Source organism: Pelecanus crispus, chromosome 6, assembly GCF_030463565.1.
Source record: "Pelecanus crispus isolate bPelCri1 chromosome 6, bPelCri1.pri, whole genome shotgun sequence".
In the NCBI taxonomy this organism is placed as follows: domain Eukaryota; kingdom Metazoa; phylum Chordata; class Aves; order Pelecaniformes; family Pelecanidae; genus Pelecanus; species Pelecanus crispus.
Genome location: NC_134648.1, coordinates 59,830,188 through 59,972,944, shown reverse-complemented (window position 1 = coordinate 59,972,944; position 142,757 = coordinate 59,830,188). Strand labels below are relative to the sequence as shown.

General features: G+C 47.2%; 1 protein-coding gene across 1 annotated transcript; it reads left to right on the top strand.

Moving 5' to 3' along the window:
- Positions 1 to 29,233: 29,233 nt before the first annotated feature.
- Positions 29,234 to 141,802, top strand: CCDC85C (coiled-coil domain containing 85C). Its single transcript, XM_075712937.1, has 6 exons — positions 29,234 to 29,942; positions 99,716 to 99,792; positions 115,934 to 116,038; positions 132,537 to 132,632; positions 139,983 to 140,081; positions 141,713 to 141,802. The coding sequence occupies exons 1-6, from the start codon at positions 29,234 to 29,236 to the stop codon at positions 141,800 to 141,802; spliced, it is 1,176 nt and encodes a 391-aa protein (XP_075569052.1).
- Positions 141,803 to 142,757: the final 955 nt, after the last annotated feature.

The window sequence follows — 142,757 nt, the reverse complement described above, 5'->3', positions numbered from 1 at the left end:
GCCGTGCACGGCCGCTCCGCGCACCCCCGCCCGGCAGCTCCGCGCAGCCCGCACGGCCGCTCCGCGCACCCCCGCACGGCCGCTCCGCGCAGCCCCCACGGCCGCTCCGCGCAGCCCCTGCACGGCCGCTCCGCGCACCCCCGCACGGCCGCTCCGCGCAGCCCCCACGGCCGCTCCGCGCACCCCCGCCCGGCAGCTCCGCGCAGCCCGCACGGCCGCTCCGCGCACCCCCGCACGGCCGCTCCGCGCAGCCCCCACGGCCGCTCCGCGCAGCCCCTGCACGGCCGCTCCGCGCAGCCCCCGCACGGCCGCTCCGCGCACCCCCGCCCGGCAGCTCCGCGCAGCCCCCACGGCCGCTCCGCGCACCCCCGCCCGGCAGCTCCGCGCAGCCCCCACGGCCGCTCCGCGCACCCCCGCCCGGCAGCTCCACGCAGCCCGCACGGCCGCTCCGCGCACCCCCTGCACGGCCGCTCCGCGGGCGCGGAGGGCGGCAGCGGCGGCACCGAGCAGGGCGGCGAGGGGGAGGGGGTGGGGGGGTGCTGCCGCCCGGCCCGGCTGCGCGGAGGCTCGGCCGGCCCCGCCGCCCCGTTCCCCCCGCGGCAGAGGGGCGCGGAGAGCGGCGGCCCCGCCGCGCCCGGCCCGAGCTCTGCCCACCGCCGCCGCCGAGCTCAGCGCTGCCGGGGACGGGCGGCCCCGGAGCTCCGGGCGCCGGCTCGGCAGCGCTGGGCTCCTGGGGACGCGGCTTCGTTCGCAGCACGCTTACGTTTCGCTGATGGCTTTGGGAAGGCGTTTTTGGTTTGATTCCGCCCAGAGCGCAGCCCGGCAGGTACTTGGCTGTGTGATCAGCACAGGGGGTCCTACACTGGAGTACAGCTCACTGGAAACACGTTCCGTGGACCGGCTGCTGAGTGCTGACTGCTGGGCTCGCTTCTGTCACTGAATCTTTTCTCTGACCAAAATATGAGAGAGGCTAGCACACTGAGTTTATACGGCTGACGGTCATACTTAACACCGAGAAAACTTAGCTTCGGTACAACTAGTGCTTCTACGTCCTTTGGCATCCTTTGGCAATCTCATCCCGGGATGAGATTCTGATTAGGTTCAGCTTTGAGGCTGGAGAGGCGAGGCCTGGTGTAGCCTTTACACCGTGTGGCCCTAGGTAGCCCAGGCGACGTATTCCCCTTTATGAAGATACTCCCCCCGTTCAGAATGGTGCTCCCTCCGTGCTGTCCAGGTACTCCCTGCCCAAACAAAATACAATTGCCAATGATACTTTCCTTACCTTAAAGTGCTTCATGGCGTACCCAGGGAAAATATTTATTCCCAATGCTGTTTTTTTGCATATCACAGATCATATCGTGTGGGATGTTATCAGCTAGTAAGATCAAGTCCCACGTAGATGGCATTTTTTTGCTGTTAAACGCAGCTAACCACAGTGTATTATGTATTTCAATATTAACACGCAGGCTGCCCATAAAAGTCGAAGAATGTGGAGTTCATGCTGATATGCTATTTTTGACTCCTGCCTTGAGACCAAAGAACTGCCGTACAGTGCATATGGACTGTAAAATCACTGCACGGCTTGGAACATCCTGTCAGGAGACCATATGTGTTACAGCATTTAATACGAGTTTGTTTTTCTCTCCATATGCTTATGTAACTGCCGCTAAGGTCACTAAAAACTTTGCATATGTGCAGGCAACCAGAATACCTGATGATCTCCCTTGACAATTCTCTGCTCTTTTATTTTTGGTCGTTTACAACCACTTTTTGGTGGGTGACCTTGGTAAGCGCATTGGAAAGCACATGATCTAGCCGCTGCCCTTGAAAACTTTGCACGCCGTGCAAAAAATAGGTTTGCAGTTATGCAATCCCATATTTGTGTAAAAACAACTGATATAAAGGCATCTTCCTATTCATCCCAGTTAATCTTTTATTCCTGTGGTTAACACGGGCTGTTGTCTCAGTATTTGTAATGATTTTTAGTCGTCGTTAATTAACATTGCAACAATGCTTAATATACAAAGAATGGATCGCAGTAACCAAACATATTCAGTGATAATGAGATTTGTCCTATAGCCTCTTGATTTGCTATTACAGCTCTTGATTAGTTTGGCATCCATGCAACATTTCAGAAATGAAAGGAAAATTAAATGCTGTGCATATTTAGCAGTGAGTTGTGGAACAAGAACTATAGATTTGATCTGCTCATCGCGGCAGGACAGCATAAAATACCTTTGGGAAGTCCTCTGTGTGCATTTACAATACATGCCCCCATGCCAAAACTCCCAGCGTTTTGTTCATTCAGGCAGGGCAATTTTTTGGTTGCCTCTCAGGCTGGGGACGGCACAGCAATTCATGGGCTGAAATGCAGGCCGTAGCTGCCTCGGCCTCAATAAGGAGCTAGTTCTATCAAGGATGGCTTATTTTACATCTTGTCGTGAGCTGTATTTTGCGGCTTCCCAGGCCACAGGTAGGAGCTCATGGGCTGTGTTTGAGGGATCTGTGCTGTGGTGGATAGGAGCACACGGCTCTGGCTTTTCTTTCCAGCCCTGCCTGGAGACTTGCTGTGCGATCATTCCCAAGTTCTTTCTGCCTGGATTCTCCCATTTGTAAAATGAGGCTAGTCCACGCTCCCCCACCCCATGGCAATCTTTCAAGGTGTAGTTTACTGATATTTTTAATTGCTGTTTTGTTATTCTTTATGAGTTCTCTGCTGAGTCATCACTAGAGACTAAGCTCAGGAGGGGAACTGTCGCCCTCAACCTGAAACGCTAAATTTGAAGTCGCCCTTATTGCTAACTGAGGGCAGTAACGTGCGTCTGTGGAGCAATTACAGAATGGGGATGGGGTTTGATCTGAGCAGTATTCACCAAGATCATGTGGTAGATTGAGAACTTGCCACTCAGGAGGTTTTGTATTAAATTCGGATAATTTGAACACTCGTCTTGGTGCTTAATGACCTGAATTGAGCAATTGAATATTTTCTGCTGTATATCAGCTATTGAAAACACGTTTTTTTGGTTTTGTCTGTGGGGTTTTTTTGTTAAGATGTTGGATTGCTCCTATTCCCACTGAAGTCCATAGGAGTTTTACCAGTTGACTTCAATTAACACTCAAAATCAGTGTTTGTATTGATAGATGAAATTGAAGAAGCCAGGTGTGAAAATGCAGTATTTGCTTGCACACAACACAACATTAAGGCAGAAAAAGCCTACATTTATAAAATGTCAACTGGTTTGGGGTACCAAACCTGAAATCCTTAGGACAGTTAAAGCAACTGATAGTTCTAGATACTCTGCAGCTCAAAAAGACAGTTTTATATCCCTCAAGCTGAACTCCTTGAGTGTGTAACATCCAGTTTTTTTTACTCTTTCTGCATAGGTTAGAATTTGTTAGCATTCACAGGACAGGGAGAATGTGGGCGCATTGCTTAGAAATGTAATCAAATCACCTTTGATCAAATGACCAACGTCTGACCCAGTGTCTGGAACTCCATCCTCAGGTGCAGCTTGGGTCAATAGCAAGGAGTTTAATTCTCTAAGCTTTAATAGCCAAAGGACGTACTGCTTCTACCCAAGCCAACTGTGAACGCCATACCTAAAAAGGGATTAAAGACAGAGCTGTAACTCTTTGTAGGCTTTGCTTTCTCATTATGCGTTTGATCGCAAAACCCTTCTGTTCCTCATTTGTCTTCTAAGTGTTTTATTTTCCTTACTGGCAGAGATACTGAGAACAGATTATTATTATGAGAACAAAAGAAAGAAGATGGGCGTGTGTGTGTACACAGCATATACACACAAACCCACAGATGTGAGCAAGGTGACACCTGCCATTCAACGAACAGAATCCACGCTAGGCAGTGTGGAAGTGATCCGCTGGCGTGGAGACTGCTCATTCACACAACTTTTAGTATTCCACATGAACAATAGGAAAAAATGCATTAAGTCTTTGGAAAAATGCAGGAATAGTTTTACAGCACAGTCAAAACCAAACGGGCATCTTCTCATTTAAGGTGATTTGTCAAGGAACACAAGTACGCGCTGAGCGGTAGCTGAAGTCACGCTGGCTGCGATAGGCCTACCGACACATTTTGGTATTAAAGAAGCGTTTAATGCAAGAAACCCGAGGGGCCAGCCCAGTGCAGGCGATATCATGTGCTTTATTGAGAATACTATCAGAGGATTCTATAAGCGGAAATCCCGCTGCCTCTAGACATGCTGGGATGACTCAGATGTGGAATGAAATGTACTGCTGCAGCACTGAAGCCCTAATTTCTCCTGGTAATGGAACCACGCGAGTCCCTCATATCCTTGAATCCTGTTGTGATGAAGCACCTCCTCCTGCTTCAGCAGTACCCTCTGGGGCACATTCCCGGGCTCTGTGTCATATGCCAGAGCAAACGTTTGTACAAAACACTAGGGCAGCCCCGCAGACAGTGTAAATCAGCAGAGCTCAACCGCAGCCTTGCATATGATATCCAGGATTCCCATATAGGTGGCATGCTGCTAAATGCTTTTCCTGTTCTTCTTATGCTCGTTTTGTACACGGGCAGGATGTAAACATCACAGTTTTACAGCGATCGGATAAGTCCCTCGCCTCTTTTGCTTCACAACTTGCTACCATAGAAATTCTATCGCAAGGGCCCTAAAGAGACCATATGGGCAGTAAACATTCCTTATGTGTCGCACGTACAGAAAGAACATATTTTCTTATCGGTTCACACAACAGCAGATCATGCAGAAATGATTTTTTAAAAAATTACTACTATTTTCCCTGCAGTAACAGCAATGCAACAGTAAGGAACAACCCTTGAATGGTTTTTGTCTATTTTACAGCACAAGGATCTTTCCCCCTTTTTGGTCACAAGAAAAATAATAAAGGCATTAAAATGTGTGTTTCTTTTCAGAAAGTGTTGTATTGATTTTATGTAACATCTGAATGCTTTGTGTTGTAGATTACATACAGCCGTATAATTTGTCTGTGAGAAGAAATAGACCAAAAGACTTGCTCAGTGAATTGTACAAATGAGCTTTCCTTCATCAGTGATCCAAGGTATAATAAAATACCCTGCTTTTTTAGTTGCCTCTGAGAGGTGAAAAAGCCCACTTACTTACAGAAGCAAGTATATTCCACTGAAAGAAAAGGTGATTAATCATAGATTGAGCCCATACTGAAAAAGAAAAAAACAGTTTGGATCCATGCCTTTGTCCCAGGATCATGCAGTCCCATCTCTAGTTTGGAGAGAATGAGGGTTTTTTTGATTAACAACCACAGAAATGTTACTTTTATGGAACAAAGCTAGCAGCAGCCAATGCTGCCATTACTCCACCCCTGTTGAAGGACAAAGAGTTAATAAACAGGTTGTTCGGATATTTTCTAATAGCTGAAAATAGAAAGCATGGCCAATAAAAGCAAGCTGTAACTTGAAAAATTCTTCCCCAAAGTAATCAGGTCTTGCAGCAAACGAGAATAGATGCTGGTCTAGAAACAGAGAGATCGCAAATTTAGTATTTCTGAAACCTTTCTGACTGAGCAACAAGGTACATAACGTTGCGAGCTCTCGCTTTTCATAAAACACGTATCTGGGGACCAAACAATCTTTCAGGAAGGAGAAAAGAGAAAGGAAAAAAGCAGAAGTTACACAAGTCCATGTAGACAACCTAGTGGGCTCTCTTCTGGAGGGACAGAGACCATGGAAATGCAGACTATGCATAGCGTAGGGCCCCCGGAGAATCCTGACCCAAATTGGCAGCTCTTGGGCAGTTATATCCCTTGCATAATTGCCCCAGTACTAGCAGGCAGCTAGTAACCACGCTGCCACTGGTTTCGAGTCAAATCCAGTGCCTTCATGAAATATGCAAGGAACGACATTTTCTGCTGAGGGAATATGCAAATTTTCAGTGTATTTAGAGAAGTATGGCATTTAAAGAAGGCCAAAGGTGTCACGCTCCTCCATCCACTGATTTTGTGCCTTTTCTTTCATGTTCTCTGGGCAAAGTCAAGAAGAAATGCAAGTGATCGCTTCCCTCCCCAAAGCTGAGGAGGGCTTTGGCCCCAGAACTGCTGTCTGCCACTGTGGGGTATCATCAAGCATCTTTCCCGGTAATAGCAAGTGCCACAGTGGTCTGGGGACATTGCAAAACCGGACTGGCTTCAGAGGAGCTCCTAGCCTCAGGGAAAACCTGCTCTAGGTGCAATAAATGGAAACTCGAGGGGAGTTCTGAACAGGTTCAGATTGCTTTCCTTTCTGTGGGCTGTTCTGCCCCACAGAAAGGGCTGTGATGGAGCCACAGTACTGTAGACCATTAAATTCTTTCATAGCCTAACTCTGGTGGAAGCTCACAATGAAAAGCTTTCTACAACGAGTCCCAGGTGGGTTAGGTGCTTGCCATGAGGGCTCAGTGTCTGATGTGCTTCGGCATCTTTGGCATTCCCACTGTCTGTACGTGCCTCTAGACCTTTGCAAATCCAGCTCTAAACTCTTACTGACTTAAATCACAGGATTAAACCCTAAGTTTTTTACAAATGGCATTTTCAGTCACTTCGAGTAATTTTGCCATAATCAAAAAGTCTCATCTTCTGTATATAAGTTACGATTTATGACTCAACCTGACATAGCTCAAAATGCTAAAACAGATGTGGCACTTACAAAGTGATGCAGCAACGTAACAGTGACAGCCAAAAAGGCACGACTGCATCGACGGTCCAAGGCTCAGGTACAAACTCCAGGTGTTGCACAGAATTTTTATTTTTGCAGAGTTTTCTAAGATCTGTTGGAAATAACTATAACTTGAGATCTATATTTTTTTGATGTTTAATTCATGAGCAATAGTATCTGTTGCTGTAGGAGTACATGTGTTTAAAGTAATTTCTACCCTTTGCTCTTCCCTGGCCTCCCCTTTGGCTGCAGCATTTTCAGTGGGGGCCTGATGGGTGTCAGGGGTCTGCAGCTTTGCCCCTTGCAGGCAGCAAGGAGCGAAGCTCAGGAGCAAAAGGGTTTTCCCCGGCAGTGACCTGCCACAAGCCCTGAGCAGGTCATGTCTGGGAAGTGATGATCTGATCACCTCCCACAGCCCCAACGGCCAAGAAGGGGGGAGGTCAGGTAAAGAGGTCTTGAACTAACTACAGCTAATTTATGTCAAAATTAACAGCCTGAATTACACACAGAGGTAACTGGGAGGTCACTGGAGATCACACAGCACTGGTATTTCTGGATGCCCTTGGGGCGTGCTGCAGTAACCCAAGCTAGATTGAGCAGAGCCTGGTTCACTGTACCAACATCTGGCTTAGGAGCAGAAGGAAATCCCCTCTTAGCAAGCATCAGCAGTGAAAAAAGCATCGCTCTTCCTAGTGCTTTGGCTATTCATCAGCTGCGGAGGATCTGGTGCCGTTTCTAAACTCTGACCCTGTTTTATGGAACCCAGGCAATGCTCCATGAAATAGCCACCATTTGTCCCTTGACTGAGAATAGCTTCCCAGGGGCCCTCAGTTCTTTACTACCCCCAAATGCTCTCATGTGGCGAGCAGAGAAGGTGGCCTTGCAGGGTCACTCCAAGCCCAAGGCAGGCCTTGTGGTGCTCCAGGATGGGTTGTCTCTGGACTGCACTGGAGGAGATGGTTGGCCTGTTGGGATAATACAAATCTCATAGCCATGCTGAGCTTTCATGCATGAAGCTCCACTAGGGTACAACCACTTCTGTCAGCAGAGTCTCAGGCAGGTTGTGGAGATGCCCAACAATGCATAGCCGGCTCCCGTATGGATATTTTCTGTATCTGCCGTGGCAGAGCTAAAGGGATGGATCTGAGTGAAGTATTAGTACTTTTTTTGCTGTTCTTTATGCAACGTGTACCGTGTTTTGGTCTCTGATGGATCTAAATCCAGGTTTCACCTTGGAGTCTTTGCCTCAAATCTAGTTCGGTAACACCTAAGAGCTGTTACCATACAAATAGCTGCCATGTGAGCTGTATCCAATGGTATCTTTATTAGCCTCTCTTCTAGCTTGCTGCAGATGGGAAACTGGCTTGTCCTCACAAGCCCTGTCCTCACAAGATAGCGCCAACAGTTAGCCTTCTCCCCCTCCATGCCTCTTCATCCAAACGTTCGGCGTTGCCTGCTTTCTTCTCTGGAAGCTCGCAAAGAGGATTTCCTGAATAGCTCAACTCAAGGTCCTGTCTACGAAGCAAAATGTTATCTGCATCTATACTTCATGTTGTAGGACTCCATCTCCTGGCAACCAGGGGTAAATAAAGCCAGCCGCTATTTGGGATTCTCAGGATCCCTCTTGGGCTTTTCCTGTTACACAGAGCATGTGTGTCCCCTGGCTGTGCCAGTGACATCCCGGGGATGTAAACGGGAGCTCACCACAGGGCTTGGATGCCTCCAGTGTGAGACCCTCCCATGGTCAGGGCAGCCTGACACAGCCAAATGTCTCTCTGTTGCAACTGCTGTACACAAATTAGGGGTGCTTGCCCCATACCTGCATGGATCTCACCTTTGATGCTTTAAGGAAGGTTGAGTCCAGCCAGTGGTGAAGGGGTAGCCTGCATGTTGAAGATTTGGATTCAATTCCCTTGTAATGAGACCACTATGTATTAAAGGTGCTTGTGACATGCAAGGCAGGAGCTTGGAGTACACAGTCTAATTTCAGCATTTAGTCTCTCCTTGCCCCTGTTTCCATCAGTAAAATGGGGAGACAATCCTTCCCTACTTCACAGCACTCTAATATTGTATCAATGCAAACCATACAAACACCCAGAAGTTCTCTTGCCATCTTCTCAAATAAAGATTTTATTCATTTTGGACAAGAACATCTTGTAAGACTTTAAAATACAAGTAATAGAAACAAATATTGATAATCATGAAAACAGAGAAGCTATAGAGAAGTGGTAACTTACGCAGCAGTTCCCCACAATGATGTGAAAGGCTCCTAGAAATGGAAAAACTCCTCCTTCACAGTGATGACTCTTGCCCTTTAAAAAACAGCCAGATGAGACTCTTTCTACCCACAGGGCTCTCCTGCAGTGACAGCTACATTAACCTTTGCTGACAAGCACTTCTCTTTGCTTGTAAAATCAGCCTACTGAGTGCAAAATTCTTCCAGACTTTAAAATGGTTACTATCAAATGGAGATACGCGCCATGCAAAACAAAACAACCTTGTGCTTTACAATTACTCGTGTGTTGTTAGCACTGCTCTGAGATCACTGGATGGGCTGATACAGGATGATGTTTGGGCATCTGTCTGCTTTGGCTAATACTGCAGAATAGATGGGAATGTAGGAAGGGACACTGGGGTTTTTGCTGCATTTCTCTCCCTGGGCATTTTTCTGTGCTTATTACCACATTGTCTGTGCAATGAGCAATACAGCAGAGGAGCAGTAATATATGCTTGGATTATTTGTCTGTTGCTATTAGAGAAATGCTTCAAAATTGCAGATAAAGTCAGCACACTCCCTCCTGCGCGCAGGCTCGCGTGCACATGAACGCATGCTCCCTTCTTGTCATCCTATTTCCCACTATTAATTTCACATCCTTCTTGCTTATACGTCTGAGCCACGCTTTATATGCGAGAAAATCCTCCCGTGCAAAGGGAAGTCTTCTGGGCTTGGGCAAGAGGAGGCTCTGCCAGTCTCCTGCTGCCCTGTCACAGCACCGAGCCTTTGAAACTGGGTCACATGAGCTCTGCCACCTCCTCAGAGTCAAGCTTTTGTATCACCTAGGGCCATTTGAAAGACTCCGTAGCCCCATGGATTGAACATAAACCATGTGGTGGTTACAATTTTGATGCAATCGGTAATTCTGTAATATTTCTGACGTTTATAATTGCTGACCAGAAATCACCAGGACTAGGACCTTGGCATAAAATGCAAGTCAGGCTCCCAAGTTACTCCATCCCTGTCAAAAATCTGTCATGTCCAGGAGACTAGATCTCAACAAGGTACAGGAATCTAGTACATCACTGAAAAGATAAAAAATGTTTAAAAAATGATAGAATAGGATAGGATAGGATAGGATAGGATAGGATAGGATAGGATAGGATAGGATAGGATAGGATAGAAAAAAATAAAAAAGGCATTAAAAATGCTTGAAATTCCCTTTTTGAGTAATCAGCTAATTTTGCAGTGTAAATGCAATACATTGTTATACTGTCTTTCCTGTAAGGCTCCACTGCTAATCCACGATATTTATTGCAAAACTCCTACTGAGCTCAAAGATGCAAGCCTAGCTTTCAAACCTGCCTTTTCACTGTATTTGGTGGGACTGGAATTGCCCGAGTCAAATAAATGACTGTTATAACATTAAAGTAAAATATTAAATTGAGTGTGGGAAGGGAGCAACCTTCTGCTGCAAAAGCAATAGGAAATGACTTAGCTGCAAGCACAGATGCAAATCAACTGAAGTTACTTTTCTAATAGCTTCCAAGTTAATTGTTCTTGTTATTTGCATTATTCTAGAATGTTGGACTTATAGTCATCTTTGTAGAGACACAAAGTTAACTAGCAAATCAGGCAAAGAATGCTGAATTTCTAAGCAGCTTGTTGTGTGTACTTAGTATTAACAGGTGAAATTTTGGAGCTGACCTGGTCTTCTACCTGCTAAGATTTAATTTTATAGCACAGTTCATTAGGAAGGAGGTCCATGAACTCTTGCTGGAACTAAACCAAGTGCCTTGTGAAGTATATTTATGAAAATTTGTTTCATGGCGCTTAGAGGGAAAATGATTTTCTGTGTCCTGTATACCCACATGAAGGACTGCTAACATCTTGTTTAATGCAGGTATAATTCCATTGACACCAAACAAGAAAAGAAATCCAAAATAAATACAGCTGTGAGAATTCAGACCCATTTTCTGTTGATCACGGAGGCACAATCTTCACCCATGCAAGTCAATGGCAGCACAGCCCCCGACTTCATTTGGGCCAGGATTTCAGCCAGGATATTTTGTCCTCTGAGCCTGCAAGTGAGAAAGTTTAAAATAACAACTAAGAAAGGAAAAGACCATGGATAATGCTGCCAGGGTGCATCGCTCCAATGGAGTTTACAGCTGTACACTACAGACAGTTCATAAGCCAAAGCTCCTATCTCCAAAACACAGCACAGTCGTTTGGATGGTGAGCTCCTTGGGACTGAAAGCCATTTGTTGGGTGCTTGTTCAGCACCCAGCACGGCTGGCCCCAGTTCCCAGGGATGGATCCCAGGTGCTACTGCAGTGCCTCCAAATATTAAACATAATTGCGGCACTTGGGAAGGAGGTTATGAAAGAGAAGATTAAAGAAGGTATGTGCTAGGATTTAGGAAGAGTTTTTACAATATACATACAGTCATGAGCAGCATTTAAAGGAAATGAATGATAGGTCTGATGTATCCCTAGAAAGCATTACAGGTACGCTGGCAGTTCATGAAGGTGGGGGGCCAATGGGGTCAGGAGAAAATGCTGTAGGTGCTGCAGGTTGGTGGTGCAAGCAAGCCCAGAGCTGTCTCCCCGGCCTGACCAGCAGCTCTGCTGATTAAGCTATCAGAGATGGGATTCAGAAGTAATCTCGCTTGTCCTAGGTCAGCAGACGCTGGGAGGAGTGGGAAATAACCCTTCCTAGAGCATTCAAGGCTGAGTTTGCAGAAGGGAGCGCTGAGGAAGATAATGGCTTTTTAAAAGTAATCAGCATGAACAGAGAAAAAAAAAGCATTAATTCAACAAACAGGGTTGAGATGCAGGTCCTGCATGATTGCATGGCGCACCACTCCTCAGCTGCCGCCGTGAGCGGCCTCTCCGGCTGCCAGCATCCCTGGGGTGATGGAGGGGGCAGAGAGGCTCAGCCTGCAGCCCCAGGCGCCTCCATGCACTGGTTCTCCCGGCTGGGTGCAGCTGGCCCCTCGCACTTTGCTGGAACCGTGGTGCTGCAGGCTTCGGGCGTATCGGTACAAGCCAGCTCAGGTCTGGCTAGTATTGCTAGCTCCAGCTTGCCGTTAGCCAGGCCAGAGCCAGGCTTGCTCCAGCAAGACTCGGGGATCTGTGCTGTGCTTTGCAGCACTGCATTATCCATCTTTTTCCCTTTTCCGTGGTATCCCAGCCCCATACGGGCCTGAATGCTGCAGATCTGGCTTCAGAGGACATGGAGCAAAGAACTGATGTGCTGCCGGTGCCAGCAGACAGCCCGACCTCTCCTTCATGAATTTGCAAGCCAAAGGTGCTGGGAGGGACTGGCACCTGGGGAAAATGCCACTGACAAGATTATAGACCCCTGGCTTGGGAGACTGAGATGCTTCTTTTATTAACGGACTATTTATGCATGGGAATCTAAATTATTCCAGTTAATGGAGCTAATGAGACCTTAAACTTGTGCGAGTCTTGTTTTTTTTCCTGCTATCCCTGCTCATTAAGCTACCTAGTACTAACAACATGGCTAGCAGTGGTCAGCCACAGGCTCTAAGACTTCTTCCTAAACAGTCAGACCCCTTACTAGGAAAAGAGATCATTTAAAAGGAATATACCACTCATGTCCCTCCTGGCTACCTGTCTGCTCTCCTCAACCTTAAGAGAAATATCTGCTGTTCTGCTGCCAGAGGTTCCCAAGCCTCTTGGCCCCTCTGTGCCCATCTTGCTCAGATTCCAAAACCTTCTGGCTGGAGCCTGGTTTTGTTTTATACCTCGCTAAATTTTGAGACCTTTTTTTGTTCGGCACCAACAAATAAATCTGATAATTGGCACAGACAGCAATTACTTTGGGGATGTTTTTTATTTGATTTTGGTTGGTTTGCACCTAAATTGCTATGAATAATATAACACCGGTTCAATTTCTCAGCTTTAATAGACGCAACTGGCTTCTGCGTTTACTTCACAGTTTCAGCTACGAGTAAAACTAATCAAAGCATGTAAAGAAGCCATGGTGTCAGAACAGTTCAGAAAAGGGTCACTAATAAGCTAAAATTGCGGTCAGAATGTCTGGATTTTAAAGCCTGAAGGAGCCAAGGGAGGGGGAGGCTATTTTTTTCTACACTTAAACACTTAAATTCACACATAGGAATGTTGCCAGTTTAATTTCTGCAACTCTTGTGACTTAAGACTATCCACAGTTTCTGGAAACAAACTAACAAAGCCTCAGATGGGTATTTGGGAAGCAGGGTGATTATTATTCCAATCTGATCCAAGATCTAAAAGAATTTCTAATTTATCATATCAAGGTTTTCTGATGAGTAGTCATGAGGGAGATTTCAAAGGTCAGGAGAAATGAAATGCAGATTTAAATTCAAATTAATCACAGGCAGACTCTGGACTGGCTTACACTTACATGGGTAAACATTCACCGTGGGCTATATATTACTCCAAAATGTGGAAAAATAATCTTGAACTGAATTTCAGAGCAGTGAAAAAATTGTAAACCATAGGAAAAAAGCTGGGATTGTAGGTGAAAACCAGACAGCGGCTACTGGGGAGCAATGGGGTGGGGAAAACAGGTGGACATGAACTCTGAGAGTACCCGGCCAATCCATATCACACCCTGGAGCAATCTGAAAGCTGCTCTAATTGATGCCATCGTTAGCCTCAAGACAGTTTTCCTCAGTCTGACCCCTGACTTGCTCCGTTTGTGGGATTTGCCCCTCTTGCAGGAGTGGGAAGGGATCCCTGAGGACCTGTTGCCACAGCTTTAGGGACGGCTGTGCCATGGAACAGAGACCATAATGCTGCCCAGGTCTGAGGCTTAGGGATTTTGTATGTGAGCTGTAGAAAGTTTGGAAAGTTTTGGTCAAAAGTTTGTCAGGCATATAGAAGCTCTGGTAAGATGTGTTTGCTTTATTTAATCCATATGTTTGCCCATTAAATAATTCAGAAGATGTTATATTAAACAGACTTCAGAGAAAAGTGATGGAAGTGCATTTGCTGAAGCAAGAGCTTGTATAATGAGACATTCCATAAAAGAAGCCGGACTTTTAAAGTCAGAATGGATTAAGGGCATGAATTCATGTGTCCCATGAGAACTTATTACTTATAAACTCGAAGGACATTCAGAGACCTTCAGAAAGAAGCAGCTCTCACGCTTGAGTTTAATTTTAATATCATTGCAGTTGTAAATAAATTGTTTTTATAGTTGTTTCAGTGTAAGTGAGTAAGAATTTTATCTGATCACCCAATTAGCAGTATGGGTTTTTTGTAAAGAATAAGGAATTTATTAAGGATTATTTTATGCGCTGCTGAAGACAAAAAAAATTGTAGCTATAAAAATCGTGCCTTTCTTTTAAGACTGCAAAAACCAGAATTTAAATTATACCAAATAAATCACTTCGAAAAAAGCCAAATATATTTCTCTCTGTCTTTGCCATTGTTATAACATAATCTGCTTGGACACTCATAACAACCTCATCAGGTTCATGGCTGATTTCATGTTCTCATACAGTAATAATCGTATTATGATCACTCTAACTACAGTGTTGCCAAGGCTGCAGGAAAATGATAATTTGCCTTAAAGTAATACCTTCAGTAGTGTGTAAAAGAAAGAAATCCAAACTGGAAAATTTCCCATTAGTCCCCAGTTGCAGGTGAGGGTCTTGTTGCCCAAACCTGGCTGTGGGTGCAGCTGGGGTGGTGAGGATGAGGACGAGGGGGATGGTGACACAGGGTCTCGGTGCTGTCAGCACCGCATGCTGGCCTGTTCTTTAGGAATTTTTTTTTTCAGAGCCTATTTTACAAAGGGAGATTCAGTGTGCCTCTTCTCCTGATGCCTCGGGTAACACAGACCCTCTACCTCTCATCCTGCTCTATTTCCTTTTTCCCCCTCATTTTCACAGAGAATTCAGCTTTCCTTTGGCCATTCCCATTACAGGGAAGTTGCCCTCCTTAGCCGTGATTAAGCATAGCCAGCAACTTAAAAACGAGAATCCTGCTCTTAGCTCCCACTAATGAGAAAAAAAGAAGGGCTGTATAAATGATGTATAAATGGTCACTCTACCTTCACTCCTCTGATTTTTCTGCAGCAGAAATAACATCTCCCCGAGTTTCCTAGAAAAAGTTTATTTTAAAAGTGCTTTTGAACAGTTCAACGTTATTCCTGCATTGGACACGAGCTACCCCCTTTACAGGTGCGTGCAAAATGTGACAGAATAGAATATTTTGGTTGGAAGGGACCTACAACGATCACCTAGTCCACCTAGGCTGCCCGTGTATGATGAACAGCTTTTGCACAGCTTGGGGGCAGCAGGCTTTTAAGTACCACCCATCAACCATGCCTGCTGCCAGTGAGACACTTTCCTGCAATTCTTCAGCAAGGTTTGACCACTCGTACGTGGTAGGTGAAAGACAACAACTGATCTGAGGCCTGGATCTCATTTGATGAATTCTGCTAATGAAGTAACATGTGGACAGCAACAGCTGTCATTAGTTGTCCAGTTTTTTTCTGCAGTAACTGCTATGTGTTAGGTTCATAGCCAAAGTTATGCAGGATTGTAAGAGAGGGTCTGAGAAGGGCAAATATTAGACTCTCTTAGGCACCAGGTTGCCCTCTCATCATAATTTTAGTATGAAATAAGGATGTAATCAGTTAGCAAAGTGTTTTTCATTAAAAAGATCCAATCTCATTTATCAACTGCAAACTAATTTCACCTTCTCCCACCTATGAATTTAAGATTCATTTAAGACTGATCATGCTGTGAGCGAAAGTAAGTCCTATTCTTACTTAGCCAAAGGAATATTTGCAGTGCGCTTAAGCCTAAGTTGCATTTCTTGCTCTATCAAGCCTTTTGCGTTTCAGTTGTCAAATGCAAATATATAAAAGTTGCAGCTCTGAGATTTTTAAACCTCTAGTTTGGTTTTGGTTTTTTTTTGTTTGGTTGGTTGTTTTTTTTTAAATAAAACTATTAGCCTAATATTTAAAGCACGTTAATGATGTGATCAAAAAAAGTCTCTTTACTTTGTGTTCTCTTTGTCTGGCTGTTGTAGATACAGATCTGCCATCTCTTGCCTTATACAGAAGACTCTGAAGTGGGCAGGGACAATTTCCCAAAGATTAAAGCAGTAGACTTTTAGAGTCTTTTAGCACTATCACAGTAAAGAGCAGGAGCAATAACGAGTGTGTGAAGTTGTTGAAAAGTGTAGGCTTGGTACCTCCAAAGGCTTAACCTTTCTGTTTATCCCAGGGGTAGCAAAGGGAAGGGGCAGCTTAGCATAAAACATTTTTCATCCATCAGCACACCCCACTCCTGGCTTGGACCATACTTCCAAGCCCATCTTGGTGACTAAGTAATTCATCTCTCCCATATCTACTAAATCACTGTCAGGGATGAGGCTGGTAATTGGGTTCTCTTTGTGGTGTTGAGATACGGACACCTGTTAATGATAAAGTTGACCAAGGACACTGACCCAATTGACACCAGCTATTTAGCAGCTGTCAGGCGGTAATGACTCCCAGTCACTGCCTACCTCGCCTGGGTTTGAACCGGTAACCCAGAGACAAAGGGCTCGTATCTCATTATTGCCGGTCCCTGGAGCCACCCGGTTCCCTCGCAGCAGATGTCCATTGCATTAGTGTCAAAAAGAGGTAATCGTGTGTCTAAAAACCTGCACTGGAAGAAGTTTGTAAAGGCACATCTGTCCAGCACCTAAAAGCACCGTCCTGCACCCAGAAAGTGCTGGGGCAGGCTGCTGGGTGACAGGGGTGTACTGCCGGCTCTGTCCCCTGCACAGGCTCCTACGCTCCCACATATCTTTGCATCCCAGTGCCCACTGTGCTTCCAAATGGGAAAGAGGCTTCAAGTCTTTATTATAATCTTATTAGACCACCGTGTGTGGCTTTTTAAAATAGCTGGGGAACAGAGGCAGGGGCACCAAATTGTAGACAGGCATAAAATCCATTCAAGTTAGCCAAGCTGCTCCCACTTGTCCCAAGAGAGGCTTCAGCTCACCCAGTGAAACTAACCGACTAGGCTCACCTGTCTAACATATCTGATAAGTACAAGGACTGCAAAATAATCTGCCTCTAAGAAGATACATGAAAATATCAGCAGCCAAATGCGCTTTGGTTTTGGCTTCAATTTATCAGGACTCTGATCCAGGTAGTATTCAGCGGCAAGCACTAGCCAGGCTGTATTTACAAGCCCTGAAACAGTCTGCTCCTGGGATAGAAATGGCAATAAACCATTACTTGAAGAAACCACATGTAAAAGTATCCCTTGCAGCTTCCTCTGTCCCTTCCCCCAGCTTTTAGCCCGGCGATGCTGAGCTCTGGCTATGGAAATGAATAGCTCCTGCCCTGGTAGGGATGCTGCTTCCAGTGGGGCTGGTGCTGGATGGCGGGCAGGGTCCCCTCCCAGGCCCTACATCAGCTTTTCCAGTCTGTCAGGTCAGGTAAGTGAAGCAAAGAACCAAAGCACGACTGTGTGTGGGAAGGGGAAGGGGCAGCAGCAGTGACCTGTGGCTCCCGCAGCCCACCTTGCCTTTGCCCCAGCCCCCAGCAGTGAGGAGAGACCTTTGCTCGGGGGTTAAAGCTAAGGAAAAGCCGCTGATGTTGGTGATGAGGCGTAAGTGGGAAGAGGAGTTGGCATATCTCTGAAAGTTCTTCTTCTCTTTTTTTTTTTTTTTATATTTTTTAAAATTATTATTATTATTATTATTTGTATGACGGCTGCTTCTGTGGTCCCCAGTTGCAGACTCCAGCCCATGCAGGGCAACAGCGCTGACTGCAGAAAGGCTTCCTCCCCTGATCAGCCAGTCTCTCAAGGACACCAGACTTGCGTCTGGGACCTATTTGCTCTTGATTATCTGCGCAAGAGCAGCAACAGCAATCCTTCTGTACTATAAACTGTGCAAGATGTCGATGTGCGCAGCGATCGAGGGGGCGGGAAAGGGATGCGCAGCTCTTGTGCCGTCACAGATATTGCACAGACGTGGGTCTGGGAGCGGCTGGCAGCAGACAGGCTCGAGGGGATGAGCAAACACCAAGTGGCTGAAGGGGCTGTCCCATGCTCAGGAGGATCAGGAGAGGCTCTGATTACTGCTCTCTGCTCCTCAGGCACTGGGCTGGCTCCTGGGCGATATTTTTCTGGCTCCCTGTGATGGAGTTAGACCTAACCTAGACCCCTGCCCTAAACTGCCTGCCAGGGTAACTTCCCCCTCTTTTTTTTTCATCCCTCTCTTTTCATCCCTAAAAGAGTTTCATTACTTACACAGGGTTTACACAGAAATGTGCCTCCCAGTTCAGGTAGCATGAAAACGCCTTTTCCCACAGCCTCTCTCCTTCACTGTCCTCTGCAGGTCCCTCAGCTGCAAACAGAACAGAAGTACCATGTACAGCAGTAACTACTGTTTTTCTTGACACAGAGAAATTAATTGCTTGGGACTGTTTCTGTAATCAAATATCCAAAGCTAGACTTATTAAAATAAGCACCATTAAGATAAAGCTTTGGAAGCTTGATGGAAAGACTGGATCCAATCTTTTGCTAGTGGCAATGCATGCTACTCCCTTGTTGGCACTACACCATTTCTCACCACCCTGTCATATTTTCTACTCCTGAGCCACCGGTTGAAGGCCAGCCCAGCTCAGGAGACCAGTAATATCAGTCAGCAGAGAACACAATTCCGCAGGGCCCAGCTGGGAGCACCAGGAGGGTTGCTCAAGCCACTGCACACTTTAACGTGCAGGTCACCAGACCAGAGCAACCGCACCCGCAGGGCTGGTGCTCACAGCGATGCTGGTGGTGATCCCAGCAATAAGGCTGACCTGAAGGACATGGGGTTAAACTGCAGGGAGCACATGGGCGTAATAAATTTGCTTTGATTTGCTCTGTTCAGCTGGAACTTTAGTTTCCGGAGTTGTCAATTCTGGAAACTTTCCTGAGCGTCACGTTCACTCCTGATGAAGGCAAAGCAGGGAGTACAGCAAATAAGCTCAAATGTGCAAGCAGGACTGATCAATTAAGCCTAGTACATCCTGCATGCTATCAAAATCAATGTACATCATGGTTTAAAGTAGTATCTGCAGAGCAAAACTCAAGTTTTACCTAAAATGTGAACCCGCAAATTTGTCTGCTCTGGAAATGAAGGAGAGAGACTAAAAATAAGATCATAAAGATGGGGATCTTTGCTGCTCTGGCTGCTCGGCACTAGAATAGTTCCCGGGTCTGACAGATTATCTCCGCACCATTAAAAATGATCAGAGCCCTAAGGCGGTTAATTCTTCACTTTCAGAGTTTTACTTCTGCAGCACTGAGGATTGCCACAGACAATAATGTGGGTCGGTGAGAGGGGCAGGGTTCGGAGCAGAGGTAAACAACCGCCCGGCCGAGAATGAGCGGAAAATACAAAGGCACGGCAACCTGCTAGCTGGAGGGAAAAACCCAAGTCAGACCGGCGCTGCTGCGACCCACTGAGCAGAGGGGGAAGGCAAGGCTGGTGACAGGCGTGCAGGAAATTTAATGACATGCTGAGGAAGGCGCTGAGCCTCGCCATGGCAATCTGATCACCCTGCGGCCACCTGGGCTTCTCCCCGGCTCCGGTGGGGAGAGTGTGGCATCCTGCCTCCGCTTTGTATTCAGCTGGCATCCCCGCTGGTAACGGTGTCCCTGTCCGGCAGCGGCGGCAGACGTGGGCAGAATGCAGAGAGGCGGCAGAGTCACCTTCCGCCAGGACCTGCTGTGGCCACCCAGGCCAGGGAGGGGATTTCGGCTGAGCCGTTTGGTGTATTGACTGAGAGGACTGCCGGCTAGGAGGTCTGAAATGACACCACCTTCTTGCTCGGTTCAAGTTTGCAGATGCACATCACGTGGTCCCCAGGCCCAGCCACGCAGCTGGCAAGGTGTTGGCATTCGAAAGGCATCCCTTCCCCAGCACCCAGCGTGAAATATCAGACCCAACAAGGGTAACAGCTCCAAACTAAGGGGTGGGAAGTGTAGAGCAGAAAACAAATCTGCAAACTCCAGGGGATTTCTGATTTCCACATGTGCAAGAAGAGACGAGCTGGAAGTGCTACACTTGCATCTGAATTGCAAGCGTGATTTCCCTCATTCAGTTCGGTGTGATGATGAGGGCTTTTTGGAAAAATGTTGAGTCTGGCTTTGATCCAAAGTGTCCTCAGAACTCAGTGATCTCTGATGCACCAGCACCATCAACAGCTATCTCCAGCCTTTGCTTTGGACTTAATTGTTTTGAAAGGCAGTTGTTATCAGGAACAGAAAGTGAGCCGTAGCCTGAAGATCTGTGGCAGCAACCCGGAGCAACTTGTATGCCATCGCATAGAATGGGAACTGGGGAAGGACACTTTGTCCCTTTTTCCAATCTGGGACCGACTTAATTTTGTTTCAAACACCACACAAGGCAAAGGTAAAGGGTTATGTGTCCTATAGCAAGGAAATGCCCGTGTTTGGTGTATCAGTCCATATCTTGTAACGCTATTGTAGTTCTTCCTTGGAAAGATTGATGATGTTTTTTGTGTAAGAAAGAAATTTGTGGAGTTTTTATTTTTGCGTAGGATGTACTAAAACTTAATGTTGTCACTTATGCCACTGTTCCTTTAACTCGCGCTGCTTGAAACTATAAATTATTCAGATATCTCTATGATATATAGAAGTGGTGTCAGCGTTTTAGGGCATGACTCTCCTTTCTCATCTGCTATAAAATCCCAGTGGCTTCACTGAGCTATAAAAGGCAAAATTAGGTCCACAGCAGCATTGTTGTCTTGCAAGCAGAAAACACACTTTACCAATGAGTAAAGGGTACCAATGGGCCTAGCTTATGTTATAAAACTGGGTATTTGTATGTCCCTGGTCCATCAATACAACCGAGAGGTCATTTATTCATTTGGAAATGAGAAATAAGAGTGTAAAGAAGATGGGGGATAGTGTAACATCGTCTATTTTCTCTTTTGCAGAACGGCTCAGGTTTCATTGACCTCATGCTGCTAAAACCAATGGCCTCATCTGCTTGAATAGCGAGGTGTCTGTTCTGTAGCCACCAGTGCCAAGCTCAGTGCCTGGCCCAGGCACAGAGCTGTGCCAGGGAAGAGGAGGATGTATGTGGAGCGGAGCTGCAACAGGGAGCTCAGAAGAGCCTGGGGGGGCTGCTGCATCCCCCAGGGCACGGGCTGCTCGGGGGCAACCTGCCAAACTCGGAGGCTGATCAGGCTACAACTGCTCACCATGAAACTGAATGCTCCCTGGGAACACCGCTGGTATTTTTCCATTCTTGTGTTAGTTTTTCTCCTGTTTTTAAATCCACAATGACAAAGATAATTCTGTTGAAACTGGTCTAAATCCACTGTCACACATGGAACAGCACTCTGCCTCACCCAAAACATCTGCAAAGGATTGTTAGAGTCATAAGGAAAATACAGAGGCAGTGAGAGAAAAAAAAAAATGCATGTAATATGAATATACTCTCAGCAAAGCCAGTGTTTAAATCACCAGTGGCTTAAATGATGCAGGTCTAAATCCCAGGAGCTTCCTGGGCCTTGTGCAGTGGGTGGGTGCTGCGCACCCAAGAAAGACAGAACTAAAACCTGGGAGTGGTGTTTTTGTCTGGTGAAACAACCTCCTGCAAGTACCTCCAGGCTGCGGGGACCGAATTGTGCCCCCAGATACAGACAGCCCCCTTCTGTGAGCTCTGCGTGTAACGCGGGACTGAATTTGGCCTCCAGGATGTACCCTGACGCCGCGGTAACTGAGGGGTGCAGTTTAGTGATGCTGAGATGGATGTAAAACCTTACCTTCCATTTCTCCCACCTATTTGTTGCATCACCTGTGTTTATAAAGGAGTATTTACAAAAGGCAAAGATGTATCAAGCTATCTCTGGCCTTCTTCCCATGTTAGATAGGATGGTAAATATTTTTGGAAGGGATGTAAACCTTAATGCTTCTGGGAAGAAGCCAAGCGGTACCAGATGGCAGAAAGGAGGAAACTCACCCTATGGGCAGGTTTATCACAGTATTCTCATAAGCATCTGGTATTTGCCACTGGCAGAGACAATACAGGGGCCAGTGCTCTGATCCAGTCTGCCTGTCTCCCTATTCCTGCTACTGGCTGATTTCTTACCTACTCAGAAGAAGTTTCATAAAATTTTTATTTCTTGACACACACTTGGATTCAAGGTCTCAGTGGCACTCCTCTTTGGGTAGATGATGGTGGAGGAGGTGACACAGCTCACCAGCATGTGGCCTCAGCGCACAGGCACGTGGTGATCCAAACGTAAGAGGAGTTGGGGGATTTTTCTTAATACTTGAAAAAAATCACTCTGATATTGTATGCAGCCTTCTGACTGCACAGTGAATTTGGATCCCCACCACACACTAAACTAGCAGTGAAATTTTTGCTCTAGCTGTTAGGTATGAGTTTGGGAAGTGTCAATCACCTGCAGCTCCCAGCTAGGAGCAGCATATGCCTATTGCTTCTTAGGATTTAGCTTCCAGTCCTTTACCAACATACAGATTAGGGATACTGCTCTTTGTAGCAGTGTTTAGAGGCTACTGCTTTTGCTTTTCGGAGGACCTGTTTTTCTGGCAGAGCAAAGAGTTTGCTGGTCACAACCATAATTTTTCTCTGAATATCCTGAAGGCTTTCAAACAAGTTGGTGCATTTTAGAATTTTACTAGCAGTTTCAGGGCACAAAGACACAAGATGAAACCTTTGACTAAAACATACTACTTTCATAAGGAGAGTGAATGAACTGGATGGCCCAGTTATATTGCCAGAAGCCAGCATTAAGGAGTGCTGCATAATCTTCTAAGAGACTGCTTTTTCCTCATAGCTCAGCCAGATAGGCAAACGGAGGGATGGAGGCTTTTCGCAGGGATGTTCAGCTGATCTGGGAAAAGAGGGAAGAATGACATATGACAGTTCTTCAGGTAGCTGCTACCTGGAAAAATGTTCTGGCTGAAAATATTGCTTAATGAGGCTAAAAGCGAGGTACCTATCTTGATAGCAGAGATTAGGAGCTTTGCACATTTTTTGTTATCGCACAGCTTTGTTGCACAAAACAGAGCTCCCACTGTCGCAATCTAGATGGTGTATTTCAAAACATTAATCAAGGATTAGTCCTTGGTGCTGATTTATGAGAAAATACCAATGCCACAGAGGATTTATAACCCATGTAAATGATTCATGCAGTACATGTTTTACGAGATAGGACCTCAGCGCGTGTAAACCGCAGCATGGCCTTGATGCACACGCAGCAGTGTGTACTTCCTAGGCTGCCTTGGAAAAGCAAGGTCCTGGGAGAGTCCCACTGGGATTCCTCCTGCCCCTCGGCACACTCCCACACCTCATGAGTGGGCTTTGGGAGAGTCACCCCTCTCTGGGTGGGGGGAAGCGGTAGCACAGACCTGAGCTGTGGTCGTGTCTTCTGTAATACTAATGTAGCCCTGTAGAGGGAATGCTTTGGTAAGACTTCAATGAGGCTGTGCATCGCTGTGTTCTATCAGGGACCAAATTCATTCTTTGTGTCACCTGCTGAGTTCAGGAGTGAAAATCAAGAGCAATTTTACCCAGTAGGTTGGGTTTTTTTCAGAAATTCTTATAATGCTATAATTCGCTTTAAAATTTCATCCCTGACTGAAGAGGGTAGAAGTGTCCATTTGATTCAGTGCAAGGGATAGGCTTTGATGCTGTCATATATGGGCATCAAAAGCTTAAGATAACATGCATATTAAAAGTGCTTTTCACTGGCAGCTTGCAGAAGGCCCCATGGCCAGATGTAACAAAAGGGTGTCGTGGTTTAGCCCCAGCCAGCAACCAAGCACCACGCAGCCGCTCGCTCACTCCCCCTACCCCAATGGGATGGGGGAGAGAATCGGAGGAGTAAGAGTGAAAAAACACTCCTGGGTTGAGATAAGAACAGTTTAATAATTGAAATAAGGTAAAATAATGATAATAATAACAACAATATAATAATAATAATAATAACAATATACAAAGCAAGTGATGCACAATGGGATTGCTCACCACCCGCTGACCGATACCCAGCCAGTTCCCGAGCAGCGATCGCTGCTCCCTGGCCAACCCCCCCCCCAGTTTATATACTGAGCATGACGTCATATGGTATGGAATAGCCCTTCAGTCAGTTTGGATCAACTATTCTGGCTGTGTCCCCTCCCAGTTTCTTGTGCACCTGGCAGAGCATGGGAAGCTGAAAAGTCCTTGACTAGCATAAGCAGTACTTAGCAACAACTAAAAACATCAGCGTGTTATCAGCATTCTTCTCCTACTAAATCCAAAACACAGCACTATGCCTGCTACTAGGAAGAAAATTAACTCTATCCCAGCCAAAACCAGGACAAGGGAATCTACAGCATGTTGTTCACCAACTTCTCCTACAGTTCATCTTAAATCAGCACGGGGAAATCATACCGCCTTCTGAACAGCACCGGGAAAGGGGGTTTGTTCACTAAAACTAAAATCACAAATCCAGCAAAAATACTCTGACATTATGTATTATTTGTGTTGATTAAAAATCTGCTTGCAACACTGGGCTTGCTATTGATCATAAAACTGTGCACTGACCTAGTCCTTTCCCTCCAAGGTATCAAAGCACTTAAAAACCTACCTCATCCCAGCCCTTGGATCCACTGTGTTCATCGATCAGCTGGATCACAGACACTTTCTGATACCTCCAAGCTTTGCCCTTCTGCTCTAGCGCTGCTGCCTTGCCTCTCCAAGATGAAGCGATTTTCTTCCTCTACTGCAATGCAAGGCCCACCACGAAGGGAAGATGAGGGAGCAGAACAGGCGACGATGCGTGGTGTCCACTCAACTCGGGTCTCGCTCACTCAAACCCACTGACCCCATCCCGCTCTCTTTGTTGCTAATGGAGGAGTCTTTCACCGGGTACTCATCAAGACCAGGCACCCATCTGGCCACCTGGCAGCTTCAGTAGCACCTCCAGAACATACGGGCCACCATGCCTCAGCAGCCACCTGGGCACCAGAATGACAGCTAATCCCTTGTGGATGGTGGCAGGGTGGATCTGTGCCATGAACATTTCCGAAAGCACAGACATACCCACCGAGTACTGAAAGCAAGTCTTAATCATCACAGGGACTTCCTCTGTGGATATTAATAATCTCCTCGCTTCCTCTGAGGAGCCCCCCCATCTGCTGGGCTCAGTCTCTGCAGAAGCATCAATAAAGCTCAAACTTTGAAAGGTTTCACCTAGAAAAAACAGCTTTTCTTGGGAAAAAGATGAAGCAAACATCAAGCAGGTCCAGCAATACGCTGCCCGGGCTGGGCACTGCCATGGAGTAGCTGCACCTGCGTCTGTGGTGCGGCCGACGGAGGCTTCTGAGTTGGGCCAGCGATGAACGATTGCTCTGCAGGGTCCCCCTGCTCTGCTCCTCCTTCCCTCAGCCACCGGCCGGGGATCTGCTAGTCAGATCAGCGCTTGGGAGGGCCTGGGACAAGCATTTGCTGCTTCCTGTGGGGAAGGATGTGATTAAAGTCTTGTAAATAAAACGCTTGGCTCAGAAAATGCCCGGGTGTCTTCACGACATGATGGAGCCGCGAGCAGCGGCAGCGTGCCCCATTACAGAGGGTGCTACCTTCTGGTGGCCTGGCTCAGGGTGGTGGGACGCAGGAGAGGGGGCACAGCCCCACAAAACACGCCGGCCGTGGCCTGTCCGGGAGCTGTCAGAGGGGTCCCAGGCCCCAGGAGCAGCGACCTCTCGGCACAGACATCCGCTGCTTTCCATGTCCTGAGGGCTGACTGCTGCTGAGGTGGCAACCGCAGGAGGGGCTGACCGGCCACCAAGGTGGGCACCCAGGTCAGAGCACAGCTGCTCCCAGGTGGCCCCTGCTTCACCTTCTCAGAGCAATCCCCCCTGAAGGGAGCAAACAGGCCTCACCGCTGGCTTGCACAGCGCGATTCCCTCCTCTCCAGGGAGCCACCCTGGTGTGGGTATGTGCTAGGGGAGGGCTGTCCTCTTCAGGTCTGTGCGGCATTACCAGGGATCCATCACCTGCTTATCCCACATGAACTAGTGTCCATGCTCTGTCCTAAGCTCCTCTTACCTTTTCATTGGGTTTGCGTGGCAAGGGGGGCTACAGGGGTGGCTTCTGTGAGAAGCTGCTAGAAGCTTCCCCTGCGTCCAATAGAGCCAATGCCAGCCAGCTCCAAGACGGACCCACTGCTGGCCAAGGTGGAGCCCATCAGTGACAGCGGTAGTGCCTCTGCAGCTGGAGAGAGGAGTGAGAATATGCGAGAGGAATGACCATGCAGACACCAAGGTCAGTGGAGAAGGAGGAGGAGGAGGTGCTCCAGGCACCGGAGCAGAGATTCCCCTGCAGCCCGTGGTGCAGACCATGGTGAGGCAGGCTGTCCCCCTGCAGCCCATGGAGGTCCACGGTGGAGCAGAGATCCACCTGCAGCCTGGGGAGGACCCAACGCCGGAGCAGGTGGATGCACCCGAAGGAGGCTGTGACCCCATGGGAAACCCATGCTGGAGCAGGCTCCTGGCAGGGCCTGTGGAGAGAGGAGCCCGCGCTGGAACAGGTTTGGTGGCAGGACTTGTGACCCTGTGGGGGACCCACGCTGGAGCAGTTTGTGAAGGACTGTAGCACGTGGGAAAGACTCATGTTGGAGAATTTCACGGAGACTGTCTCCAGTGGGAGGGACCCCACGCTGGAGCAGGGGAAGAGTGTGAGCAGTCCTCTGCCTGAGGAGGAAGGAGCAGCAGAGGCAACGTGAGATGAACTGATGACAACCCCCATTCCCCGTCCCTCTGAACTGCTCGGAGGGAGCAGTGAAGTTGAGCCCAGGAAGAAAGGAGGGGTGGGTGGAAGGTGTTTTAAGATTTGTTTTTATTTCTCATTACCCTACTCTGATTTGATTGGCAATAAATTAAGCTAATTTCCCCAGGTTGAGTCTGTTTTGCCCGTGATGGTAATTGGTGAGTGATCTCCCTGTCCTTATCTCGACCTGGGAGCTGTTCATTGTATCTTCTCTCCCCTGTCCAGTTGAGGAGAGGGAGTGATAAAGTGGCTTTGGTGGGCACATGGTGTCCAGCCAGGGTCAATGCACCATAATAAATGGCTAAAAGCTACTCTGGGAGAAGAGAAGGGCCAACAGCGCCTGTGGAGGGGATGAACTCCAGCAGGAGCAGGGAATTCCTGCTGTTCTGCTTCAGTAGGGAACAGGCAGTTGTCTTAGTTTGCCAAGGGTGTATCTGGGCTCAGAAACCAAGGAGCACAGACTCGTGCAGAAAAACATGCAAGAAACTGCAGCTTTACTGACGGAGACTTAGGAAGATGACACCAAAAGGCAGAAGTTGCAATCCTCCATCCTTCTCCGTTCGGATGTTCCCTCCATGCGCAGGCCATCTGCTCCGCATCCCACGCGCCGGCACCGGATTTGGTATTTCTTTGTGGCTAGAGGGTGTCTTGACCAGCTTTCCAGTGTGGTCAGAAATCTGAGGTTGCACTGGGTTAACCCTGGTGTCAAATCATTTACCAGGGTTCCTCTGGAACACAAAGCTGGCGATTCCCTGGGGCTTTTTAAGGATACCCATGTGGGAAATAGCTGGCAGCGCTGCTCTGTCCTGGTGCATCTTTCATTCTTAGAATGCGATACTGGCCGAAAGCAGCCTCCAGAGAGGTAGCGTAGCCCAAGGAAAAGTGCATTAGGCTAAAAGGGGATATGATGCAGGGATATAGGAAATCTGCCTACATGTTGCCCAGGAAATCCACTCTACGGACTTTCTGTACCCTTTACCGGGTTCTGTCTGAAGGGCGCAGAAGCGAAGGTGGCACGTGCGCTCCCGACAGCGAGGACCACCAGGACCCGGGCGGATTTTACCGAGGAAGGAGCGGTATCTGCGTCTGCAGGGCGGTCGCCCCCGCCCGCAGCGCGGGGCCGAGGCCTGCAGGAGCCGCCTGCCCCGGGAGCGGGGAGGCGGCCGGGATGCTGGAGCCGCCCGCTGCAACCTGCGGGCTCCGGCCGGGGCGGGAGGCACCCGGGGACAAAGGCGGCCGCCCCGGGGGAGGGCGGGCGGCCGGGCAGAGCGGAGCGGGGCCGGGCCCCGGTGGCAAAGCCCGTGGCGGGCGAGGGGCGGCCGCGGAGGTGAAGCCCGCTCCGCGCCGGGCCCAGCCGCCCGCCCGCGGCTCCGCGCCCCTGCCCGCGCCTGGCCAGAGCGGGGCCGGGGCCGCTCCGGCGCCGCTTCCCCGGGCCGCCCGCCGGGCGCCTTTTCCTGCCTGTCCAACCCCACCCTTCCCGCGGCTGGTGCTCCCTCCGGTAGTTTTTCTTGAAAAAAAAAAAAAAAAATAAAAAAACAACCACAAAAAGGCGGTGGAAAACCCGGCGCGGCGGGGGGGGGGCGGTGAGGCGGGCGCGGCGGGCAGGGCAGCGCCCGGCGGGGCGGGCAGAGGGCGGGCGGCGGCGGGGGCGCGGCCCCGTCCCTTTGTACCTGCCGTTTGGAGGCGCAGCCGGCCCCGCATCGGCTGCGGCGCCCGCGGCCCCGGTAACCCGAGCCGGCGGCGGGGCGCGGCGCACCGGGCCCCGGCCAGCGCCCAGCCCGGCAGCCGGGGGGGCGGCGCTCGGCGCGGCGCGGCGCGGCTGGGGCAGGGCCGCGCCTCCCTGCCCGGCAGGAGGTGGGACCAGCCCCGGCGCTGCCGCCCGCCTCCTCCCTCCCTCCCTCCCTCCCTCCCGAGGGCTGAGCCATTCCGGGAAGGCGCCGGCTCCCCCACCGCTCCTCGGCAGCGCCGCACCGGCATCGGCCGCCGCCGCGCCGGGCTCGGCCCCACGTCGCCGCGGGGCTGCGGGCGAGCTGCGGCGGAGCGGGGCAGCGGCGGCGGCGGCGGGTGCGCGGTGCCCGGCCTCCCGCGGCGGGGAGCGGCGGGAGGACAAGTGGACGGAGCGCCCGGGAGCGGGGCGGGGGGGGCGGCCGCCGCGTAGTTGTTTTGCCCGGGGTAAGTTGGGCGATCCCCTGCGGAGGCTTCGCTTGGAGGGGGGCAGCGCTTGGCTCCCGGCCGCCTGCCGCCCCCAGCCCCCTTGGCGGGGGGCGCCTTTTTTTTCCCTTTTTTTTTTTTGTCCCTCCCCCCCCGGGTTGGATTTTTTTATTATTATTATTATTATGGGGTCTGTGGGGGAGCAGATCTTCCAGTCCGGCGTTGCTCTTCTTCCTTGTCCAACGCTCTGCGGAGAACTATAATATTTCTTCCCCGAGATGCTGCAGTGAATTTTAGTCCCAGAAAATCAGGCGAACAAAATAATTCCGAATAACCCGAGCCATTCGTTACCGTGTGAGAGCAAACGCTGCCTAGGCACAGACGATGGCAAAAAATTCCCTGGAAGGGTCTAAAGAAGACCTGAGCAAAATTTCGGAAGAGGAGATGCTGAGGTGGAGCAAGGAAGAGCTGGTGAAAAGACTGAGGAAAGTGGAGAATGAAAAGATGAACTTAATGGTGGAACACGGCAACTTGATGAAGGACGTGAACCGGCGGCTGCAGCTCCACCTGCACGAGATCCGCGGGCTGAAGGAGGTGAACCAGAAGTTGCAGGACGACAACCAGGAGCTGAGGGAGCTCTGCTGCTTCTTGGACGACGACCGGCAGAAAGGCAAGAAGCTGTCGAGGGAATGGCAGCGCTTCGGGAGGCACACGGCCAGCGTGATGTGGAAGGAGGTGGGCATGTACCAGCAGAAGCTGAAGGACCTGGAGGCGAGGCAGGAGACCCTGCTGCGGGAGAACGTGGAGCTGAAGGAGATGGTGCTCATGCTGGACGAGGAGCGGAGCGGGGCCGGTTCGCGGAGCTCCATCGACAGCCAGGCCAGCCTGACCAACCTGAACGGCGGCTCGGGCACCCGGGACGTGGGGGACGGCAGCAGCACCTCCAGCACGGGCAGCGCGGGCAGCCCCGACCACCACCACCACCACCTCCACCACCACAAGGCCGGCGACAGCAAGGCCGGGGCCATGCGGCGGTCCATGGACGACCTGTCCGCGCCCCTTCACCACCGGAGCATCCCCGCCGGCCTCAACGGTGAGCCTCCCCCCTCCGCCCCGCCGCCCCGCCGCCGGCCTCGCCCTGCGCCACCCCCCGGGCCGCTGCGGCCCCCCCGCCCCGCGGGGTGAGGGCTGCCGGGCCGGGGGTCCTTGCCGTCCCCACCCCTGCCCGCCCTCGGTCACCTCTCCGGCGGCGCGGCCCCGGGGCGGGAGGGCTCCTGCGTGCGGGGGGCGGTGGTGCTCCTTCACCGTCTCGTCGGTGTCTGGGGCTGAGGGTTGGAGCCTTTTTTGTCCGGAGGGTTGGTGTTTTGGTTTGGTTGGTTGGTTGGTTTGGGCTTTTTTGACCAAAACCAGCCTGAGGTTTCGGGCTTAAATAAACACTGATTTTTCCATCTCCTCCTCCTCTCTATCTCTTTCTCTCCCCCTTTAAATATTTTGGCTTACATTTGGCTCGTTTGTTTGCCAGTTTGGTAAGATTTGATAAAGAGCCTGGATGAGATTTTGGAAGCATCTGATGGAAGTGCGGCTCTGCCCCGCAGAGCATCACCTGTTAGCTCCATGGGCTCTCAGGGCAGGCTGGCTCTGGCACGCTCGGCAGTTTTGGAGAGGTACGACTCGGCTTCCCCAGCCCGGTGCCCTGCTCCCCGTCAGGAACAGGAGGTTTGTTTGGAGAGAAGAGATTGCTCTCGAAGGGACGCTGTGCTCACAATTTTCTTCAGCCTAGTCATTAAAGTTAGAAACAAGCTCCACTGTGAAATCGTGCCAAGCCTCCTCTGACAGTCTGTATTTAAGCAAAGTTTCTCCTGTTGTCTAATAGTGATCGGGCATTAAAACAATAATATTAGAATGTCTTTAAAATGGAGATTTTTTTTTTTTCTCTTTTGGAACCAACAAGACCAAATACTTGACTTCTAGAAGGGGTAGTTTAGCCAAGAGGGTTCAATAGGAATCAAACCAGGCACCAATCTGATTTAATTGTTGTATATAAGACTCCTTTTAATGTTCTTAATGTTCTTCCCCAATCAGAGAGGACTATTTTCTGGTTGGGGTACCCCTTCACCTCCTCCAAGCACAGAGGTGGGGCTGGAGCCCCAGAGATTGGCTCTGACTGGTGTCAGCAGTGGATGTGTTTACCAGATAACTGTGCCTTCAGCTCCTAGAGTTTCTGAGCATCGTGGTGGGACCAGGGAGTGCTGGTCCTTTTTTTTTTTTTTTTTTTGGCGATTTATGGCAAGTCCTTATGCCCCAGAGATCTGAGGGCACGCAGCACCGATCAACCCAGTTCTCAAGTTCATGAATTTGCCATGCGTCGTCCTGTTGTCGCAGCTGTGTGTCTCCACTCAGAGCTGGAGATGTTCCGGCCACCTCACCCAGTAGACAGGGATTGCTGGTTTCAAGGGTGATCCAATCACCAGATGTTGCAGGGTACAGCAAGCATCTTGGAATGTTTGTTGTTTTTGCTCTCTCTCTCTCTTCCCCCCCCAGTGCTGTGTAAATCAGAAGTATCTGGTTTGTAAATCTGCAGACAGCTTCTGCTCCTGATGTGACTTGACTTTATTTTCATAAAGCATTGATTGCTCTGCACAGAGGCCCAGAGAGCACTTAGCAGGTATTGAATGCGCCGTTACTGTTTTGGGACGGAAGAGCTTTGCAGTTTTTCTTTGTGAACCTTAGACCACATCCCTTTTAGGTATCCACAGCTGACTAGGACAAAGCCAGTTGAATTCATTCCTGTTAACCCAGGGCTCTTGTGCATATGGGATACCACCACGGCCTCAGAGCTGTCCCTTAAACCGGGTGTGAGGCACCGTAGGATTCTTCGCATGGGATTCAAGTCATCCCTGTCTGCATGAAGAGGGAAGTCTGTGCTTACAGAGCTCAGTCTTCATTGCCATCCTCAAACGCTGTGTGCAGGACCGTGCCCAGCAGCATCATTCAGAGGGGACTGGGAGCTGAGTCTCGTGTCCTACCATATGTAGGGTAAGTGTAGGGAGGGGTGGTAGAACATCTGCACCATGTATATGTTTCCACGTGTGCCTCTGCACCCTTTCTCCTGCTCCTGTATAGAAAGGAGGAGTATGGGCTCAAGCATTTCAGACATGACCTTAGGTTTTAGTGACTTTTGATTTTTGGGCTGCCTGTGGAAGGTGGTCTCTGTGGGAAGCACTGAAGCTAGCTCTTTGCTGGGAACCTGCGCAGCTTCATTTCTGAGGGTGGGACAGATATGATCAGCACTTTTAAAGCTAATAATCCTTGTAAAGATGCTAACAAGCCTCATCTCTCCACTTAGGTAGTGAAGCTGTAAAAAGACTTGAATAGTTGTCATTCTCAGATAGCATCGGTATTCAGCAAGGCCATTTCCCTGACTGTGCCTTTGGAAATGCTTCTCAATACATATGCAAATGAAAGCTTATCAGGCCCCTTTTTTGACTGACAGCAAGACATCTGAGAGGGGGGGTTTGCCTGCGGCCAAGCGGCAATTCTGTTAAGCCTGTGGCAATGTGGAAGAGCAGGGCAGGTGAACGTGAAACACAAACCCAGGAGTCAAGTGGGTAGTGGAGCTGTCACGGAGCGGCCCTAGCAGTGAGCATCCTTCCATGGCTCCTGGTGCCATCTCTGCCTTCCGTGCATGCAGCTTACATCTCAGCCTTTTTGTACTCTTTTCCTGATGATTTTATTTCCCCTGGGATAAAAGGGAAGGGAGGAAGAGGAGAAAGTGTGGCCTTTCATTTTTAGGTTGCAAACTTCACTCTGGTTTGCTGTTGTCTCATGTCTTTAAAACACTGGATAACTAACTGGGGGATAAAGCAGATACTGCCCGGCCAGCTCAACTAATATGGCAATGAACAGCCCTCATATACTTTCTTATAGAGGGTGAGGGGGATCTCAAATGGATGCAGGGCAGAATTTAGCATCTATAGTAAGAAAACAGTAGAAGCCTTGGACAACTGGTAGGGACAAGGCATGGTGAGCTATTTGCTAGAGCACTTTTGCATATGGAAAAGCTGGAAAGTCCTGAAATGTGCTGCCCCTGCTAGTGCTGTCGGTGGGGTTTCATGTGGTGCTCTGCTTTTCTAGGTATTAAGCAGGACTTCTTCACTTGTTTAGTGCTTTTCTAAAGGAGTGAAGAGTATGGCGGCTGTTAAATGCTCCTAGGGAGGCAGCTTTTTAATGAAATCTTAGCGAGCAAAGATGGATTAAATATTTCTCATTTTCTCTTCAGCAATCCTTTGGAAGTGAGTTGGTAAACCAGGACTTGACTTACTGGCCCCAGTGACCCACCCCAGAGTGAAGTGATGAACTCTAGTTTTGTAACATGAATTTAGTATAAATGGTACGAGCTTAAAAAACAAAAACACCAAATCAACCTGCAATCCGCTTTCCCTTCACTTTTCTGAAGTCTGTTTACTTTCATAAACTGGCTTTTTGGAAGCTGATGCCTGGAACCTGATGATTAATTATCCGCTCATGGAAGATAAGGTAGTAAGTATAACTGACAGTGTGAAAACAGCTAATATTAGATCACACATGTAATCTTATGCAGCTCTGGATATTCTGCTGAGAGCCAAGAGGAAGTCTGCTTGGTCTGAAAGTATGTGGTGTTTCCATTTTGCATGTGCGAGCTGGGACCTGGGCTGCGGGACAGAGGAATCTCCAAGCTACCTGATGGGAACTGGCCAGTTGCATACGTGTTGAGTGATATGCCACAGTTCCCATAAATCTACCCACAGATCCAGGACAGAAATACAGGCACAGTCATTGTGTTGTGCTTGTGAGTGCTTTGGCTTTCCTTTGTATGCATGGCGTGAGTCTCTGTGTGTGTATGTAGTCTTTCTGCCTGTCCAGCTTTAGGCAGCCCCGTTGTAGCGATGGCCATTCCTACTGCCTGGTTACTGTCAGAACAAAACTGAATTAAAAAAAAAAGACAGCCACACTGGGTGATATTAACATGACCTGGGGGAAGGAAAAAGCCTTCAGGTACCATAGGGTATGTCCCTGGACTGTGAGGTACCTGGGAACATTGGGAGGAGTGACTCCCTGACGCCAGGGTAAGGGCTTCCACTTGTTATAGCCTTATCTAGATCTGTGTGGGACAACTGTTCATCCATCTGCAAGCCTGGAGGCATACAGACTCACTAGCTGGTGATGTGCCTGGGACAAAATCCTGTGCATTCAGGCAAAGCTTTCAGGCTTTAATTTTTTTTCCACCCATCAACTGAATGTTGTTGTTAGAACTTCTTCTTCACCTTCCACTGAAGCTGTTTGCTCTGGGTTCCCAAAATGGGCATTTGCTTTATTCCAGTTGGGTAAAATGTTAATGCATTTCTTTAGCAACATGAAGAGTTGGTTTTTTGGTTTTGGTTTTGGTTTTTTTTTTAATTATGAAAAGCATCAACACTTAAAAAGTGGTCAGAGAGGCCCAGAAGAAAGCCATGGATATGGCAGATAGATAGCCTGTAGTAGCAGAGACATTAATCTATGGCCTCTTGCTGTTGTCTGCTCCAGTGGAAGAAGAATGGTCTCTCCGGGTGAGGGGGTGGGAAGATTTCTGCTTCTATTGATTCCCACTTGTAAATGTCCACATATTTACCTAGAGGGTACGATATATTACAGTTAAAATGGTGGCAAAGAGAAATGGCTGTTCCCTGTGGGTTGGTATTGATTGGACATGCAGCTACCCTGTAGTTATTTCTCGTCTTCTTCACACACCCTTTAGGCCAAAGTCCTTTGTTTTTATTAGCGTATTTATAATCAATATACATATTATTTACTATGATGTATTAATGAGGCCTTTGAGATGAGAAGATGCAGGGGCAGAAGCAAAGGGTGAGGTTCATCCCATTTAATTTGAGATATCTCCAATATAGACTTTAACATTTGTGTCCCCTTGGGCTTCCTTTATCGGCCACGTGGAGAAAGGCACTTTGGTGTCATGATTTATGTCAGCTACGTCTGCTTTAGAGGGAGAAGAGTTGTACGCTAATCGTGCTCTTCCCCTCTGCTGATGGGAAGGCAGCCTGGATGGCTAGTTCATATGCAACCATCTAAAGTCAGGTGAGATCGGTCCTGTTCAAGGAGTTGTGAGGACCGTTGTCCGCTCTTCCAGTGCAGCTGTGCTAGCCCTGGTGAAAGAGAGGAAATCGCCTTTCTCGGTTGCAGTCAGATGTCACCCCTTGCAGTCCCCACACCGCCTGGGCACAGCAGCCTGGCTCAGAGGAGGCCCTGTTCTCTGCGATGGAGACCGCTCACAGCTCAGTGGCCCCTGCCATGCTTAAGCAGAGGTTTGGCTACTTGACCAATTAGTATCTTTCTTACATCAAGAGCACTTTTCATCCTCTGAACATTGCTTTAACTTTTCTTTTTTTGATACCGCCGTATTTAACCTGTCGGTATTTTTGGCGCTGTAAGCTGCTACGTACAGGTTCCTTGTGATTAAGCCAGGAAACCTGCCCTGGGCTGGTACGCTAGATCTAAGACCTCTGTAGAAACACCTGTTTCCATCTCTACTGCAAGTTCAATGAGTTCTGCTAATAGGCTAATCAGTGCTGAGGTCTCGGACACGAAGGGTACAGCTTGAGTTTCTTGTAGCGAGTAGCTGTTGGCCACTTGTCCAAGGGGCTTCAAGCGGAGTGCTCCACTTGAAGCATCTTTGTCATTGCCTGCTCCTGCCTTCTTGCTGGGGTGCTGCCTGTGTGCCAGCCTGCTAGGCTCCTAAACTTCAGGGTAGCTGGCATCCCTGAAAATAAGGCTCAAGGCACTAAAACTAGGTACTAAAATTGGGCCATACCTGGAAAGATATTCTCCATAATAGTGCACTCAAATTTGTTTTCCTCTTTCAATTTTCTATAGAGATATCTTGTTCTCAGCTGTCCTGTTGAAGGAAAAAACTTGTATTGATTAAAAGGCAATTTTCTATGGGCCTTTGATGGAGTTAACCACTTACACTTGTCAAAAACAATCAAAATAAGGGGAATAAACTGTAGTGGTTACATGTAAATGATTTGGTCCTCTGGAGGCATTTCATCAAATAAAGCTGAGGATCGAATTAAATGGTGATCTAATTAAGTGGCAGGCGTGGGAACCCAAAATGCAGCCTTGGCAGGTGTTACACTCTGTGTGTATGGAGATGAGGGGCATGAACACTAACGCTAATTGAAGTGTTGCATCTGAAAGCTTGAGGGTTAATGCTTTTCTGGGGACAAGGCTGACCACATCCATGCAACCTGGGTGATACTGGAGGCCTGCCCTGGGACGCATTGGGCTTTTTATCTGCCCCAGCATGGCTGTGGCCTTGCTTGCATCTCACACAGAGATATCCGTGGCAGGGTCTGCTGATGTTGTCCCTTTAGGCTGGCCCTGCGGCACCCTTCTGTATTGGGGCTGCCCTTTGGAGATGCTCTGGGAGCACGAGGATGGACAATGGCTGATCTCACTGGTCGGCGAGGTGGAGGCGAGGTGCTTAAACTGGCAAAAATGTCTGGTATACATGAGAAGGTGTGAAGTCAGGCAAATGAAAAAATTCATAAGCCCATTTAACATACAGTTAAAACGCTTGGCCCTAGGAATGCTGAAGTCCTTTCCACGCTCACAATCGGGCCTTAATGCATCCCGCTGCAAAACACACGATGTTGCTCGCATGGAAGAGGGAGGGTTTGGGGGTTGCACATCCAGTATTCCTGCGAATTAGCAGCGACTGGCTGGGTTTGCTTCTGCATTCTGTATTTTTAACCTGGCTTTTTGTCTGCCAGCCAGAATTCATCCTGACCTGTCGCCAAATGTCATCATCCCCTTGCAGTTAACTTGCTGCAATTCATGAAACACTTGGCTGCCATAAATAGTTATGTGCAGAGGTTCCTCCGCACGCGGAGCGGGCCGGAATTCACAGGCAGCCACTGCTAGGCACTCGCACACTAACATGTCCACCAAGAGAAAGTTGACCCAATTCTGCAAATAGATAACTCCTGGCAGAAAAACTAACACTGTCTCAGAGAATCTGTCTTTCCTTTGCCTACTGAATTGTGAAGCAAAAAGCAAGCGAGCTCCATCTTCTGAATTAACAGCGAGGTGAGCACAGTACTTCCCATTGAAACAAGAGTGTAAATCAGCCCTTGATCTGAGGAGGGCTTAAAATGGCCACAATTCATTTGCGATTTTTTTTTTTTAAATATAATGAGCGCTTTTGTTAGTGAACGAGTTGTGTAGAGTTCAGGACTCAGCTGCTCTTAGGCATTAGGAAACATTTATCACCATGGCAATTGAAGGCTGCTGTACAGGTTATTTTGAACACTTTTCTAGTGACTCATGTCTGGGCCAAGACCGTTTATGTCAGGTTACTTTGGTCCCTGTGCATACAGGTATATGTGTACTCTTCCCTCCCTTAAATTGCTTCTTGCCTTGCTATTTGCCCCTCTCAGGAAGCTCATTACTTGTACTGACTTCTTACGTCTCTGAGCAATGGTGGTGCCACATCTTCACCTTGCTCGGGGACTCTCCTGCAAAGGGTCTTTGTGAAAGATTGTCCTTGTGAAGTAGATTACGGGTTATTTATCAGTTGGATTTGAGACTGGGGCACTCTAAAGCACTGTGTTAAGTGCTGTCAATATTGTGGCTTAGCAAGTGGCTGGCTATACAGCCTCCACTGCCAGGGATCTTGCGGTGAGATTGAAGCCATCCTAAATCTGATGTGAATGAGCTCATCGTACGCATGGGTTTCTGCTGAAGGCTTCTAGGATGGGATGCCTCCTCTTTGCCTGGGGTGGCTGTGGTGGGGGAGGGCTGTGCTGTCTGTAGTGGAGGGAGCACTGTTGGCGAGTGCTGGGCTTATGGCATCAGGGCTTCGGCCAGCTGTAAACTGCAGTCGCAGGGGTGACACGCTAGCTGTCTTGTGTGGTTGTGTCAACCCCGGCTTGCTGGCAGAATTAGTTCAATCAAAGCTGGAGTGCTCTGAAAAGCCCTTCAGACGTTGCTACGTCCCCCAGCTCTGCACAGTGATGCTCAAGACTGCATGCTGCTGCCTCCCTCCCCCTGCCATTTCATCCCCAAACTCCTCTGCTGCTGGGGTTGCATTCACGTGCAGGGGTGTCAGTGGCACTGGAATATTTGTGGGAGATGGAGGATGTAGTGTGTGGAGCAAATGGATGGGACTCAGGCTGGGACTCAGCTCAAGAGGAGATACTTTGCTGCTGGTTCAAACCCTCTCCAGGGCAGTAGGATGCTCTAGGTCTGCCTACGGCTGGGGGTTTGGCCGCTGTGCCGGACCTGCCCCTGCCTTCCCAGGACAACGAAACGAGGCCACATGGTGCCGAGAGCCCCGCTTTGGTGCAGCAGGGAGAGCTGGCAGCAGGCGCTGCTCTGTCCTCTCGCTGCAGAAGACCCATGGAGAGGAAAGGAGCAGGCAAAAGGACCGCTCAAAGAAGGGCAGTAAAACCAAACCATTATTTCAGAAAAGAAGAAAAAGTAAGCCTTACAGCATTTCCAGTCCCCAAAGCTTAATATTTCTATGGAAACCAATGCAGCAGGAGGCGTGCTGTCAGTCTCTGATCTAGTGGGGTTGACTAGATTTAAAAAATGTTTGGCCTTTCTGCATCTTCCATCCTGGATCATCTGCAGACAGGTTGCTGCGTATCACAAATGCAAGGTTAAAACCTGCATTCCTGGTTTCTGACTCTCCATTAAGTGCTAGGCAGTCTTTGGAGGGTTGGCATCCATCTTTCATCTGCAGTTTTTTTTACTTGCTAAGGTACATTTCATTCACTCTGTGACACTTACTGATGTTGTCTTGGCCTATAAATGCCACTCCTGTGACACCGTGCTCCTGGAAGGATGGCTGTGACTTTGTATCAGGCTGTGAACCAATTAGTAGTGTGGTACATGTCAGTGCCCTGTGAAGTTGCTGCGGGGACACTCTTTGACTTAAATGGAGTTAAGACATGGACAAGGAGATTCAGAATGTCTTTAATCTCTACAAAAGGACATAATCTGGCCTATTTAGCTAATAGTCCACTTGATTTATGTGTAGCCAGAGGACTACCCCTGGTTATATACGTGCAGCTCTTTACCGTTGTCATGTTGATGTTTTCACTGGTTTCCCCCCATTTTTGTTTTCAGTAGGATCTACTAGAAGTAGCTCCAGGACAACCTACTTAAAAGTCCACTATTTTATGCCAGAGTAGCATCGTCAGATGCTAGCAGAGTATCAGTAATGAAAAGTATCAGTAATAAAAAACCCCTCATTTCGGTTGATGCTGAATCTTTTTCAGCTCCTAACAAAGGCGTTAAGAAAATCTTATTTTTATGTACAATCTTAAAGGACTTTTGTGATGCACGGTGTTCTTTTGTCTACCTGGTTTCCTTTTCTAATCTCCCTTACTGGGGTTTGCAGTCTCATATTTATATATTTCCCAGCAGCTGAATATAACTTTGATCTATGCTTTGGATCTGCGGAGCTTTTAATCCCTTTCCACTGAGTTAAAAGCTTGTTTGCCGTTGAATGTGATACATAGTTATAGGTTATATGATCTTCACCAGCGGCTCATGCATCGCACAAAGATGGCACATTGTGAAAAACTCTGATAAAATGTCCCCTTGTTCGTTTTCCTGATTGCAACTCAAACCCAGCATGGGAGTAAGTCAATTGTTCGCTCCTGTGCAGACTGCCGATACACCTGTCCTTTGCTGTTACGTATACCTTATGTGGTCGCTTGCTTTATTTCAATTATTCATTCAGTTCTTTGTGATGTTTATTTTTGAGGCTACAAACCAGCTGCGTATTTCAGCCAGTGCAACAGGCTGTCTGTCTTCCAATTCTGATAACATTTGCAGTGTTTTCCCTTTTCATCCTCTTAACTGCTTGTTACACCTCTTAAAAGATGGGGAACAGTTTTTAAAGCCCGCGCGTTTATTCCTCTTTGATGTCTTGAAACATGATAATGTATGCCTTGTTTCTGGAGATCATCTCTTGTGGAGCGGCTGCCAGTTCCACCTCAGGAAAAATAATGATTTCTGCAACTCTCAGTCCTCCAGGCCATGTTGATGTAGCTGCACGTGCGTGACTGTATTCAACCATCTTCTGATTCTTTTTGAGGTTTTGGTGTAGCCTATTTGCTTTCTGGATTCTGAGCAGTTTATTTGGAAGTCTCCCATGCTTGTCTCCTGGCCTCTTGTAAAAATACAGTCCTCTTTTTACAAGGTCAGTTAAGACTGTATTGTTTTAGGTGTAAGCTTTAGAATAACAAATGAAGCATGGATGGTTTTGCAACTTAAAGCAGTGGATTGGGATGCAGATTTGGTGCGCTTTCTCACTGTGACGTGACTTTCTGAGGTAGTCTTAGGTAAATGATGTGATCTGTGGTTCTCCTTTTATACAACCAGGATAATATATTTCTTTTGTCTTCTCCAGGTTTCTTGTGGTTCACTGGGTCATTTATAACATGCTCATACACTGCTCAGCAGAATTAGACCCTTACCTCAGACGGGGCCTCTAACCATTGCTATGATACCAGTGATAACAAATGACACAGGTTTTGAGTTATAATGAGCTAGCAAGGAAGGAGCAGCCTTTATAGTAACTCCAGACATTTCTAACTCCCAGTTTTGGAGTTGCTTCAAATCCTATTTCAACTTTACTGGGATAAAAGCACTACGTGTTGGGGTGCTTCCTTCTGTATTGTGTAGACTTCTTGGGACCGCAGGATGATGAAGTATGGACAGTCTCCAGCCAACTGTCAAAACCAGAAATGTGTCAAACAATAATTCTCCCAAATGAGAAGACAAGGAGCAAAATGAGATAAAGAGCAGTGTTTGCCTCTCCACAGCCAGAGACAAGTGCAGAAAGATGCTGCTGCTGTCACAGCAACAGGTTACCTCAATATCTTTCACAGAGTGGGGACGGCATTTGTTGTTATTTTGGCTCATCCCATCTGCATTGCCCAGTTGAGTATCATATTATATATGTGTATTTAAAATGCTGTTTATCTGGCAGCTTAGTGCAGTTTTGGCTGAGGTGGAGAACCACAACTGTGAAGCGGATGGGTCTTTGTTGTCACGTTGCTCCCCGTGTCACTGCAAAGCAGCAGTGTCTTTGCTGTAATTGCTGAAGACACCTTTCCTCTTCCCAATTAAATTCTTACATGATCCCTTGATTGCTCTATTTCTGACGCTGATAATTTGGTAACTCCTAACAAGCCCTGACTGAAAAGTAATCAAAGTCACTCTTGGGTGTGAACCCAATGTTTCTTAACCACCTTGGGCTTTTATTCCCATTTGCGTAGTGGAATTTGTAGGGAGGATCTATTTGTCAGCGTATCACTGAATCATTAGGAGGGTGACAAGACTGCAGTAACTCTTCCTAGGCAATTATGTATGAAAGGTTGTCAGTATGAGTAGTATGGGAAGCTAAAAGCCTTAATTTTCATTTGGAATTGAAACCCTAATGACTTTCCACTCCCACAGCTCATAAAGACCTTGTTTCAGCCTCAAGTTGACCAAGAAAAAGGTGGGGGAGGCTCTTTTATTGCAGACTTTTTTGTGCAGGATTTTTATGAAAAAGCAGATTTATGAGTCACTGTTCTTTGTATAAAAGATAATTACTGGAGTATGAACCTCAGAAAAGTGACATTTTATGACTTCGCTGCTAGCCACACAGTGCGAGCTTTTGCTTTCTCTCTTTTCAATTAGTTAAGTTAAACAACATCTCAATTCGAAAGGATTAATTATATTCCTGTTTGTTGTTCGCCTTATACACTAAATGTTTTCTATATGTAAAGCTAAGCAGCGGAGAGGGGGAGAAAAAGGATCACCCCAAGTGAATGCTGTTTAATTATTTAAAATCATGGGTGTAGATCCTGTGGGGTTAAGTGGATTGTTGTATTCGGTCACATCCATTACTCGCAGAGTAGTAAGGAAGAGAAACTGGATCACGCAAATCCTTTTGTTAACCCTGGGAGCACAATTAAGTTCCTCTGGAAATTTGTTCTTTAAAAACACATTCTTCTAAACAGCAATGTTGTTTAATCCATGCTTAAATGTAAAGCTATGTGTTTATCCACTTCTGTGTGTTTTGTTGGGTTTCTTTTTTTTTTTTTTTCTATACGGGAGCATTTTGTAACGCAGTAGCATCTGCTGCCTAACGCAAGTGAGAGCTGAGGGTGGCTGCGGATGTAGCGGTGGCGTGTACACGCCACAGTCCTGCTTTGGCTCTGCAGCAGCAGGTCAAGAGTTTGCACAACGGCAAGCGATCCAGAGCATCTCCATTTTTGGGGATCCACCTGGGATACCTGAAGGGCATCTTCTGTTGAAAGGACAGGTGCTCAGCATTTTCAGAGTATTAAGTATTCTGAACGTGATTCAGACTTTGCTCTTGGAAGTATCTGAGGTGACTAGCTAATTTTCTTGGCCATGGGGCTGTGTACTTGAGAAAGCGTCACTGCAGACCTGTAAATGCCTTCTGTCCGTAACAGCGTAGGTCCAAGAAGCTTCCTGATCCCACAGCTGTGGAGACAAGCCTGCTTGGAGTCCTGCAAGATGAGGAACGGCTCACGTAAACAGCAGCTGATGCAGTTGTTGGAGAGGCCTCTGTTTTTCCTTTCAGACCGTTATAGCATGTTGGACGGGGAGGTTTCTGACGGAAAATCTGCTGTCCTGTCCTTTCTTTCTGCCTTATTTGGATAAAAGTTAGAAGGCTGTCCTTTTTTTATTTTTTTATTTGGCAGTTCAAAGTAAAGCAAATGCAATAGTTTTGGGAAAGGCTTGGAACTGGCCCTGTAAAAGGAATGTTATCTAAAGGGTAAAACTCCGTGACTGTGTTGTGATGTTTAAGGATGGCGATATTTGAATTTGACCTTTTCTTTTTAAATGAGAGATTTCATATCTGGATTTAACCCAAAACCATATCAAACAGCAAAAGGACCGGGTTGTTCTGTGGAAAACAACATCTGTAGAGCTGGAGGGAAGGGCTGGGCAGCATGGAGTGCGTGGCCTGGCATGGGTGGCCACGGAGGTGCCGAAATCCCGGACCTGCTGGAGGTGGGTGGAGAGCAAGAGGGCAGTTGGGGGGAGAACTGTCAAGCTCCCATGAAGCTCTCATGCAGCCCTTGTGCTGAGCTGGGGGCGAAGATGTCCTCACGGTGGGTGAGGAGTGGGCAGCAAGAGTTGCCTGCCTAACTCAAGATGGAGTTGGAGACCACTGCAAAGGGGTGCGGCTGCAGCCCAAAGGAGGAGGTGGAGTAGATGAGTCCAAAGATGTGGTTTGGGAGCTAGCTGTTATTTTTAGCAGCCAATTTCATTGAACTGGAGTGAACTCCCTCCAGCACAACATTGATGATGGTGCCTGGAGCTATAAAGATTGTATTTTGATCAGCACGTCAAAAGCAAGTCTACCGCTAGTTATGAATACATTTTCAGAATTGCAAGCGAAGGAGATCCCAGAATAATAATGGGCAGAAAAAGTTGCCTGAAGGGACCAGTTTCCTTGATAAGTGCTGGAGGAGGTGTAGACCTGAACTTTACACTCCTTCCCATCTCAGGTTTTTAAAAATGTGCAAACAGATCTAGTACCTGAGTTTTGAACCTGTTGAAATCCTGAGTAGACGTAATGCAAGATGTCAGGAAAACCAGTAATTTGGAGTAATGATGGACTTTTGAAAACACAAATGCTCCAGTTGAAGATGTGTGGGATAAATAAGGAAAAAAAGTGCCTGTGTGTCCTGTGCTGTATATCGCTGACCCAGTTCATTATTCAGTGATGAAGTCTGATCTGTATGTTTCGAATGACAGATCTGGGTTCTGAAGTGCTTATGATTAGATTAAGACTGTGTAGTAAACCTTAATGGTGCATGAAAAGCTACTGCTGGATTTGCAGTAATACGTACTTTTCTGCCTTAGAACAGCATGAATAATACTTTATGGTTGCGTAACTCCTTCCAGACAAGGAGTCTAGGAGTGCTTTGTAAACGCTAATGAGTTTGGCCTCATAGCATATTTATAAGCCTGAGAAGTAGCATTATTCCCCTTTTTTATGGTTTGGATGTTGACTAGCCTAAGTGTGCAAAGAGCAGGCAACAGAGCTTTCATGTTCCGACCCTCCGTCCTGGGCCTTATCTGCAGGACTCAGTGGGCTTTCTAAGTGTGTCTGAGGCATGCTCAGAAATTTACTGCAGATTCAATCTAGTAAAAGGGTTGTTTTTTGCAAACCTCTCGGTATCCATTGTAAAGCAAAAAGCATTGTAATTATTTGATGGTAATTTCTTGCTCGCCTTTTCGTTCTACAGCAACAAGAGGTTGAAGCTAATCCTCTACTGGAATGAAATCAGTTTGGGCATTATGAATATCGTTTCCTTGCCCAGAACAAAGAGGCTAAGCTAATGTGAATGAAAACTTCTGTTATCTTTACATGGGAGTTGCAGGTGGGTAAGGAATGTGAGGTCAGCCGGGATTGGGAGCAGATAATTGCCTGTGTCAAAGGGCAGTGAGAGTGATGCCTGTGAAAAGCGCCCTGCAAAGTTGGTGGGATCAGGCGCTGAGATGGGCACACAGAGATTTTTCTCTAGCAGCTTCTTCAGATGTTCATCCCAGCATGTCTTTACTATTTGTACAGATTTATGTAGTGGGACGTTCTGCAACGTGAGCATCATGTGGGTTGTAGATAAATTTTATAAATGTTTTGCATGTGAATTCAGTGTTTGGTGACAATTGCCAGAAAGACAGTTCTAGAGGGAGAAGTCCCTCTTTAGCTGTAGGATGAGCATATGCAAACAGGCATTTCACATTCTGCTTTTGCATTCCTAACCTGAAAAGCTGCTTCCAGATCTCAGTGCTTTTTGAAGGACTGGAGACCAGTGAGGGTCTCAACTGTAAAGCTCTAGCTGTGGAGGTGGTGAGCTTCATGGTATGGATATACATCTACTAGCGGAGTTGTTTGGTAGGATGAGCAGCATTTGTGGTCTCAGATATTCCCTCTTTGCCCAAGGTGGTCAAGCCAGGAGACTAAGGGGCTCCTGAAGCTGCTTTCAAGCTCCAAGCTGGAAGTGATGGTGACTGTAGTGGAAGTTCAGCGAGGATTGGAAAAAGGAGAACATACCTGTATTTTCTACAGTAGTTTATTAGAAAAGACTTGGGGAGTTTCCTAGGAAGATTTACATATGGTTGATTATTAGTTTGTTGGCACAATGGAAACTGCAATAATAAGCCAGTTGGCACTTGAAAAAAGGTACAGATTTTCTTTTTTTCAGAGGCAACTGCTTTGTTTACTCTCTGTCGTTACACATGTAGATCAAACTTGTCTTGGATTTTGAGATGTTGCTGCACTGAAGAAGGCCATTTTTTAAGGCTTTTTACATCCAGTTAGCTGAGGTATACCAAGGGTGAATTTGGCTCGGGGTCTTGTGCTATGCAGGTTGTGACTATGTGAACATGAAGAGGGTTGTTTGGTTTCTGTCAAATTGAAACTAAGCATATGAATGGCAGCTGGGGTCATAAGGAGAAGGAAGGAAAGATTTGAAGTGTACAATAACGTACATTACCCGAATGATTTCGGGAAGACAGTTTCTGGGATATCAGTTGTCCCTTCTACCATGACATCCACAGACCCAGCGGTATGAGAGCCATACTACACCGTGTGTTCTGGCACCGAAATTGTGTTCAGTGTATTGCTGCACTTCAGACATGTGTCTCACTGAATTAAATGGCATTAAAGCTGTTGGCTGCTTCATATGACTGACCCGCGGTTTTGGTCTGATTCTGGTCTATTAAATGCTATATTGGCGTGTGACCTTTTTACTTATCTGGCTGCTTCTGGAACACAACCTAGCCTCAGCTCTTTAGCACAGAACAAAAGCTTTTTTGAAACGCTGCTTGTTCATGGCTACAAATAACAAACTTCAGGTGATTAGCAAGAGGCTTTGGCAAGTCATGCAGATACACAGGGTATTTCAGTATGTGACGTGGCATTCTTGCAGAGCTGGGAGCTGGAGCATCCTATAGAGAGGCTCTTAGTTGACTATGCAGTGCTTAATCTTTCTAATACAGCCCATAATGTGTAGTGAAAGATCTAGATAATGCAAGAAAACAGTTATTTATCTGGGATTAGCCTACATAAAGCATTTACATTGAGCAGAAACTAGGTCAGAATACCATTCTTTTGTAAATGGTGATGATGAATTACAACCTGATCCAAAGTCTTTTGAAGTCAAAAGAGCCTTTGTAGTTCCTTCAGTGAATGGACTTTGGACCCTGGACTTTGGCTTGGTGGACCCTTTGGACCCCTGGACTTAGTACTACAGTCTATGTCTATCAGTGCAAAGAAGAAAATCTTAGGTTAAAAAAAAAAATCAGCCCCAGCCCCCCAAGCATCCAAGCAAGCATACCAAATAAGCAGAGTGCAATTAATATCATATTTGTAACAAACTCTCAGGTTGGCTAGTTATCAATGCCTCCTTATGAAGAACAGCCTGCCTGCTTTTCCGAATCCCTGCTCTGCCAGCAGCGCACAAGGCATTTTCCCGATGATTTATTATGGTAGGAGCTACAGAGTAATCCTTGGTAAATAGATTTATACATGTGACACTCTACTGAATGGGAGATTTATACTTGGCTGTTCCGTTGCTGCTTATTACCATATGATGTTTCACTGAATGCAATTATATGTCTGCCTCTACTCTTTAAAGGCTAGAAAGGTTTCACAATATTACTATCTTCTTCTGCTCAGCAGAGCCTCACAAAGAGGCACTTTCCACCGTGACGGATGGGGTTTGCGGGTTTTGGCAGTTAGCAAGACTCGTAGAACTGTTATGCTGAAGGTGTTTTAGAAGTTGAGCTTAACTTTGCCAGCTGCCTGAGCTCTTGCAAAGTTTGTCACTGCAGAACTGACCTGGTCTTACAGGTTTTTAGCTGGGAAGATCCTCGTAACTCCTACAGGTCTTAGAGGACGTGTAGGTCTTTCCTCTTGATGAGCTTTGTGTAATGTATTCATTACACCAGCTGAAGATCAGAATAGAGTATTTTCTCTGACATTAGGAGAATGATTAGATTTTTGTTAGCTGGTGTTTTTCACCTAGTTTCTTTGGTGCAGATTCTCCTATTTAGTGCTGCTGTCTGCTACATTTTTAATCAGAAAACATTCTCATTAAACTAAAATAATTTATTTTCCCCTTTGGAAATCAATATGATGTAAAATCTTTTCAAAACAGTGGCTTAAAGCAATGGGATCTGCTAGGTATTTTACTTAGTGTAGATATTTTGAGAGATACCCTTGCTGCACTGAGGTCTGTGGCAAAACTTCCCTTGGCTTTCGAAGGACTAGGATTTCACTTCTTATTTTCTGTTTGCCCGTAAGTTTTCGTTCCTGGCTAGTGCATATTACATCTTTAATGATTTCATTTCAATGTGGCTTTTAGAAACTGTGACCTTTTTCGTCCATGGTCAAGCCCTGTGTTGCTGTGCCGTTGTGCTCTGAGACCTCATTCATAAACATCTCTCCACACACGGCTCTTTATCCCGTGTCCAGGGATGCGAGAGAATCCCAAACAATAGCGAGGCTGCGACAAAAGCAGCCATTGTGGAGGGGGCGCTGGGGCGGGAGCGTGGAGGGGCCCGGGAGCCTAGGCGGGCTGGGACCATTGTGCCCGTAATTGGATTTCTGGTGGCGGTGGCCAGCCGGTGGGAGCGGGAATGGGACCTGCCGGGGCAAGCATGCCACCGCAATAAACCTGGCAGTGATTGGAGGAAGCAGATGGCCTTTAAACCCTGTGCTGTTGAGTGAGACCTAATACAGTACAAATGCACCAGGTTGCAACTTTATTAGTGATTAGACACAGAGATAAGCCCCAGCACATTGCTTAATCTGCAGAGCCTAATTCCAGGCATTGAAGCCAGGGATGCTGATGCAGACCGTGCGCCTGGTCAGTCTGAGTGAGCCGGAGTGACTGCAGACAATTTGATAGGGAGTTTCTGGATAACATGGGTCTAGGGCATATTCTGATCAGCCTCTGCTGTGTGAGGTGCTGGGACAGGGAGGCAGGCACTGAAAGTGTGGAATTAGGAAGAGTCATACAACTGTTGTCTTCAAACCTGGCTTAACTTCTGTGATGGCTGATCAGAAGAGTATTCACAGCAAGCAAGTATTGGTCCTTCCTGACAAAAATAAGGTGAAGGCTACAGCCCAAAGCAACTTGTCAAGTGGAGTATTTAAGGGGGAAACAAACTCTTCTATATTTCCATTTTTCCATCTGAGGCTGTTCCTGGAGGCTCTGGAGCTATTCTGAGTTCTTCTCATCTTTTCTTGGACAGGGTTCCCTTTCCTGCAGCCCAGGGTAGAAGCTTAGATGGGTTTGGCCCACGGTGATTGATCTATGCTGGATGTTTTAGGCTGTGGCTGAATCCTACTAATGTGTCTGCATGAATGGTGGTGGAAAATGTTAGAGGTTGCAAGGAAAGATGAATCACCATAGGCCAAGGGTTAACACAGCAGAGCAAGTATGATGCCGTAGTATGCTCTGTTACTGAATTTCCTCCAAGGATTGCTCTTTGAGGGGCTTTGGCCTCACAGCATGCTGCAGAGATCTGCTGCTTAGTGCCATCCTTTAAACATAATGTGGGAGCCTCCAGTTGGATCGTATACAGATCTTGCTCTGTGTTACAAATATATGCATTGAAATGCTTGGCAGATTCACTCTGCAAATCCAGACAAGCCCATGCAGCCCTAACTTTTAAATCCATGGCTTGGAAATCTGCCTCTGAGAGCCACTGCAAAATTCCTTATCCTGGACTCTCTTGGGTGGCATCTGCCTTGTCTTCAGACCCACCTAGACAACCACACAAATATGATCTAAGAAACCAGCTTGCTAATAGCCATACCTTCTTAACTTTGTCAAACAGAGGAGCTCTTTTTGACCTTTATTTGGACAAACTGGTATTAAACTAATCCCACCTGATCTCTGTAGTGACAGGGTGACCTATTTTTTTTTAATCTTGTAAAATGGTGTTGTTAAAGTTACTGCATCTCATTGCCTTTGTCCCTTGCCTCCAGGCAAAACCCATTTCAGATTCCTGCTTCTCTAGTTTTCTCTTAGCCCTTCGTAACTGTGTTGTGACTTGTATTTTGGAACACCTGGCTCTGTATTTGGGGGTGAAAAGGGGTGAAAAGCTTCATTTGCTGTAAGAGAAGAAGTATCACTGGGATAACATTTACCCCCAAGAGGTGGCAGGCCACAGAAATTTCCTAGGAGAAACCAAAACCTTGTCCCTGTGATGTTAAACTCTCCAGTTAGTTAAGAGGTAATTTGGAGATGTTAAATTCTCTGACGGTCCGTTCAGAACTGGGGAGTGACCTGGCCAAGGCAGAGCTTTAGGTAAGACCTTGGCAGGTCCTAGGTCAGGGCCCCCGTGCCTGGGAGAGCACCTTGTTGGGCTGCTGTATCAACTTCCCTACAGCTTTGCATTGTTTTCCCTTTTATCACCCAGCCAGGGCTTGTTGTCTGTCTGCCTTTTGCCTCCAGAGTTTTGGAGAGGAGCCACTGACTTCCCTTTCTGTTCAAGGAAGCTCTGCATTGACTAGTCCCCTCCTCTGGCTAAAGAGGTGTGAATCGGAGGAGGAAGTATCTGTTGCTCTGAGCAAATCTGGGACTGGGCCTGAGCTGTTGAGGTCAAAATCTGTGGGTAGCAAACAGTGATGGAATCTGCATGCCTGGTGTCAGGTGGCATGTCCAGGGCCATTTCGGCATCTTCCCTGCAGGTGTAAAATGAGTATTATTCCACCAACCTTGTGTTTCATGTATCACCTTCCCTCAGGGTAGGATTAAACTTGGTTCTGGGGGTGCCTGGAGGAGGTGAAACAGGTCCTGAAGTGGGCAGAGCTCACTCTGCCCACACCTCTGTTGCCCGTCTGCGGTGAGCGGTATGTGTGAAGGTTTCCTGGACTGACACAAATTTTGGCTTTGCACATCTGCTGGTTTTGGTTTCGCTTGCACCTGATGCAGCCAGAGCACGCTTTGCTCCAGAGCAGTGTTACTGCTGCAGTAGACACCTCCTATGCCATACACTGCTGCTGGAGCTGATTAGAATAGGATTGGACTTAGAGCCTTAAGAGAAGCCTGAAGCCTAAAGCCTTCTGTAGCAGAAGAGGGGAACTCCCTGTTTCCTCTGTTGTCTTGGAAGGTGGTGGTGTGACTTCTTCCCACCCGCTTCCTTGGCGGTAAGGACAGCACAAGCAATCGATACTTGAGATAAATTGTATTTGCCTTATGAGAGAGTGTATGTGTCTCCGGAGGAGGCTTACTGAGCAGTGTGCTCTTCACCGCCTGCTGGCATCTCCTTTCCCTGAGCCAGCAGTGTTGCCGTCTTCTGCTGTGCAGCCCCTTACCCACCCGCGATGATGGGGGCTCCTGGGGCGTGCCGTGGGGCCAGCGGACGACTTTATTCACTAATCTCCAGACAGTGTAGCCTTAGTTAAATAAATCCGTGCCTGTAGGCAGCTTTCTGGGGCTTATTATAATACTAATTCAGTTGAATTCCTAATTAGAGACCAGTGGTTTTGTGTGGGTATTGGAAGTTGGTGTAACTTTCTTAGGGTGGAGGAATCATCCACCGAAAGCTGCTTTGGGTACAGCGGCTGAAATGAGATCAGAATCTAAAAAAAAGGTGTCTGTAAAATAAAACAACCATTTTAAATGTGTTAAAAAGCTGGTGTATTACTTCAGATCAGCCAGGGTGTGGAATTATTCTTTTAGTTGACTTTTTGTGCAACATCAGCAAGAGAACTGTGTAAACATGTCCACAGATGAAGAGATGTCTCTGCCTTGAAATACTAGGGAGGACAGTTTTTAAACCCAAGTCCAGTGTTATTTCTTTGGGTTAGGTGAGAGGGCTGATTCAGACAATTTGAATTAAGATTAAATAAAGACAGCTTTCAAGAGAGAGAGAATCCAAAGCAAGTCCTGCCTGACCCCTCAATATCTGTGAAGAAATCCCAGCAATATCCTTCTTTGACCATTGAAGGTTAGATGTGTCCAGAACAAGCAGAACTATGATTACAGCCCATGTATTTTAAAATTGTAAATTGGAAGAAGTAATCTGTCTGCACTCTGCACCGTGTTCTAGTTTAGGCTGATAATTTCTTCTATTTGTATTGCCTCTTCCATTTGAAAGGGCTACGTTGCAAGGGTTTAGTTCAGGGAGTGTTTGTGCATGTGGTTTTGTGTTGGTGTTGCACTCTATCATTGCTGTAATGGACCTCTGGAGGAATGTGATGCAATAGTTGATGCTGGCTATGCTGTTAAATAATAGCTTTTTCAGGAAGGAAGTGAAGAAGAATTTATGTACAGGAAAAACAGAGCAGGTATACAGAGAACAATAAAAATAGATAAGGTGTGATTTCATTAAAACAGTTGAGCCAGCTCCTATAGCAAAAAGTTGCTTGGGCTCTGTGATGCCTGCTGGTGCCCTCCTGCGTGCCGCCAGCATTGACGGCTCCGTGAGGATGGATGGCCTGGGCCTCAGGAGCGTGGGCACTCAGGAGGACACGACGGGGAGCGGGTCAGAGCCCGAGGGTTGTTCAGCCAGCGCTGCGCACTGGCAAATGCACACGTCCAGCAGCCCAAATGCAATGTCCTTGCAGATGCACTGCAAAAATCCTGCACTTGTCAGCATTTCGCGAGGGCGAGGGTGTTATCCCTTAAGTACAATTTTGGTGTGAGGAGCGCTTCTGGAGCTTGTTTATACTGGGAATGGACTGTGACCTGCCTTTTGATTGTACACTCGCTCTTGTCTAAATAGGTTTGTGCATTAGCATACTTAATTATCTGCCGGACACTGTCAACTTTTGTTTGGATAGCCTTCCTTTTGTATTTAAATGTAAATAAATACTGATGGAGTAGAACATGCTCCATCGGGGTTACCGGACTGAACAGGAGGCTGTGCCATGGCCGTGCTCCTGTGAGCTCCTCAAATAAACAGAGACCTTCTCAAGGGCTACCGGGAGAACTCCCCCACTGCTAATGTTAAAAGTAACCTATAAATCAAAGCATATCTCGCACTTCCCTCCCTTTGGCATTCCACTTTTGAAGGAGGTTTACTTTTGCAGTGCACGGCTGCAACGTCAGCTTTTGATTACTCCTTGCCTTTAGTCACAGAGATGTATTATTTAATTGTAAATACATTCGCATGAGAAGTGGTATCCTGTGTCTAAGCTGTTAGGAAGCGATTGCTGTTTATCTTGTCAAAGAAGCTTCTTACCCCTTTCTGTGGGCTTCACCTGAACATCCCCCCCTCCCCGAGCCCCAGCCCCTCTCTGCATTTCTCGTGTGCGGTGGGACCCCCCCAAAGCCTCCCAAGCGGGGCAGGCATGAAAGCAAAGAAATCCCAGCCGCATTCTTGTAAAGAAGCAGACCACCTACGTGATGGGGCACCTGGGCATGTAGGTCAGCAGTATATTTTGAGAACGTGGATTACCTGTGATGGGGCCGCAGGTTACATTCCTGTACAGCAGGGGACCAGGTAATGCTATCTGGTACCTCTGGCTACAGCCCCGCTATCGCTTTTCTACTAAAGTTCGGATGGTAATTTTAAACCATGGGAAAACATTTTTTTTTTCCTCTTTGAAGAGCATTGTTAGTCACTTGAAGTCTCCTCCCTTGTTCCTTCGCTGAGCGCATCGGCCCTCGGTCAGGAGGGGGATGCCCGCTGCGGGGCTGGATGCGCGGGGCGGAGGGCGCTGGCATCGTTTCTCTTCTGGGTTTGACTCGGGGGCGTGCTGGTCGGTGTTTGTGGAGGCAGGAATGCGACAGACACATCTGAATTAATCTTGGATCAAATTAACCAACATTTTAGAGGAGGATTTTTGCAAATTCACAAATTACAGTTATGTCAAGAAAATACTGATTGCCTGCAATTTTGCCTCTACCCCTTCTCACCTCCCAGCCTATCTGTTCCCTCACTGAATAATATTCCACTTCTCTGGAAACGTAGTCAAATGCCTGCGTGTGTTTCAATGGAAATGTCATTACAGTAAAAATGCTTGGTTTCGTATGTACTGCCAGGTGTTATTGGTACAGAGGGGAAATCTGCACTTTAACAGATCCTTGGCTTAATAAAGAAGTGAAAATGACGTCTGGTATCTTAGGGTTGCTTTTTTTTTTAAACGTTATCCCTGCTCTCCTAGGAACAATGCAAATTCACTCTGAAGTACTTGCATTTCAATAGCACTATCTTTTTTTTTTCTCAGTATACTGGGATGAGGGAGATCTGATAATGCAGTCCAGGGCGGAAGACCTTGATAACTTGAGCTGTTAATATAAAATGAAGAACAACACATGCTGTGTTGCATTAAAAGATAAGGCTACAAAGGTGTGGTGCTTTTTTTTTTTTTGTGGGTTTTTCTTTCCTCGAGGCAAGAGCTGTGTTTGGTCAGGATGAAGTTGGGGTGGACGGGGGCCAAATTCATTGCTGGTGAACTTGCACCCTTTGATGAATGCATGCTACCTGGCCACAGATCCTTTTATAGATGTTATAAGGTCTCGCCTAGAAGGTGATGAGTGATTGTAGGAAGCAACTCTTGAGATTAATGTAATATCTTTTTGAAGCTTTCTGCCTTTTTTCTGAGGTCCTGGAAACTGTTTCTACCAAGCACCTCTCCAGTCCCAGGGAGGGTAAGGAAATCCCCACCAGCAGCCTGGTGCGTGGCAGGCGTGCTGCTTGCCCTTACGCTAAAAACAAACCAAAAAAACGCTAACAAAACTAGAGCTGGTGCCGCCTCCAACAAAAGGCAGGGCTGCAGGGAAGGTTATGCTGAGAATCTGACCCCGGGAGCGCAAAGCCAAAAGGGCAGTGGCAGAAGCGGGGTTATGGCCATCCTGGCGCGGCAGCTTCCAAGCTGTTTATTCAGTTGCGGTTTAATTAAAAGCTGGGGCGGTTGCAGGCGCATCGTTATTTATTTATTTGTGCCGGTAGAAGCTCTTTTCTTTAGGAAAGTTTATGTTTCTCAAAGGGATGCGGCTTGGATGTTGGAGAAGCGCGGTTGCCTTTCTGAAGAATAACTTGTGACATTGCTTGCTCTCCGAGGGCCTTGGTCCCATCATCTTTGGTGGACTCCCTCCAGTAATAATCTCACAGCTACAAAACTGAAAGTAATGTTGAACTAGAACTAATTATCATAGAATCACAGAATCATTTTGGTTGGAAAAGACCCTTAAGATCATCAGGTCCAACCATTAACCTAACACGACCAAGTCCGCCCTAAACCACATCCCTAAGCGCCACATCTACACGTCTTTTAAATACCTCCAGGGATGGGGACGCAACCACTTCTCTGGGCAGCCTGTTCCAATGCTTGGTAATGCTTTTGGTGAAGAGATTTTTCCTAATATCCATCTAAACCTCCCCTGGTGCAATCTGAGGCCATTTCCTCTCATCCTAATTATGAGCATCTCCTTCTAATGGATGATAGATACCCAGAAAATGCTTTTGTCTGGTGAGGGAATATTGGTTCATTTAGTTTGCTTTCCCTGGTACGGACCCCAGGTTGAAGCGCACCCTCTGCCATTTGTGGCCCAGCCTTATTACTGCTGTTTCTGCTCCAGGCAGGTCAAAGGACCAATCCAGATATCTGTGTGATCCAGTTAAATCAGGGCTTAAATGCAGGGGCATTCCTGAAAATGTGAAAAGTTGATAGATTTTTTCAAAGGGGTAGAGTGCTGTCGATCCATTAATTAATACCAGAGGATTTGCAGATATATTTTGCTTCTGTGCACCAAGTCCCGCGATCTTGATGACATCCAGGACTTGATATTTCCGTGACGTTTTCAGCAAGAATATTGAATTAAAATCCAATGGCATTCTCCAGTCTTTAATGATACCCAGGTGGAAAGTACAGGCGGGTAATTACACATAATTCTCATGTTTTTTTTTCTGAGACAGACAACAATCTTCATATATACTAGGATGAATGGTGCAGAACAATCTTGTATCGAGTGTGCCTTAATTAATACAAATGTTAACTACTTTTACAAATAAGTCACATTTAAATGTCAAACACTTGTTATTCATTGCCTGTGAGTAATTTTTCTTGCTTGCATATGTGTGAATTAAGCGTATGTTTTGAAGTCGTGAAGTGTCTGAGGTCATAACTAAAAATAGTGAGTGTGCATTGCTTGTTTGCCATCAAGAGTTAGAAGAGATTCTTGATCACAGACGGTTTCTTGCTGCATGGTGTTCATAGAAGAGAGAAGTGCTCTGAAGTGTTCGCATGGTGCTACGGGACCTTCCTGGCTGCCAGAGTTTGTGGGTTAGGGCAGATTTTTTAGTTTTCATTCCCAATTTCCTTATTTGTACAGTCTGCGGCAAAACCATTGCTGTGTGGGTGTCCTTCCCAGGTGAAGAGCCGTGAATCCAGATATGCTGCTTTAAAAAGGGTGGAAGACAAAGCAGGGTCCTTCTGTTTGCTTTCCCTTTGTATTCACCAGTGTATTTATCCTATTGCAAAATGATCAGCAAAGAAATGATTACCAGCGTTTGCATTTAAATAGCCCTTATATGGAAATAAGTGGCAGCAGTTTGAACCCTTCCAGGACTGTGTTGGCTTGAACTTTTGTTTCCTGGTGGTGCCGCTCATTGTAGGCAGCACCAATGTCACTGCAGCCGGAGGAACCTGCCCTACTGCAGGCTGACCTGGGCCTTCAGCAGCTGGGTTGTTGGATGTTGCAAAGGGCAGAGGCAGGCAGGTCAGGCTGCCTGGTGGCCCAAACTGCTCCAGCCCCTCACCGCTGGTGGGGACACTGGGAAGAGTCCTTGGTGAGGATGCTCAGAAAAGCCCTCGGTGGGCATGCTCAGAAAAGTCCTCAGTGAGGATGCTCGGAAGAGTCCTCATGTAACCAATCCTTGAAGCTATTTATTTGGAATGGGTGTTGGTTTTTCTCCATTCAGGAATACTTCAGTCACATCTTTTGCTATTCTAAGAGGTGGCAAGTGAGGTTTTCCTGCAGTGAAGGAGGTGGGAAGGGAAGCTTTTCTAGGAAGCCACAAGGCAAGTGCCCAGATGCTGATTTTCAGTTGTGCTTTAAGGCTTTGTGCAGCTGCTGCCCATGACTGGTTCATGACAATGCTCCTGGAGCTATAATTCTCTCAGACCAGCCATCTCCTAAGCTTGCTCCTGGGACTGTGCAAGCACCCGAAGGAGAAGCAAGCTTGCTCTGCTACAGAGCCTGTACAACACAGAAAGGTTGATTTGTAGAGCAAGCCAGAGTTGGATCTGCAGCGGTTGGACCTACAAAACCCCTCATTGCTGCAAGCTGAGCTGAGTTGACTGTTGCCTGAGCTGGCTTTCCATGTCCTCCGTGGCCTGGCTGTTGAAGCTGAGCTGGATGAGATGGAGGTACAGGGACTAAATAAGCGCTGTCAGAGTTGGAAGCTGGAAATGATGCTCTGCATGCAGGCATGCCAGAGGGAAAAAGTATCCAAATTTTGGCCTCTCCTTCAAAACTTTTCATATCCATTTACACCTCTTCACCACAGTGGAGCCCTTTCTGAGTTCATTGTCTTTGTGGAAGAGACTGGGACAGGGCAAGAAGAGAGCAGGTGAGGAACGGCAGCATGTGGAAGACTTTGCCTGGGGTTTAGAGTATGCCCAGCTCATGCACCATTCAACAAACAAAGCTGTGACCTTCTTTGTGGCACTGGAGGAAGGCTGCCAGGAGCGAGGGGACAGGGGCCCTTGTTTTGGAGCAGAACTGCTCCCTAAAACAGCCTGGTTTGGGGGGAGACTGCTGCATGGACCTGGCTAGCCTCCTGCCCCCCCCAGCCCTCTGCCTCTTCTGATGCTTGGTGCTGGGACCTGGGAAGAGGCCTCTGATTACTTTATTGCTGGGTTTAGGGCTGCTTCTGGAGCTGTCTTGGGCAGTGTGGCTTTGGGGAGAGTTAGCCTGTGCTTTGATTAGGCAATCTCTGCTTTGCAATAAAGAGCCTTAATTCTGCTGCACCGAGGGTCTTGCAAGGCAGACATCAGAGCTGGAAAAACAGATATTTGAGTCAAAGGATCCATCCTGGGCTGTTCAGTTCTTCGGTGCTAGGTAGGAAAGAAGTATTTCAGCTGGTGTTTCTAATCCGTTCCCATAGCATGGCCCTGGGTGGCAACAGAAGAAAAATATTCAAGACTTTTCTCCCCTGTAATGAAAGAAATGAAGGGTGACCCCCCCGACTGTCCGTAACCTCCAAGCTTGTCAGAGATGCTCTGGCAGATTCCCCTGCCAGCCTGGGTTCCTGCTTTGAAATGCCTCTGACTTTTATCTAATCTCTGCTAAAGCATCCTGAGTGATAAGGGATGTTTTTCTTTTCTCCATTCCTCCTCAAGATTTCTGGGAGGCTGTAAGTATTTCATAAAAGTACAAAGCCGCTGTTTTAGGCAGCAAGTACGCTTGTTAGCTACTTGAGTCGGGCACCCTGTCTTCCTTCAGATTTTGTGCAGGACTGATCCTGCAAGCAGCAATAAACAACAGCAGTTCCCCGTTGTGCCGATGGAGGCGTTTAAATGGTCCTTGCTTGGAGGTAGGGAGTCAGCCATGGGAGTTATCCGCAGCTGGGTTTCCAATGGCTGCATTGAAATCTTTAGTGACATGGTCCTGGTTGCCTCGATGTATGTCAGGGGTGGCCGTCAAGCTCTGAATTTCCATCCCATGAGCTGAGATTTTGAGCCAATCACCCCGCAGAGCGACCAAAACGTGCCTGTGACCTGCTCCGGGATGGGCAGACGGATGGACTTCAGCACCTGCTGGGCTTTGAAGTTGTGCTTGCGGGGCCAAACTGGAGCTGCTCCCGTGGCCTGAGCCTTCCCCCGGAGCCAAGCTGGCAAAACAGGTTCAAACAGGCTGCTGCTGTTAATCTGCTTAGTGTCTTGACACGTCGTAATAGCGCATCATCTACTGCTGCTGGTGGGAAATGTAGCTGTTATCAGCCCTGGCTTGAAGCGCCTGGTCACGCTGCTGAAACGGATACAATTTAAGTCACAGAGCTGACCCAGTTCATTACAAATTGCGTGCGTTTAATTATTTAAAAAAATTAAAAATAAGTCATTATTCACTCAAAAGGGTTGAACCACAAAAAGCCCTCAGTCCTCAGCCTTTAGCTGTGGCTCATTTGATGCCTTTGGGTTTCTTCTTGTGGCGTGTCCCTGCAGCTCTTTAATAAGGGTTATTCTCTGAAAGGAGAGCCGGGAGTGAGTGCAACACTGGGAAGGAGGAGGAGTGTGTGGAGCTAAACCTGCTCTGTTCTCACATGCTTGCCAGGGCTGGGAGGTGGAGAAATGGGAGCCTCCCAAGGCGTGTCTGGGTGCGCTGCTGCAGCAGTACGTACCCTGCTCTGGGTTTGTTTGCCGTAACCCGTGTAGTTCCTCCTGGCTCGGGCGTAGTTTTAGCTGCAGCAACATGCCGTGCATCACTGCGGCTTGATCTCGGTGGGAAGAGAATGGTGGTAGTGGTGAACACATGTATGCTGGTGTGATGGCATCAGAGCAAGGAGGGAAGGGGCTGTTTCTTCCTCGGCTGCACCAGCATTGTTACGGCAATGCAACTTATGTGTGCGCAAACAAGGCTTTGGGCAGAAAAGTGGCATTTTTAGAGCTGGCTGTCCCGGTGGAAGAAGTTACTGTTCTTGACAGCACGGGACCAGCCCTTGCTGGTTAGTGGCTCCACTGATCTGCCAATGGAGCAGGTCCCTAATTAAGCAGAATCAGCCACGCTCACAGATTGCTTGGATGAACTATTCGTCTACCTTGACTGGAGCCAAGCAATCAAACTGCTGGGGCAAGAGTCTGTATTTTGGTGTAAAGGGAGGAATGGGTATATATGTGCTTGTTTAAATATGTATGTTTGAAGTGAAAATAAACCGTAAAACAGTAGCAAAAGAAGGCAGAGAACCAGCGAGCAATGAAGATGTGGAGGGGGAGGAACAACATCAGCAAATGAGTCTAGAAGATAGGAAAGTATAGACAGGATCAAAGAAAATAAATGAAAGGCAAAGGCATGGTCAGACATAGCTCCCCTTGAGCGCAGGGTGTGCGGACCCTCTCTCGCAGGCAGTTGTAGCAGCCCTGCCCGAGGATGCACTCCGAGATCCGTCTGCCTTGGAGGGAGCGGATGGTCTCCTGGGTCAGGGTCTGGCCTCCTAACTCCCCTTGCATCAGCAGGGATTTTGTCTGAGAAAGGACTGCTTGCTGAGTACTAAAAAAGAGAGCAGCCTGCCATCTCTTCCGTGAAAGAGTAGAGACTTCAATGGATTTTTTTTTTTTTGGCCTGTATTTGAAAAAAAAAAGGTGACAAGAAGCCTTTTCTGAATTCAGCTTCTTGGTCTTTTCAAAGCCTACAGAAGATTTCTTTTTGCATGTTCCACCTATTTGAAAAGATGTGGGAAGGTAGGGAGTGATCCGCAGCACTCATCAATATGTACGTGAGCTCCTTATACAATAGCTAGTGAGATTGCTCTTAAAATGTAGCCAGTGATTTATATGAAGGTGGCAGTTAGCATCAGGCTTATGAATTGCTCTGGGATTTGAATAAAGTTTATATTTTTTTAGGAAACCGCTCTCCAAGCCTTACTAAACAGTATTTCATTGTCAGAACTGAAGAATGTCCAACTCCCTCTTCTGAGGGCAGTGTTTCAGTGTAGCGCATCCTTATTTGTCCCTGATGTTCTGCTTCGATGCCTCTGTCCCGCCATAGGGCAAGAAGCTCTAGTACAAAAGCCCCAGGGCCTTAAAAAAGAAATCTCTTGTAATAAAACTGTATTGCTTTCACACAAATGTGGAACCCAAAGCAAACTTTTCCTTCTTAACAGCCATTTAGAACAAGATTTAATTTGATCTGGGAAAAACTTTTTCTTTTTTTTTTCCTTTTTCTTTCCTTCCTTTTTTTTTCTTTTTTTTTTTGAGAAATGGTTTTATTTTTGCTTCAGCAGAAACCAACCTGTCTTCTTCAGTTGTGCGTGGTGAGCTGTCGGCCGCTGTGCTCAGACTGAGTTAAAGGTTTGCTGGGGCCACCTGAGTCTTTGGAGACCACCGTGGTTAACATATGCAATCCCACCTGTCTCTGTGGGTGGGAACTGACCTTGGGCTCACTGCTTTTACAGCGCCTAAGATAATGGGGCTGTAAACCCTTTAGGAGTCCTTAGGCACTTCCAGAGGAGAAATAACATTGTGGTGTTATGCACAAAGCGAGGAGACCATAGGGAGATCCCTGGTGTGTATGTGGGGAAGGTGGGATGGTTAATCACAGCCTGAGATGGGGATGCTCTACCACGGTGGGTGCCAGGGCAGGATCAGATGCACTTCACGCAATTAATCCCTGAGCAGAAATGGGGAGGCAGCCTTTGCAAGGCTCTCCACAGTTCCTGCTTTAGCTGTGGTATCTCCAGTCAGTTGGGGATGAAAAACTTACGTTTATTTTTGTGTCTGAACAACAGCTCAGACAAGGCTTGTTGTCTGTGACTAGGCTTATAATGCAAATAACAACTACATAATAACAATATTTAAGTAAAAGACTGGTAGCAGGATTAGGATTGCAGCCTGGGTTTTTTTTAATGTTTTCTGGGGTTTTGTTGTTAAGTAAATGCTCATCGGCTCTACCTGACTGCTTGTCACGCAGCATTTGTGGAGAGAGATTCTTGTGCATTAGTAACATCTTTTTATAGAGGTTCGTGAGATTAAACTGTGCAGCTGTTGCACTTCAGAAATGCTCTGTTCAGTACTTCTGGGGGTTTTGTTTCCCACCATTGTTCTGTCCCTGTAAGAGTGTAAGGCTGGCATTTAACGTGATTTGGAGCTTCAGGCCAAAAGCTGGCCCTTGCTTATGACCGCGCGGGCGGTTTTCTACAATTTGGGGTGGAAAGAGGGAGTTTGAACCTTTTAAATTCAACAATCTATTCATTTGTTTTGCTGAAGTCAGACTACCTGCCTCCCTCTAGAAGCAAGGTGTCAGATCTGGAACTGGATTTGGGGAGGGAGCTAGGAAGGAGCCTGAGGACCAGGCGGTGCTCCCAACCGCTGGCCGTGTCCCGTGGTGGCAGGTGGTGGGTCCCTGCGGGACAAGGCTGTCTTCTCTCATCCGCTTCTTTTGCCAAAGAGGGTGGCCAGCGGGGAGCTGGTGCTGATGGTTTGGTCCAAGCCAGGCAGAGGTGAGTGTCTCCCACTCGGGGAGAGGAGTGGGGAGGCTGGTGGCTTGTGTTGATGCAGTTTTAGTCCCTTTGAGAGAAGGGGAAAAGCAGCACTTGGCAGACTGTGGTTGTGTCCCTGCTTTAGCCGCGGTGGCCCTTTGCCCTGCTGCTGTCTGACATTTTCTTACCCCCTCTTGTGTAAATGTGGAAATAACCCAGTTTTGGGAGAGTAAGTCCGTAGCCCAGATTCTCAGCGATGTCTAAGTGCCTCATACCCATTGAAGGAAAATTAAGTACCTAAATGCTCTTCAAGAATGAGGTCCATTGCTTTAGTGTTTTGGTGAATTATTTGCTATATTAGTCGAGTAATGTCCAGAGTCTCAGACATAAAGCAGGGATTGACCACTGTGGCAGCAAAAACATTGTGCTTGCTCCAGAGCATTTCCATTTAGAGACTGGAGACAACCGGCACCTACTGGGACACATCATCACTACGTGTTGTACTGCCTAGCCCTTACCAGTGTTTCTGTAGTACCACTTTGGAGAGTGCAAACAGTAATTCTGTATTTGCATTGGGTTTTTTGCGATCAGTTTTTCCCTAGCAATTCTCTGAAGTAAGGGATGCAGGAAACTACAGATCTGGCAATCCCAATCTTGGATCCTCTTGACCCTTTCAAAAATGGAACGAACATTGTCTGATGCTTTAAAACCTTCCCCCTGCAGGGCAGTGTGGACAGGAAGCTGAGCGTGTTTAGTTCTTGCAGAGCTGAGCTCTTAAATTGATAGTGCCTGTAGCTATATGTAGCTCTTGTGAAGGAAAATAAGAAAAACATCTTAAATCTTTAGACCTTTCAAGGCCATCCTTTCCCTGCCATGCTGTGAGAAGTGTGTAACTCTATAATGTCAGAAGAAATCCTACATGAATGTAACCGTGCCAAGATGTGCTTACAGATAAGAAGCCCTCTCATACTGGGCATGAACCAGTGCCTGCCAGGGTCGCTTGTGGCGGTCTTTCAAGGTTACTCTGAGCTGTTGTTAATGTACCTGGCTTTTGAAAGCATTGCATGTGATTCAGAAAACTACAGAGTGATGCTGTAGTTGCTCCGTTCACACTGTGTAGATCCTGAGGATTATTAGGTTTCGTGCTGAAATATTTCTTCTAAAATAACAGTGGATGGCATGTATGTCTGACCAGATCTGCTCTGAGTTCTGGAATGAATGCGGGTTGCGCTTTCATTTTATTTAGATTAGGTTTAACTAATGAGAAGCACAAGTAAATGTTGTTTGTTGCCTAGAGGGAGATCTTGAATGTGGATCATTAAGAAATGGGGTCAGATGAAGAAGAGAAAATATCACTGTCCCCAGACTGGAACTCGCAAACCCATGCACTGTGCAACGCCTCACAGAGCTGGAAGTCTTCTGTCAGCGCTCATACGATTGCGATGGTCTGCAGTGCTGATAGCAGTGCCTGGCTTCAGGGTCTGTGCTATCCCTACATGTCATAACCACTGTATTTCAGAAGGCTGGCTTGCATTTCCTCCTAGAGAGTTTGTCTGATTGCTCACAGCACATAACAATTTGAAAACAAGTTTGGTTTTAGTAATAAACCTTTATAGCTCTTGCAAAGTGGGTCCTTCCAGACTGATTGGGGCAGAGGAACAGCTCCAGCTGACCTCTGGTTTGGGAAGACTGCCAGTCCACATGTAGGTAAGATGAGGCTGTCAGGAAAAGGGGAAGAAAAAGGCTTTTCTCCCACTTATTCTGAAAACCCACAGCTTGGCAGAATATATGTTTCTCTAAAATTCTGAAAAAATATTGAATTAATGTAGCTGTAAGTTATGTGAAATGAAATCCAAAGGCATTAATTAGAATTCTGAACCATATGGTCACGCAAATCCGGAGACCCACACAACTGCATTTTCATATCTGATGTTGACACATTAAAATTCATCAGTTTGCAGCCAGAGTTGTCTTAGTTAATTTAACTAATACCATAACATTCCTGAGATGCATCATTACACCTCATCATGTAAATATAAACCAGGATGATTAGGGGAGAACCACTCACTTCAAAGAATTAATATAGCTGAAAAACTGCTTCCAATTTAGAAGAATTAAAATAAGATGCTAAATATGTCTCCTTATGGCCCCTTGTTAAAGCCAGACCTTTATTAGTTTACACAGTACCTGATTTCTGAGGGCATGTTTTAGCAAATAGCTTGTTTACACTTGTTTCTGAGCCGCTGCGATGGTCATGTGTTTGGGGCTGTGATGCAGGTTCTGAAAGGGAGCTTTAAGGAGCAGGTTGTTCAGCTTGGTGGGCTGAATTGGCACCTTAGCTCCAGAAAAGTGTATTCTCCAATATGAGCTGGCCATTGCCATGCCTTGGAAGGAAGAAATGATGCCCTGAGGGAGAGGGAGCTGGAAGGGAAGCCGACGTTTCTGCTGAAATGCTGACTGGGGGCTCACCTGCGCTGTGGTGGGGAGCGAAGCCTGGCCCACCTCTGTTGTCTTTGACCGTGAGCCTGGCTGGACCTTCGTGTTTGTGTCTGATCTTTGGCATGAGGAAGCAGAAGAGGCTTGAGCCTCCTCTTGTGCGTCAGTTTAACTAGAAACTGTCTGCTCCAAGTTGAATCTAAGGCAGATGCATGTTGCAAAAGAGTTGGGTTCAAAAGGTTGATGCATTCTTCATGTCTGCTTAGACACTGGTTTTTTTCCCCGATGGTTAACTGTCATGTTTTGTGTCTTAGATACCTGTGCAGTGTATGCATGTACAAGGGGACAGAATACACCCCTTGTAATTACAGCAGTCAGCTTGCAGACTTAGGTGGCTGGCAACAAAAATGTTGATGGAGATTTTCCCTCCATTGGTGTGTACAAGGTTGGAGCTACATTGGTGACAAGATGACCGAGGGACACCAGTTCAGGAGATCAATGGCTGCACTCCAGAGTTTCATGTGATTCTCTGCCAGCTCTGCCGTCATTTGGAAATCTTGTCCTTGTGAGCAAGACCAGCTGCTCTGGACCTCCTCCACTACGTGGAAGCCAACATGCAAAGCAGATACGCTCTTGTGGTTGCCTGTGTTGTGGTTAAGAATTTGGGACCTACAGAGCAGTAGTCCTGGGAGGACTGGGCTTAGCATGAAATTGTGGACGTCAAGAACGGGCCTCAAAGCAACCAAATGATTTGAAAATTGTGATACTGACTTGTGAACCCCTGTTACTAATTGAGTAAGCGGCAATAGGATATGAAAGAGTCTTCCAGGGGTCATCTAGCTCCGCTCTCTGTCCTAAGGCAAGACCAGCTCATATCTAAATAGATGTTTCCATAGCCTGGTCTTGAAAACCTCTGCAAATGGCAATTCCATAACCTTACCAGGCAATGACTTCCGATGAGGCACTGTCATTCCCAACTGGAAGGCTTTTCCTAACCCCTAACCTAAATCTTCATTGCAATTTAGGTCTGGTTTCACCTTGTCCAGTCTGCCATGGGAAAGGAGAACAGGTTATTCACTTCTTCCCAGCTACTTGTCATATATTTTAGAGATAGTTATCGTGTCTATCCTCAGTCTTTGCTAGACTAAACAACCTAGTTCCTTCAGTCATTCTTTGTAGGTCATGTTTTCTAGGCTGCAGAGAAGTCTTGTTCCCCAGTAGACTGTCAAATCAATCTGCTTCCTTTTTTTGAAGCGTTATGCCCCAAACCAGCTGGCTGTGCGAGAGCGATGCTAAGCAGAGAGGGAAGAGTTTGTACAGGCCATCTGCTGGTCACCAGGAGCTCAGTGTGTCAGTCTCTACAGGGAATAACAAGCTCCTTGAGCAAGGCATCATAACTGACACATATACTTCATGGCCTTGCCTCAGAGAGGGAGAAAACTCCTTGGTGCATGGGCTGGTGCCTCTGAGGTTCCCACGTGTCCAAGCGGGTTGTTGGAGCTCCAGTGGAATTTTCAGCCTCAGCTCAGTTTGTTGGCAGGGCTACAGTAGTATCTGTGAGCAGGTCCTTGCTTTTGTAGCCCCAACTTTCATTTTTATTGTTACTATGTTTTCTATCAAGCAGAAGTACATGAAAAAGAGGGGGCTGAGGGAAGGGAGTGGAGTACTTCGTTTCTCCCCTTGGCTTGTGCAGTGAGTTACCTGAGTTTCCAGAGAGCGTCTCAAGCTTTGCCTCTTTAAAAACTAAATGGCAGGTTGCCATTGCTTTAGGAATTAATTTTTTTTCTTTACTCCTAGTGTTTCAGCTGATTTCATAAGAAACTGTTGGAGTGTGATGTGTGTGGGGACCTTGTACAATGAAACCAAACCAAGGGACCATCCTTATAGTCTTAGTGTGACACAGGTTGAGGAACCTCCTCTGCCTTGAATCATAGAATGATAGAATCATAGAATGCTTTGGGTTGGAAGGGACCTTTAGAGGTCATCTAGCCCAACCACCCTGCAGTGAACAGGGACATCTTTAACTAGACCAAGTTGCTCAGAGCCCTGTCCAACCTGACCTTGACTGTTTCTAGGGATGGGGCCTCCACTACCTCTCTGAGCAACCTGTTCCAGTGCTTGACCACCCTCATTGTAAAAAATTTCTTCCTTATATCCAGTCTAAATCTATTCTTTAGTTTAAATCCATTATTCCTTGTCCTGTCACAACAGGCCTTGCTAAAAAGATTCTCCCCGTCCTTCCTATAGGCCCTCTTTAAGTACTGAAAGGCCACAATAAGGTCTCCCCGCTGAAATCACAGTTTATGCTTGGGCTCAAAATAAACCTCACAGAAAGCAGTTGCATGGGAGAGGCCAGCTACCCAGCATGTTTTCTTCACGAGCCTCTCCTTCCTCACCACCAATCTGCTGTAAGTTACCTTGTCCTCCTCTGCAATCACCAGGAATTCCAGCATCAAAGTCAAGCCATGTCCTACCATACAGTCACACATATGGTAAAGGCACCTCAGCAAAGCAAGCTCCCAAAACATGGCCAACAGGTACCTCGCAGGCAAGGTGCTTGCCCAAAGCTGGGCATCAAGCCCATGTCCCAACTGGCATTACCTGTGGCAAAGGAATGACTAAAGGAGCCCTCCAGCCTTTTTCCAAGAGCGCAGGATCACACCCCCATGCATTTTTCTCTCTGCTCGTTGACGGATGCCGCTTCCGTGCTTTCCCCTCCCCGAACACGTGGGCTACGTGCCAGCCTGGGAGTTGTGCAAGCGCTCAGCCTTGCGAGCCTGCCAGGCGCAGGGATGTCGCAAGAGAACTCAGGGCTGTTCTTGCAGCATTCTGAGGTGATAATCCTAATTTCCCATTTCTTCAGTACTGGCAACAGTTTTAAAGGATGGAAGATAATTGCCCTGTGAAATAGGTTTGATTTCCTACCAGGTCTTTTGTCTCTGCCAGGTAGTCTTAAAACTTGAGGATTTTGGAGGGAGAATTTCATAACACATGACTGATCATTCAACAGTTCACATGTGGATTTGACCTTGGAGTGTTTGTACAGACTCGGTGGAGCTGTTGAATGCAAATGGTTTTTTTACTTCCTTGGTATTTGCTAAACATTTGGGTCTTGATCATCTGCTGACTTGCCATTTAGAGCTGCACATGTGTCATGGTTTAGCCCCAGCCAGCACCTAAGCACCACGCAGCCGCTCGCTCACTCCCCCTGCCCCGGTGGGATGGGGGAGAGAATCGGAGGAGTAAGAGTGAGAAACACTCCTGGGTTGAGATAAGAACAGTTTAATAATTGAAATAAAGTAAAATAGTAATGATAATAATAACAATACAATAATAACAACAACAACAACAACAACAACAATAATAATAATATAAATACACAAAGCAAGTAATGCACAATGCAATTGCTCACCACCCGCCGACCGATACCCAGACAGTTCCCGAGCAGCGATCGCTGCCCCCCGGCCAACCCCCCCCAGTTTCTATACTGAGCATGATGTCATATGGTATGGAATAGCCCTTTGGTCAGTTTGGATCAACTATTCTGGCTGTGCCCCCTCCCAGTTTCTTGTGCACCTGGCAGAGCATGGGAAGCTGAAAAGTCCTTGACTAGCATAAGCAGTACTTAGCAACAACTAAAACATCAGCATGTTATCAGCATTCTTCTCCTACTAAATCCAAAACACAGCACAATGCCTGCTACTAGGAAGAAAATTAACTCTATCCCAGCCGAAACCAGGACAACATGCCACCAAGCAAACTGCTGTTTGCACCGCTCGTTTCCTCCTGCCACACTGCAGATTAAACAATAACCGAGTCGGGACATTCATTGCTTGGGTGAAGCATCTCTTGGAGCTTGAAACCAGGGCTCTGCTCCAATACACATTAAGATTTATGGCCTGGCAGATAAATTGGATTTAGGAGAGCTGAAGCTGTAATAAAATGATTGTATCAGATTGCAGCGTGTGTATGGGGGTGGGGATGCAAGGGTCAGGTGGGGCTCAGATACCTCCTGAATATGTTGACTTTTCTTTTCCATCCTCCCTCTCCTTTAAAACCTCGCTAAAGCAGTGAGGAAAAACAAAACAGATAGGTTTGGAAAGGATCACTTCTGGCTGGCTGACTTCAGAAGGACGGGTAATTTTAAAACAACAACATTATTTCTTTGAGGTTGAACTGACTCAGAACATTTCTTCTTCCATCTCTCCTACCCCAAGGGACAGGTTTTATTTTGTTGCAAGTGCAGGTCCAGCCTGAGAAAAAAAAATATTTTTCTTTATTAAATGTTTTAGGGGGGAATCCTCATGGAGAATTCGGCCTGTGTGTTAAAATCTTTGAGAAATGGACTGTACCTTAGTAGCATCTTTCTCTGCTCCTTCACTGTCCTGCCTTGAAATACCTGCTACCTAAAACAGGGAAAAAGCAGTAATACACTGCTGGCAGGAGAAGGAAAGGAGGATGGAAGATCAACATGATCTGTCTGCACTATCTAACACCCTACTGGGATTAATGCTTTGGCCTATGATTGTTTGTTTGTTGGTTTTGGACAGAAGACAGGATGTTAATGATGAAGTGCTGGATGGAGGCAGACCAAAGCTGTGGAGCAAGCCAGGCCAACAGTGTAGGTACAACCATTGATGCACCTGGAAAGGACAGGCCTGTACCTGGCTTCAAACCTGACATTCAGGTTGTTGCTGCCCCTATCTGAGTAGGTCTGTCACTGGCTAGGATGGCTTTTGATGGAGGGTGGCCCAGCACCAAGTCTGTATGATGGTGGGAAGCTGGTCCTGTTTATTCCTGGGTCTCCTATTGAGGAGAAGAGATGTAGAAGGCTTCTTGGACATGGTCGTATGCTCCAGAGCTCCCTGGGAGGGGATGAGAGCCAACCATGTGCTATAACATCCTTGGGATTAAGTGATCTCTTCCTGGAAAGAAGGAGGGAGGGGGAAGAATGTATCAGGGCATCACGAGAGGAGAAGTGACTGTTCTCCTTGGGAGCAAAGCAGCTCTCCTTCACCATGCTTCAGAGCTCCACGTTGCCTCCAGGAGTCTCCAGTCATGCAAACTAACATGAATTACATTAATGTAGTCGATCCAAAGCTTAATTTTACGAAGGCTACAAAGTGAACTGGATTGGGGAGGCAGGTCAACTTTCTCCCTACAACTAGTTTTCATTAAAATGATTTGGAAGGTGTGCTGGTACCTTGTCATGGAGTGCACCCTGGGGGCAGACGGGTGCCTGTGGGAATATGTATTGGTCGACAGCTGGCTGAATATGCACCAGCAGTCTGCCCAGGTGGCCAAGAAGGCCAATGGCATGCTGGCTTGTATCAGAAATAGCATGGCCAGCAGGACTAGGGAAGCAATTGTCCGCCTGTTCTTGGCACTGGTGAGGCTGCACCTTGAATACTGTGTTCAGTTTTGGGCACCTCACTACAAGAAAGACACTGAGGTGCTGGAGCGTATCCAGAGAAGGGCAGCGAAGCTGGTGAAGGATCTAGAGAGCACATTTTATGAGGAGCGGCTGAGGGAACTGGGGTTGTTTAGTCTGGAGAAGAGGAGGCTGAGGGGAGACCTTATCGCTCTCTACAACTACCTGAAAGGAGGTTGGAGTGAGGTGGGTGGTGGTCTCTTTTCCCAGGTGACAAGTGATAGGACAAGAGGAAATGGCCTCAAGTTGCACCTGGGGAGGTTTAGATTGGATACTAGGAAAAATTTCTTCACCGGAAGGGTTGTCAAGCATTGGAACAGGCTGCCCAGGGAAGTGGTTGAGTCCCCATCGCTGGAGGTATTTAAAAGATGTGTAGGTGTGGTGCTTAGGGACATGGTTTACTGGACATGGTGGACTTGGCACTGTTAGGTTAATGGTTGGACTGGATGATCTTAAAGGTCTTTTCCAACCTAAATGATTCTATGATTCTGTGAAGGCTGTAGCAGTGGATCTGGGCATAATGTAACCACCTCCAGGGAAAGTTGTGCGTCAGGACTTGTTCACTTGGCCGCAGCAGTATCCTGCTCTACTCGCTTGAGATCTGCCCAGCATTGCTGTTGGTTCTCCCTGCCACACTTTCTGCAGGGAGCAGATAAGCGCTTTTGGGGGATGATGTAAAGTTTTCCATGTTCGAATGCTACAACGCTGATTTTAGGACAACAAAGCGAAATTACATCCTACCTAATAATGAAGAGTACTGCTTGAATAGATTCGACCACTTAGTTTCAGATCTTACGCAATCTGGAGAAACAGCTGACGTTTGTGGAAAATGGGCGATCACAGTGCAATAGCAATACTGAGTGAGGGTGGTTGTCAGGGTGCGCAGAAGATTTATTTACCTTGTATGTTTATGTATATATTTACAGAGGTAGTAGTACTAGCAAATCAAGTAATAGCAATAGTGGTTGCAGACTGAGAGAAGTGTGTCTGGACATTTTGTGGACGCAGACATTTTCTGGCATTGAGGACTATAGTCAGTAGAAGCCCTGCTCATTCCATTAAAAATAATGTTCATAATTGGTTGGTTCAAAATTCACCAGTACAGATCATTGCTTTCCAGAAGCAGCATTTTATGCTTTTCATTGGACATTGCTTACAGCATCAGTGGACAGTGCAAGGAGAAAATGTGCTCATTAGATATGAACTTAATTGAGAGTGACATGGCTGGGTATTAATATTAGTCTTGCCTCAGGCTTTTCCTTTCCTTTTTTGTGTTTATAGTCATGCTAGTAGATACTGAGCATGTTATCCATTTACCAAATTCCACAACAGCACCGTCAATAAAAAGGATAGATTTCCCACTGTCTTTCTAAATGGAGATGCAGCATCAGAGGTACGTCTCCTCCAGATGTGGGAGCCAGAGCAGCAAGTGCAGGAGGGCAGGGCTCTGCCTGGCTCTGAGCACCAGGTCACCCTTGTTACCAATGTGACCTTTTTTTGATGGTATTTCTGGTTGCAGGAATCTGTGTTTATGGTGGTTATGGTGGCTTATGGAATTTAACTTGGCATTTGCTTTTTGGGGGAACGGTCTAGTGACAAGAAGCTGATGTAGATTTCTTTGGGGTCCTGTCCCTGGCAACTCCTACCTCTCCCCCCCCCCCCCCCCCCCAATGTGCTTGGGAGAAGAAATAAATTAATTAGATGAAATGGAGGGGTCCATTTTCACCGACAACAAGAGAAGCACGCTGGGAAACGCGGGTGAGAGCGGGACTCTGATTGGTGCGGAGGGAGGCGGTGGTTTGTATAAATAGCGGGATGCGCTCCTTTGTGCTTGAGAGGTTTCCTGTGTAAGGCAGAGCAAAGATGCCGGGTGTGTTGCTGTCGTGACTAATTCAACTCTTTCTGGTACATCAGCTTTTTTTCAGGGCACGCTTCCTTTTTTCCCAGTGTTTCCTTGCCCCTGCGCACTCTGTACGTAGACCTGCGAGGCAGGGGAAGGTGCAGATGCCCATCGCAGGGTGGTTTGCGGCTTCGGGGTCCCTGGCTCCACGCGCTCTCCTGCTGCTCACGGCCAGGACGAACAATTACCCAGAGCGGTTTGTCTCACAAGTCAGTGCCATCTGTGCAGGGCGCCTTGTTTGCCGAACAAAAGGATTTGGAGGGGCTGAGGGGCTACGGCTTTAAAAACCCCCAGCTGAATGGAAGAAAGGAAGCTGTCACCCGCTTCTAACTGCATGCGGGAGCATTGTTCCCTCCCGAAACGTTCAGCGTCACTTTTATTACCTGCAGCCGTGCCAGTGCTCGGCAGCGCGGCGTTTATTTGGGGACAGGGTAATAGATTCAGCCATTCTGCCTGCTACTGATACGTTTCGTTTTGTTTATGTATATTTTACAGTGTTCGGTCTGACAGTTTTGTCTCCTGGGTAATTAAGCTGAATTATTGAAGGCTCTGAAATGAATACTGTCATTTTTAATAATTAAAATAAAGTAAATCTCAGCCTGTTTCACAAGTTAGGTTATTTCCTCTTCCTGATTTTGAAGGTGCGTGTGAACTTGTTTGGAAGAATGTGAGCACTCAAGTAGCTTGATTTTAAAATTTTGTTTAACAAAAATATGGGGGAAAACCCTAGGTCTCCTGTAAGGTCTCTAGAAACATCCAGTCCTTAAAAGAAAACAGAGCAGTAGGTAGGAGAAGTCAGTGTGTGGTAGCACTGCTGGTAGCAGTCTTTCCTGCCCACTGCTCTCGGCAAATACTAGAGAATAAGAGTGTTGGAGAGTATCCTATAGCTGGGAGGGAGCTTTACAGATAGATTATTTTCGGGTTTTTTTCTTTAAGTTGTAACAGTGCCCTCAAAATTTTTACTGGCTTGATTATATCATGTGTTTAGATATTTTAAAAATTTTTCTTTGAACATTTGAATTTCATTTTTCAAGTAAATACTGGGATTTCCTATTTGCTCTGGGTTTGGGAATGTTCCTCGTTTGCTGTTTGGGAATTGTAGGATGGTGGATTTCAAGAAATGTGGTTCGGTTAACTCCAGTGTTAAGACTGAGGTTCTGGTTTTTGTTCCCTGACTTTGGGCCAGTTGCACTCATCTCCATGTCTATGAACAACTTGGGCTTATTTCTCTTGACAAGGGTTTACAAAATATGGCTCTTACCTTTCTATACCAGGCTTTACTGCTTCTTGCAGAGCAAGAGCTGTAAGCAGGGGTAATGACATCCATATGTACCTGGAGCTGCAGCAAGGGAAGGGGATGCTCCCCGTGGAGGTGGTCAAATGGGAGCTGATGCTCAAGTCCCACCACCTGCTGGGGATGAGCATTTAATGGCAGTGAGGGAGCAGTGGGGGGCAGAGCAATGGCCAGGATGGATCTGAGGGTAATTCGGGCTGGAAGGGACTTCAGGAGATCTCTAGTCCAACCTGCTGCTCAAAGCAGGGTTGGCCGTGAGATCAGAGGAGGTTCCGCAGGGCATTGTTCTGTTGGGTCTGGAAAGCCTTGAAGGCTGGAGACTGCAGAACCTCTCCGGGCAGCCTGTGGCAATGCTGGACTGAAGGAATGAGGAAGCTCCACAGGCCAGTAAGTCTTTCTGTGTCTCTGCTTGTGCGTGTGGTAATGTCTAAAGCTGCAGAGGAGAAGGTCACGGGTGGGTTAGGAGAGCTGGAGAACAGGAGGAGTGTCTCCAGCCCCAGTGAATTTAACTGGTTTGTCTGTGCACGCCCAACACTTTTTATTGATAAACATATTGTTGTATTTCCTTGGCAACATGGTCTGTTATGGCAACAACTGGCTCCAAGTTTGCAGTGTGCAGGTAAGGGAGAGGAGGTGGTGGAGAGCTCGGTGTTGGCCAGGGCAAGGGCTGGGGCCGAGGGGCTGGTTTTTCTAAGGGGGAAAACGTGGGCTGTGAGCTCCAGTTGCTGCATGAGGCTTCATTGCTGCTCTCGAAGTTGCCAGCTGCTGTGGGACACTTGCCAAGGAAGGGCTCAAGGATGTGGCTTTGCCTTGCAAAATGTCAGCAGGTCTGAAGCTTCAGACCGGTCACCACATGAAAGAGAGGAGCTGATGTGTGGTTAAGGTGCTGCATTAGGCCTTGTGGGACTGGGATTGGCCGCAGACTTCTCGTGTGACCTTAGGCAAGTCACTTAGCTTCTCTGTATCTTGGCTCCCATCTGTGAAATGGGGATAGCTAGGCTTCTTCCATTCCCCTTGTCCAACTGAACCATAAGCTCTTTGGGCAGCGGTGGCTTTCCTGGGCATTGCAAAATGGGGCTTCAGACTCTGCTGCGGGTTGTCCGGGTGCTGGTGTCACACCCAGCTCCGGGGCAAACATGCTCAGGTAGACCACTGCTTTAAAAATAAGGAAGATGGCATTATGAGCCAGGAGGACACATTTCCCAAAGCTTGCCACCCACCGGTGAGTTGGAGTGGGCTGAGGTGCTGAGTGTCTGGTTCCCTGCACTTGGCGTGGTACGGGGGACACCTCTCCTTCCCTGGTCCTGTGGAAGGAGATGCTTCTCACTTACCTCTCTGCAGCTTTGCTGTTTGCATTTTGGGTTTGCAGAGCTCCTTTCCTCCCCGCAGAAACACCTGCTTAGCCCATTTAAGGCCCTGCATGGCAATGGGTGGCTCAGACCTGCCTGGATGGGGTTTCAGCATAACTCTTAGAGGACCTCTTTGGGGTGAGTTTGCCAAGCTCAGGGGGAAAAGGGGCTGGTAGGAGGCACTGCAGGTAGCTGCATCGTGGTCCCCATCTCCGCGGGGTTCGCAGGCTTCTCTCTTCTTTCTCCATCTTGTACCTATTTATCACCACTGAGCATTTGCAGGAAAATAAGAGGCATTCTTAAGTAATGCTGTTGTTAACGCACATATTTTAAAGATTTTTAACTTTGTCTACCCTCTGGCACGTGTTCCCTCCCGTTCCCTTACAGAGGAATGGGTGAAGTGTGAGGAGATCACTAGGGACGTGTGTGTTCCTGGGGAGTATTCACCAGAGCATCTCCAAAATCACTTGCAAAGAAACATCTCAGCATTCAGATGCCGAGCTGGTACTTCAGAAAGCTCCTTCAGATGAAATACTTGGCAAATCCATTTTCACATCTCTGAAACTGTGGGAAGATTTTTTTAATTGGAAAATCTGGTTTGGTCCCTTCCTAATTTTCAGGAAAGACTGATGGAAGGATTATGACCAACCCTAATTTTGCAAATGAGGTAAGGAGGCAAAGCCAGTACAATAAAACCACAGGGTAATGTGTCATCTTGTGCCCTTTCTTCACTCACTAGGTGCATACAGTTTAGTTGTAATGATGTGTGAATTTTTCTCCAAGTAAATCTTCTGGAATATGTTTTGCCAAAGGAAAGAAGTCTCAGTAATACCAGATCTCATGATATCTCCCTGCTGTTTGGGGCATGCAAATTATGGGCGAGTTTCTAATGTGTTAAGTTCCCACAAGCCTAAACCAAATCCTTAAGGAGAAGCCAGTGGGAAAGACATTTCCCAAGACAGCAGGACTTTTTTTTTTTTCCTCCCCCCCCCGCCCCCATCCTTGCAAAGAGTATGTTGGCTTTTTTTTTTTGTTTTTGTTTTTTTTTTTTTTTTTTAAATTTAATGAGCATCAATATTAGCTAAGATTCCTCCTCTTAGGAACAAAATGTGTGAACTTTCCCATTGCTTCATGGGCATGTTGCCTGAGCAGGAGCTGGTGGATTCATCCTGCTGGGGCTCGGGACTCCCGGCATTTTCATATCGATGTCTTTGAACTGGCTTCCTGATGCCGAGCAGATGAAAGCCTGGGTGACCACGCAGGAGGGTGTGAGGAGCTGCCGTGGGGGTGAGCGGAGGGCAGCAGGGCTGGGAGGTGCAGAGCACAGTGCTGATGTGCAGACGGGTGCTGCGAGAGCAGGTTTGGTGTCTCTCGGGGGCTGCGATGGCAGGGGAGAAACCTTGCTGTGGGGATCACACCTACCAGCACTGGAAAAGCCTGACTGGCTCATCCCACCTGTCTCCCCAGCGCTCATGTTGAATTGGCCCTCTAATGTGCATAGTATTCCCAGGCGGCTGCTTTTCCAAACTGGTGATCCCCGCATCTGGCTGATACCCGCCACTGTTGTTATTTTCTTGGTTTCCAAGTGCTGCATCCTGCTGCAGTCTGGGAACCAGGCATGAAGTATTTGCCCGGTATCTTTTTCCCAAGTAAACATTGCTTTAGATGCTCCAGCTGGATTATGCAATGTAGATAGGTGGGGACGGTCTTTTTTCTGCCGACAGTAGAAAGGGAAAGTTGTTTTGCTAAGATAAAAGTGGGACTTTCTCCAATAGCTTGGCGCACAATATAACATCCCTTTCTCAGCTGTGTTATCCTTGGCAGCTGGGGACAGCTGGAGCTCTGCTTCTGGGGGAAGAGGCAGTGGGTGAATCAGACAAGGTTTTGGGAATGCATCATTTTTGACCAGGGTTTTGAACAGTTCCCTGTTCTCCAGGGGAAAGGGAGGGGAGGGGTGGGCTCTGCATGCACCTGGGCTGGCATGCGGGCATGACCTGGGTGCTGGCTGTGCCTGCGCCCTCCAGCTGCGAGCCTGCCTGTGCTTCTGGGCCAACATTGCTCTCCTCTTGCCGTTGCTCTCCACGTGCCCGTCAGCCGAGATGCAGCTCCCGGCTGCATCCTCGTGCTGTTGCCCTCTGTGATTCTCACCGGGGGTTTGCTGTTGCTGTCGCTGGGGCTCTGCCACTGCCTGCTGGCTGCCTGCGTCTGCACGGCAGATGTCTTCCCCAGATGCTAGCAAGGCTGTTAGTGCTAAAATTGGAGTGGTGGGTCATGGGTCCCCAAACACCGATGGCGGCACGTGCATCGCCGTGGGGCTGCCCACTCCCCGCTGCGGCAATGCTGTGGGCAGGGCTGCCTGCAGCCTGGGAGAGCCGCTCTGCAGGCAGAGCGCAGCCAGGCAGCTGCCTCGCCCCGCGCCCCTGGCTCTGCTGCCTCTGCGGCACCCGGCACACCGATGGTCGGAATGAAATAGAACTTTGTGCTCTTGTGCAACAGACTGACTGGCAATTTGGGGGCCAAGAGGGAAGAGGACAAAGAGTTACACTTTCTGTTTTGTATCTGTGCTTTCTTGCCCTTGATGGTGTCCTTTATGGGCAAAACCACAGACAAGCATATATATGTCTGCATCATTTTAGTATCTTTAATTATAATTCACAGAAGGTTTTAAAAAGTCAAGGATGACCCAGTAACTGTGGTAGACTCCCTCTGATAGACTTTCCAAGGGCTTTGTGTAATGAAGGCCCCATGGCAAAGCCATTGGGTAAGTGTGTAGTACCTTAACAAGCTGCCAGTTACATGGAAACATGAATATTTCTAAAATATTTTTTATGGTGTCTTTTAAGTTGTTGTCACTGAACCTGTGGTTCTGGCATCTGAATATTTGAGATCGTCTTAAAAAATGAAGACAATGCCAGTAAAAGCAAAAAAACCCAAAGAGTGAATCTTCACCCTTTGTCCACTGTCTAAGTTAAAAGTAATTACCAACAGCAAAAGTATTTGCACTTCATTATATGGAGACTGACTTTTCTGACTGAGGGATTGTGAGACTGTGAAGAAAATTCAGTTCAAGGATGAGCCCAACTTGGAGTCTGTTAAGTAGTGTCTGTCATCTTCCCTTCTTCAGTCAAGCTGTATTAATCTGTCTGAAAGCTCACATTCCCAAGGGCCATCCAGCGCTTGCTATGTCATGGCAGTGACCTGAAGGAAAGTGTGTTACTTGTGTTATTTTGTAGAAAAGCTGAAACTAAGTTTTTTACCTAACCAAAACCACCAGTGAAACCAGCAGTTGAAGTGCTAGAGGATCCTAAGCCAAGAAGCACGTTTATCTGTTGCCTCCATCCTGCACATGCTCATCTCTGCATGTGATCGTGTTTGTCCAAAAGACCCATTACCCCTTTGTAGGCACACAGCTCATCTGGCAGTAATGAGACATGGGTATTCAAGTTGGCCAAATTCATCCCTGAGGTCATTTCAGTGACTTCAGAAGAATTAAGCCAGGACTGAATTTGCTCCTGAATCTTTATGTTTCCAAATGAATTTGGGTGGAATCTACTTTTAATTAAGCCTTACCTAATTATACCAGATTTGCTATCACAAGGGAGGAATGCTCTACTATCCAAAACAAGCACAGTGAGTATGGCCGTCCCCTTAGATTAATGTTACATTGATGCTGTGTGTGACGTGGTGATGGTGTATATATATAATCTATCTATCTATCTATCTGTCTATAGGCAAAATACACCAGTATTGAAGGATGTATGAGATCAGAAGGGACCTTTGGGGTTGGTGAATTCAGTCTTGTGCCATAGTGAGTGCTCCCACTTGACGCTGCCTGCCTTCTGAAATTTTTGCCCCTACTGCTTGTATTGCAAAGCTGTTCCTGAATCTCATACCTCCTTTTCCCAATTTCTAGCCTAAGTGTCTTCAAATCTAGTCTATGTTCATATTTTCATCCCTTTCAGCTGTTGAACGTTTTGCTTTCCCTGCCATCTTTTTGCCCAAGGCAAATGCTGCTGAGTCCCGAAGCAACACAAATCTGTTGGTGTGAATCTTGAGTTTTGGTATCATTATGTCCCTTTCATCCTAATAACAGTATCTAACCTCATGATATACGTTAAGGATGTCATAGACAGCTCTGCAAAATGGCTCTTAACCCTTCAGCACCTGGCTGGGAAACTGTGCTAGTGCAGTACACTGGAAGAAGACCTATAGGAGCACAGTCAAGGGCACCTTAAAATTCCCAGTTGGTTCTTACATTTACAGAGAAACATATTTGAGGCAGTCTTGGCTCACAAAAAGGGTAGTGTAACCCCTCTGGTGTGCACCGTGCCACTGTGCCTTGCAGCAATCTGTTCAGCATTTTTAGCTGGGGTGCCCCTCCCTGGGCTGTTCTGCCCAAAGATGAACATAGGTGCTGAGGGTCTTGCCAGGGACGTGCAGCACTGTGCGTCCTCCACCTTGCCGGTGCTAGCGAGCAGGACACATCCCTGCCCCGCTGGCTGTGCCTGGCTTGTGGGGAACGGCGGGGAGAAGACCACCTGCTGCCTGAAGCATAGTGCCCGGGGGTAGGCGAGGAAGACTCTCCTCGTGGCTGTGCTGAAGGCTTGTGGTGGACAGCTGTGGTCCAGCAAAGCATGTGGATGTATGACTGACTCTAGGCGCTGGCTCTTTATCATTCCTCAGGTTACTGAGCTGTTCAGCCAGGGTGTAACACTTCCTTACCTCTGTGGGAAGTTTCGCTTAGCTTTATTGATATGTCGTTTATTCACATTTTTCGTCTCAATTGGGAGGCCCAGCACAGAGCTTATTGGGGGGCGGGGGGAGGGTTGTACGGCACCATTGGAGCCCGGCGGTGCCAGCCTGGTACCCAGAACTTTATCAAGTTGTGTGTGAAGTGCTTTAAGTACTGTGTAGCATATTGGCAGTACCAGATTTTTTGGCAGGACTGGGTTTGTTAATGCTGCAGAGACAACAGGTTTGCTACCCAGCTTGGGATGCTACCTGAACTGAACTACCGCTGTATAACAACACGTTACGCTTTTCATTCCGCTTATCTGAATATCCTGCGCCATGGAGAGGAAAAACCAGCGGGGAGCTATTAGCTCCAGTTTGGAGATGAAGCGCTAGGCGTGTCGTTTTGTGAGCGGCTTTGATTGACCCTGTGTTGGGCGGCTGCCAAGGGCCGGTGCCGGTTCCCCATGCCCAGCTGCACGTCCCCTCCTGCCTCGTGCCGGCCCCAGCCGGGGATGCTGCGCGTCACCGGCTCATCACGGGGTGCCATGGGGTAGCATCGCCCCTTTACGCAGCTGCCTGCAGTTGGGTGGGCACAAAAGGCTAGGTCTTGCCCGTCGTTAGTGGCAAGCTTTTAAGTATAACATAGATTTTCCACCTCCCAGGCTTTGGCTCCCTGCCTCCCCTGTACTCCAGTCCTTGCCCTCCTGCAATCAGTGTTACAGGATTTCCCAGATCCAGGATCCCTAGCCAGCTCTTGTGTCTTCTATGGCCGAAACCAGCACTTTTATGCATTGAGGGAGTAAGTAGGAACCCTTTTATTTTTGTGATACCTCTTAATGCATTTTGCTTGAGGAGGCGTTTGTTAAAAGGGTCGAGTAGGGTTAGAGAAGATAAATTTGGGCCTCTGGGCGTGCTATAGCTTGATGGGCACGAAGCTCTTTCTGTCTCTGTCTCTGTCAGAGACTTGCAGAGCCGTCATATCAAAGCCTGGCACCGGCTACCACAGCACCATCAGCACTTGCTTTTCTCCTCCTTCTGGCAAGAAATTTGCTGGGAAACCATTTGTATTATTTAACTAATGATGACTAGTACTTGAGAGTGGATATCTGTGCAATGTAGGATTGTGCCTGTCTCAGGTCTCAGCACTTACCCTCTGTTTTCTGCACCCAAGAACACAGCCTTCCCTAAAAAGATAAAAGTGGAAAATATTTTTTCAGGAATCCTTTTCATTCCCCCTTTTTGAGAGTGAATCAACCTGAAAATGAGTTCTCTAAAAATGCCCATCTCGGTGTTTGTTGAGGGAAAACTGTGCAATAAGTAGTTTTGGGTGAGAAACAGAGAAGCACTGGAGGTCCTTGTCTCTTCTGGGACATGCGCTCTTGTGTGCTTTTGGGGGGGGTTTGTCCCAGCGCTGGGTGACAGCCAGATCTCCAGCATCTTCCTCTTCACTCCCTTGTGTGTGGAGACAGGACAAGTGTGGAGGCACACTCCCTTGTGTGTGGAGGTGTAGGGACAAGAGACACGTATCTCCATGGTTCTGGGGCTGTCAAAGGCCGGTCTTGGCTCCTAGTAGCAGCTGAGGATGGCTGGAGGATCCCTGGGCTCTGAGAGTGAAGGGCAGCTGGGCTTTTGCAAACGTACCCCCATGCGGTCCCGTCCCGGTCGCTGCAAGGGGAGCAGGAACCCACTGCCTGGACACCCTGTGCTGGGCAAAGTCCAAATGGCTCCTTGGGGGGTCCCAAGCAGCTCAGTATGATGGAGCAGCCTAATAGAGCACCCCAAAATTAATCCACTCTGTAGCATGTGCAGCTGGTTGGGCTGAGCTCACCAGGAACGAAGCTTTTGCCTCACACGTGCCATTTTCGAGCACCGCATTATGACCTGTGTATTGCTCTGCTTTGGCCTGAGGGTCCTGCTGCTGGGTACTCTTGAAGCCTCCAAGGTCTGAGAGGTCTCTCTTTAATTTAATTTTATTTTTTATCTTTTTTTGGAAAATCATTTACCCAGGTGCAGTATTACTCTTTTCTCCCTATCGCCTTTCAGGACAGTGCCTGCTTCCTTCCTAAAGAAGCCATTAGCTTGCATGCTCCAAACCAAAATGTTAGCTCAGCTGTAACGGATGGATGTGGCTATCGTGTGGCAACTTAATGAATAATATCTATCACCTAATTTCCCAAAAGTTGGCATGTAATGAGGCTGGTGCCATGATTATTACCTCTGTAAATCATGACTTTAAGATGATGACAATCCCTCCTGCCCCAAGGATACAGGACAGCCAGACAATGATGTACATTTAATTGCTGTGTGAGAGAGGCAATGTGTTCGGGAGCATGCCATTGCCTCTAAATTATCTTCTGCAGCACAGACGCTAGAGGAGATTAGTGCAGATTGGAGGGGAGGGAGGGCCCTGCCATGCTGCAAGGTGCTCTATGTATGCCTGTGTTTATTCACTTGAGCCAGCCAGTGGTGGTGGAATGAGCTGGCCAGGGTGGGATGGAGGTGTGATGCCCAGGTTTGCCTTCTCGGTCTCTCCCCAGGACTGAAGAAGCAGCGGATGGAGAGGGGATTGTTCACAACTGGGTAGAGATGCTTCCTTTGTTTTTCTGATGAGTGCTTGTGGTGAATACCTCTGTGGACAGAGGACTCTGACCTCCCAAACAGGGACCTTGGCTTGGGGAGTGAAAGCTGCCCAACCTCTGCCCAAACCTCCTCTCGCTACAGGAAATCTCTGTCCCTGGTTTCTTCCTACCACAGACCGCAGCTGGCCATAAAGCAGAGCCGATGCCCACATTGTGGGCTCTCAGCTTGCTCACGCGGCTGCTTCCTAGCCAAGGGAGACATCCCTGCCTGCAGGGCCCTCCCAGACCGTCTCGTTCTTTATCAATTGATTGAATAACCGCAGTAAATTATTACTCTGCTGGGCTTTTAAGGTGTCTTTCATTAGCTGTTGTGCTATGACAGTTGACAAGGATGTGGCTGGATTGTGGATGAATCAGATGTTGTAGCTGATCCTTGGAAAGCAGCTACTGCCAGCCTGCCTGTACTGCTGGTTAGTGCTGCTCTTCTTTGCTGTGTTGCCCCCCTTGCTTGAGTACTTCTTTGTGTTTGTTTAATTTTTCTCTTCCTTCTAATTCTGCCCCTACCTCCCTGATGCACCGGCCAGCGTGGTTACAAGCTGGCTAGATGTGGGGCAGAGCAATGGACACGCTGCTGCTCTGGTTCTCTCCTCCACTTCGGCGCTTCTGACCCATGTGATGAGCAGAGGTGACAATAGCCTTAAAACTGTGACAGCGGCTGCTTTAGGTCAGAGCGAAGATCCCCCTGGCCTGATGTCCTGTCTCCAGCAGTGCCCAGGGGAATTAAAACTAGGACAATGTGATGATCACATACAATGACGTGTTTCCCTGCAATACTTGCCCAGCCTCCGGTGATTTGCAGCTCCAGGACTTCCCGAGCCAGGAGTGTTGCCTTAAGGTTTGGTGGTCTCTGCGCAGCCACCGTCAGCAGCATCACGGCTGCTTCCAATTGCTTCAGCGCAGCCCCCAAACCCAGATGCTCACCTGGTTTGTGGGGAGACGGCTGTAAAATCAACAGTACTGTAACTGCCTGGATAATGTGAGCAGCAGGCCATTTGCAAAGCCACCCAGTGCCCTGAACCCTGTGGGATGGCACTGCTTGGCTGTGCGTTGCAGGGGAGCCACTGAGGTGCTGGGAGAGGAGACCCACGATGCCAGCAGACCCCCGTGTGTGCAGGGGGGCGGCGTGCCTGACTTAGCCACTTCTCCCTCTCCCATGTTGGCTCCCACAGCGGTCACCAGTGTCACTCTCCTCTGGCCCTGGCCTGCAGGGCTCCCAGCTGGAAAGATGGGCAGGTTCTGCAGAAGGAAGGTGAGGGTATGAGCAGCCTGCATGAGCACAGAGCCAGAGGGGGCACGTGCAAATACCTTGGTAAGATCCTTCCACAGCTTTGTGAGCAGCCACCCTCAGCAACACCTTCAGGTCTGCTGTTCCCTGAGGGTTTTTGCATCCAAAAGGTGGCCTGGAGCGTTTCGTTGCTTTCCTTCCCCCAGGTAAGCAAACACCATCCTGCCAATGCTTTGCAATGTCAGATCTTCTCATACCTGCTGGAAAGATGCTATCTGCTAAAGCAATGGTGGCCATGCCGATTGATTCCCCAAAGTAACGTGGGGTTCTTCTCTTTAAATCTCTGCGGTGAATTGGCTGCCATTGGTCTGAGCCTGTGCTGAGCCTTTTTGGTCACTAAAGACATTGTAGTACTTAGGGCATTAGCGGTTACATAAGCTGGCTGTCTCCTAGGGGGCTTTGCCCTGGTGTGATGCTCCTTTAGGGTTAGGTAAGAGCCAGCCACAAAGTAGGGGGGTGTGAAAAAAAAAAAAAAATACACGTCTGTAGTCAAGAGACTTATTTGAACTTAACACACCCCGCAGGAAAACCCATTTTTGGAGTTTTCCTGTATTCTCTCTGGCTCCACAGATTAGAGGGGGACCGTGGGAAAGCTGCCAGGGCTTGGAAATCAATCCAGCCTTTGTAAATCCTTTCATCTGACTGGCGGCTTCATACAATTGAGTATAACCCAGTTTATTGTTGTTGGTTGATTAAATTCCTGTTGGTCAACACAAATAGTGCCGCACAGTGCTGTGCGTTCGTGGGATGGAAATTGGCATTGCAAAGCACTTCCTAGAGAAAGGCAGGGATGACCTGTCATTTAAAACTGTATTCAGGGGACGTTTTGGGGGGAGGACAAATCCCTCTGTGCAAGTGACTTTCCAGGCATTTCTCACGTGCCTGCGGAGGCTGAGCCTGCAGCGAGCGAGTGTGAGGGTCGGATCCCTGCTTTTCTGGCAGCAAAGGCAAGCGGCCTCGGCGGGGATGTGCTCACCAAGCCCTGTGGCTGCAGGGTGGGGGAGGCGTGGTGTGGGGTGGACCCAGCATGTATAACTAGGATTAATGGGATGAAATTAGGTGAAGGAGAAAGTCGTCAGGAAACGTTTCCTCAAGGTGAAAGCTATTAGGCTGCGGCAGTTTCTCGAGGGAAGCGATGGGCGCTTACTTACTCGGGTTGTGTTAAAATGAGAACATGACAAAAACTTGGTTGGGGAGAGGAGACAGGCGACATTGGTGGCTTTAGGGGGCTCTGGTGGGACGTCACCCCCTCAGGAACAGTGCATTTCTGGGAGGGATGGAGGGGGCCGCGAGTGGGGCTTTTGCCTCTGTGCGGGGCAGGGTCTTCAGCTGAGGTTTGCAGGCAGGGGAGCTGGGGGCTGCTGTCTGCCAAAGCAGGATGTTCCGGTAAGCCAGCAGCAGGGCCTTGTCCCGGTGTGAGGCAGGGCTCTGGCAGGCCCTGAAACAGTACTCCCCAAATTTGCTGACCTTCCTCTTCCTAAATACTTGCCTGGCTTGTAAGGAGGGAGGTGGGTATAGGACAGAGCTCTCAAGAACGGGAGCAATTAGCTAACAAATAGTTTGGGAACCTCTGTGCTAGATGACCTGAAACATCTTTATGCTTTTATGAATGGCGTTACCTTCAATGTCCATGTATTTTCCTTCCACATCCTTGTGCCCGAACCAAAGCTATCCCCTTTATCTTTGGGTGTGATGATTCATTTCCCATCTCCGTGTAATGTGCACCCCCAGAAAATGAGTCCACTTGGTTATTGAAAGGATGCCTGTGCTTCAGTAGTCTTTTTTCTTTTATGTGTGTAATAAAAAGGTGTTTTGTGGAAATAAGAAGGTCATCTTCTCTCCCTCTACTACTTCTCAGTCCCCGGGGCATAGAGGAGTCCCAGGTGACCCTCTGCAGTGAGCAGACAGGAGATGCCTGGGGCTACACGTGATGGAACAGGCTGCCCAGAGAGGTGGTGGAGTCACCATCCCTGGAGGTGTTCAAAAAACGGGTAGATGTGGCACTTGGGGACATGGTTTAGTCTAGTCTACCCTTGATTGGTGTAGAGTGGACTTGGTAGTGTAGGTTAATGGTTGGACTGGATGATCTTAAAGGTCTTTTCCAACCTAAACGATTCTATGATTCTATGATTGATTCTATGATTCTATGATTGGGAAGGAAGACGTTCATGTCAGGGTCCCCTTCTGTATCCCTTCCCTTTGTACCAGCTCTGCCATGATGTGTGTAACCAGAACTGGCTCACGGACGTGACGCTACAGAGCAAGCAGGGGTCCAGTCATGGCTTACTGCTGAGAACCCACTCTTCAAGGCCGAAATGCAAAATACCCATTCGAAGGCCAGCGTGGGTCCTGCGTGCCTCTGGAGCGGCGAGGCCGAGAGTCAGCCGTGGAGGCCGCTTTGGAGACCCGGAGAAGCGCGTGTTAACCGGCCTCGCGGGGAGCCGTCAGCTGCCAGTCCAAAGGGCTTGAGCGAGAGGTCATAAACCTGTTATTTATTAACAGGGAAAGCTGGCTGTGTTGCATAGTTTTAATTTCTGAATGTAACCTCGGGGAAACATGGTAAAGGTTTGCACAGTCCTTTTGCAAAGCCGTAGCAGGTGCTCGTTGGGCTTGTGGGAGCAGAAAGTCTGGTCTCTGAATCATTGCGGGATTGATTTTATCGTCCTCGGTGGCCAAATGCCTGGGCTCTCCTTGGCTGCCCCAGGCAAGGGGACAGCGCGGTTCCCTGCTTCGCCCTAATGGCCAGGGGACTCACCCTGTGGGATGCTCCCAGCCCCCTTCCCTCGCAGCGGGGGCTGCTCAGCATCCCCTGGAAAGGGTCAGTGCTGGCAAGCGCCAGCTTTCTGGAGCCCTTCCTAAAACTCCTGGCTGAGGGTGGTGGCATGGACAGGAGGGTGTCACAGTTATCAGGGAGATTTATCTGAGGACTGACTTGCTATTTCTAAATGATGTCTTGTATTTTTATTGCAGTAATGTAGTATTAACTTATTTTAAAACAGATTTTGTTTCCTATTGTCTCATTATTTCCATCCAGTCCAGTGATACATTGTAATCTGCTCCTCCATCTTGTTTCTACTCCCTATAGACATTGTGCTGTTAGGAAATGCTTAGGTATTGTCTAGCCTTTCTTTCCAGGCATTAATTATACGTTTACTCTATTCAGATTCTTAAGCCATACCACACACACGTCGCTCGCTGTAGGTATCTGGAGTCTCTCTTCTGCTCAGTTTTGGGATATAGCGTATTTTTGGCTGGACTGCTGCTGTTCCCAGCTGGCCCTGACAAAGCATGTGCCGGTTTGGCGTAGCCAATACATTACACTCGACAGCCCTTTTCCTGTTTAATTTCCTTTTGCTAACTCCCTCAGCAGGGCAGCAGGTGCAGGCAGGAGAGGGCTGCAGGTAGGAGATGGGGCATTGCTGCTTTCCAAAACGAGGATTTCCCTCCACCCTTGTGTAAGAACATAGGCAACGGTCTTTGCTCTGTTTGTGTAATCTGATGGCACGAAGGGGCTCCTCTGTGACCCAGGTTTTTTTTTTTTTTTTCTTTTGGTTGAATTTTATCTCAGGTGAAAGCTGGCAGGGATTGCATTCATGCCATCTTCCAGCTTGACATCGAAGGGCTCTACAGTGAATTTACTGCGCACACTTTATCATTTTTATGCATGGCTGTTTTTCCTGTGTGTACTGAGTCCTTAAAGGTGTTTGGGAAGAAACACACCTTCCTCCCGCAGTCATGCTGCTGTTGGAATGTGTTTATCAAAAGTGAGTTAAATTGCTAGGCAATTGCAGCACATAATGTTTAACTACAGTCCGCAGTAGGAGAGCGCGAGGCTGAGTGGTTTTCTGCTGCTGGGTGGAAAAGAAGAACCTGGCAGGGGAAGAGAGAAGAACCAAGTCAGAAAATACCCTAAGTCAGAGGGGACTGGGTGGAAGGGAACAGGGTCCCCTCAGTGCTCTGGACTGCAGCAGAGCTTTGTTTCCCGAAACCCTGGCTTGCTGGGAGAGACCAGCACATTAAACCAGCTAACTGCAAAATACACGTAGATCCAAAACTGAAATATTGGTGAACTCTGGGACCTGTGCAGGTGCCTGTCCTAGCTGGCGGGAGCCACTGCCTCTACAACTGCAGTTATTTTTGACAAATAGGACCAGGCACAGGGTTTCTGCCTGCAGTGTAGCCAGGCTCTGTATCCTTGGCCGTAAAAATTTGTGTGTCTTTTGACACAGACGCACACAATCCCCAACTCCAGAAGAGCTTAGTGTGCAGGGATTTAGGCATTCCCTGGTGATTGCCTTAAGCCATGGGCTGCAGCTATTTTAGGCTTTCTCCCTTTCTCTTTCTGAGGGTCTGACCAGAAATTTCATCCTGAGCTAAAAAATTCATGAAACTGGATGCACCTGTGTTAAAAATGCTCTCTTGATAAATCAGCATTTTCCTATGAAAACCTGCTTTGCCTAAAAATTCCCAACCAGCCCTCATCCCAAGGAACATGGCAGGAGTAGGTGACACCGTGAAAGCACATCTTGCTCGTCACTTGTGCAAGAGCCCTCCACTGCCAGCCCCTGCTGTGGGAATGAGGTTTGTTACCGTCCTGCCCAGTACGTAAATGCCATCCATAACTGGATAAATGCTTTTTGCTGGAAAAAGGCCAGCAATTTTTAACACCTTTGCTACCTTGCACTTTTTTAGGCTCGGGGGGAGAGATGGGGGCAGCCGGTGCTGGGGCTAAGGAGGGGTTGCAGGGCAGCTTGGACCGGGGCGGGGGGATAATGAATTCCTGGGCACATGGAGCTCGTTCAGCAAGCGCTGGGCTCCAGCGGGCCCCTGGGTGGAAGCACTTTGATCTGACTCCAGCCTTTTCCCACTGAGGCATCGCTTTTGAATGCGTTCCTGCTCTCAGCCTTGCCGTGCACTGCAGACAAAGGCGAGGGGAGCGGGGAAGCGAGGGGGGGGGGTGTTGTTTACCCTCATCAGGAATGGTCGAGTGGCCTGAGTCAATGGAGCCTATTTTTCATTAACCTAATCATTAGTTTTTTCTCGCTGCAATTAAATTTTTCCTGTCGGTACTCAGAAGGGCATCGTTTGCATCTATGAGATTTTTTTTTTAATAGGGGGCTCCCTCAACATGGCGGGGGTATTTGAAGAGTTGGAAATTAGAGTTTAATTTCTCTCTGGACGTGGCAGAAGAGGATTTTTGAGTTTTAATTATCACACAGCGTGGATTCCTGACGGTTGAGGACCGCGTTGGAAAGGCTGGTTTCCATTGTGTGGAGTGGATAATTATGCAGCCCTCTCCCAGGCTCGCTGCGTTTATTGTCCAGAAGAATCTTCCCAAGCAAAATGGGGGAGCAGATTTACAACCCGAAATGCATTTTCAGAGCCTGCAAAAGTTTCAACTTGATGTTTGCAAAGAAAGACTTTTGCAAATATTTAAGATCATCTTGTTTACCCTTTTAACAAAAAAAACCCCGTCAATTTATCTGGTAATCTGCCTTTCCCCTGCAGGTTGCTTAGGAAGTAGTTTTGTAAACTCAAGAGAGCCCTTCTGCAGCTGGACTGCTTTGTGCTATCAGTTTCTAAGCAGGATTCCTTCGAAGGCAGTGGGAATTTCTGCATAAAACCTACCAGCCCATTTGTATGAATATAGGATTTACAGCCATCTGAAACTTGGCAGTGCTTCTTACCTAGGAGGTAATGTTAATCTATCCAGGAGAAAATGTTGAAGGATTCAAACAAACCTAAAATTTCAAAGCAAAACTCATTCACAGCCGCTCTGTTTCACAAGGTTTTGGATTAACCTGATGTCTTTCCACAGGCTTTTGAACCATCGATGGTTAGATGTTTGCCATAAAAATGGAGAAACTTCAGCAAAGGTCTTGTCAAATATGGTGAAGCTTTTGCAACTGCAACATTCCCCCGCCCCTCCCCCCCCAAATCTTTTGGGGATGGGATCAAAGCTGCATGTATTTGGGCAGGTTCAGATTTAGGGGCAAACGTCTTGCGCAGCTTTGGTCAGTGTGATGAGTTCAAAGAGAAAAATACTGATTGTAGATGCTCACTGTTTCTCCTTGCTGGGAGGTGGAGTGGCAGTAGTGCAAAATGGAAACCAGGGAGCAGATTCTGGGATACACTTGCACTTATTTCAGTGGATTTGCAAGAGGTAACTAACAGGGCAGTTGGGTGTGCAAAAAGTTTCAGATCAGCCTGTTTTCCAGAGCTTTCTGGCTGTGACAGAGTGACAAAGGGCTCTGAACCCAACTTGACTTTCATTTGCAACTCTTTTTGGTTTCACTAGTGCAAACTCAAAAATCTTTGGGCTTCTGATAGCTACCTTCCTATCTTGAAAGACCATGTGGTTGTTTTGGGGAAGGCAGCAGCTTATTATGGGTGTTTCTGGTCTATTAAAATAGCTTACAGCAACCTTAGGTCTCCATTTTCCACACACTCAGTTTTCAAATTAGCACCTTTGTACTTTCTCTTGTGGTGCCCTAAGACTTGTAGACAGGGACATGGCTGTCTCCGTAGCTTTCTCCAGCCCCTTCCTCTGTCATGGTGCCTACGAGCCATGACCGCAGTTGGACTGTCAGTGTTGCTGAGGCTGTTCCCTAATCCACGTGGTTTCCTGGTGTTCCCCTGCTTGTCTGCATTCACTGAGCTCCTCTTTTTTAAGCTCTTTTGGCTGGAGACCATATGTTGTTACTGTAGTCATACCAAGCCTCGTGCATGTTGGCCTTCTGTGATTTAGGACTGTGAAAAAGCTGGAAACGATAACTCTTAAAGATAAGAACTCTCTTTTTTGGGGTGGGTACTAACTCTTGAAATCCCTGGCTGTATTTTAAAACAGCCAACTGTTTCCAATATAACCTTTTTATTGCAAACATCCCATTAGTATTGGAAGGCCCTACCTCAGCACTTGTTCTTCTCCACATGCTCTTGCCAGCCCTACTTTCTTCTTTGCCAGCCACCATACAGTTAGGTGTGACTTTCTTCAGGTGATGGAAAACCCAAATGTGTGGATGGTTTCAGATTACTGAATCTGACATGCCAATCAAAGGCTGTTTAGTGATTTCATTTTTGCCTTCAAATAATTGCGGTGCTTGCTTTCTGGAATTTAAGTGAAATAGCTACAGATTTTCTCATGTGGTATTTGTACAGGGTAGGCATGGAAAACAGAACTGAAGGGCTCTCGGGGTCGCTTAACCCACCCCTTTGCCCCAAAGCAGACTCAGCTCTACCTGAACTACTCCTGACAGATGTTTGTCCAATGTGCTCGTGAAAGCTGTCATCAATGGCAATTCCACCACCTCCCAAGGCAGTCTCTTCTAGCGCTTAAACATCCCTGTTATTAGAGAGCTTGCTCTTTCTGGGTGGATGTGGAGAACAATTTATTCACGTCATCTTTTTTTGACAACCATTTACATATTTGAATCCGTTACTACATCTGTGTTTGGTCTTTTCTTCGCCAGGCTAAATAATCTGGGTTCTTTCAAGCTCTCCCACTAGATTATGCTTTCCACACTCTGATCCTCCTTGTTTCTCTCCTGAATTCCTTCCAGCTAGTCCGCATGAGTCTTGAAGTGTGATGGACACAGATCCCTATTCAAGATCTTTAATAGCACTGACGGAGGAGGTTTATTTCCCCTGTTTACATTCAAGGCTCTTGTTTCTGCATCACAATATGATCCCACGTACTGCTTTGCCCCAGAGTGACACTGATTTGTGCCCCGTTTACAGATTGCAGTAGCTCCCAAGATCCTTTTAAACAGAACTGCTGTGTATGAGGGAATCAAAGGATGCTGCCACAAAAGTTTAGGTTGACCTCAGCAGAGGCTTTGAGCGTAGCACGCTGGCAATGGGATGGGCTTAGCCTTTGGTTGCTGTTGTAGAGACAGGCACAGCAGCTACCACAGCAATAGCCAAAGTCAAGTGGGAAGGGTTGGGTTTTGGAGGTGGGAGGGAGGAATTAAGCAACTGGATTGATACAGGTGGAAATGAGTACAGCCTGTCCCCTTGGTTTCAGGGATTTTCCCCTGGGACAGTACCCTCTTGGCCACTTCTAGAAGCTGCAGCGTTTGTTGAGTTGCCCCCAAAAGGAGGGCGTGGAGCAAAGCGGGCTACTCCTTCTGAAGCATCCACACCATCCCAAATGTTTTGAGTCATTTGTAGCCAGTGGAAAGCCACTAATCGGCTTCGGGGCTTTTTTTGACCAGGTCACGTGACTGTGCTACCAAGATTAAAGCAGCACGAGGAAGGAAAAGAGGCTTAAACAGCTGAGGGTGCCTGGCAGGTCATTTTAACCTTTTCGTAATCATTAAAGCTGCAGAATCCCATTAGCGGTGAGTGACTTGCAGCTCCGCTCCTGGAATGAGCGCTGGTGACACAACTTTCCGTTCACCTCCGCCTTCCCCCAAGGGAGAGTCTGGCACAACTGGCTGGTAGGGCCCAAACTTCAAGCAGAGAGTCTGGCCATTCCTTCCTGTGCATTGAGGAGTCCATTGCACCAACAAGAAGCAATCCGTGGGTCTATCAAAAGCGGAGGATTTATCTCTCTGTCTCTAAAATTAGACTCTCATGGAAGGTCCTGCTTAGGCCATACTGTGGTAGATCAGCCCTTGCCCATCTGTGGCAATAGTAGAGAGGTACAGGATAAGGAAGATTATGATAATCTCCTAATTCGCTGATTTGGCACTGGTCAGTGGGCTATGGCTTTACTTTCCTGGGACTGGTAACAGCAGAAGATTCTGCACTGTTGCAGTGCAGCTCTGACATGGGAAGCAAAGCTTTTTGGATGAAGCTACGTTGACTAAGACACGAGGCAGTCAAAGAGCCTCCAGTTTGCTGGTGTTACTCATCTTTTCCTCTCTTGCAAGTTTTCATAAGCACAGCATCACATCCAGTAGTCAGTTTGATCTTCCTCTGTCTCTTCTCCAGCTTCTGCATCTTTTGTTGTCTCCCTTCATGTCAACTGGGAGGCACTGATAGAGAAATGCTGGTACCACAGTGCCTGGAAGGGATGATCGCTCTGATCCACCTGCAATTTGAACATTGTTCTACTTTCTCTAGAATTGTCCTTTCTGCATTCAGGCAATCCTTCACCGAGTACATCTACGTGGTCGCACAGCAGGTGGCTTCTTGAAGAGGCCAAGGAAAACCTGAATTCAGCATGGTGTCACTGTGCTGTGATGGGTGTTGCAGGTATTGCAGCACCTGGAATTGATCCAGAGCGCACCTGCTCCCTCGGACAGTGCAGGCTTCCGTGTGCAGGGAGCAGGAGTGCTGCAGCGGCTGTAATCAGCTTTCCCCTGTTACACGTACACCAGTCAAGACTGTCTGGCTGTGCGTGTCTTGGACATTAATATTTCTATCACTGTGTTTGCTTATTGCATCTAATTACTGTCTGTCCACTCTTGCTTGAAAGCTCAGTCTGAGGCTGAACCTCAAAAAACTCACACTGATTGTTCTCAGACTGATGCCCACAGTCAGGCATTAAAACACAACTTTGTAAAACAAACGCAATCTTTTCCTTGGTTGTTTACCTTCAAAATCTCTGGGGGATAGAAGGAAAGATTTCCCCAGGAAACCTGGACAAGCAGTAGTGGCTAATAGTCAGGGCTGAGCTGGTCTGTCATGCGGGGAGCACATCTCAGCAGCCTGGTGAAGGTGCCATCCTCTGCAACCAGGCTTACAAGGAGAGCTGTGGAAAGCCCTGGAGAGCTGCAGCAGCAGCACTGTCTGCCCTTGCCCACCCCCAGCAGCAGAAGAGCAGCTACCGGTTGTCCCCCGTCCCCCTCCGGAGAGGGGAAGTGTGGTATCAGACTGCAAGACTGGGAGGTGTTCTACCACCTTCCCTTTAAGCAGGTTTTACAGGTTGAGTGGGTTAGCCATCCTCAGATTAAGGCCATCCTCGATGGTTCCTGCTGTGCTATGCCGTGATAGAAGGACAGCCCAGGCAAAGATTGTAATGTAAAGGTCACCCAAGCAAGGAAGGAGAAACTGGTGGCCACTTTCTGATGGGACAAGACAGCTCTCTCCTGGCTGCGCTGCAGCACAGGGGCACACACATGCACATGCTGCTCTTTCCCTATCAGCTGCCTCCTAATGCAATCCCGATAAGGTATCAGGAGCTCTTGAACTCCTGTTGACAGTCGTCGTGGGCAGATGTTTTGCTGTGCACAGAGATGATGTCGTGGCTGGAAGTTGCAGTAGTGAGCTGTAAAAGCTGAAGTCAGGAGAGACCTTATCAGACTGTTACAGACCGACCTGAGGCCACTAAGCTCCCAGACAGGCCTAATGAACGGGAACTGAGTTGGGAACGTTTGGTCTTGAAAAACTTCAGAGCTCGTAGTTACAGGCTTGCTATGAAATGTTAATTAAATAGCTACAGTGGCATATGCCCCATCCTGCCGGAGCGGCACTCTGCAGCTGCACAGCCATGTCCCCGGTGCGTAACCACCCCTTGTGAGTTAAAAAAAATGCATATTAGTCCAAGACCAGATTTCTTTGTTATTTGTGATTGGACTGACAATGCACTTCTCTGTTGTTTTGACTAGTGTTTGAATACCCATTCTATACCTGAGCTATCACCTGCACCTTGAAAATGAGGCCTGATCCTACCAGTCTTATTCAGACAGATGTTATCATGGGTGGCTTTGGATGTTACATATGGGCCTTTTATTTGTTTAGCGTAGTCTAAGGTAGTGTCTATTCAGTAAAAGTGTGCTGCAGCACCTCAGCTATGGAAATAATAAAGATTTGGCCTTAGTTCTGTTTCTGTAAGTGCCCTCCTGCCACCTCTTTAACACTGCCTGGCAGAGTGCCGAGTGCTCCCTACACAACCCACAGTGAATGAGGTAGTGGGGTGAGAGGTAGAGCAGGTTGGTATGGTTTGCTTGCAGAATATCTTGCAAAGCTACAAAAGGCTGGAAGCTTCTGTCTGCCATAGACCTTGTGGTTGCATATTCTCATAGCGCGTCCCAAGGCAGACCCCCAAATTGCGCCCAAGCTCCTGCTGGAGAGGCTTGGGGATTGGGGTTAGCAGAGCATGGTATTTTGGACCTGAGAGAAGAGAAGGAGGGTTTAGGTTGGTGAGCTGCTTTACCTCACTGCTGGAATACTTCATTTGGCTTTTACCTGCCTTTTGTCTGCAGACCTACCCTCCCATCCACTTGCACACTTTACCAGCTGTGTTTAGTGATTTTTTCAGCAGGGACTAGCTGGGTTGGAGCCTGGGTGCCACTTCTACTCAGGCTGGAGAGCTGCCTCTGTTCAGTGAGGACGAGGGCTAATGTGGGGACAGGGGCCAAGTCCCTCAGACACTGGCAGCATCCTCCGGGTGCTGGAAGAAGTGGCTGAATCCCTGGTGGTGCCATAGGTGAGGGCAGCACCTGCAAAAGCCAGGTAACTCAGCGGAGGCTTTGTGGTATCCTTGCTCACATTTGAGCCATCTGCTGCGTGAAAACTTGTCTCCCACACCAGTCCAAAACAGGGCATCGGGATTGGGGTTTGCTGGTAAGAGCAGAAAGATGGGGGCTGCCTAGGAAAAAGTAGAGGTGGGTTTGTCCACCTCTCTCAAAAATTTCCTTTAATGACAATCTATAAAGAGATGTGAGTTTCATCTGCTTCCCAGCTGCTCTGAAAGAGCTCTGTTGCCTGAGTAAATCAACTTCTTTACAAGATGTAACCGCTGGCCCATTTTTCAGCCTGCTTGTCTGTGTCAAGAAGCAAAACCAGCAGAGCAATATGAATCTGAAATATGGTGCTGAAGAGCAGAGGTGTGATAACGAAACTGCCAAAAAGCAGAGAAATGTTTTATTGAGCACAGGTGAAGGTCTTTTTATGAGACGATCTTTGATGGAAGGGGAGGAAGCGAAAATGTCAGCAACCCATCATGAGAAGGAGAACGCGGCAGCTGGCCGCAAGGTGCAAACCTGGCAGAGCATCGCTCCTTCCTGCGTCTTTTCTCCTTGGGTTTGGATTGGGGAGAATCCCTTTACGGTCACTGCTTTTTATGAGGGAAGAGCCTTGTTTGCCGGACATTGACAAAATATAGATGTGCTTTACTGTCTTAAATCATACGTAGTAAAAGTAGCTCCTGGGGAGAAAACGCAATGGGAGGCAGCGGGTGTCCAGCCTTGCTGCTGGGGGTGTGGGGCACCTCCATGGTGCACATGGGGACAGTGCTGGAGCGAGGCACCATGGGCCTGACCCACCAGCCAGCACCCCAGCCGGACGCTGTGTAACCCCCTCTTCATAGCAGACATCGAAAAGACAAATCAAACCCCAGTGGGATGCCGTGGAAGAGGACGAAGGCACCTCTGCTGGCTCAGGTCTGCTTGTGCTGGGTTGTTCCATATTGCCCAGCCTGGGTGTAGGGTCCGTCCCACTGTGAGTCCTGTGGAGGGCTCTCCACAGCTTCCTCATCTTACGGACACCTGCATTAACCTGTTCTTGTCATGGCTGCTGTGAACTGCCCTAAGTAAAGGGACTGCATTTTTTCTTACAGTCATTTAAGTGCTAAGGCCTCATTATGAAAAGGTCTTAAATGAAAGTGTCTTGATCCCAGCCATGTAGCTACCATGCAAACCTCTGCTCTGTGTACTCATGGTTTGGAGAAGTGGCATAGAAGGAAATAAAAACATGTCTTTTGCTATTGTCAAAATAAATGTATAATTCTCTGAAATCTCAGATGAGTATCGGAAAGGCTCCAGTGTCTCCAAGTGTCTTTTAAAATGACACTGTTCTGTGCTCCGCAGGCTGAGAGATTGTTTTGATTGTTAAAACAGTTTCTAATTTATGTTTTAAAAAAGCTTCAGGAGCCAGGCTGTTCCCTGCTCTCTCAGAGGCCATTGAGTTAAAACAAGGTAGAGTGATTTGTCTTGCCTCAATTTAGCTGTAATGAGTATTAAGTGGTTTATCTATGTGGAGAAAAGTTACTCTGCTAGATTACATCCAAGTTGAATTACACCCCGTTCCATATGGAGTATATTTTTTAAGACAGTAAATCTTGAGGAGGGTGGACAATAACAGTAATGCTCCTTCCTGGGCTGGAATGCGACTCTTCTACCTCTCATGGACATAATGTGTGGAGCGACATCCAATTAGTTTTTCAAAGGCTTTGTAAAGAAACAGGACTTCAGGGTTTATGGCTCTGAGAACAGTTTAGCTTGAAGCATTTACATGTGCAAGTGAGGAATGGATGATGGTGATTATGGTTTTCGTCATTTTGCTGTTGCGGATAGCAGCCTGGCAGGGCATAGCGTTGTCTCTCCCTGCCCTCCTCTTCTGCACCAAGTGTGATGGCTGCAACAGGGAGGGTGTTGGGTGGGAGGTAGGATGTTTTGATGGGAAATTCCTTCCTTCTGGAAGCTGGTGCTTGTGGCCCTGAGGAGTAACTGGAGGAGGACGTTGGCCCCACTGGCATCCCAAGTGACACCGAGTGCCAGAGCATTCTCCCAAAAAGCTTATCCTTGACCACGTGTCCTTGACCATGTCGCCTTCACCACCATCCTTGTCTGCTTCCCTGGTACTGTATCTCCACTTCACTGTGCCACACTTCTACAGAGCCAACCAGCATGGTTGTCTGGCCAGGGTAGGAAGAGGTGTTGGGTCACTGGTAGGGCACCAGCAGGCATGGGTGGACTCGAAGTCGGTGCCATGAGGTGGTAGCCCAGGCAAGTTTACCAGGGGTACACCCTAGCACCCACATCTGGGAGGCACTCATTCCACCAAGGAGAGGGCATTTGGGCTGGTGAAGGTGGAGCATTCCTCATGGCTGGTGGGAGGCTTTGACAAGGCAATGGGGACCGTTCATTTAATTTCTAATGAAGGGGATGAGGGGGTCCAACCTATCAGCAATCCAGCTCTGCCGCCTCTCCTGGGTGGGTTAGCAAGGCCGTCCTCACCCCATGGCTCTGGGGAAGGCAGGGGAGGAGGGAAACTCACTGATAAGAGGAAGGTCAGAGGCAGAAAAATGTTGGGAATGTGTTTCTTGATCTAACGTGGGAGAGACCCAGCCTGGGGTTTTGCTGCTTAGCCTGGCAGTGTTACTGCCTGCTGTCATGAAAGTTATGGGATTTTTTAAACCTGAGATCAAGATGCAAATGGCTCATCTGGCACCTACCTCAACACAGGCAGGTCCAGAAGAAGGAGGCGGTTCGTCTCTGAGGGCACAGTGAGGACGGTGATGGCTCTGAGCACTGTTTCTCAGCCTTTGCCTGAGATGGAGCATCTTCTGCTCACAAAACAGCTCCTTTGCTTTTTTTCTTCTTTTCTTCATATATTTTATGTTGCTGTGGGGTGTTTTCTGGCTGAGGTCAGACGTCGGACATGGTTTGGAGTTGAACGGTGGCATTTGAAGAATTCTAGCAGATCTCAGAACAGGCTTTCAAGGCTGGAAGTAGCTATCGTGTGCATTGGCTTCTGGGGATGTAGGCGTTGCCTTCCCAAGGAGTACCCTTTTTTTGCAAGGGAAACCAGTAAGAAAATAATTCTCTCCCCATTTCCCTTTCTTTGGCAGCCATGCTCAAGTTTTTCTGTCAACCAGCCAGTCCTTGTAGTATCCAGGGCCTGAACACAACAGCTTCTGTGTCACCATTCAACCGCTTAACCTTAATTTTCTGTAGCTGTTAGCAGTGCTGAAACCCACCACATACATATGTTGAAGAGGTTGCTCATGAGGTTCAGGTTGTCAGCCTTCACTTTGGGTAACTTCCCACTGTGCTTGAACGCAGAGCTGCTGGAGAGGACCTCCTGCAGTTTCTCTGCTCTTTGTGGGCATGGGACTGGGAAAAAGGGCTTGTCTGCATCAGAAATAGTTCCTATAAGCCTTTTTTTTGGTGGTTGTTCTTTGCACATGACGTGGTGTGGTGGCCCACAATATAAATGCTTAGTAGTGATAAGACAGTGCAGAGGGGAGGGGGGGCACTGCATACAGCAGGCTCCCTGCCGCTTGGGAAATGGGCTTGGACTGCTAACGGGCAACAGGCTTAGTCAGTAACTGTGGTTCTTGTGGAGCCTGTGTCTGTTACCGTCATCACGTCGAGATCTTCTTATCTAGCATTTTTACACTTGTTTACGCAAGCGTCGCTGTCTGTGCAATTTATGCACGCAGAGACTGCGCTCGGTCCAGAGGCGTATCTCTGATTCTCAGGCAGGCGTGGATTGAGCCTCTCCTTTGACACCACTTTGAATCCTTCCTCGAAGCTGCTTTGAATGCCCCGATACTCTGAGATAAAAATCAGGACCTGCTGTATGAGGATCACTGCATTCATTGTGTAGAGGCACTCAGCTCTGCTGCTGCGCGGGCAGCATGTGGGTACCAGTGAAGCTGGAGGGCAGGTGAGGAAGGACGCCTTATCTGACCAGATCTACTGATGGAGGCTGTTGTATCCAGCACACGAGTGGAAATGGTGGAGTCTCTGGTTGTCTTCAGACAGAGCTGGAGGCTGTTCTGAGAACTGTTTAGCCAAATGAGTATTTCTGGACTGAATCTGTAAGTTAACAAAGCGTGGTGGTCTGGGGCACAGAGGAGGTCAGACCAAAGGGGCTGTGGTCCTCCTGGCTTTGTATTTAAGGATCTCAAACTCCCCTCTCACCCTGCTGCAGGACAGGTTCGTTACTAATTCAGCAAGTTGTTTAAGCTGATGCTGAATTCTTGCTGACTTAAGCACTGGTCTTCTGCAGCATTATACTCGCCACCTTTCGATACACGTGACTAAATTCACGACACTGTTGGCACGAGGCCTTCACGGGGAAGGTGCTGTGGATTGTTCCTATAACCTACTTGGTTTGCCCTCTTCTCCTCTGACCTGGAGACTTCTCCCGTGCTGGGGTGGTTGTTGGGCAGAGGTTGTGATCCCTGCAGCTGAAGGTGATACTGCTGTGAACCTTACCACCACTTAAACTGTTCACTGATCTTACATAGCTTCCTACAGTGCGTTCTTAACCTTTTTCATGCGGACTTGTTTGGATTTCCTGGGTTTGGACAAAGCACAATCCAAACAAAAAAGTGAGCATATTTCCTCTGAGAGCGTTTATGCTTTAGATGGGCACTTGACTCCGATCCGTCCCGCTGTTCCTTTATGTGCGGTTTGGCACTTGTCTATGGCAGTACTTTTTCAAGCATATTTCAATTTTTCTCTTGACTGGTCAAAGCACTCTCAGTGATTAGCTGTAGCTTGGATGCTAGCTCTTCTGCTAAACTGCCCCCAGAGTAGCCAAGAAATGGCATTCAGGCTTGTGCCTCATGCGTTCGGCAGCTACTGGCAAAGGCAGGGATAAGCTGTTTAGTGCAGAGCCAGCCTAAACCTTACACGTGTGCATGGACGCGTGTTTGTGTGTGCAGAGATGCAGCCAGCGGTGCCTGCTCGCCATGGTGGGACTGATCCTGAAAGGTGCTGGCAGTCGCTAACCTACACCGGCATCGGCACGGTTGCGTGAACGCCCAGTTCCTCACCGACTCACGCTCTGTGAAAAGTGCTGTGGTTGAATAGCTTTTGCAGTCACACCATAATAAATGAAATGACGTGAAATATAATTCCACTTCACACTTGTGCGGAAAGTGTTTGAGCTTTTTCATATGCTTAAGCTGCAAAACTCTCTCCTCCTTTTCCTCCTGCTGTAACAACTCACAGCCTCCGCTACCAAAATTACAAGTGGAGGAGAAATTTTGCAAACATCCAGATGGATGGAAGGAGCTATTGTAAACTGCTAAGCTATAATGAAAATGGAGAAAAGGTTTTCCCAGGTTCCTTTATTTTCTTCCCTGTGAAATTTGCAAGTGTGTTGTTTCGAAGCGTGTTTCAAAACAAAACCCAGATGTTTTGGAGAGCAGTAAGCCACCCACAGAGCTCTGCAGCAAGTTATCTTCTACGCCAGGTCACCCTGTCTGGTCTTGCTGTCTTACTGCAATGGTAAACTGGCCATTATGTTCCTTCAGGTTGAATATTACCATTTTATGTGAGGTTATGCTGTATTTTATTGTCCTGGTATTTTTTCTGCTTAGTGTCACGTGCTTCCACTAGAAAAAACAGATGTCCTGGGCAGGCACTTGCTGTGTACGTCAGGCTGTGTGCATGCTGCAGCTCTGTGGTCTTGCTGTATACGCTTCTTCCCCTTTTGCAGCACTGAGAGTTGTGGCACTGACCTCCTTGTAGAGCTGTGCCAGCAGCTTATTTTGGTGAGTTTTTCGGTTGTTTTTGAAAGAAGAAAGGCACGTGTATGGAGGGGTTGTTTATTCAAACCTAAAAGGAAACATCTTGTTCTGTTGTTGAGTATTTTGGTGCATTTTAGATGAATGAGAATGGCTTTCAAAGCTGGGAAAGTACTTTTAAAAAATTAGAAACACAAGATTTCAACTTCACTTTCCTTCTGTACCCCCCACCCTCCAACCTGGTGGCACTGATACGGATTCACAGAAAATATTGCTGTTGCTGAATCTCAGCTTTTTAGTGAAAAAAAGCTTTTAGCAGAATCCCCTCCTCACCCTATACACTTGGGGGTTTATTCATTAGGTTTTTCCCAAACTTGCCTTCCACAGAGATGGAAAACATATTGCTGTCCGACAGTACTTGCCTGTCACACAATGAAGCCTAAACGTATTTTTTCTCTTTTCCTAAAGATTCGTCTTCCAACTATATCAGGCAACTTGAAACAAAAGTGAAACTGCTGGAGGATGACAACAAGCTTCTTTCCCAGGTAGGTTTTTTATTGCCTAATAGATAGTAACGTGGCTCAGTTCTCCTGTTTCCATATAGTTGCGTCTGACTGCCCACTTGAATGCACCAGGGCTTTTGGTGGATGTCCTGCCAGGGGAAGAGCATAACGGTCTTTTCATATCAATCCCTGATAGAATTGGGTATCCTTTTGTTATAAAAAAAATTACTAAAAAAAAAAAAAACCAAACCAAAAACATTAAAAAAGTATACCCTCTGTTAGTGTCCATGTGTGTTTTGGAGATGCATTAACGCCTCCCTGCAGACCACCTCGATCCACTGCTGCTCTTGGGGATGCTGCGAGGGTCTGCCGCTGCCTGTGCCCTTGCTGTAGGATTTTGTCTTGCTTGCCCATTTACATTGGTTTTTATCTTGTTGAAAGACGAGGCTGTAGTCAAAGGACAGCCTTGGGAATAGTTTTGTTCAGTGCTGGCTCCCAGCTTTTATTTGATATCTTGCTTAAAATCAAACAGACCTCTTTAAAACTGGCACTTTTTGCTTGCATCTGCCCTTCAAAGTCTACTCCATGTGCCACTGGGCTTTTGATCACTCCTGGTGCTTCCCTATCTCTGTATAGGAATGTCAAGCAGCGGGAAGACGACAGTCGTTCTGTCTGGTATGTCCCCTGGATCCCCTGTGAAACACAGCACTTGGTGTAAACAGGGGTAGCTTTGCTGAAATCAGTGAAACACTGCCTATTTAAACCATCAGAAGAGTTACCCTTTTTCTCTTGTTCTTTGCATCCTTTCACCGTTGGACTTTTCTACCTCCCTGGCATTTTAAAGGTCTTTTTTCTATACTTTGCTTAGTACTTCAAGCGTGGAGTTTCACAGTCATTTTGTTCCAGATTCTTTGCAATTATAAGGACTGGAAGTAAAAAAAAAAAAAACCAAAACCCTTCCTTATTATTTTTTTTTAAATACCTTTTTGCCAATTTATGTTGTGCTGTTCTTTGCATTTCTCCAAATCTGAAAATAGACTGTTCCAGGATCACGTGTTTCTAAAACATTCCTGTTTTTAAAAAAAATTGAAAAGAAGGCTCTATGCTCACTGAAACATCAATAAAATAATTTTGTTAAAGCTTATTTTTACTGAAATACACATTTTGACCTGACTAGGAGCTTTTTTTAAAGATTACTGCAAATTTCCAGTGTACTCATTGGCATTGCTAGCCATGAAACAAAACTCACAGGGCATTGAAGGGTTAAAACCCCAAAAGGGTGCTCAACTCAACAGCTACTGAGTGGCTTCATGTATTAATCAATTGCTAATTTAATTTTAACTCCCTCTGTCTTTCTCCCAACCCGTGAGTGAGCTGGTGGGGGTCGAAACCCCGAGACTATTTAATTGGAGCTACTGATAAGCAGACGGGCTGGTGCATGGGCAGTTGGGATGCGCATGGATTTGGGGACGGGCTCGATGTGCCCTTGGCCCAGCTTCGTCCTGGCGCAGCCGAGCGCATTACCCTGTTGGATCTGCCTTATGAGGTCAAAAAAAAGTGGTTGGTAATTAATTGGTGGTAAATTAACAGGGGCGGAATAGCTGCCTGGGCTTACTGCATCGGGGGGATGAAACCCAATTAGTCTCCGGGTGCGTGAGCCTGAAGCAGCCCCACGCATCAGCCCTTCACCTTCATGCTGTCCTGGGTGGGAAGGCTGTGCCTTTTCCTCCACGTGCACAACTGTCCTCAGGTGTCCTCACCTTTCAGGCTGTGTCACTACAAACATTTGAATCCAGGAGGGAGGGAAATGATCTTAAAATAGCTCTGTGCTCTGGAGAGGGCCAGCCACCTCCCCAGCAGCAGCAGCCGCCGACACCAGCCTGGCTCTGACGTTCTGTGCAGCCTCTGTGCCCTCCAAAAAGACCAGGATCCAGCTTATTTCAGATCACACTCGGGGAATACCTCTTTTTTTATCGTAGCACTGAGACAGCTCTCCTTAGGGCAACAGGAGAGGAGTTGAAGCTGACACGGTCTGGGTGAACTCCCTGGGAGTACTGAGCTGCATCTCCTCTAAAGCTGTGACACTGTGAACCTAGATTTGGATTTTTTCTGTTTTAATGGGAAAGATGAGGAAAATCTGTATAGGCACAAACTCACATGCATATGTACACGTTGCTCCCAGAACTTTCCCAGAAAAGTATAATCCACTTAGTCTATTCTTTCTTTCTTCATCTGATTGGAAAGTGTTTAGGTGTTACCATGCGGATCTTGGGATAAGACTCTAGTCAAAAAGGATCCTGGCAAACTTTCCTGCTGTTTTTAAAGTTGCCAGGTGATCCTGGCCGTTTGAACTCTGCAATGCCAAACTGGCTTGTCAACACCAAAGTCACATTTTAACTCGGCTTGGCTTTCTCCCTGGGAGTATTGACATTGCAATAATGTTTGCAGTCTGGTGTCAAGAAGTTCTATCACCAGCGTGCTGAGGAGTGATGAAACCTGACGTCCTAAGTAACAAACAGTGCCTGTGCATTAAGGGATTAACAAATCAGTGGTGGTTATGGAAGTCTTCCTGGCTTCTCTCCAAGTACTAAACGTAGAGATGAAATAGTGCTTCATCCAGAGAAACCCGAGAAGGCCGGTGCTGCAAATGATGCTGCAAGCTTTACGGAAGGATTTATATTACGGTGACACAATGCCCCTTTGCTAGCTGGTGCATCCTGATCGAGGTTTGTCGCTTTATCTTCTTCGGCATCAGGGGTGTGAAGCTGTGCTGAGAGGTGATGTCGTTGTACCACCTTCAGGCATGGCAGTAAGTTGGTGCAGGGGTCCCCAGCCTGCACTTTTTCTCCTGCTTCCCGACATCTCCTTTCTCCGTAAGCACTTCAGAAGAAAATCTCAGTGGGAGAGGCGAGAGCTCTCCAGCTCGTGCTGAGGTGGCCACTCTGCGCAGTCTGTGTTACGTGCAGCGCAGGCATGCTGGGATTCACCCTTCTCTTTTTCTGGTGACTCATTTGAACAGATTAATGGAGAGAGCTTTTCCTCCCCTTCGGAGATCAAGAAGTACCATCTCACGAGCCACACTTTGCAGTGGGTGGAAAGTAAATGGAGAAGTGGGTGTTATTTATGATAGCTGTATATGGATTTTTTTGGTTTTGACTTCTTTTGCTTTCTGGGGAAGGAGATGTGTATTTCCAGTTGGGAAATGAGCTGCTTCTGACATTGCTAACCCATCAGTAATCATCACTCTTCCCATTCTTCTTTGTCTGAGCAGAAACGACTCCTGTTTCATACCTTTCTTTGACTCAGGTTTACACTGTAATGTTTTGCTGGCATGGCCGTGTTAACTAGAAAGTCATGCTCTTGGATGGCATCGCTGTGCTGGCAAAACCCCTGGCAGCAATTCTGACAACACACAGCTTTTGTTGCTCAGGTTCATATTGGTTGGGGATATGCTGTAGCAAATGCTGCTACCAGAAAAGGCCCCCCTATGCCTGCTCACCGGTGCTGGAAGGCGCCTGTGGTGTAACCACAGTGGCAGAGACCCTACAGAGCAGGTAGGGACCTCAGTGTCCTGGGGTTGACGGTGTCAGCCTTTCTCACAAGTATAGCTGGTTTCTGGAAGTTTTAGTCGAGGTGTAAAGAAGATGAACGTAAGCTCTGAGGAATGTTGGGTGTTGGCTTTGGAGAGCTTCACAGGCATTATAGTCTCAAATTCTCTAGGGAAGAAGCACACTAAGTTCTGCTGTGTGCATGCAATTCATTTATGCAACATCAGGTGGGAGAAGTCCTGTTTTTCCTCTACGTCATTGTGGGGACTGCCCAGGACAGCTGGTGTTAACCTCTCTTTCACGCTGTCTGGTTAACTAGAAGAGGGTACCTTCCGTATTACTAAGATGTAACTCCTGAGATGGGAGACCGTATTTGCTTTCCAATCCTCTGAGCTGAAAGTGTCCAAGCAGAAAATAAACCCCTTAAGTCACCTCACACTGCCCCTTGAACTAAAAATGAATTTGTAATTACACCCTTTCCCCTCAAGATTAGAGAAACCCGTGTTTATGAGCTTCAGGAGCTCCAGAGGTCAATTCTGGTTAGTTTTATAACTAATGCATACATTTTAGAGATAATAACAGTGACAAACTTCTGGACATTATTTCACAGTATTTTGCATTTTCAGCTCATGCTGTACAATGGCAAGGATTGGGCACTTTTTCATAAACCTGAAGTTTATAGGCTTTGTGGACCCCTCACCCTGTTCTCCTTATAACTAAGTCCTGTGCACCATGGGCTGGATGTTGGGACTTCTTTTGGTTTATAGTCTCTGCTGAGCTGTGTCTGGCTTTTTCCTTCAGAACAGGAATGCCAGAGGCATTTTCCTACTCAAAGATGCCCAGGGCATGTTGTACACCTTTGTTTCAAAAAGCCCAGCTTTGAACAGAGCAGACGTATTGGGCAGGTGAGACTCTGAGGAACTAGACATTTGACAGTGAGGTCCTGGTGCATCTTTCAGGGAAAATTTCAGGTCCCCTGGTGCAGAGCAGAAATACAAAAAATTCTTCTCTAGGGAGTGAACAACCTTTGGGATTTATGAGGAACATCAGAGTATTTAATTAAAATGGCCAAATAGACTTCAGTATTACCAACACTTCACAGCATTTCAGTATCTACCTGCTAGCTAACTGAGATTTAGAATATTCTTGGAAGATCTTTAGAGCATCCCTGGAAGGTCTTGAAAACTGCGCTTAGTCTTATTTTTAAGAAACTGCATGCTTAGCCTGAATTAAAAGAAGGCTTCAGCTGTACAGATAATAAAATGATAGTAAATAATACCTGTAAACACTGTTATTAAAATAGAGCTGAGGTTTTAGAGCTAGGAGTTTCCATGGGAAGGGCATCTACAGGCTGCCTCAGTTCTTCTTAGGCAAATGTGAACTTGGCACAAATATGCACTCAGCAGGCAGTTTCTAGCATATTGTTTTGAAAATGAGGGGGAAAAAACTGGACCCCAGGATTGAAGAGAGCCTGAGAATTGTTAGTACTGCAAAGAACAAAGATGTAAATGCCTTTCAGCAGAGAGCTTGATCTCTTCCTGAAGAGCAGAGGACGTAGGAGAAAAAGAAATTGCCCACAATGTGCTGGCTGGCTTCGGGAGAGTCAGCGTGCAATTTCCTCTGTTGTTTTATTATCAGTTGCTTTTGTGCCAAGTCTGCCATTAGCAGTTTCTCCTTGTGGAGTTGCCTCTCAGCTCTCAGAGTTGCTACAGGGTCTTAACATTTGGGCCTCTCCTTGACTTGCGGCTCTGGAGTTTTGTTGTGAGGCTGTGGCTTGCTCCAGGAGCATCGCACATGCTCATCATGAGCGGAACAAAATTACAAACCTGGCTTATTTCCCCAAAGTCTACCTACTGTTTGTGTGTGAGGAGGATAAGTATAATTGCTTTAATTTAAGGTCTCACAAGGGAAATTGGATTTTTTTGTAATAGAGAGCAACTCAGACATGAAAGCTTTCCAGTGCATTTGGTCCCCATTTAAATTCAGAATACTGAAGGGGATGTGCCCTAGGTTACTATATTACTGGTTTTATGCACTGTTTAAATGTTTAGCTGCATATTAATTTTAACTAATCAAAAAGGAGATGCATATTTGGGGCCTCATCCAAATATTCGTTTCAAGTCAATGGTGAGACTTTCTACAGGACTCCATGCATTTTGGAGTACAGCTCACACAGAACCAGATTTTCATGAGACCTTCTTTCATGAGACCTTTCATGAGACCATTCTCCAAACTCTGATTTAGACCTCTAATTGCATTGCATTGCTTATATGCGTAAATGCAAAAAATACTAACAGAATCCCCCAAATGTAGCTTCCTTAGCTGTGGCAGCAGAATCTTCAAGAAAACATAGCATGCAAAACAAATATATGTCCAAGTGTGTTTCATTTCACCTATTTCTTTAATGAATTAAAATGACAAGACTGGTCTGACCAATTTGCTATCAAGTAAGTGGACTTGAGATTTAAGTAAACAATAAGTATTTATTGAATAAAATGGTTTTCCCCCAAATAAGAGATGTATAGTTTTATAAAAGCAGTTCAAAGATGGCTCAGACTTGCATCCAAAATAGTTTCAAGCCCTTCAAGACAATGGAGTTCCTTCTGTTGACTTTGGACGTAAGGGCCTTGGGCTGCTACCTACCAAAATAAATATTCTCTTGGTATTCACTTCCCAGTCATGAGTAGGAACACGTCTAGAAAGCAGGATCAATGACAGAAATGAGCTTTTGCAGCTTGTAATTAAAGCTGGATGGTGTACTGTGTGTTCTGGGGGTTGTCACCTGTGGAATCAAGGGATTTTATGAGAATGTCACCTGACACGTATAAATAGAGTTCCCCCAAAACCTAGGAAATGTAATTCAAGAAGTTCTGAATCCAGAAGTTGAATAACAGATAGACAGAAACATATAGCGGTTATTGAGTCTTAGGAATTTGAGACAATCATATAATTTCTTGCAACTTAACTCAAAATTTTCAAAGGACCGGAGCTGAATTTCTATGTAAGAGTGTGAGTGGGAGAGAGAGAGACACACACACAAAGCACTGCCATGCCCCATTTGTTTCTGTTGTGGGTAAGCAAGAACATTGGGTTTAATGAGGCTGAGTTTAACCTCCAGCTGTGAAATACAGGATTAGTCATATCCTGTGCTTAACCAGCTTTCTAATAATTTCACTGGATTCCACTTTTTTCTGTGTATGAGGACAGGGTCAGGGAAAAGCTCTTAATTGCGGTTAGATCAGGCTATGAAGAAGTAGGATTTTGTGTCTTTGTAACATCCAGAGAGGTTCAGATTCTCAATGATGGGTCCATCTGAGAAGGACTGAAAAATGTTTTGAGGGGAAACTAAGCAATAGCTGCAGAAGCTTAAAAGCAGATTTTTGCAATAAGTTCAATGCCAAATTCAAGACCAGCTCAAGAAAAATCCAGTGTCTGATAGCTGAAAACAACTTGGGCAAGTATGGGAAGGATGTTAATAATTCATTTCTTTTGGAAAAAAAAAAAAAAAAGAGGCTTTACCCAAAGCTGTAAGTTTGTGACAAAATTTTCAGTTTTGTTTTGCTTTTCATGAAGCCAGAAATACAGATCTGAATCTTTATAGGAGACTTTTAAAGAATATTCAAACTATCTGATAAAAATTAAGACTGGCTGTAAGTGATTCTTCCCGACTATTCAAGTCCTGGTTCAGCAGAGAGTTTTGAACATCTGAGTGGTCCTCCAGAAGAGAGGGGCTTGAGTGTCCATCTTGCCCTGAGCACTCTTCAGAAGAGAGAGGAGGCCAGCAGAGCCCTGGGCCAGCTTGGTCCCAGCATTAGTTAAAGCCTGCAAGGGACCTTTTCTGATTTATGAGAAGGGGATTCAGGTCTTTGCCTTCCTCATTCCCAGCTCCCATTCTACGGGATGTGGGGAGTGCCTTGGAGGCAGCCCCAGTGGCATTGCTGTGGCTGAGCTTTTTGGAGGAGGTGCAGTGGTTCCTTTTGGCCTCATGGCCTGAAGTGCAGTTGGCAGAAGAAAATGAAAGGTGACTCCAGGGGATAGTCCAGTGAGCTTATTTGTGGGCTTAATACTACATCCACATCTACATCTACTTGCCTGGTGGAACTGGGGCAGCATTCCTTAGCTTCTCCATTGGCATCCCTAACGAAGAGACTCATTTTGGTGCTAATGAGCCATGGATGGGCTCCATTAGTCTGAGACTCCTCAACTCATTGCGTACAGGCCACAGACCAGACATGAATGTCAATGGTTATAGCTCCATTTGGCTTTGTTCACTACTGAGCTGCATTTCTATTTGGGTTATAGGCTGTGGTGCCTGGATCTCAGCTGCACCAGCCCATATTCTCTCTTGAGCAAAGCCTGCCAGTTGTGTGATTATAATTATATACTGCAATTTGGTTTGAGCTGATTATCTGAGTCTCCCATGAGTTACGGGGTTGATCTTTCTCTGCTGATCTAAAACAAGAGGAAAAAAATACAGACACTCTTGAATACTAACAGCGTACTGAAGTTCCCTACCTCAGTTGCTACAGAGAGTGGAGAGGTTTGAAACTTGCACTGCTTTTATTGCCTGTACCCCACTGAGATACTAATAAAAATATTTTTCCAAGAGTGGTTTTACATGGCAAAATCTGCTAAGCCTCTTACTGACTGTCTCCTGCTATTTATTAAGCCTTTCCCAAACAGTTAGCTCCCAATAGAGAATTCCAGTTGTCACCATTGCAACCAGATGAAATCTGGTGCTTTGCCCATCCAGCTTGTATGAATGCAGCTCATGATATGAGGGGAAAGTCAGAGCATAGGCAGAAGTGGGGATGCGTGTTCCTGCATTGTGTTTGCGAATGGCTGGGATCCAGCCATGGCACAGCGTCCAAATGCATCCTTACAGCTCCCTGTGCTGCTGCTGTACGAGGGCTGTGCACCTCATTCTCAGCATCGTGCCGTTTCCAGTTCCACCTGAACAGCTGAAAATGGCTTTACTGGTGAAACTGGCTGAGGTTGCACTTGCGACCTGCTGGCTGAGTACTGGAGAGGGAATTGGGAGAGCAGGTGTCTTGGCAGACCATCGTCCTCTAAAGCCTTTGTCACCAGTCTAAGGAATGATCCCTGGATGCGCTGCGTGTACAACAGGGATATGAACCAGTGTAAAGGAATTTAATCTCTCCTGTTACAGAAAGCTCATATTATTACATGACATGGAAGATGTTAAATGGTTTTAATCTCATCCCTTAATTTTTTTTTCATATTTGCAGAGTTCTTTCAAAATCAAATACGTTGATTTTTTTATTGCACTCTCATGTGTGTAATTTCCAGCTTGCCTGATAAATGCTGTTGAAGCTAATGGGACTCTTCACATATACTTAAAGTCAGATATGTGCTTTGCTGAGCTTATTTTTGCTTGAATATGTGTTGCAGTGATAACTGCAATTACTGAACCTTAATTCAATTATTTGCTAGCTTCACACAGTGAAATTGCCCATCCCTCAACTTCCTGGTGCATGAGACCCTAAAACACGGATTAATGAGATAAGGAGGAAATCTTTGTGCAAGGTCATGTGGTAGGGGATGTTTGCTGGGGCACAAGGCTGCCTGAAAGGGCCATGTGCGTGTGGTGCTGAGGTCATGAGAAAATGGGGCCATTGCCCTGGTGCCTGTTCAAATAATAGTATTATCTTGTCAAGTGCTGCATGTAAGACCGGCTTATTTTGGTCGTCTGTGGTAAGGATGGAGTTTTTTCCAAGATGATGAAATAACCTTTTTCTGTGAAGTTTCCAAATGTATAATGTTCTTCTGTTCCCTTCTAGCTGGCTGACTGCAACAGCTTGCCACGAAATTTCAGTAAGGTAGAGAGAGCTAATGCATCCACAAACAGCTTCTTGGATCTGGGGGGTGCCTTTTAATATTGCTGCTGGTTGTTTGGGGCTCTGATTGCTTGTTCTTTCACATGCTAATGTCGGCAATTTCCATTTTTTAATCATCTGAATGTATTAAATATGCCCCTAAGTATTTTTATTTCCCTCCTGTACTTGTGCAAAAGACATTGCTTAGTAACATCTGAGTTTTGACCAACTTCAAGCCAAAGCCATTTACCTACCTGAAAAGAAGTTGGTACTTTTAGCTAAATTGCTGCAGGAAGTAACAGGAAAATGTTTTGAGCTAAACCTTCCATTTAATTACCCAATTGCAAACAATGGGTTGTTGAGTGTCAAAATTGAGGCAGTTTCAATTACTGGAACAATTATGGTTTAAGGTAGGTTTAAGAATTTGTTGGTAGGTTTAAGAATTTGTGTTACAGTGACAGGCACGGAATTCAGGTAATGGGCAGTATAAGAGTCCATAAAGATGAAGGCAGCCTGACCCAGTGGGCTGAAATAAAACCTTCCTCCTTTTGCTCTTCACAAATATGTATAATCAAAAGCCAAGGTCTCAGCAGAGTTTTCCATCTAACATCCGAGATTTATGGAGTAAAACTAGAATATTAAGTAAGAACGACATTTTTTTCATATAAACTTTTTCATATAGAGAATTACCCAGATCATAAGCCCAAATCCTTATGTACTTACATGGTCAGGATGGGATGCCCTTGCCCTATGGCTAAGGACCAGGTTCACCCTGATATTTAAATGACAGCTAAAGGAAATCATGTGCTTTGTAAAAGGGTGGAGTAGCCACTAAAAAATGGAAATTGCTTGTCTCTCTGAGGGCTGGGTGATGGTCTGGCATATTCATTTGTCCGAAGAAGATCTTCTGAACTGGTGTCAATAAGGGTATCTTCTGTTGCCAATATCGAGTTCATCACAGTATTCCTTTCCATCTAGTTGCATTTCATGTTAAGATACATAATTTCTTCCAATGCTATATTGAATAGCAGATGTAATATTAATAAATTTAAGTGGTAATCAGCTGTCTCTTAAGCTTAGTGCTAGTGGGTCTGCGTTGTGGGAAAACGAAGCTGATTATTATAAAGCCTCTGAAATGACAGCCCTCTGGGAAGTCTGCTGTCAGTGACTCATGTATGCTTGAATCTCTTAATTCTGGACACATTTTTCCACCCCTTTATAAAGGGACCCCCCAGAGGTAAACAAAAAGGGGCTTGTAGGACTCCTGGCCTTCGACTTGGTTCTTGTGTTTGGGCTTTTTTTAAACAGCATGTGGACCAAGAGAGGAAGCTTTCACAATGCAGGAGGTTACAAATGAGTTACGAAGAAGTGATGAGAGCAGCATCTCAGGTACTCAGACGTAGTCCTCAGGTGCCGCCCGGACTGTCCCTTCTGGCTCCTGCCATGCACCAGAAGGACGTGGGTCTCTAGCAGCTCTTCATCACATCTGCCAAGCCTCCACGGGTGCCTTGGATACACTCAGGCATGGGATACCTGTGTGTAGACACCCAAATTGCTCCCAGGTGACCCCACAGCCCGTGGGGAGAAGGGAAGCTGTGACTTTTTGTAAAGGCTTTAACATTTCTGCAGGGCACAGGGTCAAACCGATCATTTATGATTAATTTTTATTTTAACCTCTGTTCAGCCTTCAGCTGTTACAACTTATGCAAAAGGAGAAAATAGTGTTTTCAATTAAAGGCTACTTATGTAACAACCCTGTTTTGAATGCTAATTCATGAATTACTGGAAGCTGACAGTGTCGCTTTTTAATTTTCCTCGGTCACTTCAGCACATAGTTCTAATTGAAATTGTTCTGGTTTTTTTGCTAATCTCTTTCATAAATGCTGAGAAATATCTGTCAAGTGAATTTCTGTCTTTCTGTATTTAATTTCTGTTAAGAATGGTCCATTTTGTTACATCAAAGCGCCTTGAAATTAAATTCTTGTCTTCTTTTTTCTCCCTTCCAGCAGAAGTAACACTGAAGGGTAACAGAAAAGATGATTTTTCTAACTTGTCTATAAGTTTTCAACACTTTATCTTCACAGTTGGTTCAACATGGCCACTGCAGTGGTCTGACTTTACTGGACAGAAACGGAAAGGAAAATAAATGTTTCTTCTTAGTACTTTGACCTTAAAATACCACAAACACCATCCATCTTCTTGTGTTATTTGTGTTATTTTCAAATTGAATCACTCAGCACATCAGGTCAAAAAGTCAGAGGCCACCATTTCTTCTTCCTGCTAGCAGGATAGAAAGCTTTGATAGGAACAAGTGTTTGCTGATTTTTTTAAAAAAATGTAATTTTAGGCTTTGGTAAGCACCAAGACTTTAATTTCTATCTGAAGTATTTTAAATGATACATTTAAAATGTACCACTTTCCACCCGTGTTAATAATCAAATTGCTTCTGTTTTCTAGACAAAGTTGGGTTTGCAGTCTATTTTTACTAAAGAACATGAGTTGTTGGTCCTGTTCTTTTCTCACTGATATGAGCAGGCAAAACTCCCTTCCCTGCCAGGAGGGGCATGTCTAGGTCCATTTCTTTCGTAACAGGGCTGACAAAGATCTCAGGCTTTGGTCCAAGAGCAGTATCTTCCGGGGTCACTTCGAGTTCTGCCTAGTTGAAAAATTTAGCAATAAATGTCATGTCAGTATTTCCAGATAATGAAGAGTTATTGTGTCTGAGGGACCACTGTGGAGCTGTCAGCGTTGGCAGTGTGTAGCACAGGTTTGCGCTGAAGGCGAAGGTGTTGGGTCTGCAGGCTCGTCCCTGTGCTCGTCAGCCGGTGAAGGGCGGCAGCACCATGCGGAGCGATGCTGAGTTAGGCCTAGGGGAGGTCTTGCACTTCCATACCACTGTGACAGTCAGGAGATGCTTTCTTTTTCTCTATTTCCTTTCCTTTTCCTTTTTTTTTTTTTTTTTTTTTTTAATATTTGGATGAAACTGGTGTTTGAAAAAAATTCACAGTAAAAGAGCAAGAGCTACTCCAGAGTAGTCAGTGGCCAGTTGTTGGCATTTGCTGGGGACAAGCGTATTTCAGGTTATGCAAGTTGTAAATTTGATCAGGTTAAGTAAAGACTGACTGTGAGTCTCCTCGGCTCTCTCTTGGTTTCCTTTTCTGTGTCACTCCCTCTCTCTCTGCTCCTCAGCTTAGAAAACATTCCCAATAAAAGTACAATCGGAACAGCAATCTCCCATGGAGTTTTAGTTCAGATGAAAATGATTTTGCTGATAAATTCCTCGAAACTCCAAAAATGTAAAGTGATTTTACCTGAAGGGTAATTTATTATAGACATGTTGCCCATTAATTGAGATAATCTCCAACAATGATGATGAAACAGAGATGATCAGGAATTGTACTTTTAAAATGCCATTCTGACTAGAAAAGCAATTTGGGATCCACTTATATCTCAGTAATGAAAATTGGGTAAGGTAATAAGAGATTTCATTTTGTGAGTGAATTGACAATGCAAATACCAGGATTTTTAATTTAGGTTTAAGTGGAGTAATGGCTACTCATTCTGATGCATCATTAGTCATATTGCTTTTTAATGAGGGATTCACTTTCTTTTCCTGGTTAGCTCTAACACTGATAGCAAAGCCCAATGAATGCGTAAATGTTTAGGGAGGTCTGATGAATACGTGTCACTGCACCATTTTAATTTAAAAAAGGAAGAAAAAGCAGTTTTTCTTCTATGGTGGAGAAATGCACACTGGCTTTTAGTGCAAGGAAAATAAATAGTGCACAACTGTGACTGGTAGGCTGTTGTAAAAAATACTGAGAGTAAGATACATTTTGAAACAAATTCTAGAAAGTATAGAAGGAAAATTGCATTGAGTGGAGTGCTCGTGAAAGGGACTGGCTTTACGGCTGGCAGCAGCAGGGAAAAGTGGTTCTTTGGCCATCTCCAACACGAATGCGCTATAAATAATGGCAGATGAAGATTCTTCTTGCAGTACCAAACCCACTCCATGCCTCAAACACCTCATTCCTCTTCTGGACAGATCTCTGTTCAGCATTTTTATTTCTTAGATGTCTTTTATTTTCTTTTCCTTTTATTTTATTTTTCCTTTTTCCTTCCTTTCCTTTAATTAAGAGCTTGTTTTGATGTTCATTGAACTCAGTGGGAATCTTTCCATCAAATTGAATGCATTAGGTCAGATTCATAATCAGCAGTCACTGGAACAACCTAACAATAGTTTTGTCACACACAAGTGCACTGTCTTAAATGGGATTTGCTTAAAAAAAGCAATAGAACTAATCCATTATAAACACTTGTTAGAGCAGAGTTTTGACTGTATCTGTATATTTACCAACACAATTTCAAACAATTTAAGCCAAATTGAAATTAATGCAGACTCTTGCTCCAGGCAGGAGCATAGGGCAGTTAAATTAAATCAATTTAAACTAGCGTATTTTTAGTCACAGCAGTATGATATTGTGTGTTGACTAGACTTAGGTCTGGTTGCCTTACTTCCTTTGGTGGGTGAGGCATTTTGGCTTTCTATGAGGACAAGCTGTAGTGTGATGAAACATGTGCTATGTCTAACGTAGACCAACCCATTCAGATTTGGGGGCAAGAGAACAAGTTTCTGGGAGGCAAATAACTGTCCACCAAATCTCTCTTTCTCATGCCTGTTTCTACGTTCCTGGTGCCCCATAAGCACGTGGCATCTTGCAGGTCTCAGTGCGGTTTGCAAAAGCCTGAGCAATCCAGGGTCTCTAAACTCTGGCAAGGCAGTGCATGTCTTTCGAGGAGATCTGTGACCTCTGGGGTCTCCAGCACAAAGCTGCAACCTCACGTTTTCGCGCTACTGTTTTATTCTGCTTTTCCCTTGCCCGTGCAAGTGCCCATTCGTCACAGGTGTCAGGGAAGGGCGCATGAGCAGAGTGTCGGGACCTCTCCAGGAGATTGCTGTCCCCCCATGCACATACAATAGTGAAGAAGAGGTTGCACACAGCAGGGCAGGGTAGAATCCTTTCAGGATAACCACCAAGAGACCCCTACATATCCCAGGCCTGAGACAATGCCAGTAAACTAAGAGTCTTCTCGTCATCTTCCTTTGTGATGTGCTAACCTTCCTTTAAAAGTATATACCTCCCAGGCATGGTGGAGGAAACTCAGTTTTGCAGCAGTCACTTTTTAGCTTCAGAAGGAGTTATCTCCTTCAGATCTTTCTGTCTCTGACTCTCTGTTGTGAAATGTGAAAGAAATATAGGCCACGACCTGCTCTGACGCCACCTTGTAAATTCAAGGGAATCCCAGACATCCAATATGCTGAAGTCATTCCGTATCACTTCACTCCATGCGAGGCACAGCAGTTCCCAGCATATAGGGTGGTACAGGACTAGCATCCATTTCGCATGATGGCTTTCTTGAAAACTGCCCTTGTCTTCACAGCTTGTAAAAGGAAAGTTGATAGGGTGAGTGCACCAGAATGGTTGTGAAAGCACTGGGTCACACTGGATGTTTTAACCTAAGAAAACAACATTTTGAAATAAACCCAAAGCTGAACGTGTCCTAAAACAGGCCATGTAGCTACAAGACAATGTTTCTGACACTGATAGAAAATTATGTATCCACTCTGAATCCACCAGTTCTTCTCTGCTAAATGGGAGCAAGAAATGGAAATGAACTTTCTGTATTTCCAGAGATCTGTGAATGGCCACAGTCCCCAAAGTCTCGGTTGTGGTCAGGCCTTTGGGGTTACTGAGGGGTTTTTATATACAGTTGAGCTGATTTATGAGGTTTCCTGTTAAATTTTATTGCACCAGTGGCTTTTCTTCGGTTCTTTTGAAGTAGAAAACATCATTTCTGCTGCAAATGCAAGTCAAAAATCTTAATGGAGCATAAAAATCTAAAAGGACATGATTTTATAGCTTTAAAATAGAGAACAGTGCACTGCTTGATACTCTTAAAAATATGAAAAGTTAATGAGGATGTTTATCAGTAAGAAAAAGATACAATCTTCTCCTAGACTTTTGATTTTGGCTAGCTGTGTATTGGCTTTTTATGGGTGTACTTTTATAAACGAGAAACTCTTCTCGTTCTAGCACTGTCCTGTTTCAGAATCACAGAGAGAGAGAACGAATAACGTAAGGCAGAAACTTTGTCCCAGGGAGATTATTCAGTACTCTCAACACCCAGTGCTGCTTCCCCCTTTGAGTGCAGACTATTGATTGCATTTATCTGATTTCTAGGGTCATATAGACTACCTTTATTTATTTGACTTTGTTTAAGACCTGTGGGTGCACGCAAATTTATAACCAAATAAGAAACTCTTCCTGCCACACACATTTTGCAAGCTTAGGTGAAACACAGTAGCACTTTACAAACTCCCATTGCTTTCCACATGCAGGTGATTGGAATAGCCTATGCTGTTTTAAAAAGAAAAATCTAGAACATGTCTCCTGGTGGATTTCTTTTCCTGATTTTGATTTAATCTGAAGTCTTAAAAATGTTTTTAACGAACATGTAGGAACTTAGGTAAAATAAAAATGCCTTCTTGCTGTATCACTTAATGGAGTAGACCTTGAATGGTTCACCTCCAACTGCTTGCAAATGTTTTCTCCAGGTGTGGGCATGGAAAAAACATTTTATTACAATATTCACTGTCACTGCTGTTGCAAGGAGAAGTAATGGGAACAGGTCACGGGGTGGAAGCAGTCATGGGAAAAGCCAATACAGCAGGAGGAGCACAGCTTTCCTTCTTCTCGTTAATATGGACTGTCCTGTTTTCTGTCCTTGTCTTTGCAGCAGTCCAGCACAGGAGACCTGAGGACTCTGAGGAAAGGGTTGTCCCCGTACCACTCTGAGACACAGCTCTCGTCGCTGCCACAGTATCAAGATGCCCTGCAAAATGTAAGAGATGTTTCCTTACCTATACAGACAGAGCCATGGGCTTCCCTGAAAGTGGGCATGGCTAGAGGGGGGCACGTGAAGATTATGGGGGAGCTCTCCCAGCTGAGAATTCACCCTGAAACTGGTGGTGCAAACATGCAGCTGAAACCTGCAGCTGTTGGGAGGATGGGGAGCCCCTGGAAACATTGATTTTTACCTGAGTTTGGACCATCAACTTCCCAGCATAGGTTTTTCAGTTAACTGACGGTCACTGTTGTGCATCTTTTAAAGCAAGGGTGAGTCTTGTTATACCTGCAGCTCTTTCTTTGTAAATACCCTGTATGCCTGCTGTCAAAAAGCTGGTCATGGATGAGGCGAAAGATGGTTTGCCAATGTCTGGCAGTGTGTGGTCAGAGTTGCTTTAGTGATTAAGTTCTTAGGACTTCCATTGCAGGTTTTTCTGTATCACGAATGAGGTTTTTGTTTCCTAAGATTTGCCTGCATTGCTGCTTCTCAAACAACAGAATAATCTTGATTAAAGCCTCTTGCTGCTGTGCCATGGCTCCTCCTGCTCTGGTGTGCCAGGCATGGCTGAGGAGGCCAAGCTCTGCCAGATGATTGTCTTCCAGATGTTTGCCTGACTGCCTGAGACACTACATTTGCTTGGTGACATCATTTTCCAGATTGCAGGAAAGGCGTAGATGCAGTCAGGGAGTCCTGCTGTGAGTGGGCTGCGGGTGTTGTGAACATGAGCAAAAGCCTGATGGCAGCACAGCCGGGGGACCTCCCTGCCACCCTGCTGCTTCTGCTCCATGTCCACGGCACTGGGCAGCAAGGCTGCAGGTACTGTAGGACCAATTGTATGTTGGCTGCCTGCTTGGGTAAAAGTCATTCTGTGGATTTAGCGTGCCTCTTAGAGCTGTAAAAAAGGGGGTAATAATGATTTAAGAAAGTTTGCATAAATAGAACTCCAGTGTGAAAGCAGAGCCTCTTTCTATCCCTGCTGAACTGCAGGATGGATGGCGACCCTCCAGCCAAAAAATAAAGGGATAAAACCATGCAAATGAAATGGAAGACTGTGGTTGAATATCCGCTTTTCTAACTTTGTCCCTCATATATAAAGTCAGGAGACTTTATAAGGAGGGCGGAGAGATATGAGCCTGGAGATGTTTGTCCGGCTGTGCTGGTGCCTTACGACTTTGGGGATTTTGCTTCATTTCCCTTGTGCTCAGGCTTTTGATCCGCAGCTTGGTTGCAGGCGGAAGACACTTAGTGAGCCAGTACCGGTTGCCCCGAGGAGTGCTGCGACACACAATTTTACGTTTATCCTGTGGATCAGGCTGGGATACAGCTGGCAGCTTTCTGCAGAGGATCTGGGAGCTGGCAGGAGACTCCTCTGCCTGAGCATCGGCCCCCGCAGCTCACCGGGGCTGTGTGAGGGCTGGTGGCAGACGGTGCTGCCTGCTGGAGCCCTTCCCGCCCGCTTGTCCCTGCTTTCCCTCCTTCCTCGAGGAAGAGGTGGCACCTGGCGTTTATAGAGATGCCCGGGTGCTGTGTGACACACACCTTCATCTGTCACCCTGGCTGTGTTCTGCCTTCTTTGCAGGAAGATGACAGGGAAAAAACAAAACCAGCTCTGGATCCAAATCCATATCACCTGGGATACTTACGTAGCCATTTATTTACTTATTCCTACCAAAATCCCTTTGGTTTGTGGCTTGACATGATATATTGGTTTTGTGATGAAGGATAACGATCACAAATTCATGCAGATGTCTTTGAATGTCTCAGGCACCTCCCAGAAAATGGACAGTTAGATGTACCTGACTCTCTCTGCAGCCTTTTTTTTTGACAGCAGGCATGAGTTTGTGAGAAATCATTCCTCTTTGTGCCTGCACAGGCTTCACGCGGATGAGTGATGGACAATTGGTGTCGGCTCCAAAGCTGTCACATCTCTTCAGGGTTTCATCATCGTCACTGCCTGTGCAACTCTGGGGAAGTTCCTCAGCACATCCCTCACTGTCACACAGTTTGCACATAGGCAACACTCCAGCTCTCTGTGGCCCTGACGTACCTCGGTTAATGAAACAGTTTGGTGTTTCCAATGCATCCTGGATCGTGGACACCGGTGCACGCTCAAGACGCAGAACCAAAGGACACTCATAATTGCAATCTGTGCACTGTTTAGTTAGTGGTGCATCATGCAGATGGTGAATTATAGATTTACTCTGTGGTCTGCAGCAGTTACCAAATATCCAGGAAAAGCAGTCCCAGGGGGTTAGTTCTGACGTACAAGCCCCTGGCCGTTGCAAGGGAAGGTGTGACATGTATGTTAGCTTGAACTGATAGCAGGCTGGTCAAACTCCCCAGCCCTGGGAACTGCAAACCAGAGTCATCTCATGGTGTACCAGAGGCTCCCTGTGTCCTTTGGGAGGTGAGGGCGATTCCCTCGGGCTCAGACTCTGACTGAGGCATGAGAGGAGGTGGCAACAAGCAGCTCCCTGTGGGACCTGCCATTGCCCTGGGATGAGAGTGGCAGGCTCCAGGGCAAGCTGGTTGGGCTGGCTTGATCTTTCCCATCACCGGCAGCCTCCAGACCTGCTCAGCCTTGAGTCAGATGATGTCCCAGGCATGGGAGCTGACTTTAAGGTACCTATAAGCAGTGCACTCCTGAGGACCCAGTGGCCAGCCTGGTGTCTGGGTGTCAGCAATGGAAATGATCCCAAAGCATCCTTGTGCTTGCATTTTCTAGCCTGGGCTGTTGCTTATGTCTTCAGTACTTTGGTTCTCCATGGTAGCTAGAACAGATTTTTTCACCCATGTTGCGTTCATGTCTTACCTGCACTGCATGCGTTCCCTTCCTGGCTTCTCCATGTGGATGCGGCAGCACTTGGGATGAGTTATTGCACTTGGATTAGCAGCCCTCTGATTTACCAGAGGAATCTGTTGGACAAGTAACATTGGGGAGTCTCAGATGTGCAGCTGGAGTGCACAGAGAAGGTGATGCTCAGTCTGTCTTGGAAACTCTTCCAGCTCAGAGCTTTTCTGGAGTTTAGCAGTACCAGGTGGGAGTTACCGACCTTCAATTTTGTTTGTTGGCATTGTCCAAGGAGTCTGGATTGCCCGGTCATATGGTCTCACCTCTGGTTAGTGAGGTGGAAATTACATTTCAGTAACACTGAGAGTTTTGGGAGAATAATGGTGGTTTTGGGTAATTGCCATTGCAGGGGGAGGAGGAGTCCTGTCAGCACAGTGCTGTGAATCAGGACTGGGAGCCGTGCCTGCCACCGTGGAGGGACCCTTCTCCTGCAAACATATGTGCCTTCTTTTCACCTCTCCATGTCTCAATATTTCCCTTGAAGGAATTGGGTGGGAAATTACCCTTCCCATAGCATGGTTTTCAGGCAGTTCTTTATCACCAAGCTAAAGAGCACTAAGTGCTCCAGGATCCTCCAGGGGTGGACACTAAAAGGCAGCGTTTAATTTTTGGAGCAGTATAGCATTGCTGGAGAGTTCACTTTTTTCTCTCACGGGCTTTCTCCAGCATTAATTGAATTATGAGTGAAGACTGGGAGGTAGAATTGTCCACACTTGGTGTCAGCTCTCAGGCCTCTCGCTCTCCATAAAGCCACCCTACACAGTGCTTTACCTTTGGTCATGTCTAATGATTGCTGAGTTATGTTTCTGACATGGGGAGAACGTATGGTGGAAAAGGAAATTCCCCATGCACAGTGGTAAGGCTCTTACTTTGTTACTAATAGTCAAGTTTCAGCAATTCATTTTCTAAGGGGTGGAATCTCAGCTGATGACTTCTGGAGCATTTGAGGGCCCCTGTAGCACAGCCAAGGATGAATGCAGTGGCTGAGGCATGGCCCAGAGCTTGCATCTCTGTCTCTTTTCTGCTCCCTTTGACCTCTTCTTGGGTACTCTAGCTGCCCACGGGGACACACGGTCCCTGCAGACCTTCACGTTCCTGCCCGCTGCCCTGCAGCTGTGCCCCGGGCACGTCTCAGTGCCCAGCCATGGGAAGGTGGCCTGAGGGCTGCTCACGTTCCTGTGGTCGGAGGTACCTTCACCTTGAGAAGCTCATAAGCCAGCTGTCTGGAGGAACCATTTATCCACATCGGCATAAAACACCATTAAATGTGAACCAGTCTGTTACTAGCAGTTGGAGCTAGCCTGGCTGGCTTAGACTTAAAATTTACTAGCAGCATTCATGTGAGCTATAATAGGAATCCTGCCTTTGGTGGAAGTAACTGTAGAGGTTTGTAATGGAAATATTAAGCTTGGTGTGGATGGAATGCGAATGGAAAAGTGTGTGTGAAAACACCAGCAGGAATGCTAGAGCAAGGGATGCAGGGATGGCCTGTGTTGATGACCAAAGACACAACTGACAGCAAACAAATGGGTAAACACTGCAGGATGTGTGGTTTGCGTCAGGACCAGGAGGTCTGTGCTGTGATAAGGCTGCAGCACAGATGGCCCATCACTAGAAGACCTGTTCCCTGATAACGGAAGCAAGGTTACACCATGATGTGCCATTGTGCTTCCTGTGGTCCCAAGAGGAAGGCTTAGATAAGGTGCCCAAAATGAGGGAAAGGAGACAACAGGCAGCAGCTTTCTTAAGGTTTATGAGGGGTGAGTAAGCAAGATGCTGAGATAAAGATCAGCCTGTAATAACCATTGACTCCTAAAGCATGTGAAAAATGTGTCCAAAACCCGGTTCTTTGCTGTCAATGAGGAGGGATGCCAGAACTGTCCTTAGGACATGCTAGTGGGTGTCCCTTGTCCTCTGTCGCACACAATGACCCTGACCACGCCACATGGACATCTACCTTTTGGTGACTGCGTGAGTGTGAGTTTGTAGGTGTGTGGGTGTGAGTGACATGTTACAGAAATCAGTTTTAGGTTAAAAAAAAATCACCTTTCCCTTCCTTAAGTTTTTGTACTGAGTTTGTACTGCAGTAGTTTTCTGTGTGACCCCTTGCTGAGCAGCAGGAGCTCCCAATGGTGTCCCAGCCAGGTGCAGGAAAAAGTGAGATTTCCATTAGGGTATTCAAAGCTGCATCTCTCAGGAGTCTGTTTTAGACTACAGTCCGGGCTGAGAAGAGATAATTCCATTTTCCTCCCTAAATCTACTCCAGAAACAGTGAGGTCCATAGGAAAACGCAGAGAAGCAGGATAAGTGTGGTTATGTAGCGGAGAGCACTTGGCTGAGAGGACCACCGAGACCCTGGCTTCCCAGCACTGCCTCTCATTGCATTTTTCTCCAGTGCCTGTTTCGTGCAGGATGCAAAGCCTGGGAGATGGCTCTGGCTGCCCAGCCGCAGCTTCTTCGGCTTCTTCAGCTTCTTCCCTTGATTCCCACCACGCTATCACAACCAGCTGCGTTTTGTAGCTCTGCCTTGTAGAGATACTTGAGGGAAGCGTATTTCATTTTGCCAGATGGCATGAACGCTATTATAAAAACAAACCCAAATGTTTGTGGTCTGTAGGTGTAAAGAGAAGCCGTTACATGGAGTGGGAAGGGATGATAAGAGAGTCCTTGGCTGACACGCTGGCTGTCTTCTGAGCCTGCGAGAGTGGTGGCGAGGGGAGGCGATACAAGGGCACGTAGCGGCTAAACACCAGCCCCAGTGACAGTCCTGTCTCTTCCTTCTGGCTGGAAAGATGGTGGTCTCTGTCCTCTTTGATACAAGGGCTAAGGCAGAAGAAAAGCAAGAAGGTGACTTGGTATCTCTCCCTCGGCTCCCTGCAGAGGAAGGACCAAGCTGGCCCCTGCGCCAGCCTGGCGTAGGCAGGGAGCCGTGGCTGTGGCCCAAGCCTGGTCTCGGGTCTCACTGGGAGACCCAGAGCAAGTCTGCTAGTCCCTTCCTCAGCCTGCGTGGGAGTAAATCTGTTCCTCTCAGGGAGGAGAACTGGTTTGGCTTCTTAAAGGCAACATGACTTTTAAAATCAAGTTTGAAATGGCCAGAGACCACTGTTCCCATTGTGGTGCCCAGGAGGAGCACCCAGAAGAGCAAGGGGAGCCCTCTGGGCATTGATGCCCCTGCAGAGTCACCAGAGCACCGGGGACCTGAGCGTGGTGCCAAGGTGTCCCTGCACAGCACAGCGACCCTGCCACCGCCAGCGCGGAGCCCCCAGCCCCTCGCTGTGCTGCACCAAGCCCCCAGGCGCGGGGATCCCTGCGCTGCCCAGTGCTTCTGGCATGCCCAGGACTGCTCTTTGCAGCTTCAGCATCGTGTCGCGGCCTCTCAAAATGCCTTTGGCCCCTTCTCTCGCTCCACCAAGCCCATCCCGTGCAGTGCCCGATGGTCCCCCACCTTCTCCCATCCCTGCGCCCCATCCCCACAGCTGTGAGTTGAGTTGAGCACTGCTGGCGTGTGTCGGAGGACAACCCCAGGCCTGTCTCTTGCCTTCCCCCAGCAGTGGAGACAGCCAGGGTCCCTTTTTAGGCAGGGGGAAACAACAGTCGAGGAGCGTGGCAGAAGGCAGCTCCTTCCCGCCGGCAGCACCGATACCACCAGGATGCTATTGAGCAGACAAAGAGAGAAATTCAAGGCAGCCGTTTTGCTGCTGTGGCAACAGTGGCTGCGGAAGAGAAAGTGAAATGAAAGGTTTGTCGGGATTTGCAGCCCGGGGAGCACTATTGTGAAGCTTCAGAGTGTGTTACCAGCAGCTGAGAACAAGCTGATCCATTTTTGAAGGCAGCTGTCCTTCATCAGCAGTTATTGCGGCGGCTCTGAGCAGCGGGTGGCTTTTTTCCCCACGGCAGCCAACCAGCACAAAGTTTGGCAGTGACAAAGTTTGGGGATTTGACAAGCAAGAGAGGCACTGACAGGCTGTATCCATAATCTGTCCTTACAGGTAACCGCAGGATGCGAGAAAAATTAATCTGCCTTGAGGATCTGCTGTAGGTTCTCATGCTCACTTGTCACATGCATTTGTGTGGGGCTGGCAATGGGTCGGGGGGATACAGGGGCACGGCAGACCCTTGCTCTGCTCCAGGCCTGGGAGGAGGCTGCTTCGCCATTTTGGGACGTGGTTTAGTCCTGGGACATGGTTTAGCCTAGTCTACCCTTAATTGGTTTAGTGTGGACTTGGTAGTGTTAGGTTAATGGTTGGACTGGATGATCTTAAGGGTCTTTTCCAACCTAAGCGATTCTATGATTCTATGATTTGCCAGCAACAGCCAGGGCAGCCAGGCTGAAATGGAGACCTGGAGGGGGAATACAGATGTGCACAGGTATCCTTCTGCGTCTGTGTGCATCCTCCACCTACCCAGAGGCTTTCACCTGGGCCATTGCCTAATCAGATTTGCTTCAAAATCAGGAAAGTCTTAAAAATACCCACTGTTTCCTTCTGAAATCAAACGTGCTTGGTGTTGGTGTTCCTTTATGAAAAGAACTAGCATCTCTCAAAATACTTACGCTGACAGTGCCCCTGTGAGTCAGTCAGAGTTAGTGCACTTTGTCCGCGGACACAGCATGGGCTTGCTGTGTCCGTAGCAGTCAGATGACTTCTTGTTTGCTTGTATCAGGTAGTTATGGGCTGAAACTGCTCTGAATATGTCATTTTGGTAATAATTTCACAGTCCAAGGGGGCAGCTGAAGCTGTTGGTGGGGCTTTTTGACAGCGTGCACCCGTTCCAGCGCTGCAGCGCTGTTACCAACCTGAACAGCGACGGCTCTCCTCTCCCCTTCCGCTGCCGGAGGAAGCTGGCTCACCGAGGGCTGGAACTGCGATCTGTCATTAGTGCGGTGCTGAGAAAAGACACCCTTCCTGTTTGTAGATGAGATCCAGTTGCAAACGATGTCCTGACACTGTTTATTCTGTCTGGGGCAATCCCTGAAATCCTCCCTTTCCTTTGATGCCCCAGCACAGCCCGTACAGCCAGTGCTGCACCACGCCTGCTGGGGAGAAGAACTATTCTTTTGTCAGGTGTCCTTGATGTTTATGCTCAGAAAGCAATGAAACAGTTAAATTGTTTAATAATCAAAAGGGCTGTGTAAGCCCTTTTTGTTACTTAAGTAGATATCTGTGAATGCAGTGGAGGCCGTGAAGGTGCAGGAGGTGGTGGCTGAACCATACAGACGGGCTCTGCCTGGCTCCTGTGTGGACCCAGCGGTTAATTCATGGATTTGAATGTTTACATGACCAGCTGCTCTCTATGATGAAACGCAGCAAATTAAGTAATGCCAAAGGAGATTAGCATCTGCAATAAAGTCCCTTGATTTGATAGGGAAGATGCTAATACGGGGTAGCGATGGCTCCTGCACGGTGGCCGGGACCCGTGTTGTGCTGGGGAGCCTGTGTCTGTCTGCGGGATCTCCCACGTGTTCCTTCTCCTGTGCCTGGTGGCAGGGCGTCAAGCACTCGCAGCTGCGAGGCAGCCCGCTGTGACTTTGGGAACATAGGGCTGTGCAGCCATTTAAGTGCACAAGGGGGGAGCCGGTGGTTTGTTTTGAGCTGGATGCTGGCAGGCTTTCTGCACAGTAGGCACGGAATAACAATAACCAAGTGTCATCGTCGCTTTGGATAATCTGCCAGGCAGGCTGGACACATAAAGGACCTGGGTGCTCCCTGGCTCTGGCGAGGGTGTCCCACGCTCAGGCATGAGAGGTCTGGCATCACCGGCAGCAGGGTGGCAAAAAGGCTGTGCTTTGCACAGCGTGGTTTGCAGAGGAGCCGGCACCGGTCGCTTCTTCATGCCTCCAGGAAATCATAGAATCATAGAATCATTTAGGTTGGAAAAGACCTTTAAGATCATCCAGTCCAACCATTAACCTACACTACCAAGTCTACTCTAAGCCAATCAAGGGTAGACTAGACTAAACCAGGTCCCCAAGTGCCACATCTACCCGTTTTTTGAACACTTCCAGGGATGGTGACTCCACCACCTCTCTGGGCAGCCTGTTCCAATTCTTGACCACCCTTTCCGTAAAGAAATTTTTCCTAATATCCAATCTAAACCTCCCCTGGCGCAGCTTAAGCCCATTTCCTCTCGTCCTATCTCTAACTACTTGGGAGAAGAGACCAACACCCACCTCACTACAACCTCCTTTGTTGTAGAGAGTTGTAGAGAGCGATAAGGTCTCCCCCCAGCCTCCTCTTCTCCAGACTGAACAACCCCAGTTCCCTCAGCCGCTCCTCATAAGACCTGTGCTCCAGACCCTTCACCAGCTTTGTTGCCCTTCTCTGAACACGCTCCAGCACCTCAATGTCTTTCCTGTAGTGAGGGGCCCAAAACTGGACACAGTATTCCAGGTGCGGCCTCACCAGTGCCGAGTACAGGGGGACAATCACCTCCCTGCTCCTGCTGGCCACACTATTCCTGATACAAGCCAGGATGCTGTTGGCCTTCTTGGCCACCTGGGCAATCTCCTTCTTGCAGCCAGCGAGGAGCCCTGGGGCTGCTGCCAGCGTGCCTTCAGGTAGCCAGCCTTGTCCCTGCGGGGCCGTGAGAGGAGCCAGACCCCTGCAGGAGCTGCACGCGTGGTGGCAATGGCAGAGCTGCCACGGGCATGAGAATATGCAGCAGGGCAGGAAGGGGCTTCAAAGGAAGGGAGGGTGAAATGTCAGCCCAGAGTAATGTCATGCTTCAGTGCTGCGCGGCATCATTGCTTTGTTTCAGCCACTAACCCTGCTGCAGCTGCAAGGCAGTGGAGGATGGGAAACGTGGCCTGGGCTGCAGAATGATAAGGGGGTCTAGTCTGCTTTTGTGGGTCCCAGGGAATTTCTCAGGCTGGTGCTAATGGGGCTTTTTTTTTTTTTTTTTTTTTTTGTGTGACCTCCCAGGGATGACGCTCATCTCTGTGTGAAGAGAGATTTCTCTTTCTGAATGGACTGACTGTATGTGTGAGCCTGGTGCTTGCCCTCGGTGCTGCCTGTGCTACGTTTCTGATGAGGACACCATGTTTTGGGGCTTCGGTGCATTCCCTGCAAGGGTCTGGGGATCCTTTTCCCATGCCAGAGTGGTCCCGTGCTCTTGGTCCTTGTTTTTGCTACTGGTTTTCCCCATCTGCCCCCTAGTGCTGTCTCTGGCTGGAGCTGCTCCAGGCACTTTCTAAACTTTGTAGCCACAGGCACATTCACAAAACCAAAACACGCCGGGCCCCCCGTTCTGCCAGCACAGCAGGGCTGGGGTTTGCAGTCAGACAGGGCACCTTTCCATGTTACTGCCCGGCTCTGCCACCCACTTTCCACGTGGCTGTGGGCATGTTACTGCCTCCTGCTTGTCCCTTAAGTTTCTACTTGACAGAGCATTGTCAGCGCCTTTATTTATGTGAAACACCTGGATGGTGAGTGGTGCTAAGGAAGGGCCCAAGTATAATTCAAACCTGGGTAAGCAGGCTGCAAACAAAACCACTGAGAGATAAATAGACATGCCTGGGAATTTTATTGTGAGTTTTCTGGCGGTGCCTGCCTATAATGTAATTTTCCTTGTTCTGTCTCGGCAATAAAAACTTCACAGTGTCTGATATGACTCCATTTAGCTTTAATGTTGTCTGAGGTACGCCATTAGAAAAGTGTGGTTTATTTAATTGGGTTTGAATCCTAAATTTCTGCTTGTTTTTTGAAATGATAGACAAAAACTAATAGAAGGCAAGGAGAAGATGTGAGGTTCAGCAGCATTAACGCTTGCTTGCACTCTCCACGTTGGTCTGAAGCATCCTCAGTGCCTGGGCTGTGACTGTTAGGTGAAGTAAAATCATCATGACGTTCTCCTCTGGGTTTTGAAGCTTAGTCTTTTGCAGTCTTTCTGCAGATCAGGAATAGCTTTCTTGGAGCTGAGGTAGGATGTCATTAAAAGACAGAATATAATTGAGCAGAAAGAGATTGAAAACTGATGGCAGGACCAAGGTCTCATGTCTTTTCAGATCCCTGGAGGAATCAAGGACAAATTGTTTATCACAATTTCTTTGTTCCTTTTTGAGATTTCCAACCCAGAACCTCTAAAAGAGCAGACACCTGTCATCCCCAGTTAGGCTCTTTTCTTCTTGGGTTCCAAAGCATTCCCACTGTTGTTAGAATTGTTCATATTTTAAGCTTTATTTTGCCTCTGTGGAGGTGTGTCATTATCAGGAGTACCCAGCGTGCCTGATTACAGAGAGTCCTATTCATTTTCTTCCTCCAAACACATAGGAATGGAGTAATCAACGGTGATGCTTGTCAGCACCTGTGCTGGACCACACCCCATGCAACCAGATAGAGCCAGCAAGGACTCATTAGGCACCTTGGTCAGACAGTGGCAATGCCATCGTGGCATGATACAGAGCGGCAGATGTTCTCTAGCAGCTGCAAGTTAAAGCCTCTGCTCTTCATTTTTTGGTGTCGGATTAAAAAGGATCATTGGCAGTACTTGTGGTCTTCATATTTTCTTTCTCACATCAGTGCTGTTGCTTTGCTGATTGTTTTTGGGTTCTGGGCTGGGGCAGTAAATGGGGCTAGTCTGATTTGGTTTGCTTTTTGCTTTGGATTTGAGGCTGTCACAGGGTTAAGCGTCATTCTTAGCAATAGAGAACTGGGGGATTTATCCCCTGTGCCTAGCATATTGCTTCAAGGATGCTCTGGCGTGAGATACTCTCCTTCGTTCCTCTCTTTTTTTCTTAGTCTATTAACGATACAGCTGGACTGTGAATCTCCTTACAGACTTGGAGATGGAACCACAAGCCCTGCAGGCTCCAGTGAGAGGTTTCTGGGAGGGTCTCAAACAGAATTGGGCTTCTCTGGTGGATTTGTGGTTTGGGCATGCATGATGTGGGGCTGGCAGGATGGGGAGGGGGCTGATGTTATGTGGGAATGGAGAGCTCTGAGAAGTGCTTTGGTCCCATCACAGGCACCAGCAAATATCCAGTGCTGATCCAGCTTGAAATGGAGGAGCAGGCGAGGGCTGAAAGGGACATGTGTTCAGTGGTGCTTCAGTACTGCTGTCTACACAGAGGTGGCAGAGGAATAGCTCTTGTCATGGTTTCCCCACTGGGAGAGGGCTGGGTCCATGGGTACTTGGCACTCGCGTCCCATGAGGGATGCAAAAAAGCCTCACCAGGAGCCTCTCGGGAACACTGCAGTCCCAGAGCTGTCCTGGCAGCAGACAGGGCTGTTCTTTCCAGGGCTGTACTCATTGGAGACCCATGCTACAGCAGTCTCAAATGCTCTGCACTGCCACAGTGGTTTGCAGAGCAGCAAAAGCACCAACTTGCCTAGGAAGCATCAGATGGGTCACACACAACTCCACAGCCTTTGATTCCCTGGGACTTTTGCTTCTTAAAGCCCTATCTTGGAGAAGGGTCTCTGGGTCTCAGAGCTGCAATGCTCAACAAACCCTGTGCGTAGGGAAGATAAGGTGCTTCCTCCAAGCACTTGGGAACTCCAATGCATCAGGTATGTAACTTAGAGCCTCCCACTCTTAATTAAGCTGGTAATCTCACTGCTGGGCAGCTCTTTCTTTTGGCGGCGTAACGGTGGCTGTGGACGAAACAGAAAGCGGTGTGTGATGCATTGCTACCCAGGTGACCATTTGACACCACAACATAGATGTACAGTTGTTTTCTTTTTGAATTACAAATTCCTTGTATAAGCGATGAGTTAAACAAGCTAACTTCCAGTCTCGTCTCTGCTGCTGTAAGCCTGGAGCAACTCCAAAGCTAGTTGGGACCAAGAGAATAAGAAACTTTGCATTTTGAAATGACTCAGCTTCTCATTCTGCTGAGATTCAGCCTCAGCAGAAGTAAACTAGAGAAACGATCAAGGTGATATTTCTCAACAGCTTTATTATAAATAAAATGACATCCTTTCTGGTGACTTCTGAGCTGTCTTGTAGCACCATTCATTTATATAATTATGTGACACCTCAGCCACATGTCTGAGGATGAAGAGTGAACCATCTCTGAGCTACCAAATGCTATGAAAACCTAGCAAGTGGAAAAGCCAGATGTCCGTCTAATACAGAGAGTGCGTGTTTGACAGAACCAGACAGGGAGAGGGAATTGAGAGTGATGCATGCCCCAAAACACACTGTATTCCTTTTTGCCTATATGGACAATTTCTGCTGCTTAGGATGTAACCAGATTAACCTTGCTATTATTGTCCGTCAGGGTGCTGAGTCAGTCGTGTTCCCATGGCTGTGAAAATGTCAGCTATAGGGAGGGGGAAGGGCACGGGTTTCTGCAGTGATGGAGGTCCTCAGAGTAGCCGAGTTAGAGTGCTGGGGTGCAGCTGTGGTAATTCTTACCCACAGTTTCCAAATGCATCTATTTTAGGCATGAGGAATCTCCTCCATCTGTGTGATTTCAGCTACTACCTTAATGCTGACTTCCTGAGATTTCCCCCTCCCTCCTGCCCTCCTGCCCTTCTCCCAGTCTCCCATCTCTGGTTCCCCCTCCCCTCCATTTCATCTCAACTGGTTTCCTGCTGGGTAAAATGCACATCCTCCTCTTTCTTCCCATTCCCTCCCTTCTCTCCCACTGTTGGCAGTTTTCCAGTCCAGCAACCTTGACCTTATCTCCAATTCCTTCCATTTCCTCCCCTTCAGCTAACACTATTGGTGAACTCTGCCCATTTTCCTCTCCTCCATCCTCCAAAGGCTGGTCATGCATCCTGCTGGATATATTGTCATTTCTTTCCTTGCTGACTACAGTCCCCTCTTTTCTGGCCTCCTTTATGTATAACTCTGTGCAGGAAGCTGAGGAGTTTGGCTGAAGCTTTTTTTTTTGTGAACCACACTGAAATCAGTGGGAATGAAGCACCTACCCCCCTTTATAAAACTCTGACTGTGTGTGTGTCTGGGAAGAGCCTTTTCTAAGGGTGCAACTACACAAAAAGCAGTAAGTGTAATGATAAATATTAAGCCACCCTTTTAGCAGGGCGGGTATTTTTACTTGTTGCATCCTACAGCTGCAAAGAACGGGGATCTTGGTGAGATCCTTGCTTGCTCCCCCACTTTTCTTCATGTGCATGTTTGGCCTTTTGTAGTAACAGTCTCCCATGGTGGGGAGGTCTCTGTGGCTTGGGGCATAGCGGGCCTGCGGCGTGGTCATTTGGTGCACTTGCCATTGCTGACGATTGCGCTCAGCAATTCGGACATCTGTTTCAGTTGTCTGGGGGTTTTGGCTTCCAAGGTAAGGATTAAGGATCAGCCTGTTTTAGAAATGAAGTCATCTGTTACTGAGACTCCGATAGCAAGTTTTGGGTCTACCTCTTTTGTTGCATCCCTCATTCTTTAACATTATTTTTCTCTTCTTGAGTCAAATTCTCTACCTGTGTTCAGGCGGAGCTCAGTTGACTGCCCTTGCCGAATTTCAGCCACTCGTCCGAGAAGGAAGGTGACCCTTTGAGTGTTTTTCTGTGATGTGATGTATCTGGTGCATCACCATGCTTGCAAGATTACTTTTATTGTGTCAGTATGGTGATTGGTTAAGTATGATCAAGCTCTTTAGAAAACATTTCCCTCTAATCATTCTGGTTTCATTTGTATTCTGTAATAATTTTGAGAGTGATTATGATTGTGGAAATGCTTTGTAGCTCATTAGTGACTTCAGTTCTGTGAGAAGCTGCTGCTGCCTGTCATACAGGAGACCTCGTGATCTACTCCCGTTTGGTCAGAAAACTTTATTTAAAACGGGGTCAGCAGCAGGATCCAGCAGAATTCCTTTTACTTTGTCAGATTACCCTCAACTTAGAAGAAATACTGGATGTTAGACCTTTGCTTGGTATTTCCTGTGTTGCTTCAAAAGAGGACTGTGGGGGAAGATCCATATCAAGTATGGTTCATGGCCACAAACTCCTGAATATTCTGCTTTCAGTTGTCATGATCTTGGTCATTTATGGAAAGAAGGCAGCTTTCATGCTGAAGCCAGAGGAATTATGCATGTATCGGTGTCTTTGACCTCTGTGGGAGACTGATTCTGGAAGGACTCTGTTGCATTTACCAGCCCTGTGAGAAACTTGTAACCCATTTTGCGGTCTTAAGTCGCAGCTGTAGACTGGCTGGACCCAGTCCCTGGTGCTCCCTCCCCAGCTTCTGCCTCTTCTGTGTGGAGTTATGGACAGGGTGCCTGAGGGCATGTCCCCAGTTGGCCACAGTTCCAGCAAGCTGTAACCCTCTGCCAGCAGGTCCAGAACCATGCCCAGCCTGTGAGTGTCTCTTGGTCCCTGTGCTTTGGCAGTCTGTTAAATCTCCTTGGAGAATTATTGTGGAGTTATTAAGTCTAATTTTCCTTTTTCTGCGATGCCTGCCTCTCAGAAGGAAGTTTTTGTATCACCAGCAACTCAGTTCATGAAGGTCGCTATTATGGGTAAATGGCTGTTGGTCATGGCATGGGTTAAGCACAGATCAGTGCCCTAGGCATGCAAGGCTCCATGCCTTTCATGTTGTTTTTTTCTGTAGCCTAATAGATTGGCCCATCTTTTTCTTTAATGTATGCACATGAACACTTTTATTAGTAAAAAGGCTCCCACAACTTAAAATATTAGGAAGAATGAGAGGTGGCAAAGTACCCCTCCATTGGTCCTCCTTTCTGGCACAACTAGCTTGCCGGCCTTGACGTAGAAGGCAAAGCAATGAGATGAAGCATAAAACATGCTGTGTTTTTAAACGTGGAAAAGATGAGAATGGAGTGCCTTGTGTTGTATGTGAAAGCATTCCTGTGATGGTGCTGCATGCCGCTCTGCCATCCTAATTTGCTTTCAGAGGCCCCCAGTATGATCATTCTTTGTGTCTCCTAAAGGATGTGAAGTTTGGTGAATGGTTTCATTGTTGATTTCTCCCATTGCAACAAAGCAATGCACAAATATTAGGGACAGGCAGGGTGCATCTCACTGAATAAAGATATTGTGTCTCTCATAATCCAAGTCGGATGCCTTTAAAAAAGGAAAGCCCTATGAAAAGTGCTTAGAAGGCTGTTTGGACAGTAGAAATCTTTTGTAAAGTGTAATTTCGGCATCTTTCCCAATGGGATCCTTCATGCAGGAGAACTGGCCAGCATTTTGGAAACAAACCCAGCCAACATTAGGTTTGGACATCTGCTTGTTTTAAGGTTGCCTTCACAATTTTCTCTGTAGCTGAAGATTGGTACTTGATGTCTATGTGAAAATGTTGCCAGAAAAGCAATGAAGTTATGCCAACTGTTTCTTTCATGAATGCAGCTTCTTAGAAACGACCGCTTTATGCTGGAAAATCATCTTGTTTGCATTGCTCCCTTGGCTAGAAGGATGAGAACCGTTTGATCTTGTCCTTGTACAAGTTATCCTAAGTGAGCAAAAAATGTTTCTTGAATCAATTTAGTTTTAAACCAGGGTGATCTCCTGCCTAAGTACATCTAAACTGAGTGATGGCAGACTTAAATGGCGTTAAATCAAGTGACTTGCGAGGAAGGGGTAGTGGTGTCTTTTGTCTTTGCAGGTGGCTGAAGGGGGTTGAATTTGAGAGAAGCTAGTGCTCAAATTTTCTGAATATTTCCTTCCTCCTTGCTTAAATCGCCCAAAGGGAATTAAAGCGTATCTTCTCTAATTTCAACAGGGACCAGCTCGCATGACATCTGATCTTGCATCTTCTCCTGCAGCAGGATATGTCCCTGTTGGTCAGAAACCAGAGGCTGTTGTGCATGCTATGAAGGTAAGGGTGCCGCACACGGCTGTGCAGCACAGTGCAGTACGGTGCAGTGCGTTGCAGCAAACACCAAAGTGGCAGAAATGGACGTTTGCTCTTCTTGTAGAAACGCAACAACTAGAAATAGAAAGTTAGTACTCAGGCAGATTATCGGTAACCAGCACCTGTATTGTGATGAATAATCATTGTTTCAAATAGTTGCAGAGTTAAGCAAGATCATGCGTGACTTTTTTTTTGGGTGGGAAACCTCCAACAAAAGCTGCTGCTGCTGAAGGTTTTGGCTACCCTTTCTGTTCATCAGTCCTGCATAAACTGGGTCTCTGGGGTGACAGCAGTGACCGAAATGCTGTTTTTAGAAGGGACACAAAAACTGCAGTTCCTACATATATTTTGGTATTGAAAATCCTGCAGCAGTCTTCAAAGGGGAAAGACTTGATTTTATGTAAATACACAGCAAACCGTGGCATCATAACCATGTAGATATGTGCATCATCAGTGGGGATGAAAGTCAGGACCATTGGCAATAAAAACCATGGGACACTGCTAGCTGAGTTAAAGGGGAAAACTTGCTCTGTGATTTCACAGCAGTTCTCAAGTCCTAGTGACCATCCATTAGCAGGAAAAATGCAGTACCCTGGTGGTACATGTTTGACTAGTTAAGCAAGTTACTTCTAAGTATCTAAGGGACACACAAGCACAAATCCTTTCCAAGATGCCATAGGGGTGGCTGGAAAGTCTCTAACTAAATTAGGCTCTGGCTGGAATACACTGATTTATAGATTTGGGTTTGCTGAAGCTGAAAAATTTTGTACAGGGTTAAAAAACGTTCATCCAAGCAAAGGAGGATTCCTGGATGGCTACTTTGGAGCTCAGATCCCCACGGTCATAGCTGGAAAAAAGGTCCAGCAGTGGCATCAGCACTAGCTTTTAGGCTGTCCTAGACCTGGAGATTGGTGCTTACAAAGCTCTTTGCTTTGTACCTTTCCACATCTGACAGCTAAATAAATGTCACATGTTGCTTGTTGCTTTGATCTACAAGTTCCCTAAATTTTCTAGTTGTTAGTGTTTCCAGCTTACTTTCTTGTGCCTGTCCAGGGTTTCTTGGCTCCAGGACAGATGTGGCAGGTTGATAAAACCAGCCAGTGTCAGGAGAAGCAGTAGCGCAGATGGCAAGGATATTGGTTCCACTGGGCAGCTGCAAGATCCTGGGAGGATATTGAGTGTCACTATTTCTCAAGTACTTCATCTTCTATGCATTTGTGGTGTGTGAGGAATTATGAAAGGAAAGACAAGTTTGGTTTGATTTGGATCAAATTTGAATTTAAATTATAAAAGATCCTTAAAACTGAAAATCTTGATTTTTCAGCTTACTTGAGACTTTATACACCCAGATTATGTAACTCTTCTTGGATCTTAAGAGAAGGGTGTCCAGAACCGTCAAGGATTAAAAAATACTGTCGGTACAGTTTTTACTGGTTCCCAAAGGAGCCCTGACCACACAAGTGACAGTTGACTTGCCTACGTATATTTTTCCTGTGTTTTCCAGACAAGTTTCTTCTTTGTTTGTTGTGAATGGTTCTGTGCTATCAGAAAGTTGTCGTGCTCCATCCTGTACTATGCTGCCTTGCGCTTGTGGGTGACATTTCTCCTGTATATACATGCATATGGATCTGCTAAACTGATGCCTTGCAGAACATTGCAGGCTCGTGTGATACCTTTGTTTTTCTGACACTTTGTACTAATCCAGTTTCGCTTGCATTTAATCATCCAAGCCCTCATGCAGTCCAGACTACTGCTGTTGACTTTTTCTTCCCAAACTGTGGGGTTCGTACCTTTCTGCTCCTGCTCTTCATTGCATTTGGTGAGGTGGTGGTGAGGGACAATATTAAGCGCAGTTGATAACATTTTCAAGTTACAAGATCAAATAGTTAGAAATTGATTATGTATACATTCTGGGGGGAAATTAGGTTCTTATTTGCTTTAGGGATTATGGGACTGAATTTCTTAGTAAGGGCAAGAAACATAAAGGGTTTTAAGATGCGGTTTGATAAGCTTATGGAAAGGATTGGAAAATTAATGAGGAAGATTCTTGGAAACTGGAAATTAAGTTTGGGAGGTCTGGCGCAATGATGCATATAAAGGAGTTCAAAGGGAGTTGGATGACTGGTTGTTTGCACTTATTATTATTATTATTAATCCTCTACTTCAGAGCTTTGTTGAACACTAGGAAGGGGTGGAAGAAATTCTCCTTTGCAGTTTCATAATTTGCCCAGTGGGATACATTTGTCTGTCTTCAAAACCCTGGAAAGTGCCACGGCTGGGTCAGAAAGCAGGTGGTGTAGCAGTCACATCTCGTGGGGCATAAATGATCTCACGTGATGTGACCAGCTCACACACTTAGGGTTAAAAATATTCTCACATTTGAAGTGAGGAGAAAATTCTCCTGTAGGTCAGTGTGGCAGGAAGGGATGAGAAGGTTTTTATTTTTCCATCCTGTGGCCCATTTCCAAGGAACAGCTGGAAACTGAAGAACTGGTCATGATCTTAGTCTCTCCTCCTCCCTTCTTGTGGCACAGTGAAATTGTGGCTGTCCATCTCCAGACGCTGCAGATCTTAAACTGGGCTGAAGATAACGTTTTTGGCCACGGCATGCTGTAGCATATGGAGTAGGTCTTATTTGCACCCTGCAGGACTGGGCAGCTTTTCCCGTGCCAGCCCTGCATGTGGGGAGCTGGATGCAGCTACCAGCTTAGACCCTTGCTGCTGGTGATACAGCTTATGACCTTCTCTTGAGGCGGAGAAGAGAGTAGCCTACAAACAAGACTTTGTGCTTTGGCTATACTACATCAGATATTAAGAAAAAGCCCTTGTTCGTTGTGTAAAGAAGTCCTTATGGCTGTAGCAGGCCAGCTCCTTGCCACGAGGAAAGGCAAGGACAGTTGGAAGTTGGCTTCACTTGTCCTGCAGGCTGCTTGAACGCAGGTCTGTCCAGAAGCGGCGCGGCTGCAAGGATGTGGCTCTGTGCCCAAGCAGAGGTCACTGAGGGGCTGTGCACTCTGCATGGATCTGCAGGGCTTCTGGATTGCCTCCGTCTGCACCCATCTACGCCATGTCCCCTGGGCTTTTTCCTTGGCTTTTTCTGGCAGCTGAATGCTAGCTATGTGGCTGAAGCGTTGCCTGCTGTTTAATGTAAGTTTGTTCTTCCCCGAGCACATTTAGGGATTTTCTTTATTTTTGCTTCTGAAGTAGTTTTTGTTTATTTGCGCCTACTAAATAAGGAGCAAGATGACAGGTTGGCACTCCTAACAGCTGTTTTTGCTAACAAGAATAAAAGGTACATATGCTACAGCTCAGTATCTTGCTGAACATCAAAGCAGTTTTCTTAGGAACTGAGCAAACCTGCTAAAGACGTGGGGAGGTGAGGAGGAGACAAATGCACAAGGACGACATTTAGCCTATAACCCAGCTCGCCCTGCAGCAGCAGCCTGGACCTCTCCCATGTGCACAGAGCCATCGAGCAGGTGATCAGTCGCTCCCACTGATGGCAGGTAGGGCAGGATTTGGCCCTGCCAAAACTAGGGAAAAGTCCTAGCAGGGCATATAGACTGTTCCCTTGTTGAAGCAGGATGCCATGTTCCCCAGTGCTCCAGCCCCATTCCAGTTGACTTATAAATCAGTACAATCAGTGAGGCTTGCACCCTTCAGAAAGCATCCCTCAATCTCAGAGTGCTTTCTGGTACAGAAACACTTACCTCAACTTTCAGCTCCCCTTCCAAAGCTCTATTGCAGTCATCCCACCTCTTTGGTGGGTTTTTTTGGTTTGTTTTTTCAATATGCATTGCACAGTCATGCAGCTACTACAGCAAGTCAGCAGGGAGGTGGATGTGATGGACCGGGTGACTTTGAGGTGACACTGCTTTGTTCACAGACATCAGTGCAGTCACGAAGGAGAACTAAATATACCAGAGGTGTTCCTCACAGTTTACCTATTGGCAGGGAGAGAGCCAGACAAGCCAGTGTGCTCATCGAGAGTGAAGTGCAAGTTGTCTTCAGGAGATGGCATCCCCAGAAAGAAGAGCAGTGTTATCTGGGTCCGGCTCCATTTCCCTGTATGGGGAATTGCCCCATGCCCAAGCGGAGCAGGCTGCCCTTGCCAGCTGGCATTTTACCCAGGGAGATGACATAGTGCTGGTGCGTCCACAAAGAGCCAAGTGCTATCAGTGCAGCTTGATGAAGAGCAAAAAGGAGGGGACGGCATGAGCCACTTCGAGCCTGGGGTACACTTGTCTGTTTTCTGTAGGCTCCTGGGTTGGGATGTAGCAGAAATCACGGGATGATATACCCCAGTTTCTTAGATCCACAGTCCCTGAACTTCAGCTGAGCCATAGACAATCTATATGAAGGCACATCCAAAGTCCCCAGCGGTGTAATTTGAGGAACATTAACCTGGTCCTTCTTAACAGCCGAGGCGGCGCCTGGCAGGATCTGAGAATGGCTGGGGCTGGGTCAGCACTTAAGAGGCCTTCCTGTCTTTCTTCAGGAGGTGATTTCACTCTTCAGAGTGTATTTTTTCCAGCATGCCTTTCCAGGATAGGCTGTTGAGTTTTAGTCCCCTGAATCCCTTCTTCCCATACCCAAGATACTAACACATCTTTACAAAGTGCCTACCCAGACATGGGGTGGGCCTGGGGAGCAGGATGGTTTCCAGGGTAAATGAGTCCCAAGTCATTCAGAAATTAAAAATAACCATAACATCCATCTGATCAGCTTTCAGCTCCCACTCTGCCTGGTTTACACCATTAAAAGGCGTTTCCACTGAAAGAAATGGGCTGTGCCACCCTTTCACACCTCCTGGACTAGGGAATGTGGCTTTAGTTTAAGTACAAGTCGTAGAAAAACAGTTTATTTTTGTCTGCTGAGACTCTTGTGCCTGCAAGATTGATGGCTGGTGGAAGCAGAAGCTGGAGCCGATGTGATCTTTAACTAATCTAAACCACGGTTATCCTTGACACTTGCCCTGTGGACACAGCTGGTGCTTACCTGCCAGCCCGGCAGCCCAGGTGCTCTGCACAGGGATGCGATCCTGCAGGCTGCTGCCTTTGCAGCCGAGCATCGGAGGCACGCTGACTCCAGGCGACCAAGTTCAATGTGCAAGTCCAGCTAGATCAATAATTAATTCCCTCCTCTTTAGCAAAAAATAGATGCTCTCTTTGTCAGCACATACATGCTTTTTGCATCCTTCTTGCCTTTTGCCTCCTCTTAGAAAGGATGTGGATAGCTCTTATTTGCGCAAAGATTGGTCCCAGCTATGTTGGTTAAACTAGCTGGTGCATTTTAGAAGTAGGTTAAGGGCCCTAGGAGAATGACCTATTTTTGTTCATAACGCAGTTCGAGTACAGCAGGATTGCTGTTCCGAGGCAGGCCGGGGGATAATCTACCCTGGTATCCATGTGGGCAGCACGTGGTGGGACACAGCGACCACACAGACCTGCTGCGTCTTACCAGCCATGTGTGGCCTGGGGATCAGCACTTGGGGAACATGTCTCCAAGTGCTATTTAAAAGAAAAAGAGGTTAAACATCAGACTTTTTCCATTTTCAAACATTGTCAACCTGAAATCTAAGAAAATAAGTCACGGACAGGATGTTTCCACTATTTTTTTGCAGTATCCTGAGCTACTTTCACAGTGCATTTACTTGTCTTCCCAAGGCAAATCTCCAGGTGTGACCCAGCCACCGGGCTGAGTGGCGTCCAGGGGGCCCACGAACATGAGCACTGGAGGTGTCAGGTCTGGGGTGTCAGTGCTGGAGCTGTAACATCTCTGTCTCTGCAAGGAAATCTGGTTCTTCCCAGATCCGGGAGCACCTGCTGGAAATGCCCTCCGAGCCGCAGAGCAGAGCCTCCTCGGAAAGTCTCAGATCCTTCCCCCTCTCCCTTTCAGGCTATTCCTATGCTTTTGCAGCCACGTCTCCATTTCTTGCAGTGCTTTCCTCCCATTAATATCATGGGAAAAGCCCCGTAGTCATGAGCAGGAGGGAAAGGAAAGGCAATGCCTTACTCCTCCAGAGGCTCCTGCGGGCAGGTGCTGCAGGCGTGTACCTGAGCCCGCTGCCGGTAGCCAGGCATGAGAGGGAAGACAGCAAAGTGGAGCTGCTTGTGGAGGACTGGACAGGCCTGGCGCCAGCGCTGTGTGGGTATGGCCTGTATTCGTCAGCGTTGGTACCAGCTGAACTCATTGAGCAGCCTGGAAACGTTACCCGGTAGCCGTGGCTGCGATCCTAGGTGTGGGTGTTTGTGCAAGGGATGCGCACGTGTGCCAGCTCCGGCCAAGGGCCGCCTATTCCCTTACCTTTATGGGGCATGCGCTGTGGCTGGAAACGGCGCTGACGGAGATTAAAGCAAAGCTCGGGGAGTCAAAGTGATTATCTCCATCTTCAGAGGGCGTCTGTGGCACAAGCAGAGGGTGACTCGGATTCACCATGGCACTCGGCACGCGGTGGGGACGGCGCCTTCAGAGGACCACAGCCAGCACGCAGGGTCCTGGGAGGCAATACTGTTTTTTTTCCCCGCCCCGTTCCCATTCTCTTCACAGCCTGGCTGCGTCCAGCTCAAAGAGGGAGTGGGTAAGAGCTGGGAAAGAAATCGGGATCTCTGAGACCCAGGGCTCTATGCTAACAGCCCGTCTCTTGCTCACTGTCATCATGGGCCACCGAGAGGTTCCCTTGAGAAACTAAATGGGTTAAAAACAATTTTCAGCCAAAAGGTGAGTGAAATTGGCCATGTCTGTTTAAGATCTGAAAGTTCGTGGCTGATTGGAGACCATACACTTAAGCTGCACAGTGGGTAATACTCTGCTTTTCAGTGGTACAAACCTCTGTTTGGCTCTTTCCCTGATGGCTAAAACCCTGTTAGACCTAAGAGCTGCTGGCCTGGTCTGACCACAGTTGCCCCATGACTCAGGTTAGTAGAAAGGAGTGGAGAAGCTCCTCTCCTGCAAAAGAGGGGAATGGAGGGAGCACAAGTTGCCGGGGGAGTGCCTTGGGGGAGCTGCCTGGAAGGTGGGGCCATCAGCAGCCTTCCTGTAAGAGATGTGTTTGTGGGTGCAGGCAACTCGCTGCCGGTTGTCCCGTGGCCTCCCAGGACTGTGGTGGCAGCCACACCATGCAGGTGGTGGGACAGAGACACGCCGTCACCAGGGAAGGGACAGGGTGGAGGCACCCAGCTGGGTGTCATGCTCGTCTTTGCAGTGCTCGTGACTCGCAAGGCTTTGTGAATCCTGTCAACTTAAGTACTGGTTAATGAGGTTGTTAGGGACACTTAATTGAGCGTAATGCTTTCGTAATATTGTTTTTTGTAGGTCCTTGAGGTCCATGAAAATTTGGACAGGCAAATGCAAGACAACTATGAAGAAGACCTGAGTGAAAAGGAGAAGGCGATTGTTCGTGAAATGTGCAATGTAATAACTCCTCTTGGTAACTCTAGGGGTTTCTTTCATGGTCTTTTGCGAGAAATACAGAAGAGCAGGGGTCTGCTGTGTACAAGCCCTGTTTGATGTGAGATCCACAGGCAGAAGGGAAGAGTGGAGGCTCTGCTGACCACTGCTTTGGGTATCAGTGACCCGAGTGCCTCATTCACTGCATGGAGCAGCCTTTGCTCGGCAGATACTTCCCACTCTGCTGCCTTCGAGCAGAGTGGCTAGCCTAGCTAACCGGGAGTTGTGCAAAGTGCTGTCCCTGGCTTGGAGAGTCCTGTTAGCAGTTGACTCCAGTTGTGTCCTTAGAGACTCAGTTTGGGCTGAGCAGCAACTGGTTGCTATCCTTAAAGCTGCACGGCTTGAATGGGTTTGAGCCTAAACCATAAGATAACATTCAGAGGGAGAATATTCATGTCTGAAGCCATTGAACAGCATCATGGTGTGTGGGGTGCTTTTAGCACTGCCAACATCTTGGGCAACCACACTGTTAAGTGAGCTTGCCACGTCCTGTACGGTGAGCGTTTGTACCATACCTCTGCTCTGCGGTGTCTGCTGCTGTGGCACTGCCTCCAGCTTCCGAGCACCTTGGCCACACTTCGGCTTTGAACGAGGAGTTTGGGATTTCTGCTAGAACATGGCTCAAGCCGCGTGTGGCCTGCGGTTGGGGATGTGCTGTTCGACAGTACCAGCAGTGCCCGCAGCAGGGAGGAGGAAGCTTATGGAGCCTTCTCTGTTAGAAGTCCACGTTGGAGGTCAGCCCAAGTAGCATCGATTAGTGCCTCACAGCAGCAGAGAGGAGCCTAACCCTCCGTTTAAATTCTGAAAACCACCTCAACCCTAAAAAGACGGTTTAAAGAACGCAAGTGCATCTTGCGGAGCTAAATCACTGCAAGCATCCTTGGCAAGGGCTGAGGCACTTTGCTTTGGCTGCTGGGTCCCTATAAGCAAAGCCAGACCAGAGTGAACGAGGGCCTGCTTTTTTAGGATATTTTGTCTGCTTAATGTCACATTCCCTTGTAGCCATCCAGGGGGAAAGTTAAAATGCCATAACTTCATCGTCCCAAATGGCCTCATTTCCGTTCGTGTATCATCAGCTGTTTTTTCTATAAATATTCATTTTATGTAGACTCAAGGCAGCTATGAAGTGCTTTGCAGTTTCTTATTTTTTTTAAAAAAATAGCCTCCCTTGCCCCAGCGGCCCTAGAGTGATAAAATGTATGTTTTTAGAACGTCATAAATATGTATATATATGATTTTAATCATTATCTTTTTCATTATCTTTCCTGTTCATGGTAACATCATTTCTGTAAGCATGGCAGGATTGACCTACCATTGAACTTCACTTCTGAACCTAGTGTATTTGTTTTATACTATTACCCCAGGCAAAAATGGTTCTAATTTGAAGAGAGACTAATTAGAAAAATGCATCAATGGTTTTTCCCTTGGTGCACAGATGCCATCCAGTGGCTCTGCTGAGAATTACAGCCCGGCTGTAGGAAACGGCTGGGTTTGACTTTCAGACTGCAATTACGAAAATACTGCAACTCATCAGAGGCTTTGGGTTTTTTTAATTCCTGTCTTTCTCTCCCCCACCCCTTTATTTTTTCTTACAGGTTGTCTGGCGAAAGCTGGGTGATGCTGCGAGCTCCAAACCTTCCATCAGGCAACATCTTTCGGGAAACCAGTTCAAGGGTCCCTTGTAGGAACACCGTCCCGGAACCTGGAAGTGTGATTCTGTGAAGACTAAAGAGGCAGAGCTCAGTGTTTCTGGCTGCCTGGTCTTTGGGAGTTGGGGTTGAATTTTTTCAGGGTTTCCTTTTTTTTTTTTTTGGCTTTTTTTTGTAACAATAGTGTAAATATGGCAGCTAAAGGCCTGATTTTCAGGCTGTGGTGCTCTGGAACTACTGTTCAATGGGTAACCATCCACTAATGCCAGACTTGCATCATTTGTATTGTAGTTCAAACCTGCTTTGTTGTAATGGTCTGTTTGTAGAATTAACTAACTCGAGAGGAACAAGAAGAACCTTTAACCTGCGGAGAAGTCACAGTTTGTATTGCTCCGGTCCACCTGCTTGTCAATGATTCATAGCTGGGTTAGTGGCTCCAGGAAGCACTTTCCAAGAAAAGAGCAATTTGAATTTGTTGGCTTACTGCCTGCCAAGCTCCTGAGCTGCTAACAGGTTTTTTTTTTGAAGAATGACGTGCAACTGTTTTCAGAAGGCACTGTGTACAGTATTGAGTGGCGCGCTAGAAACACTGGTACCACGCTGTACGGTGGTACTCATCACACAAGCATATATAAAGGCTTGAGACTCCGTATCAGCTGTTAATGAACTATTTTTCATGAACAAATGACACAAGAGTTCTGCAGTTGTAATGTGAATGAACTGAAGTCACTTACCCACATACCAGTACTCCCTACAAATATGGCAACACCTTTCTTGTAAAGCTTTTACTACAGAATAATTCAGCAGAAACTGCCATCTAGCCGTGCTTATGGCTTTCACAGGATCTTCGAGAGCAGCTCATCTTTCACATAAGGAAGATTTGGGGTTTGGTTTTTTTAATGTTTTTGCTGGATCCCTCACCTATACCGGTTCCTGTGTAAGGCAACCAAACACCTTACAGAGCTGAATAAAAACTCCGTAAACACGGGCT

Bases quoted from the DNA above. Each gene is read 5' to 3' on its own strand.
- CCDC85C (XM_075712937.1), top strand. From the start codon at position 29,234: ATGGCAAAAAATTCCCTGGAAGGGTCTAAAGAAGACCTGAGCAAAATT. The intron at 116,039-132,536 runs GTAAGAGATGTT...TAATTTCAACAG, and splicing joins ATCAAGATGCCCTGCAAAAT to GGACCAGCTCGCATGACATC. The intron at 132,633-139,982 runs GTAAGGGTGCCG...TGTTTTTTGTAG, and splicing joins CTGTTGTGCATGCTATGAAG to GTCCTTGAGGTCCATGAAAA.